This window comes from Brassica rapa, chromosome A06 (assembly GCF_000309985.2).
Source record: "Brassica rapa cultivar Chiifu-401-42 chromosome A06, CAAS_Brap_v3.01, whole genome shotgun sequence".
NCBI lineage: Eukaryota > Viridiplantae > Streptophyta > Magnoliopsida > Brassicales > Brassicaceae > Brassica > Brassica rapa.
In genome coordinates, this window is record NC_024800.2 from 10,260,497 (window position 1) to 10,380,060 (window position 119,564).

At 32.0% G+C, this 119,564-nt stretch overlaps 12 protein-coding genes and 2 long non-coding RNA genes across 33 annotated transcripts in view; 6 read left to right on the forward strand and 8 right to left on the reverse strand.

Moving 5' to 3' along the window:
* The window catches only part of LOC103873120 (fatty alcohol:caffeoyl-CoA acyltransferase), a 2,530-nt gene extending 1,629 nt beyond the window's left edge, over positions 1 to 901 (reverse strand). The window contains exon 1 of the mRNA XM_009151553.3: positions 201 to 901. Coding sequence (XP_009149801.1) covers positions 201 to 632 — 432 coding nt within the window. The 5' untranslated portion in view covers positions 633 to 901. The remainder of the gene's footprint in view (positions 1 to 200) is intronic.
* Positions 902 to 31,348: 30,447 nt separating this feature from the next.
* Positions 31,349 to 32,790, reverse strand: LOC103873123 (gamma carbonic anhydrase-like 2, mitochondrial). Its single transcript, XM_009151554.2, has 2 exons — positions 32,318 to 32,790; positions 31,349 to 31,936 (listed from the first exon to the last, which is right to left on the reverse strand). The coding sequence occupies exons 1-2, from the start codon at positions 32,709 to 32,711 to the stop codon at positions 31,560 to 31,562; spliced, it is 771 nt and encodes a 256-aa protein (XP_009149802.1). The 5' UTR covers positions 32,712 to 32,790; the 3' UTR covers positions 31,349 to 31,559.
* Positions 32,791 to 33,856: 1,066 nt separating this feature from the next.
* LOC103873124 (protein INVOLVED IN DE NOVO 2) lies at positions 33,857 to 37,235 on the reverse strand. Its single transcript, XM_009151555.2, has 7 exons — positions 36,995 to 37,235; positions 36,220 to 36,620; positions 35,192 to 36,006; positions 34,824 to 35,111; positions 34,520 to 34,729; positions 34,183 to 34,421; positions 33,857 to 34,109 (listed from the first exon to the last, which is right to left on the reverse strand). Exons 2-6 carry the CDS (start codon positions 36,611 to 36,613, stop codon positions 34,185 to 34,187), a joined length of 1,944 nt encoding a protein of 647 aa, XP_009149803.1. The 5' UTR covers positions 36,614 to 36,620; positions 36,995 to 37,235; the 3' UTR covers positions 33,857 to 34,109; positions 34,183 to 34,184.
* A 1,623-nt stretch (positions 37,236 to 38,858) lies between these two features.
* LOC103873125 lies at positions 38,859 to 39,461 on the reverse strand. The gene has a single exon (XM_009151556.3). It carries the CDS (start codon positions 39,312 to 39,314, stop codon positions 39,105 to 39,107), a length of 210 nt encoding a protein of 69 aa, XP_009149804.1. The 5' UTR covers positions 39,315 to 39,461; the 3' UTR covers positions 38,859 to 39,104.
* A 3,417-nt stretch (positions 39,462 to 42,878) lies between these two features.
* On the forward strand, positions 42,879 to 45,373 carry LOC103873127 (non-specific phospholipase C6). The gene is made up of 3 exons (XM_009151557.3): positions 42,879 to 43,750; positions 44,046 to 44,548; positions 44,755 to 45,373. The coding sequence occupies exons 1-3, from the start codon at positions 43,170 to 43,172 to the stop codon at positions 45,225 to 45,227; spliced, it is 1,557 nt and encodes a 518-aa protein (XP_009149805.1). The 5' UTR covers positions 42,879 to 43,169; the 3' UTR covers positions 45,228 to 45,373.
* A 6,975-nt stretch (positions 45,374 to 52,348) lies between these two features.
* On the forward strand, positions 52,349 to 53,642 carry LOC103873128 (nuclear transcription factor Y subunit C-1). Its single transcript, XM_009151558.3, has 2 exons — positions 52,349 to 53,181; positions 53,305 to 53,642. Exons 1-2 carry the CDS (start codon positions 52,520 to 52,522, stop codon positions 53,306 to 53,308), a joined length of 666 nt encoding a protein of 221 aa, XP_009149806.1. The 5' UTR covers positions 52,349 to 52,519; the 3' UTR covers positions 53,309 to 53,642.
* Positions 53,643 to 56,575: 2,933 nt separating this feature from the next.
* Positions 56,576 to 57,836, forward strand: LOC103873129 (protein transport protein Sec61 subunit gamma-3). The gene is made up of 3 exons (XM_009151559.3): positions 56,576 to 56,834; positions 56,955 to 57,091; positions 57,650 to 57,836. The coding sequence occupies exons 1-2, from the start codon at positions 56,741 to 56,743 to the stop codon at positions 57,068 to 57,070; spliced, it is 210 nt and encodes a 69-aa protein (XP_009149807.1). The 5' UTR covers positions 56,576 to 56,740; the 3' UTR covers positions 57,071 to 57,091; positions 57,650 to 57,836.
* On the reverse strand, positions 57,711 to 62,180 carry LOC117126161. The gene has a single exon (XM_033273592.1). It carries the CDS (start codon positions 62,120 to 62,122, stop codon positions 61,556 to 61,558), a length of 567 nt encoding a protein of 188 aa, XP_033129483.1. The 5' UTR covers positions 62,123 to 62,180; the 3' UTR covers positions 57,711 to 61,555.
* LOC117126162 lies at positions 62,130 to 64,321 on the reverse strand. The gene has a single exon (XM_033273593.1). The coding sequence runs from the start codon at positions 62,666 to 62,668 to the stop codon at positions 62,198 to 62,200; it is 471 nt and encodes a 156-aa protein (XP_033129484.1). The 5' UTR covers positions 62,669 to 64,321; the 3' UTR covers positions 62,130 to 62,197.
* An 863-nt stretch (positions 64,322 to 65,184) lies between these two features.
* On the forward strand, positions 65,185 to 74,116 carry LOC103873130. Of its 20 annotated transcripts, none has more exons than XM_033273251.1 (14): positions 65,197 to 67,834; positions 67,922 to 68,050; positions 68,140 to 68,307; positions 68,400 to 68,537; positions 68,621 to 68,739; positions 68,816 to 69,081; positions 69,174 to 69,400; positions 69,494 to 72,776; positions 72,870 to 72,926; positions 73,016 to 73,081; positions 73,156 to 73,308; positions 73,384 to 73,497; positions 73,599 to 73,691; positions 73,760 to 74,116. In XM_033273251.1, the coding sequence occupies exons 1-8, from the start codon at positions 67,709 to 67,711 to the stop codon at positions 69,698 to 69,700; spliced, it is 1,380 nt and encodes a 459-aa protein (XP_033129142.1). In that variant the 5' UTR covers positions 65,197 to 67,708; the 3' UTR covers positions 69,701 to 72,776; positions 72,870 to 72,926; positions 73,016 to 73,081; positions 73,156 to 73,308; positions 73,384 to 73,497; positions 73,599 to 73,691; positions 73,760 to 74,116. The 20 variants fall into 20 exon arrangements, with proteins under 20 accessions (XP_018515030.1, XP_033129142.1, XP_033129140.1 ...); XM_033273249.1 differs by having other exon boundaries at positions 73,162 to 73,308; XM_033273257.1 differs by having other exon boundaries at positions 73,016 to 73,074.
* Positions 74,117 to 96,812: 22,696 nt separating this feature from the next.
* On the reverse strand, positions 96,813 to 97,523 carry LOC103873132 (zinc finger protein SHOOT GRAVITROPISM 5). Its single transcript, XM_009151562.3, has 2 exons — positions 97,119 to 97,523; positions 96,813 to 97,040 (listed from the first exon to the last, which is right to left on the reverse strand). The coding sequence occupies exons 1-2, from the start codon at positions 97,472 to 97,474 to the stop codon at positions 96,911 to 96,913; spliced, it is 486 nt and encodes a 161-aa protein (XP_009149810.1). The 5' UTR covers positions 97,475 to 97,523; the 3' UTR covers positions 96,813 to 96,910.
* A 766-nt stretch (positions 97,524 to 98,289) lies between these two features.
* LOC103873134 lies at positions 98,290 to 102,399 on the forward strand. Its single transcript, XR_004448485.1, has 2 exons — positions 98,290 to 101,774; positions 101,868 to 102,399. It is a non-coding gene; the product is annotated as an uncharacterized LOC103873134 (long non-coding RNA).
* LOC103873133 (SNF1-related protein kinase regulatory subunit gamma-1) lies at positions 102,310 to 104,253 on the reverse strand. The gene is made up of 6 exons (XM_009151563.3): positions 104,049 to 104,253; positions 103,715 to 103,887; positions 103,472 to 103,621; positions 103,114 to 103,389; positions 102,876 to 103,039; positions 102,310 to 102,800 (listed from the first exon to the last, which is right to left on the reverse strand). The coding sequence occupies exons 1-6, from the start codon at positions 104,251 to 104,253 to the stop codon at positions 102,500 to 102,502; spliced, it is 1,269 nt and encodes a 422-aa protein (XP_009149811.1). The 3' UTR covers positions 102,310 to 102,499.
* Positions 104,254 to 113,443: 9,190 nt separating this feature from the next.
* Positions 113,444 to 115,179, forward strand: LOC103873135. Its single transcript, XR_633842.2, has 2 exons — positions 113,444 to 114,566; positions 114,833 to 115,179. It is a non-coding gene; the product is annotated as an uncharacterized LOC103873135 (long non-coding RNA).
* Positions 115,180 to 119,564: the final 4,385 nt, after the last annotated feature.

Here is a 119,564-nt window from a genome sequence, read left to right on the forward strand (position 1 = left end):
GGCTAAAAAAAAAAAAATGATCGTCAATATTAAATACGATGATAGCTAGCTACTCTGAGTCTGATGGGTGCTTATAGTTAAACATGTCCATGTCAGTTTAAATACGATGGTGGATGCCTCGAACCAACAACATCGTCTAACAAAACTCACAACGTATGGAGCAATAATTAATCAAGAGATCAGATCGATCGAAACCTTACCTGAACTACCACCGGTGGAATCTCAAGAATATTCCGGGCACCAGGAATGTCATAAACAAGTTCCTCGAGCATCTCCATTCTATTCTCAGAGATCGCCTCTTTGATCATCTCTATCCCACAATTAGTCTCAGCTTCTACCAGCACTGCTCCTTCTCCGGTGCAATTCACGGCGATCTTCCCTTCAGGGCTGATGGTCAGCCGTCCGGCCACAGGGTAATAATGAACAAGAACCTCAGAGAGAGATTTCTTTATCACATTGTAGGAATCTTGGTTAGTTTTTGACTTTGATTTGAAGTAATAAAACGTTTTGACCGTGACTGCTATGTTTTGATCGAGATTCGAGAGGTAGTAAAGACCTTTTGGAGTTTCAGACTTTGGAGTAACGAGTACAGGTTTTTTTCTGGTCACAACGAACTCGAATGAGCCGGCCATTTCAAGGGGTTTCGATTAATAAACGTTTAGTTAGAAGTTTTTGAATCCAATGCAGTGAGGAATGGAGAAAGATCAAGATATATGTATATATAGGCTACTTATTAAGGGGGTTTAAGTAGAGTTTAGGGTTTAGGTATCTCGTTTCGCAAGTGAAGATTGTAGATAACGAGTAAAACAGAAAGGCTTGACAACGACCATGAAAGCTCTGGCGACTTGAATACATTTTGTAGACTTTGGACGATTGATTGGATTTATTGAGTCTAATCGGTTAGTTGATCGATAGGAGTGATTTATAACAATAGGGTCATACTTGACGTAACGGGTCTATTATTATATAAAAAGTCAACGTTGGATCTTTCCTTAATAATAACTAGATTTTGATCCGCGCAGGCGCGCGGATGTATATTTTGAAAAATATGTTGATATTTCTTTTTCATGTAATTATTAGGATTTGGAAAAATGAATCCGAGGAACATAACCGATACCGATCCAAAAATATAGTATCAAACCCGAACATAAATTGATTAAATATTCTAATTATTCAAAATTTTGTTATTTAGAGAACCGAATCTGATCCGAACCGAAGTATTTGGGTATCCGAATTTATCTAAAAATAGATTTATATACGTATATATATTAATTATTTTATATTGAACGTATATAAAACTTCAAAAATGATACTTTTAAATTGGTTTAAATACTTGAAAATATATATAGATAGTCAAAGTAAATATCTGAAATAGTTAAAGTATACTCAAATCACCAAAAATACTTAAAATAATTATTGATTCCGTATCCAAAATTTTAAATCAAGCCAATTGATATGTTAAGCTTAAGTATTATGACATATATTATTCAAATTTATACGTAATATATTATTTTATTTGTACATTTTGAGAAATTTAAAATATATAATGATTTAAGACTTTAAAAATAATTTAAATTAGTTATCCAAACCCAAACCAAACCCGCAAAGATCCAAATCGAACTCAAACCAAAATTTAGAAACATTCTAATAAAGTTGAAATCTTTGACCCCGAAAACCCGAAATACAAACCGATCAGAACCAAACCCGTATGGGTACCCAAAAGCCCATCCCTAGTCATTATTATATATCGTATTTTATCATCATATAATTAATCGTATTTTATATGTACCATCATATAAGTAATCATATAATTAATAGTATTTTATACATACCATCATATAAATAATTACATATATTATATTTTTAAAACTTAATATGAAATATAAAAACCATAATTTGAGTTGGTATTTCAAATTGGGTTTTGTATTATATCTATCTTATTAAAACTCAAGTATAAAATTGGAGTGTTTGGAGACTTAAATAGGACTATTAAAAAATTTGGAGTGTTTGGAAACATGGATTGCAGTTTTTTAAAAAAAAAAAAATTTTGTTTGAAAACAAGGATAGTAGTATTAAGAAAAAAAGTAATGGGCTTATGTTTTTTAAAAAAATTGAAAGTTATCTAGGCCACTTTTAAAATATACCAAAATGGGTCAATCTAATTGCCTAAATTTTTTTTTTCTAAACTAACAATAAAACAAAATTTAAACTTTATATACATATTTCAAATCAAAATAATAATTCAAATTTGATTTATATCAAAAATTGATTCAAAAATATACATATATTCAAAAATGGATTTTTACTAAACTATTTTTCAATAACCATTATAAAAAAATATTGTCAACATATATAAGAAAAATATAATTAATCGTATTTCATATGTACCATCATATAAGTAATCATATAATTAATAGTATTTTATACATACCATCATATAAATAATTACATATATTATATTTTTAAAACTTAATATGAAATATAAAAACAATAATTTGAGTTGGTATTTCAAATTGGGTTTTGTATTATATTTTTCTTATATATGTTGACAATATTTTTTTATAATGGTTATTGAAAAATAGTTTAGTAAAAATCCATTTTTGAATATATGTATATTTTTGAATCAATTTTTGATATAAATCAAATTTGAATTATTATTTTGATTTGAAATATGTATATAAAGTTTAAATTTTGTTTTATTGTTAGTTTAGAAAAAAAAAATTTAGGTAATTAGATTGACCCATTTTGGTATATTTTAAAAGTGGCCTAGATAACTTTCAATTTTTTTTAAAAACATAAGCCCATTACTTTTTTTTTTAATACTACTATCCTTGTTTTCAAACAAAAATTTTTTTTTTTTAAAAAACTGCAATCCATGTTTCCAAACACTCCAAATTTTTTAATAGTCCTATTTAAGTCTCCAAACACTCCAATTTTGTATTTGAGTTTTAATAAGATAGATGAGGAGTTTTTATTAGGTTCAGAATAACTTGTTAGTAAATGATACAATCCTCTGATTACAAAGTCGGAGACTCGAAGTATCAAAGTATAATTGCATCAAGTAATTCACTGGTATAATAATAGCCAGATGTAGGCTATGGATGTTAAAAGCGGGACAAGTGTAACGCATGGCGGAAAGAGAGATGATGGGTCACCATTCAACCAATTTTACTGCCATTGTTTTTAATAAATAAAATAATCATAAATTGTAAAAGAAGAAGGTGCGGGATAAATTTTATTGTAAACCACAGTTGAATCTGAAAAGAAAAATAAAATAAAATGTGATTAGTCACTTTTGTAATAAAAATACTTTCAAAATTATATTAAAAATTATATTAAATCACAGATGTAATCACTACTATTTTGTCCATATAATATACCTACATTGAAGTTAAAATGTATACTATTTAATTAACAAAATTAAAAAACTAACAATATTTTTTTCAAAAAAATAATAATTATACCAGTACTTAATTATAATTTAGTATAAATTTAATAACTAAGTGCTGAAACCTAACGGTAGCGGTTCTCGTTTAAACTATCTTATTTAACGATTTTGTTGTTTTGTATCTCCGTATTGATTGAAAACTATTCTAGTAATTCATTATTTTAGGTATTTTGACTTATAAATAATATTTTAAATTATTTTATTATTTCAAAACTAAATTTAATTAAAATTTATAAATATATAAAATATATTATATAAATTTAGGTACCTATTCGGTTCTCAGCTTTGTTCTGTTTTGGTTTTCGATTTAATTCAGGTTCGGTTGTTGGCCTTTTTGGTTCTAGAAATATAGGATCCACTAGTATAATTGATATGATCCAAACCCAAACGAGCCTCGTTTTTAGTTCGGTTTAGTTCCAGATAAATGTGCCATGCCTAACTACAATTTTAAAATTTCAAATACAATATTTCAGATGAGGAAATATGTGAATATGACTTGTAAATGTTTATAGATATATAAAAGATTTTGATAAATAAAATAAAATAGTTGTTTAAGTTATATTTTTATCACTGATACCTTAATTTACATATATAAATTAATAAAATATTTTCAGATATTTTAATTTATTTTTTTAAAGACAGCTAGCGCAATTACAATTTTTAAGCCCAAAATAATTGGCTATATATATATATATATATATATATCTCAATAATAGCTTATTAAATTTTATATTTGAGATATATAAAATAAGTTTTAAAATAAAATTTATATTTTTAAAAGTTATATTAGTATCACTGATTTTTTAGTTTGTAAACTATAAATATATTATATGTATCCTGCAGTTATATTATTTATTGTACATGTCACAATTTAAATTTTGTTTTGAACTACTTTTTAGATGAATCGCAGTTGTTCTCTTATACAACTCGCAGTTAAATCGTACCAAAATATCCAATATGCTTGTCCTGCACCGCTCAATCCATTATTACCATTCGGAGAATTAGACTTTGAACAACGCAGGGTGGGATGAGAATATGTTACCGTTAACCTTCTTCTTTTCTATTGATTTTCATAAACAAAATAATGATTAATTAAAACTAGATCTCGATCCGCGCAACTGCACGGGTTTTTGTTTTCATTTATTTTATATAAACATTTTGTTTTTAATTCTAAATTGGTATATATTATAATACATATATGTCTATAAATTTGTAAAACATAATAAGTTTACGGTATATTTTTTCATTGAATAGATTGTTTTAAACTTTCACATGTATTTGTATCTTCTTCTATATATATTTTTGGATTATCATTTCATTATTAAAATCGTAACTATATATATAAAGATTAGTAAAATATTGTTTTATTGTCATATTCTAAAATATTGTAACATTTCACAAATTTCAAAAGTTTTTAAAAAATTAAACTTTTCGCTTCATAGATTTATATTATCGAGTAAATAATTAAATATTTAGTTTTTTAAAAACTTTTTAAATAAACTACATAGTTTAGATTTTGTTTTCATTAGTTCAAGGTAGTAAAGATTAATCATTGTTAGATAATATCATTTTTGTTATTTAAAACAAATCTTTATAATTTTAAAAGTTAACATCGATAATTTAAATAATTAATAAGAAGGTAAAATGGTGTGTGTGTGTGTTTTTACTGTTAGAGAACTATTTTTAAAAAGAATATTTTGGTTAATATTACACAAAATATGAAAAATATTAACTATATCTTAATAGCAAACTGAATTTCATATTATATTCAAACATAGGCATATTTCAAATTTTTTTGAGAAATTGACACAAATACCACATTCATAGTACCACTTTTCATGTTATACTAATCATTTTTACCATCATTTTTAATGAAGGATAAAAGACACTTATACCCCTAGAATTTTTGGAATATGAAATTTAATATTCTAATAAATATATAAATAAATACTTAAAAATATAAAAAAATTAAAAAATAGTTTCAAACATAATTTTTGATTTTAAAAAAAAAATTGAAAAAAATAAGAAAAACAATTTCAAAGAAAATCAATTCAAAAAACATTTATATAAAAGTTCGAATTTGAAAGAGTATAATTCGAAAACATGAAAAAAATATTTTTTTTGTTTTTTTATTTAAATAATGATTTATTATATATATAGATAACAAGTGTATAAGAGTCTTTTGCCATTAGAAAAAGATATTTTTGAAAATGTCTCTTTAGTGGTGGTAAAGATGAAAAGTAGTTTCATGAAAGTGGTAAACATAAAATTTCTCCAATTTGTTTTCATAGTTTTTTGATTTATAAATTTCGTATAAGCTTGAAAGACATATATTAAAACATTTAGAAACAAAATTTTAAATCTTTTGATCAATTTTTTAAATCTCTTATGATAAACTTTTAAAATTTACCCAAAATAATTGCAACTTTCATAAATAAATTTTTCAAATACATATATATCCTATTTTATTTTTGGCTTGTAAAATAATAAGATCGTTAAAACAATAGCAGATTTAGAATTTGATGATACAATATTTAGAATAAATAAATCAGTAAATATATATATATATATATATATATATATATATATATATATATATATAATATTTTTATTAAATAGAAACTTGCTTAAATTATATTAATTACTGATTTTTTAATTTTTTAAATATAAATATAATATATGTTTCCCGAAATTACACTATTCATTATACATTTTAAAGACAACTAGTGTAATTATAATTGTTTTGATAAAAAAAATTGGCTCTAAATCTTAGTAATAAAAAATTTAATTAAATATTTCAGATATATAAATCATTTTTTTAAAATACATTTTTATAAATATATTAATATTAATGATTTTTAGTTTGTAAAAATATAAATATATTATATATATCCCATAGCATGCGTTTTACTTATACAAATTGCAGCTAAACCGTACCGCTGTATATAATCCGCTTATCACGGACCGCTCAATCCGCTGTTATCATTCGAAGCCATAGGTGAAAAGATAGTCAAAAGGTGTGGTTAGATAAATTTTTATACATCGCTACTAGCTTTGTTAAAAAAAAATTTTTTTTTTATATTTTTAATTCTTAAAAATGCAAAAAACATAAATATGCAAAATCACATATCTCATAAGCAAATTATCTGTCTTGTAGGGTGTTGTTTGAGTGTCAATACTCATTTACGTTACCTTTTTTTACAGATTTTAAGCAATCATATTATCTAATAATAATATTAGGCGGGGTTATTGGGAGATGAATTTGTGTAGAGTTTGTAAATTTTAAGAGTTGATAGATTTTAAAAGTTACATATGTATTGTAAAAATTTTATATGCATTGACTTATAAAATTTGATCATAACTTTTTAGATTAGTATAGCTTTTCATGAATTTATATAACTTCTTTTCAATCATTTTTTTATAAAGTAAATATATAATTTATTTTATTTATAATCATATAACATGATTATTTTTTTTTTTCGAAATAAAATAATAATAATGATACATACACAATTGGGATATTCTCTTAAATAGCTCTTTTGATTTTTTGTTATGAAGAGAGTCCTCAAGGAGGATAATGACCCAAATATATTTCATGAAATTGCAAAAGACTATTTTACCCCTTACCTTATAGATATATAAATAATAAAAATGAAAAATAAAAAAAGTTGCTTTGTAAATTTTAAATTATATATATTCAAATTTAAACTTTTTCATAATTTTTTTTTTTTAAATAGTTTTTTTTTTCAGAAAATAATCAAATTTCAAATTTTCTTTTTTCAAATTTTCAAATTTTGTTTTTGCAAATTTTCTTTTTTTTTAAAAAAAACTTTCTTTTTCAAATTCGGAAATGCTTTTTGAAACTATTTTTCAAATTTTATTTGAAACTTTTTAATATTTATAAATATGATTATATATATTCAAAATGATAAAATGATATAAAAATAATTATATATTCAAAAATTTAAAAGTACATAAAATGTTATGGATTATAGTTTGGACATATTATTTGGATTTAATGTGCAATAGATATTTGGTAAGAGTAACTATTTTGTTTTCCAATTTTTTTATCACATGGATTTCAAAAATCACATGGATACATATGATATTTGAAGTTGAGTCTTTTGAATAAAAATAAATAGAATTTATCTTCCAATAACACTAGATTTAGTTAGAATTAGAGAATCAATAATAAGTAAACTTTTTGAATAATAAGGGATTTGAATAGATTTTGAAAATTCTTAAACCAATAATGGATTCTATTAAAATTTTTGAAATCCAAGAACAAATAACAATGGAATCTCAAAATTTTCTAAGTATATGAGAATTCATTTACCAATCCCCCCCCCCTCCCGCCCCCCCCCCCCCCCCCCCCCCCCCCTCTTAGTTTATATTTCTACATGTGTATTTAGTTCATAATTTCTTTTTATAATTCAGATTTTCTTAAGAGAAACTCTCTCAAAATTACCTAAAAGATCTTTATTCATTATAGTATATTGAATAAAAATTATCAACATTATAATAATTATTTTTTTATTTTTTTGACAGCAACATTATTGTCATCGCGTAATGTTTTGCCTATATTATTTTCCGATCTGGTATTCTATAATTTTATAATTATTATAAAAAAACATTATAATAATTATAAAATTATAGAATAAATATTCAATAGTAAATTTTGATATTGATTTCAACATTTTTTATTTTTTAATTTATTTAAAGACAACTAGCACTATTATAATTTTTTTAAGTAAAATAAGATATCAGCTATAAATTTCAGTAATAATATTTCAGATTTATAAAATATTTTTAAATAAAAATTATATTTTTAAAAATTATATTACTACTACTGACTCTCTTTTTTGACATCCTATTACTGACGTTTTAGTTTGTATAATATAAATATATTATATGTATCCTCTAGTTACACTATTCATTATATATATCACCATTCAGATTGCGTTTTGAACCGGTTATTTTATACAAACTGCAGCTGTTCTGGAATATGTATTTCTACTATATAAACCGTAGATAGACCATACCCTAATATATAATCCGCTTGTCCTGCACTACTCAATCATCGGTTACCATTCGGAGTAGAAACACTTCATTTTAAATCGGAACGAAAGATGCAAAACTTAGTATCAGATTTCTCTATTTTAAATCGCAACCGGAGGATCCAAAAATTATAGAAAGTTTACCTTTGAGTCCGAACTATATAACTGACATAGATGGTTGGCACTTCACCAAAAATAGGAAATATGTGGTTAAATTTGGCTATCATGTAAGAGAATGTACCCATATATAGAGAAGACGTTTCAAGTTTATGGTCCAGATGTGACTGCTCTTAAGGCTTTTTGTTGGAAAGTTAAGTATCCACCTAAGATTAAGCATTTTTTGTGGCAAATAGTATCAAGATGTATCTCGGTAAAGGACAGTCTACGGGCGAGAGGGATTCAAGGGGATACACAATGTTCACGATATGGCACAGAAGTGGAATCAGTAAATCATGTGTTCTTTAAATGTTTTCTGTCAGTCCAAGTTTAGGCTCTCTCACAGATCCCATCGAATATTAATGTTTTTTCTACGCAATCGTTTTTTGCAAATATGATCATTTATTTTGGAGAGTGTCTCCGCCAAAGTCTAATCATCAATTTTCCTAGATTTTATGGTACATTTGAAAATGTCAAAACAATATGGTTTTCAGTAATATCATTTATGATCCAGAGATACCTTGCAATTGGCAAAAACTGAATAAAGTATTTGGATTGAGGCACATACAACTCTTTCACAAAGGGTCGCCCAACATAGAGAATGAGGTTCAGATATTTTACCCAACATATCGGGTCAAAGGTGCTTTACGGATGAGTCTTGGAAAGACCAGGATCCTTTCTCATGATAAGGTTTGTATAGTACATTAGAAGATTTCAACGGCTTGATGGGAGAAAGAAATGCGAGAGCCAATATCTCTCTTCTTCATTCAGAGATAGAAGCCCTTATCTAGGAAATGAAAAGTATGATGAATTTAAGACAGTTTCATGTGATGTTTGCAATGGATTATTCTCCATTGGTGAAGATGGTTTCAAAATCAGCAGAATAGCCTTTATTTGCAACTTATCTAAAAGATATTCAACACTTGAAAGAGAGTTTTAATCACTCAGAGATCATCCATGTATGAAGGATGCATAATACAAAAGCGAACAGTCTGGCAGTAGTGCGAAAAAACAACTGTCTTTCGTTGTTTATATGGATTTTGAATTACCAGGGTGGTTTACATAGTCTTAATTGAGTCTGTTTATGTTGATAACAAAAAAACAAAAAAAAATGAAAACCATAATAACTTACTGTTTTCATCAAAATTTAAAAATTTGATCTGAAATGCAAATATCAAACGAAAAGAAAAGTTTATATATTGCATTTACGCTGCCTTGCAAGAATCTTTTTGTATACTAGTAGTTAATTTTAGAATTAAATGATTATTATCCTAATCTTTTCACTGTAATTTTAATCATAAGTATGTCTATACGACTCTTTAATATAAATTTAATAATTTAAAAAATCAAACATTTAGTTTTCCTTTTTGATTCAATTAAAAAAACATTTAGTTATTTTGCTGATCCAAAAATAAATCGGCAACAAAATAATTTTTTGAGTAATATTAGCAGAGCCGGCTCTTACCCATGGCAACATGGCATTTTCCATGGGTCTATAAAAAATTTTTGTGTTGTTTTAAAGGTCCATTCAATCTATAAAAATTATCAAAAAAATTTATAATAAGTAAATTGAATTTACTTATTAAAAACAAAACAATAAAAAATCTATATTTTCACCATTAGTTTTGAGATACTTTTTTTTCTTATTTGTCTCAGGTCTTAGAGCTTAAGTTAAAAAGAAATATAGAAAATATTTATAAAAAGGTTTATATTTCGTGTTTCGTCGAAGGCTATTATATTAGTTAAGACGGTACTGAATATTAGTACCGGTAACTAAAGTATTTTCTATATATCTCTGACGTATATTTCAAATTCAATTTTGATAGATATGCATGTTATTATCTTATACTCTATTAATGAGCTGTAATGATATGAACATCCAACAGCCAAGTCCAAAACTAAATGCGTAACACCAAAACATAAACATATACATTCATGCTTTGGTGTATAAGTTGTAAGTAAGACGTTAAGAATCCAAATGCAAACTTTGAAGCATACTGATCTAATTAAAAAAAAAATTGAGTCGACCTCAGAGTTTGACCAGACAGCAATCAAGTTACCATCCCACTGATATAAAGCTTCCGGGCTTGGGTAAGTTTAAACCAGTTGTATATTAAAAATATTTTGAAGTTGATATTTTTAATGGTTGAACAAAACGAGAGAAAATCAGGATCCCTTACATTTCAACAAAATTATGGAGGAAAACGAAACATGAGCCCGAATATCACTTTTACGTGTCCACTACGTGACCTCGGGATTCTCTTCAAAGAATGGCCTTGTTCGGTAGGGTGTCTGTCGCTGTGATCAATTTCGGCTATTAAAATTATAAAACATTAATATAGGCAAAAGAAATGGTGGAGAATATAAGGTGTCGGCATGTCGCTGCTGTGTTTACTTGTCACAGGAGCTGCTGGGTGTTGACTGTGTCCCTATGAAAAAAAAAGACAATTAAAATGATGACTTCTGATCGTGAACGTACCCCTGCGAGTGTTACTTTTTACGTACTCGAGCAAGAAGACAGTTATATTTTTTCTGCTAAATAAGACAATTATATTTTTGTTTACTAATTGCTGAAGATGTCGAGCACGTCGGCTTTATCTTGAGATCTTATAAAAGGCAAGATTAAAAGATATATAGGTTGAAGAGGATAGGATATGATTGGCTTGTTATATCCTACAAGTAGTCGATAGCCGATCTCATGAAACTGTCCATAGCTAACTCGACCACTCTCTTAACTAGGCCAACCGAAGGAGAAAAAGGATTTCCAACCGGGAGAGGTGAGATGAATCTCGACTGTTCACCAGCCATAAACAGAAGCTTAACTAGTTGGTCTGGCTTAAACAATAGCGCCTCACACTATGATTCATGGTGGTTCTAGGCACAGCTGAATAAAACATTTACATTGGTTCCTAAATTTCAAAGAGTTCTTTTTTCAACAAATTTTAAAAGTTACTATAGATAAGTCACATGGCTACGAAATTATAAGAATTTTTAATTAATTTTAAAAATATTTATAGTCCCTAAATCTCATATCTGACCTGCTGTGATTTAAAGACACGTTTGTGACATTTGCAAATCAAAACCAGATGCCTTTATTCCACTCCTTTCTAGGCTGAACTGAACGCATAATTCTCCTTTTTCGCATAACTAGAGCTGTAAAATGGTGGGCTATCCAATGAGCATCCATGTCCACATACATTTGGGCTTCTATTAATGTCCATATTTCTAGGTGGACTTTAAATGATCAAAATTTAGAAACCAATTAATCTATGGGTTTTTATGCGGCATAATTTCCTTTGTTTTGAACTACATCAAATATTTCTCCTCTGTACTTTCCATCACTTCCCTCTTTGGATTATGCTCATCTAAGGCAATTTAAGTGTCAGTGAGTGATTTGTCATTTATACATACTATTCTTACGCACATTTGTTCTTTCTTTCTTTGATAATATCTTGATTTGTTTTTCACAACTTACATTATCATTTGACACATTTTTGCATATTCTGGTAATCTTTAAAAATAGAAAAACTATTAACAAACTGAAAAGTGAAAACCACAAGAAGTGACTGTTAATTTTGTTGATGTATTAGTACGCAGAGTACTTATTAGTACGCAGAGTACTACATGAGGTAGTACATAACGTGTTGTATGAAGCTTGAGCTATATTGGAGTTGTGTATTGATTGTTTGAATTTGAAAATGAAAGAGAATATATGTGTGAAGATAAATGGAGGTTTTCTATTAAGCAAAACAGAGTTTGATTGAAAAGGAAGTTTGTAATTAAGGGAAAAAGAAGATTTTCTTAAAAGGAAAAAGAATATGAACAAAGAGATTTGGAGATCTTTACTTGGGGAAGAGAGCCACAAAATTTATTTAGTATAAGTAAGTTGGGGAACTTTGTATGAGATCAACAAAAAGAAAAGTATTTTTAGAAAAATAGATTTTATTACTTGTATGTGAGTGAAACATAAAGGACAAAGGAGATAGAGTTTTTTGGATCATCTGTTAAATCATAGAAACGTGTGAGACTCGTATTTTACTGATTAAGTAAGACTTGTAAGTTTAGTTGAAAAGATCTAGTAAAGACGTATTTCTTTGTTGTAAATTTTTTGTGTTCATATGCCGTAGTACTTCTTAACACAACTCTCGTATGACTCTATATTAGACCCATTTTGCACTTTCAATTGGCATCAGAGGAGGTTATCTAAGTCACTGGTGAAGATCTTGAAGGCAAGATGAATGATATAGTACATGAATTTATACTTGATCCTGAACACTATGGGCATTGGAAAGTGAAGATGAAAGCAAGCTTGCAAAATATTGATATTGATGTTTGGGTATCAGTGGAAGATGGCTATGAAGTTTCCAAGATAGTAGATAAGGATGGTGTTGTAATCAACAAACCATTGGCTAAATGTACAAAGAGTGAGAAGGAGATGTCAAGATATTTCACAAAGGCTTTATCTTGTATTACATCAGTCAAAAAAAACATCTCGTCTGATTCAAGAATGCAAAAGAAGCGTGGGATATTCTCCAATTACAAGGAACCGAGAAGGCTAAGAGTTCAAAGATGATTTTTTTTTCAAATCAAAATTTGAGAACTTGAAGATGGAAGAAAGAAATATCTTGTATTTTTACATCAGTCAAAAAAAACATCTCGTCTGATTCAAAGATGCCAAAATGCAAAAAAAGCGTGGGTATTCTCCAATTACAAGGAACCGAGAAGGCTAAGAGTTCAAAGATGATTTTTTTTTTCAAATCAAAATTTGAGAACTTGAAGATGGAAGAAAATGAATCTGTATCAGATTTTAATTCTCAACTTAATGCGTTAGCACAAGAAGCTGGTGCTCAAATTTTGCCATACTGGGTGGAGTACTTAGGCTATATAATTTGGCTATAGAAATTGATCCAAAAAAAAAAGTGTTGTCATCGTTAAAGAGACGCATGTGTTTTTATGGAGTTGTACAATAACACTCAAAAAGCTTATAATAAGCTCAAACGTGCAATGATGACAACACATTTGGTACCGTTCTTACCCAAAATTTTAAATCTTTTGTCACTTAATTAGAACTTCAAGCTTTAGTTGTTATTCCAAAGTACACATGCAAATCAAAAATACATTGAAATTTATAAATTTTTATAAATGTTATTAGATTTATAAACGTTTATAAATATTACTAGATTTATAAATTTTTATAAATAAGATGATTACTTTTTTTTTCTTTCACAACTTAATCGTAGTTTGATAAAAGCTTGTTTGAGCAATTTCCTAAACACAAAATTTCACCCCTATAATGGTATATGTAGTTTTTGGACGTCTATTTAGAAGATACAACTATCAATCTCAATAGAACACATCTGTACAAAGACCCTAACAAACTATACTCTGAATTTTCTTTCAGAACTTTGTTATGGAGAAGAAGAAGATCAAATCCAATTGATTCTTAGTTATCTTCTCTATATTTTCTCGTATGGCACTTGATCGCTTCATATATTGTCTCAAGTGGTGCCTTTAATCAACGCACACGTTAAGTTAACTTAAGCGGTGCCTTTTTTTTGTCAAATAATCATTCCAAGGGATACACCCATAATGTTTGACCAAAGGTCAGGTAACAAAAACAAACACCGAAACAGAGCGATCACCAATAGGTAAGTGAAATAGACCCAAAACAAAGGGCAAACACAAAAAATCTAACGACTCAGAGAGGAGTCTAACATCAAAACAAAAGGCCTGACCACAAGAAGAGTAAAGTTCACTGGTCCTGACCGGTTGTTACAGCCTCCAAAAGGATGAGAGAACTCAGCCAACTCGGACCACCCGACGCCACATAGGATTGAAGGCGAAGATCTCTTGTCACACTTGTTGCAACTTCAGAGGCAACCCTATTACAAGTATGATGGACATACATGAAATGATAATTACATGCATTATACAGGAGAGCGCGTATGTTGTTAAGCACCTGCCAGTACCTAGGCAGCCTTATAGAGTTGGTGATAAGCTCATAAACTTCTTTAGATGAGATCTCCAGGATCACCTTCTTCATCCGAAGGTTCTTCAACGATTCAATAGCCCAGAACAGTGCCAATAACTCTGCTTCCAATAACGAATTGACCCCTGAGTACGACCGTCTACTATGAGACACAGCTTGACCTTTAGAGTCTCGAGTAATCCAAGAAGCTCCACTGATCCTAGCATCTCCGTCCCATGAGGCATCAACATTGCACTTTTCCATGTTACAGGGGGGAGGTTTCCACCTTTCCACAGCAACTACCGCTCCTCGAGGGCAACTCAGATCACCAGACTGTGCAGACTGAGCGTGAAACCAGCTAGAGGTGTCTTCTTGTGCCTTATTGAAGATCACCTCAGCCTCAGCCCTCGTGTTCTCGAAACAGAAAGCATTTCTAGCTTTCCAAATCTGCCAGAGGATCCATGGGAATCTTCTTCTAGTCTCCACAGAAGAGTTCTGCTTCCGACTCTCTGTTATTAAGTGATAAAAGTTGAGAAAAACCGAACTGCGAGAGAAGCCCCCAGGAGGAAGAGGAAAACCTGATCTCTGCCACGTTTCACGAGCTGGTTTACACTGGAAAAGAACATGACATATACTCTCCTCGTGCATACCACACCTCGTACATGTAGTATTCAACGTAATACCCCGAGTACTGAGACGTTGGCGTACCGCCAGTGCTCCTGATAAGGCCCTCCACATAAAATGTTTCAGTTTCGGTGGAGCTTTAGTTTTCCAGAGGTTGTTCCAGAGTTGTCTTTCAAGCGGAGGAAGTTGCGAGGTCTGATTAGACTGTCTATCCTGAAGGGTTTCTAACAGTTTATAACTACTTCGAGTGTTGTAACTCCCATTTGCTGAGAGAGCCCACACCATTGAGTCGTCCACGGTTAAGGAGAACTTAGTTTGTAATACCAATTCCACATCATCTTCATGAATAAACTGACGTACACGGTCTCTATTCCAGGAATGGGTGGGAGCATCAATGAGGTCCCAAACCTCCATGGTGAGATCAACAAGAGTGTCCTGTTGGTATCTAGGAGGTCGAGGAATATCTTCCAAGAGCCAGTTATCTAACCAAACCTCAGTTGATAGTCCATTCCCAATGACCTGCTGGAGACCTTGTTTGAGCAGCTCTCGACCATGCAATATACTTTGCCAACCATAAGAAGGGCGTGTTCCAACTCCACAGTCTAAGAACTCAGAAGTAGCAAAATAACGATGCTTCAGTATCTGTGCCAAAAGGGAATTAGGTTTGTCCCAGATACGCCACACTTGTTTACCTAAGAGAGCCTGGTTAAACAACTCAATATCATAGAAGACCAAGCCCCCTGCTAGCGGTGCCTTTTAATTAACGCATTTGTTGACTCATAGTCGACCCGTTTTGTCTGAAGCGTTGCTTCCCTTAATTATTAAAATCCAACATTGGTTTGGGGAATATGATGCAAAGACAAAATTCTAAAGCGTTTTTAGCCATAGTTTTGAAAAAAAGGAAGCAATTGAAACCAATGTATGAGAGGGAAGCTAGCTAGTGACTATCGTAATGGCTAATTCAAAAATGGAAGCGTTATCGTGATGGTTAACTTGACTTTTGGATTATGACTATGGCATCGTCTAGAAAGCTTACATCGACAATAGAGCGTTGATAATCGGTCCAGAACTGTGAGGAGTGTTGACGTAAGTATGAGTATGTCAACGTTCCTAATTTGAACATTCCTTTTGATGTACAAATCTATGTGATTTACAAATTAATTAGACATATAATGATAAATATAAGCTCTGTTTCCGTAAACTGATAAAAGGGAACAAGTGAAATTGCTGTTTACAAAATGGTACAAAGGCATATGGGTTAGTTAAATTTCAGAGTTATCTTCATATTGCATTCATTTATATGATTGTCATGATGGCCGTATGGGAGTCCTCAGTCCAAGAGTGTTAAGACATTTAAGACATTAAAGATAATAGTATAATTCACCAGACTGGCGACTTGAAAAGCATGAGACGATATATCCACAGATAGGGGGACGGATTGGGTATCCGGGCAATTTTAAGTTATCTGGATCCTTATCCGGCAGATCCGTAATTTTACTATCTTTAACAAGATCCGGGGTTCTCGGATATCCGGGTGTTAGATATCCTTCTAAAACTTGTAATATCCGACGGATATCCGGATCCGGATTTGGATCCTTAAAATAAATAAAAATAATAATATATATATATATAAAATATTAAAAATAATTTAAATATAAAAACATATATAATGTTTTAAATTCTTTCTATGTATAATATTAAAAAATTTAAATAAAATTTATATATACAGTATATTCTCTTTAAATTAATACTCTATAAATTAATATACACTAAAAATCTCTATAAAATAATATAATTTTATAGTCCCAAATTGAGTTTTTTGGTTCAACTAGTATATCGATAAATTAATATCTCTATAAATTAATAAAAAAAAATTATTGTTTTGGTGTAGTCCCAATATTATTAATTTATAGAAGTTTCATTGTACTATTATAAAAATGAGAATATATTAAATTAAATTAATATATATATATATATATTACTATTTTTGAAATAGTTATTAATAAAACTTACGGATCCAGATATCCGGACTAAACAAAATTAAGATATCCGGATCCGACTTTAACGGATCTAATATTTTACTATTCGGATCCGGATTCGGCCCCTCCGGATATCTGGATTTTTGGATCGGATTCGGATCGGATTAATCTCGAATCGAATCCGGATAAAAGTCCCAGGCGTAGATATAGGTAGTTGAATTGAATGTACTGTGAAGCACACAAATATACTCGACTTCTCATACAGTTTATTACAAACTTAACGAATACTGCAACAAGCTTTAAAGGATATATCCATAGACTTTATTTCTAGAATTGCCAACTTCTAAAAAAGTGAATTTAATTTCGTTTTTTTTGGGACATCAGTGAATGTAATTTTAGTGAGCAGCTATTACCATTTGGTTTGACTTCATTTGTTTATGTCGTTCGATGTATCATGTAGCTTTCAACTTTGTTGTAAAGGGGGTTATGAATTTTTTTGTTCATGCGCTCCACTACGTCCGATAGGCATCATAATTTGAACACTATTAAGCTGAAGGGAAATATCTTACTAGGATAGGACTAAAAAATTTTATGTCACAAATATAGATTTTAAGGATCAAAATGACCAAAATGTTTCATTAGAGAGGTTAATATACACTTATACTCTGAGGGTTAACTAATCCAAACTTTAAGATTTAGAGTTAAGGGGTGGGGATTTGGGATTGAGATTTAAAATTTTATAAAATAAAAATTTTAAAAATAGTTTCAAAAGGTATTTTCGAATTACAAAAATAAATTTTGAAGAAAAAAAATAAAAAACAAATTCGAAATAAAATTTATAAAAAAGTACGAATTTGAAAATATATAATCTAAAACTATAAAAAAATATCTTTTTAAATTTGTTTTTATATATCTAGGATATTATGGTCCTTTTACCTATTAAATGAAATATTTTGGTCATTTTCCTCCTTGTGGTCTATTTTGGAGAATTGCACTGAGCTAAATGTTCTAAGCATGCAGGGACTAAAAAAATTAAAAATTATACTCTTTTTTTATCTTAGTATAGTCTTCTCAAAGAAAATACAGACATATAAATTTTCAACTTCTAAACTCATTTTAAAACTCCGATAATCTCATGAAAGCTAAAACTAAAACTAAAACAAAAGTATTTTAAACGAAAGAAAAGATATTTGACTAATTTAATTGTTGCAACCTCAAGAAGCTGAAAGAAGACATAATAGGCTTTGCATCTCTAAAATGTGTTTTGTGAAATTAATCTATTGGTAGGTTTTGTTTTGGTTTTTACACTAAAAAAGTTTAGTTGCACATTATAGGGTTTCATTTGTGCAAAATGCTCTTAAATGGTATCAAACTATTATAGTACTACTAAGAAAAAATGATTGATTGGTGAAAACTTTTCTGATCCCTTTCTCTCTCTACCTCACCTTCTTCATCGCCTGTGTCTTATCCTCCGTCGTACAGCCGGCGCGTCCACGCGAGTGCCGGGGTCGGAGGGGTCTCTTTCTTCCCCTTTCTCATTTCCTCTTTGCTCTTGACTTCCTATACCTTCCTTTGCTCGATATGCTTGTGTTTCTAGATTATGGCTCATGGAATCCAGCAGAAGCTTCAGTCGCGAGGAGATGAATCATGGTGGAGGTGGCTCCTTCTACGGACCTGCGGCGAGGGTTAAGTGAGGTGGAGAGGTCGAGAGTCGGTTTTGGGTTTATGAAGAGTTTCGTCTTTCCCCTTTCGGATATCTCCGGTCGTCGTCGTCGTGGAGTGGAGGTGCTGAGTCTCGTCACGGCCAGGTTTGTCGGTGTAAGCAGCTGCAGATCCTGTGTTCTGTGTTTGTTCGGTGATGGTAATGGTTGCTTAGGTTTTTTTCGGGTCGGAGAGATTCTGGTGCCCACTCGCCGTTGTAAGGAGTTCTCTGGTCTTTGTTTAGATATGGAGGCAAGGCTGAAGGCGGATGTAATTGTGGTGAAAGTGTCTTGCTTGATGCCTCGTGCGTGTGCCTCTGGTTACACTTCGATGGTCGTCTATGGCCTTGAGAAGATCTCTAGGTGCACCACATCTATTTTTGAGCTTCCGCTTTCGGCGTCCTGTTTAGTTCTCTTCGAGAGTTTAGCGACGACTTCACTTGAGGAGTTAAGTCTATTGTTCTTCATCGTGGTTCAATCCTCTGGCTCTGGGGTTGATTTGTTAGCGCTTAAGGAATTGGTCCTTTGGTTCTCAAAGGCCATGGATGCATAGACGTGTCTCGGGAGTCATTAGCCGTCTACGAGCCAACATCTCGTCAAAAATCACATCCCGGCGCTGTAGTGTTCTATTGTGGTGTAGCTGACTTTCTTGCAGGTTGAGGGACTGCTTTACAGGACGTGGCGTTGTAGACAACCCGTCTTTTGTACAGGTTTCATTGATGTCTAAAGCGAGTATTTACTCGTTTTGGGAGCTGGTTCAGGCGTTGTGTGGCGCTTCGTTCATTCCGGCTTTGGTGGCTTTTGCAAGGCATTGGTATGTACTTGAACTCTCCCATTTGGTCGTCTAGAGCTTCATTGACAAAGAAAGTTATGAGTTTGGAGATCATCGGGAACTGCTACTCTCGAATTGTCAAGGGAACTCCCGACATCCAAAGAAACAAGGAGAACCTCACTTTCCTGAGAGTCACATTGATGGTTGAGAACGGCTTCCGATATCAAAGGATTTCAAAAGACAATCTAGCGGAACATGCCAGGTTTAGTGGGTGGACGAAATTAGGCTTGTAATAATTAGATTTTGACATTTTGTTCAAAATTAAGCTTGTAACCGTATCTGATTCCCGATTCCCCGGGCAGATTTATATATAAATATTTTTTAAAAAATGATTGTTAGTACATAAACAATACACCACGGCACTACCATAAATATAGACAAAAAATAATGTATTAATAACTAGAGAAATTGCCTAAACTACCACATTCTTAATACAACTATTTACTTTCACTTTTAAAGAAGTAAACTAGATTTCCACCCGCACAACCGTGCAGGTATATATTTTCACATTTATATATATAAATATTTGTTTTACATAATTATTATATATTTTTAATGTTACTCACATATTTAAATGTTTGTATAATTATATCAAATATAATAATTTTATAGTTTTCATGCATGTAAATTAAAATCATCACATATATATGTTGCTTATTATATATTTGTCTTATTGAATTTGTGTTTGATTACTAAACTAAAATTTTTAATGCATGAAACAACATATATGAAAATAATTTTGTATTTAATTTATTATAATCATGATCCGTAATTCAAATCGCTAGATTTTTTTAGTAATTTTTTAATGTTTATTAATTTTATATAATAAATTACTGTATATTAAAAAGTTTAAGATAAGTTAAATTTTTATACATGTACTATATAGTTTACTAATATCAACCCGTTCTACCAATATATTATATTTTTAGCATAAATATTTTATATTTATGAAAATAAAATATGTTAACTTATCAATTTAAAATAATTTTTTCATATTTTGTTCAATATAACATTTTTATTTTAAAATGATAGATATTATTATAAAATTGATAAAATACGATATAATTTTATTCTTTTAGTAACATTTCATTACTAATTACAAAATTAGTTGAAAATATTTATATTCAATTTATGACAATTAAGATCTTGTTATAATCGTTTTCAAGAGATTTGTTAGAATTTTTTTTTAAAAAAAAAAAAATTAAAAGATATAAAAGATATTATGATTAAAGTAGTTAAAAGTATTATGTATATTAGTATTAGTGATATACATTTAATATAAAATTTAAATGATGGTCCAAATAAAAATATCACTATAAAAAAATCATGATTTTTATTTTATTAGAAAACAAATTTGAAAAAAATTAAAATTAAAATAAATATTTATTTCTAACAAAATCTTTTAAAATTATTAGTAAATGTATTTGTGAAATTAATTAATTTCATTTTATTTAAATTTTCGTTTATAAACCAAAACTATATTCAATTTTAATTTCTAATTATATTTTATGATAATTTAAATTAAAACTAACTAATTTTGAAAGTAAATTTAAAAAGATTCTAAGAAGATTTTAAAAAGATTTTGTTAGAACATTTTAAATATTCATTTGTATTTCAAAAAAAAAAGATAAAGATATTAAAAAATATAATAATGAACTTATGTTAAATATGATATTTTTTAGGAATGGTCTAAACTAAAAAAAATCACACATGAAAAAAAGTCATGACTTCTGTTTTAATATATAAGATAGATAGTAATCTACACTTAGGGTTTAGATTTGAAGGGCGAAATTTTAGAATGTGTGGTTTAGGATTTAAATAAATATATAAATAAATACATATTTAAAAAATAAAAATTCAAAAAAAAATTTAGAATTTCAAAAAAAAAAATTTGAAAAACAAATATGAGAAATTGCCTAAACCACATTTCATGTTTACCTTAACCACATTTATCCTCACATTTAATGAGATAAATAGACATTTATAACCCTAAAGTTAATTAATCTACATTTAGAGTTTATAGTTGAGGGGTGGAGTTTTGGAATGTGTGGTTTTGGATTTTAATAAATATATAAACAAATACCTAAAAACTATATGAACTATACGAATCACATGACAATATCTATGAACTAATATGTGTTATGTTGGTAACACTATTATAGTTTCAATAACCATAAAAATGTATTAAACTTGTGACCTGACAATTCCCATAATGCTTAACATATTTCAATGTGTTTTCTCATGCTCTTTAATATACAATATTGCATTTTGAATGTATATGTGACTGCAAAAACACTCGGGCACCACCAATCTTTCAAGTTTAGTAACAGTAGTGGTTTAGCCGTTAGGCTGAGGAGAATCATCTATTAGTACCGAACACATAAATTTATTTAAACTTAAATTATGTATTATAAATGTTGGAAATCATTTAGCATGTTTAGGATGAGCTTCCAAAAGAAAATATATATGTTGTCTGGTGCATATCACATAATCATCAAATAAACCACACCTAAAATTTACTCATATAAACATGTAAATCATCAATAAACCATTGAAATGAAAAAGAATAGAACATGTTTGTAGAATTTAAATAACATTTCAGAAAAATATTCATAAGAAAATTGAAATATTGAATAGAACTCTCTGTTTTTTCCCCTATCACATATACATAGACACACAAACTTCATCATATAGCAGTCTTGCATGTGCTTTTGTTGTGTCATCCTATGCCACATCTACAAGCGACAGATTCCATCAAGTCCTTTACTCCTGCCGATGAGATTTCTTAGTTGGCGACTGTTTCCTATGGAGATTGGGAATATTTTCAACCATACTTTTCACATACAAAGAAATTCCATAGCTCAAAGTTATACCTTCCTCTCGAATAAGAAATCTTCAGAAACCATCTTAAGCAAATCGTTATATTGAAGATCTTCTTCTAAATTAATAAACAATATAATCATGTTCTTATCCACGTAGAACTCCCTCTGGAAAGTTTCCTTTGAACTCCATCTTTCAAGTATCTTTCAAGTTTAGTAACAGTAGTGGTTTATCCGTTAGGCTGAGAAGAATCATCTCTTAGTACCGAACAGATAAATTTATTTAAACTTAAATTATGTATTATAAATGTTGGAAAGCATTTAACATGATTAGGATGAGCTTCCAAAGGAAAATATATATGTTTTCTAGCGCATATCACATAATCATCAAATAAACCACACCTAGAAATTACTCATATAAACATGTAAATCATCAATAAACCATTGAAATGAAAAAGAATAGAAAATGTTTGTAGAATTTAAATAACATTTTAGGAAAATATTCATAAGAAAATTGAAATATAGAATAGAACTCTCTGTTTTTTTTCCCCTATCACATATGCATAGACACACAAACTTCATCATATAGCAGTCTTGCATGTGCTTTTGTTGTGTCATCCTATGCTACATCTACAAGCGACAGATTCCATCAAGTTCCTTTAATCTTGCCGATGAGATTTCTTAGTTGGCGACTGTTTCCTATGGAGATTGGGGAATATTTTCGACCATACTTTTCACCTACAAAGAAATTCCATAGCTCAAAGTTATAGCTTCCTCTCGAATACGGAAATCTTCGGAAACCATCTTAAGCAAATCATTATATAGAAGATCTTCTTCTAAATTAATAAACAATACAATCATGTTCTTATCCACGTATAATTCTCCACTACACAAATAATCCCAACCATCTGACAAAAACTTGTTAAAAAGATCAAAACCAAATCTTCAAAAGATCAACCAACTGTGAATCATAGACATTTGAACTAAATCTTCCAAAACAATTCGAAAAAGCGTGTCAGAAAATCTTAAAGCAATCTTTTTTTTCCTGGATGGCTATCTTAAATTTGGACAAAGCCTTCCAAAACTATTCAAAAAACATGCAAGGCATCTTAAGACAATCCTTGTTCTGGATGACTATCCTAAATTTAAAAAAAATCTTCCAAAACATTTTAGAAAAGCGAATAAGGCAATCTTAAGGCAATCATTTTTCAGGATGACTATCCTAAATTTGAACAGTCTTCCAAAACCGACAAAGCAAAATGTAAAATACAACATAACACGTAAATCTTAATAATTACTAAGCCAAAGCAAATTGCAATGTTCACTAGCAGGCGTGTGGTAAAGCATCAAATAATTTTGATATCTAAATGAAAACATGATATCTTAAGACACTTAATCGAACCATATTCAATTATAAGAAGAAGAAACAAAATCATGAACTTAGTCAATCGATCATAGTATCAAAAAGCAAAACAAAAAAGGATGATCAATAAAAAAACTTAGGGGGTACAATTACTACTTGATCAAATTACATAGAGAAACTATTCCCATCGCAGCCATGAAGAGAGAAGACATATACATGCACTCAAAAATAAAAACCCATAAGCTAGATAAATCAAGAAGAACCTGTAAATTTTGAATTGTTTTGGATGGTTTAGTGCATCCACTTTTCATGTGTTTTAGATTGTTGTTCACAAAATAATCTGCTTCCTTTGCAGCCAAAGTGAATCTTACCAACATTTTCTTATGGTATCAATCAAGCCTGTAAGGTTCCTAGTGCTTTACTATATCTCTGTCTAATGAAAGCAATTCAAAACTATTCAAAACAACAAAAGCAATATAAACGACCAGTAAGAATGCAAAACAACAGCGCTACTAGATACCTTTAAACCAAAATCACAAGAATCCATCAAAATGGATCATCGCATAAATGTTTCATCAAATTGAACATTGAAAAAGTAACATCGATACCATATACCATTGAGACGGAGAAATCCGAAATCTATGTAGTATAATTGTCAATCGAGATAAAAATCCATGGATCGAAGATACCTTTAGAAACAGAGACGGCGGCGCAGCAGCGGAGCTGATGGAGACAGATGTGATGACTGACAGCGGATAGATGCCGGCGAAGATTAGCGACGCCGTAGATGATAACCAAAGAGATGATCGAAGCCAGAGATAAGAGAAACTGTCGTCATCTCATTATCTCTTTTACTTTTTCCAAAAAAGTTATAATGTAATTACACAAAGAAATGGGTAATATAGTAATTGCTCATATTAATGAAACCTAGATGATTTTGGACTTTGTAGTCCAGATTGAGAAGAAAAACTTGGTTTAAGGTTATTTGAGGTCATTTCTCTTTATTTTTAGAACTTTACATGCTTGATTTACTTATTTCTTCGTTTGAACAAAAGTTATGTATATTCTCTTTATTTGTTTTCATATTTATTTCTTGATTTCATTTTTGCAATATATAATCTCTTTATATTTGTTTTTTTTGTAACTTAATTTTTATATTTGTAAAAAAAAATTCCTTAAAAACTCCTCTCTGTCAGCTTTCTATCAACAAGTCGTTACTGCTTTTACCATATGCGGCTATCTCATACTCAGAGTTTTGAGACACTGTTGACTATCATATGCGCTTATGTCAGAGTTGTTTCCTACCCATTAATTTGTATTATGGATCATTTAATCTAATTCCATTTGATATATAGAAAACTCTGGCCAAAGTAGTGTAATAATCTATAAAAGTGCAAGACGGGTCTGATAGAGAAAGTGATACATACAAGTACAATGCTTTATTTATTTTACAAAATACTAAAGCAGAAACAACAAAAAATGTCTTACTAACTATCTTTCGAGTTGAATAACATATCACACTCAGACGGAGACACTAGTCTAACATGTTCCTAGATCTATCCACGACCAAAGACACCCGTATGACCCCTCATGACCCCTAGCACTTATGCTTTGTGTCTAATCTCATTCAATACCAAAACCATTATGATGCTTACAGCCTTCTTTTGAGGTGGTGCCTAACCTAAGCCATGTTTCTATCTAGTTACACTAGTAGATTCTGTGGCTAACCTTAGCCAACTTCCCAAAAAAGAAATATTCTCAAATGTCACTTATGGAATATTTCTAAATTTTGCTCAAAACTTTTTAGAAATCTCCCTTTGGTGATTTCCTTTTTATCTAAAGTAAATTATACCTTGCTTAGCTTCCAAGTAGGTCAGTTCTAAGTCGACTCCAAGTCCAGTCTTCAAATCAGTTAGACGGGTTCTCTTCACTTAACACTTCTTGTACTACTTCATATATTGCTTCACCTCTGGTACAAGAACAACTTGGGGAGTTGTTTTTCTTCGGCTTCTAAAACTCAGTTGTCATTGCACTAACAATCTAAATGCACTTAAAACTAATGTAATAATCTACTGCAGTTGAAACTATAAGATGACTCTGATTATCAATCTAAATGCACGATTCCGAATATTCCAAAGCTAGGCCCGAATTAAAGAACATTTTCAAGATTTGTAAACGCAAACTCCAGTTGCAAATTCCAAGTTTTGTAGCGCCATCAAAATTCCTAAGGCTTTTATATATTTTGGATACGTGACACTCAAGCACATGTTTCGTTTTCCTCCATCAGAAACTCCACACAACACAGCAAGTTCTCCAATAAGTTTGAAACTTTGATTTATAAACTTGCTCCATGTTCAAAGGAAAGAAACAAATCCATACCTGTCGATCCTCGGAAAGTAGACAATCTTCTCATGCTTTTTCTTCCAAAACAAGTTAATATTAGGTCAGGGTTGGCAAAAGCGCGGTGTTGATAATATTAAGGAAATATGATCCAAGCAACAATTCACAGAAAATTTGTGATTTTTGTCGTAATAGAGATATTGGCACGGCTCAATCAAATCAACTGACCCAAGAGAAAGATAGAGTGATTTGATTCGATTCAACCGTACCAATATCGCTACTTAGAAGTTTTACCTGTTTAGTAGATTCACAAGCCATATTAATATGCAGAAGAACTGGAGAAGGCGACTAAGAGTCTAAGATAATGGAAACGTATGTGTTGATATTGATGTGGTGAAGGTGTATTGTATATATACAACTTGAGGGGTTAGAAAATAAATTGGAATGGTTGATACGTCAAAATCCATGATGTATGAATTTTAGTTTTATAAAAAGCTTTTCTCACGTGGACTTTTATTCTTAGTGACAGAACACAAGCATGTTGGTTACGGTAATACTGGGGATGCTGATAATGATGATAATTACCTAACGATGAGATCATCAAAGCCATTTATTTGATGTCATGACTTTGCATGATGATGAGAAAGCAAGTAGAGGGGAGGTGATAGTAGTTGAAGAAGGGTCCCTAGGAAGAACTTTTTGAAACTAGAAAACAACACATTAACTAATATGTCACAAAAAGTCATATACGTATGTATGACATCTAAATCCGGTTAACAATGAGAACGTACTTATTTAAAATTATAAAATTTGGGATGTAAGATATGGCCAGAAAGATTTACAACCTGTTCAAGACTTCAGATAATCATAGCGTGTCACCAGTGGCGGATCCAGACAAATTATTTGACGGGGACACATAATTAATATTAATATTAGTAATATAATAAAAAATATATAATTTATTAATAAATATTATAGACTGTTAATAATAAAAAATAAACAGTTTTAAACTGTCAAAACAACAATTCACTATTTTTATTCGAATGCTATAATTTTAAGATTATATTTTTAAAAAAAAAAATATTATCAGTTACAGTACTGTTACAACCAATTTGGAAATATATAGAAAATGCCATCGTTTTATACATATAACAACAGTATGTCAATGTCATACATATTTTTGGTCATAATACCTCAAAGAACTAAATTCTAAAAATTAAATTGAAATGAATGAATTGTTTATCATCTAAATATTAATTAGAATTGTTCATTTACTAATATATATTATTAAAACAATGAAACGTGCTTAAAAAAATTGAAATTTAAACATGAAATATAATAGAAAGAACTATGAAAAAAAACAAATAAAGAAAAGATATGCTGAGAAAAGTATAATAATCAAACAAAAAGTAGAAAATGCTACTATAATAGCTAAAAAGATAGAATAAATGTAAACGTGTAACCACATTAATTATACAGCCAAAAGAAAAAAAAATACAGAGAGGGGGCTTTGAACTCGGTAGGTATTCGACTTATCAGGGACAGCTTTGCCAATTGTTCTACCAGAGTTGAATGTCAACATAATTACTTACGAAGTTTTATAATGTAGTCGGGGGCACGTGCCCCCATACACAACACTGTAGATCCGCCTCTGCGTGTCACAAGCCATAGACTTAGTATATGGAGCTAGATCGAGCAGATCCAGCTTGTTTATGACCAAATCCCTTTATATCCGATCTACATAGCTCATGTCCATTCTGGTGTGTTTACTTGTGATGATGACTCGTTACGAGTCACTAGAAATGTAAATAAAACTGAGTCTCAATGTTCAAAGCTAGAGTGCGTCGTCAAGAAAAAAGAGCTAGAGTGCTAAAATTGCAATAAAAACAGTGGAGACATATGCAAGGAAGATGTTTCAGCAATGTTCAAACCAAACCTTTTCTATCAAGAAAAACATAAATTTGCAAAAATAAAATAACACTTATTTTGAAACAAAAATTTTACTACTTCCTCTGTTTCATAATACTTGATTAAAATTAAAAAAAAACTATATTTTTTTAAAAAAAGTATTTTAAAGATATAATTTTAAAATCAGTTAACCAATTATAAAAAAAGACTGTAAAATCTAATTGGTTGAACAGTTTTCAATAAAATTAAAGTTAATCTTAAAATCTCAAAATTTCATGTAAATTGAAATAAAATAATCTTTCTAAAACAAAAGAGTGTATATTAGTATTATTCTTTAACTCTTCTGGTGGTGTCAGTGCTCCTAGGGATCAACTCAAATGTTATTGAGTTGCCTCGAGCTTCTCAACTAAAACTGTCAAATAGGTCGGCTAATCATCGGTCATCCGTGTCTAAACTAAAATGAGTATAATTTGATCATATCTATTTAGACTGTGAATTATAATTAGACAAAATACACAAAACCAATTAGACCATGGACATTACTGGGTTTGGATTATATGAACATGAACCGTCTACTAATCTATAATAAATATGTTTTCGATTTAAATTTAGAAAAATAAAATTTTTAAAGAAATTAATTGAGTTTTCTCACCAAACAAGTTTTTGGCCAGTACCATAAAACAAATTTCCCCCCAAAATCGTATAAACAAATTTACACATACAATCTTATTTTCATGCCACAAAATAAATTTATCCGTAAAAAATGTAAAAATATATTTTCTTGCAAAAATTACAAAATTATGTTTTTTTGCTAAAATCGCAAAATCAAATTTTTTCGCTAAATTTTCAAAATCGTATTTTCTCACCAAAATCGTAAAATTAGGTTTTTCCACCAAAACCTTAAATTCGTGTTTTCCTGCCAAACATTTTTTGTCACAACGACAAAACAATTTTTTTTGTCAAAATCGTATAAACATTTTTTCCGCAAACAAACTTGTTTTCTGTCAAAACGAGTTTGCCGACCAAACCCACATAATCTTGTTTTCTGTCAAAATGATTTTTTTCCGCTAAAACCACAAAAACAAATTATGATGTTTTGGATATATTCTTTTGCTGAAAAAAATAAATAAATAAAGATGTTTTGGATATATAAACAATCCCCTATAGCAGATTTGTATTGTACCAGGTTTTTTTTTTGATGACTCACTATAACAGATTTATTTTATAGTCTAATATTTTTATATGGTATTTACTGAACTCCATGGATAGTCCATGTAAACATAACTGTTAATCTGTTTTTAAACAGGCTTGTTCCTTAATAGATACTAGATTTTGACCCGCGCTTTGAAAGCGCGGGTTTTTTTTATTATAAAGAAAGTTTGATATGAATTAGTATTTTGTGATTGTACGTTATTACTTTATTTGAGATTTTGTATGTATATATTCTTTTGTAACTCTCTCTTAGGTCTGAAAATTTTATCCGGATCCAAAAAAACTCGACTGAAACCGAGTAAAAGATATAGGTCTGGTTCGGTTCCGGGTAAAGGGCAAATTGCCTATTGGGTATGTTATTGGACATGCGATCTCGGTTTGGATGTAGATCTTACCGGAGACCCGATCGGGTACCCAAAATTTGCGAAATATTTTGTTTAGATTAGGTATTTTTGGGTATTTCAGATATATTGCTTGTGTTACAGCTATTCTTTTAACCTTCAAGTTTGAGTTTTCGGTTATAGTTTTGGATAAATTTTTTAAATTTTAAAATATATATTTCAGGTATTTGGATAACTTTTTGGTTTCATTGGATCTGAATTTAGGTAAAATTAGTTTTTCGACTATATGAATATTTTCGGGTATTTGTTTGGATTTTTGGGTGTTTGTTCGGGTTTGGGTGTTTTTGGGTTTTTGGGTACTTCGGTTTTTTCGGACCGATCCGGACCCGATACATCCCTGAAAACTATAGGTATTTTAGAGATATTTAAATTATGGGTCCGAACCAACCTGGACCCGAGAAAACTAACCCAAACCCAAGCCAAAAAAATTCAAATATATAGTTGGCTCCAAATCTTTAGGACTCAAAGGACCCAAAATCAAAAAGAACCGCCCGTACCTAACTCAATGACCCAAATACTCAAGGCTACTCTCTTTCAATATATTTGTGTGTATATTTTATAAGAGTTGCATTTGTTCACTTGATAAGATTTAAGATTTGTTTGGCATATTTTTAGCTAACTAAATAGTATAAATTTGTAGGGTTTTAATATTTTTTAAAAATTTATCTTAAATAATAAATTTTTATTATAAATATTTTCATAAAATTAAGTTTTTTCGTAATAGATATAATTTTTTAACAGATGATTTGCTTTATTTTTTTTATCAAATTTGATTTTGTAAATAGTTGGATATATGTTTGACAATTTTGAATTACATTAAAAATGTTAATTTTTTCAGTGTTCAAAAGTTTAGATTTTGTTGATAAGTACTTGCTGTATATTAATAGTCAAGTTAAAGGTCATCGTGAATATTGAAAGATAAGTATATCATGGATTAAAATGTTTATATCGAAATCAATATATGGTTCGCAATCTTTTTAAAAATGAATTTATCAAGGTATTATATTTAGTAAGATATATTAATATGATTATGTGGAGGATAATATTGCTTTAATTACCGTTATTGTGTCATGTATAAGTAGATTTTTTCAGAATGTTTTCCTTTTAATAGTATAGATGGTCACTATTTGTCTGTAAACAAAAATGTCCATATGGACAGATAGACGCGAACAGTCTAATTGACAGCTATATTTTCAACAAGTATCAAAAGTCAAAACTTTGGCAACAATTTTCACCAAGGCCAACCAACTTCAAGTGACAAGAGCTAAAGTGGTTTCAAGTGTGTGTGGATTCTAAGTGAATAATTTTTAACAAAATTGGCACACAATAACTGGATAAATTAGTAAATTACTGCCGATCCACAAAACAAAAGCAACAAGTGAGGCACCATTATATTGTCTTGAACATTGTTTACGTTTCTCGTGAGTTATATGACTATATGTGATATGTTGCAAACTTGCTTGCAGTCATTTTTTTTTGTTTAATCAATAAACTGCTTCTTTTATGTATCTCAGCAAATCTGAAGTTACCCCTGACATAACTAGACGAGAAAAGGAAAACGTTTTCACCATTATCATCTTATTATCGAAAGTTCAAACACAAGGATATGAATTCAACAAAATAAACAGAGAAGACAACATTTCGAAAACAGAGCTGTGCTTTTCTTCTTGTTCGGCAGCTACTTATTAAGATCAGAATAAGATTCAAAAACGAAAAGGGAAGCAGCCAGAAAACCTGGAAAAGGAAAGATTTCTAGACAGCAATCCCAAGGGATTTCTTGAACTTCTCAACCTCAAGATAGACAGTTGAGTAAGGCAAGAACTCAGAGAAGTAATCTCCACTAAGGTGGTTAATGGCAACAGCGAGTTTCGGGATCTCTAAGGTTTCCTCATTGGTGAGTGTTCGAATAAACCTTGCTGGGTTGCCTCCCCAGAGTTCACCAGATGGGATTCTTCTGCCAGGTGGCACAACGGAACCAGCTTCCAGGATTGACCGGGTCTCCACCAGGGAACCTTCCATCAAAATCGAGTGTTGCCCAATGATGCATTCGGGTTCGATAGTGCATGACCTTAAAAGACTGTATGCACCAACTGTCACATACCTATCGATCAATGTCTCTGCTGGTAATCCTGTAATTTTCCAAAAGTAGAAAGTAAAGATGAGATATTTTGTTTTTTCTCTCATATCAAAATTCAAAGCCAGCACCACCAAGAGATGCTCTATTACCCTTCGAGATACTAATATCGAAATGAAGACTGTTTTGAATATAAAGAATTATTGAACAGAGAAGGAGGTGATTCAAATAAGTACCTACACTTTAAAAGATCACATTGCTCAAGTACATGAGCATCTAAGCAACTTCCTATTACTACACAAGATGGTCTTTTGTGGTGTTATCCTCCATACTAATCTATCAACCAATAATAGCCTTGACCGAGTTCTTTTGTATTCGTCACTAATCACATAGCAAGTTACAACTGGAATCAATAAAACATGAAGAGAACAAGAACCTGTTGGGGACGACCACGCGGCATGAACAACACACCGTTCCTGGACATTAGAGCAGAACCCAAGGGTGATCTTATTGAGATCTCCCCTCAAAACGGCACCGTTCCAGACGGACGACCCGTCCCAGACTGTGACCTGACCGGCCAAGACGACGTTAGGTGCCACGTAGGCATCGACTGCGACCTTGGGTAGCCACTGTCCCAGAGGAATGATCTGTCTCTGGCCTCTGTAGTCCCACTTCACCCGATCCGGCGACGGCGTCACCTCCGATTTCGGCTTAGGAGCTTCCCTCGTCGCCACCGCTACAGCTTCCGCTGCCAAGTAACGCCGAATCAGATTCGAGGATACAGATGAGGTGACGCATCTTCTGGAGATTCGAGCTAGAGAGGTCGCCATTGGTATGGAATCAGGATTCTTCAACGATTTCTAGAGAGAGAGAGAGAGATTCCGAGAAATGAATCGAAGGGAAAGCAGTATTGGGCTTTTACGGTTGAAGCCCGTATATTATGGGCCTAATCAGGGTAATTAAGGTTGTAGTAAAACGCAGTGTAGCAGCTTACACATACTCGAACGCAGTGTGTATCTACGGAATGGCTGGCTTCTCAATTGTGTTTCAAGAGTTTGGATGTCGAACCAAAGGCTAAACTTAACGATATTTTTTTATCATAAAGAAAATATGGCATCTAGTTCTACTGTGTCTCTAACATGTGTACCTTTGGTATTTCGCAAATTGCAAAAGCAAATGAGAGCTAATCTCTATATTTTCTTAAGTACGTTTAGTTTTACAAAATTTAATGTCATTCTGTAAAAAAAATGCTAACAGTTTAAGTTCTATAACGTAAACACAATTTTCAAATATATATGAAGAAAAAATCATTAGAATTCAATGAATTTTGTATTTAAATTTCAACTAAAATATAGGTATATCCGTAGTTCTTTCAGATTTATGTCTTTGTATTTTTCATAGAAGATTTTTAGATCTACTAAAATACTTCAAGTGGCAAAAAAATCATCTTGCTATCGAAGACAAATTATAACAATCATATTTGACATTCAGATATAGATTCTGAAAAAAACTTGTTTAAAATTACGTAAATTTCAACGAATACTTAAATCATTAAACACATAATGGGTGAATTTGACTATATAAAATAAAATCATCACTGTCGACCAAAAAAATCATCACTAATAACATATGATTTTGTTTGAATTAAATCCATTTGAATCCAACAACAAACAACCCCCGTTTCACTTGAGGCACTTAGATTCATCAAGCGGGGAAGATAATCCGTGGTGGACAAAAGGAAATAAGTTGATGATGGAGGTTTTTTTATTTTTTTAAATTATACAGGAGTATCATAGTTTCGTAGAAATGGTTCAGACTAGTCATGTGTTACTACATGTCGGTCCTTTGTTCTTGGCGATATCAAAATGTTAATTCTCCATGTATCAATAAAATCTTTCATGAAGCAAATTGCGTGGGTGTATACAACTGAACTTCACGGAGGATTCTTGTGTGTTGCATCGTTTTCAAAAGAAGATGATGTAAAACGGAAACATAGTAGTATATTACTACAATGATATGAGACAATATAATTATTACTCGTCGTCCAAATATGTTAAAAGATACAATGCAAGACATCAAAGATGTTTGTGCCCCTTATTAATCTACTAATGAGTTCTGATAAAGAGAGAGAAAAAAAAGCAGACACCAAAGGTTCATCAATTCCTCTGCAACTACATACCGCATGAGTGACACATATTATTCAGGCTAGTTTCCGCTTCTCCTTTCACCTGCGAAACATCATCACCAACTCCTAATATGAACGAAACATATAGGCAGAAAAATAAACAAAGCTGAAATAACCTTTAAGCCATTCCACGCTTGCGTTTAGCCTTTTCCCATTCATCAAGTAAACAAGTGACACCTTCTTCAAGTGTAGCCTTCCTGTCTTCTTTTAAGTTCCATAGCTCTGTTGTAATGTACCTTCCACTTGGGTTATACTCATTTATCTCCAACAAAGCTCTCGTTACCGCATTATAAGGACCATCTCCTAGATCTTCCTTAAGCTCCCTCAGCTTCTCGTCTCTATCATCTATCACTTCCTAATAAACCCACAAAAAAAGAAGCTTCAATCTTTCAGAGAGAATGATTCAATATTAAGTTACTAACCAAAAAGAGTAAAAACATTTGGTCTTCTTACCACTTCTCTTTCTTGATTTTCAAGCTTGATCCGCTTGAATGGATGCCAATCTGGATCTTTGAGATAGTCTTCCCAGAGCTGGAGAACGTCTATTGCTCTGTCCTCCACATCTTGCTGACAATACTTCTGCTGCAGTGCATCCATGAATGGTTTCGTCACCAGCTCTCCCATTCTCTTTACACCGATATTTTGTTTCCACTCTTTCATAATCTACAAGAAAAAAAGGCAGTGATTTAGATAAAACTTAAAACCAAAGATTTAGATAATGCTAGATATATACGTTTATGTGCATTTTGATACGTACGTTTACCAATTCTTTACGTGCTTCTTGAAGCTCATCGTTGGTTCTGCGCTCTCTGAGTATAAGAGTTTGGTTAAACTTGTCGAGGTCAGCGAGTTCTTCTTCCTTCTCAGTTAAACCTTTATAGATATTCTCCACTTCTTTCACAATCTCAGCGTCTCCGTCTGATCCCATGTGCTTCTTCACGTTCAACTCTCCTTTCAACCGCTCAATCTCTAGCTCTATCATTTGTTTCTGATCTCTTTGTCTTTCCAGTCTTATGATCTTCTCATGAAGCTCCTCCTTTTGCCTCTGCGAGAGGTCACACATCACATTTTTTAATAATGATTATGAAAATAAAAGCCTTAACAAGAAAGAAGAAAGACACTAACCCTCTGATTCTCAGCCAGTTTTTTAACTTCTTCGTCCGCCTTTTGTTGTTCCATGGAGGCTAGCTCAAGAGAACTATTCTTGGAAGCATTCTCTTGCAGATCTTCAGCCAAGTTCTTCCTCTCGGTTTCATTGTGAGCTTCCCTCTTCGCCAGCTCAACACCTTTGATCTCCAGTTTCTTCTTCTCCAACTCCAACTGCATCTTTAACCTCTCGTGATCAGCAAAGATCTTGTTAACATGACCCATTGTCCTCTCCTGTATAGCATTCAGCTCGCTGTTGTGCTTCTGCAGACTCTTCTCCTTCTCTTCCAACTTCTCCTTAAGCTCCTTTGACTTCGCTGAATGAAGCTCCTCAATTTCCTTGACTCCTTTCTTCTTCTCCTCCACAAGCTGCGTCAGATTCTGCACGAGCTTCTGCTGCTTCCTCGCCTCTTCTTCCGTAACCTCAGCTATAGTTTTGAGATCACCTTTCTTCCTCAAGTCTTCTCCAATGATGTTATTCCCGTTGTAATCATCAGCACGTGCGATCCACGCGTAAAGACCTGACTTGGGAGGACCATCTTTTCTCAACCAGTCTTTCTTACCATGACCATCTACAAGATAAGCCTTGTCGAAGAGAAGAGCATTGTGAAGTCCATTCCAGTCTTTGTTGAACTCCACAATCGCTGTTCCAGAAAACCCCCAGTGGTTCCATAAAGTACGAACCCTGGTGGGATTAAACCCTCTTTGAATGTACTCATCTCTTAGCTTAGACCCGCTCTCACCCGCGGTTCGACCATTTTCTGTCTTTGTAGTTGGAATGTTAACCACAACACCTGTTTCAGTAGAACATACACACACAACAATCAATAAAAACTTCCTCAAGATTACCTAACAAAGTGAGTTTCTTTAGAGTCTGAATGTTTAGAAACAGCACCGCAGTTAATAGTAACAAAAATCTATATATATATATATATATATATATGTTTTTGTTACTATTAGAACCGCATGTTGCCATTGGGACCCTTAAGAGTTTAATAAGTGTGTACCTTTCCAAGGGCATACGAGCTTCTCATCCTGGTCACAATCTTGAATAGGATCACCAGTTTTTCTTCGCTTGGAAGAAGGCTCAGCTTGTGAATCATCAGCAAGATCTTGTTGGAGGTATTTGGCAAGAGCAAGGTGGCTTGCTTTCTCCTTTGCGGTTCTTTTGTCGGAATTGCTATTACCAACTCCAGAAGCATGTTGGAGCAGATCTTTGTACTGGAAACTCGGTTTCTTCTTGTTCGGACAGTAAGGACACGTGAAAGAATGAGGAGACAGTTTGACCTTGAGCTTTCCGCTTTTGAGAGATAGGTAGATCTTGTCTCCATACTCTTCCATTTCGGAATCACTAATGTCTGAATCTTCTTCGTCTGAGCTCAAGATCACCGTGCTCCCCATCTTGTTCCTTGGTTTAAGATTACAGTTTTGCAAAACAGAATATGAACTCAATTATCAATATTTTTAAAAAGAATCTGATCTGGTCTGGTTTTGAATTTTAGCAATGTGGTTGGTTCCCTTCCATTACTTTTTCCTCTAAAGATGATTCCTTTTTTATTTAAAGTTTATTCCTTTACATTGTTGAGCGAAGTGATAAGTGAATTGCATGTTTGATATTTTGAAAGAGATTTATGAAGATGTGTTCGTAATTAAAGAGGGAGGGAATTGAGAAGAGAGTTGGGAATTCAAACTACATCATCGATCTGAAAGTGAAACTCTGTTTTGTCCTCTTCTGAGGAATGCAAATTGAAAAAAATAAAATAGTTCACCGGAGAAACTTACAGGAGGGGAGGAGTAAGATGATGATGATGATGGAGATGGTGAAGCCGGCGATAGTGTCGGGAAGAAGACGAACCTCTCTCTCTCTTCTCACTAGCTTTAGGGTTGAAGCCAAATTAAAAATACTCTACAGTTTATGTATGTCCTTTATTTTAATTTATTACTTTTCCTATCAGAGATTTTTTTTAAAGTAAAAAGGAAAAAGTCAATAAGAGATGAGAGAGAGTAGTCAAGACTAAAAAACTGACGTATCGAATATTTACTGTCTTTCAATCCTCACCATATATCCATCCACTTTTTAATTTTTACTCTTTTAGATTTTTTACCGTTTATTATTTTTTATTCTTAAAGTGGCATACAAACTTTCTTTTTCACTGACATCAGAGAGTCGTAACTCGTAACTATTTTTATTACTTGTTGGAATCTGTAAAACATTGTTTTTGCCACAGTACACTTAACAAAGACAATTTTTGTGTGTTCCAAGGCTTGATTTGATTGATGATCGCTGTAGCACTGATGCGCGTTTGTCACACGCGTAATGACTTTTACAGTTAGTAGTTGAGTTGCGTCGTCGTACTGTTCAGTATTATGTGATACATGTTACATGTTACATGTTACGTATCTACTTCTGTACTTTCGAATCTAAACAGAGAATCGGGTCGATCTAAAGTTAGAAGCCCATTTCTACTTGTGAGCTTTTAGACGTTTTACAATTTGTAGAGCCCAAAGGAGAAGGATCAGTTTTAGCTTTGAGTTAGTTTTGGGTCTCGTTTAAATACTACATTCAGTTTTATTTTCCATCATCCTCCTACGTAGATTTCACAAGCATTTTGAAACATAACATTTCAAATGTATCGAGATATTTTATATTTATTTGACATCTTATTCGTTTTCAGTGTTAGCCGGATCTCGTGTTAAATTAGAAAACAGCGACAAATTGTGTTAAAAACAACAGTGTATCCTAATTTGTGATGGAGTTAACTCGTTGAATGAGAAACCTTGCGAACAGATTTTTCGGTATTTGTAAACTGGTCTAGGATATATAACAAAATATGGTTTTCGCCTTAAATTCTAAACAATCAATATGACAAAATATACATAAATTATTAAAAGAATCAGTATGTGTCATATTGGTTTAGACGCAGAATCATATGATACCCTAGTTGATAACAATCTAGTTATTGAATAAAACCCGATGTATAAAATTATACTCCCTCTGTTTTGATATGTAAGTAATTTTAGCAAAAAATGTTTATTTCACAATGTAAGATGTTTACATAATCCAAATCATTTTTTACATTTATTATATATTATGTGACCAATTAAATAATTCATATATTTTTGCTATTGGTTGAATTTATGTATTAAATGCTATTTTTTTAAAAGTAAAAGTTTTTTTAATATTCACACTTTTAACTAAAACTACTTACAAATAAAAAGAGAGAGAGGGAGTACATATTAGTATAACAATTAACAATGAAAATTAGAGAAAAGGGAAAAAAGAAAGTGACAGTTAACTATTGACAGAAACTGCTAATCAAATCATCAGAATGTCATGTAGCACGCAAATAGAACTTTCAAAATAAATAAATAAAACGCAAGTGCAAGCGACGCGCAAGATAGCGACACACAAACCAAGTATGTCTTCTTCGGACTCTAGCCCTTCCAAGCAAACCTCACCAATATTTTACAGGTGAACCGAACCAAACGGAAGAACCCCAATCCGAAGTCATGCTAAACCAGGAATCTATCAAAATCGTTAAGCTTAACCCGGTTCTTACCGACCTCATGCAAGTTTACTTTTTGTCCACTTTCACCAACACATTCGTAATTCATGCATCAAACAAACCACAAACCCAGAACCAAATTAACCTCAAAACCAGTCGGGGCCACAAAACCATGATTCAAACCCAGAATTAAACACCGCAGATTACGAAAATTAGCTTAAACACATATTCAGATTAAGAATCACATATCCGAATATGTTTACACCAGACATAGAGCGAGTTAAAAACAAAGCCAAAGACCAATTGTAATTTTTTTTTAACGGTAAGAAGAAGACAACGACAAACCAGATATAACAGAGATAAATTATAAATCCGGTACGGTAAAATTAACCGGTGTAGATGTGGAGACGAATGGCGATGGTGAAGATGGTGATGAGACCAAAGAAAATGATGGAGTGAACGAGAATCGAGGCGCCGCTAGTTTGCATATTCCCGAATTCGACGATTCGACCTCTCGCCGGAATCTGAAAGAGCAGTCCCGGTGTCAAAAGTACGAACAGTATCACTGCGATCACCACAGGTCCCCAATCCGCCATTACTCTGATGCTAGAGAGAGAGTGAGAGGGAAATAGCAGAGAAGAGGTCAGCGAGAGAGAGAGAGAGAGGTTGAGAGAAGTTTTTTTAAAGTTTTGAAGAGTCCGAAACGTCTCGTGCGATGTGAAAGGTAACGGCCGGTGGCAATGTCACGTGGGGTATATACGCTGTTTTCTAAAGACATCTTAATGGGTCATCTTGGATTACTTCTACCTGGGCCGTCTCAATCTGGCCCAATATAAAAGAAAATAATATTGCACAAAATAATCAGGGCGATTTTTTTTTCGACCAGGACAACACCAAATCAAAATTTTTGTTCTCAAAAGTAGCATTCAAGACTCAAAGTCACAAATATAGGTTTCATTAAAGAGGTAAATATACATTTATACCATTTGAGTTAATTAATCCAAACCTTAGAGTTTAGAGTTAAGATGTGGGTTTTGGAATTAGGGTTTAAAATTTTATAAAAAATAAATACTAAAATAAAAAATAAAAATTTTAAAAATAGTTTCAAAAAGAATTTTTAAATTAAAAAAGAAAATTTGAAAAAAATTAAAAAAAAAATTTCAAAAAGAAAAATTCAAAAAAAAAATTATAAAAATTTTGAATCTGAAAACATATAATCTGAAACTATAAATTTTTTTTTTTTTTTAATTTTTAATTTTTATTTTATTTTTATTTGTTTATTTAATTTTAAACCAAGGGTATTAGGGATATTTTACCCTTTAATGAATGTCATTTTTGTGATTTTTTCCTTCTAGTGCTATTTTTAAGACATAAACTTCAAAATATGCTATTATTGACAATTGTCCTTTTTTTTCTTCTCTTTTTTATTGTTTTTTTCCTTTTTCTTTTTGGCTTTACTCTTTTCTCTTTTACCTAAGTTTAGACATTTACAACTTAATTCAAGATTGAGCCGAATGCAAACAGAAATTTTGAATTTTAATTTAATCCAATTTATACAAATACTTGAATAGATCATATAGAACAGTATTTAGATCATGGATATTATTAAAACCCAATCCAAATTTAAATTTAGACCCAAAAAACAAATCCAAATATCTGAATTAGTATGCAAAATAATGTTTTTTACAACAATCCTCTAGACTATATTTGAGAAGTGATTTTGTCACATGTCCTATCTACAACCATTTTTACAAAAAAATGATGAAATGGCTAACAAGATTGATGACATGACTTATAATTAATATGACATGGACAATCACATTTATTATTGACAAATATTTTTGGTAAACTTTATAGAATATGACAATAACTAATACATTACATTTAATGTTGATTTATATTTTTGGTAAACTTCTTAAATATGGTAATAACTCATAAATCATCACTAAAATAAATATATTGAAATATGCATTATAAATTTCGAAATATTATTTAATTGTATTTTTATAATTATACAATTTTTATTACTAATATTTTTAAAATTTTCTACATCTGTTTTAAAAAATTAATAAATTGTTAATCGTAATTTCATTAGTTTCTTTTAGATATCTATAAATTTTATAAATATTGTTTAGTTATAATTTTTAAATATACAATTTTTATATGATTTTTAGTAATTTTATACAATTTGATTTAATACATTTAACCAAAATAAATAGATAAAAATTATCTAAGATTCAAATTTTAAATATATTACATATATATTATTTAATGTACTTTAAAATAAACAAAATTATTTTTTTTCTTAATTTTATTATTAAATAATAAACTTTATATTAATATTAGTCAAAAATAATAAAATATATAATATTAATTAATTTCATTTTAAATATAATTTAACTTTTAAAAAATTTATCACTGCACATGGTGCAGGAAAACACTTAGTAATAACTAAACTAAGATAAAGGTCCTACCGACTCGAAAAACCGAGCCGGTGGGGTGAAATCAACATAGAACACAGCTGAAGGGGAACTCCGAGCACTTCGTGCAAGTTTGTCTTCCATGCGTCGTGCAAAATAGTGTTCGAAACCTAAAAAAAAAATTAATACTTAATTTTATGTTTATTTTAATATAATATTTAAAAATATTTAAATCGGTAGTTATATAAAGTACATCTCGTTCTAGCAAAGACATTTTGAAATTTAATAACTTGTTTTATTATCGAGTTCGTTAGTACCTTTTTTAACCAGTTTACCACTCATGGTAATGCTTCATTACACTTTTGAATGGTTAAGTTAGAAAGAAGAGAAGATGTATTGGCCATCATGTTTGCACCTAGTTATATAACCTGTATAAATGGTACAATCCTGAAATAATGTATTTCTCATTCGTTCTATTACTTTTTTTTTATGTTTGGTTATAATGTCATTACAAATTATGAGAAACATTACATAAAAGATGTTACAGCTGACAATTTTATCTTTCTTATGAGGATTCTTGTTTGACTGCATCACTCTGAACCGTCCTGTGAAATTCATTTTTAACAGTATTTTTTGCACCTTGCTGAAGATCTCATGTAATCACTTTTTCTGAGAATTAAAACTCAGACTTCTTTGTGTAAAAATTATGTCGCCTAAGATTCAAACCCCAGATTTAGATGTAGAAACATTTAAATCATGACCACTAGGGCACGGTGCTTCCATATTACTTTTTTTCTAACGCTGATTTATTAAGATATTACAATTATGAGAAATATTACATAGACGACTCGACAACCGACAATACTACTTGTCTTATAAAGATCTATGCCTAACTGCATCACCACAGTCGCCGTACAAAAATTCACGCCTGACTGGATTTACTTGCACCATGTTGAAGATCTCTTGTAAGCGTTTTACCGTAGTCTGCATAATTGTTTAAAAAAATCGTTTTCTCTAAAAATTGAAACTTAGACCTAATAGTGTAAAAGCATTAATAAATTTTTAGTCAAACCAATGTACTAACGGAGCTTCCACCAGAAACAACCACTAAACTAAACGCACTTACTTATATGCTAAGCACTAAATATTTTATTCTTTGGTACGAAAGGCACTAGGCATTGGGTGTTTCTTTAATCCCGAACGTTTCAAAATGAAAGATCAGTGTGGCGCATTAGCCAAAAGTAATTATCATGATGGTGATACTATTAGGTTTTCGTTAAAAGTAGCTAGTACTCCTTCCGTTCTCAGAACTAAGACTTTTTAGAGTTATTTTTTGTTTTAAAATAATAAATTTTCTAGAATTTAAAAGTATTTTTAGTAGTTAAATATTAATAAACTGTATACTTTTAAAAATATTAATTAAAAATATTTAAATTAATTAAATACTATTGGTTGATATTTATTAAAAAATGTATAATAAAATAAACAGCAAATTTAATTATAAATATTTATTATATTTTTAATATGCGTAAATATTTTATAAAAATTTTCTTTTGGAACTGACGGAGTATTTATTACTAATACTCTCGGTACAGATAATTCCTAAACTAGATTTTAAAATCAGATTTAAAGTTTAAACTACAGATTGTTCTAACACAAAAAAAAAGGGTTTAAACTCCAGTATACACATTTTAAATATTGTGTATCCATCCATATTTGAGAGGAGTAAAAAGAATAAACCATTCGGCAAGATCTCACAAACTACGAACCCCATGAACCCACATGGACACATATAACATCTAGAAGAAAACAAATGGCCATCTACGTGGTTTTCACAAGGCCGTGTCTTCTACATGTATTTCTCTCAATTTCAGAATTACATTGACCAGGAAAAGAGAGTAAATGTGTTTCAAAGAGATTATTCTCTCTTTACTGTCTTCTTTATGTTCTGTCTGAAACCAAACCAAGGCAAAACAAAATCACAGAATCAAATCCTCTTTCTCAGATATTCCGGAGAAAACTAATACATTCATGAAGCAACCAGCTTCAAGATTTGCCTCCACTTTTTCACACTTTCTCGCACTCTACTGTCTTCTCACGCTATCCCATGTAGCTCTAGGATCCCATCAATGGCAATCACCAATCAAAACAGTCGTCGTTTTGGTAATGGAGAATAGATCCTTCGATCACCTCCTAGGCTGGATGAAGAAATCGGTTAACCCTTCCATAAACGGTGTAACGGGTCAAGAATGTAACCCGGTTCCGAATTCTACACAAACCATATGTTTCACTAGCGACGCTGAGTTTGTGGATCCGGATCCGGGTCATTCGTTCGAAGCTGTGGAGCAACAGGTATTCGGGTCGGGTCAGATCCCGTCCATGATGGGTTTCGTCGAGCAAGCGCTTTCGATGCCGGGAAATCTGTCGGAAACCGTCATGAAAGGTTTTCGGCCTGAAGCTGTACCGGTTTATGCCGAGCTGGTTAAAGAATTCGCCGTGTTCGACAGGTGGTTTTCTTCTATTCCTGGTCCGACTCAACCGAACCGTTTGTTTGTCTATTCGGCTACCTCACATGGTTCAACAAGCCATGTCAAGCAACAGCTTGCTCAAGGGTACATTTTCAAACTCTTTTTTTTATTACAAACATTTTCAAAAATTTTCTTTACCTGAATGAGTAATAAGTACTGTCCTAATTTATATAAAAAAATCCATATGCAATTAATAACATTTCATTTTGAAAAAGATTATAAATGGTGTTACAAAAAAAAAGGATTATAAATGTGTTTGTCGGTATTTCAAGTACTTGTTTAATTTTATTTGTAAGAATTAGTCAATTTTATAGTACTTTTAAAAATTTCATTACCACTAGCTATATCCGTTAAACATATCATCATCATGTGATTTCAGTTTTCCACAAGAAACTATATTCGATTCACTCCACAGCGACGACGTCGATTTCGGAATATACTTCCAGAATATTCCGACCACATTATTCTACCGTAATCTCCGACAGCTAAAATACATATTTAAATTGCATCAGTATGATCTGAAATTCAAGAAAGACGCAGCAAAAGGAAACTTACCGAGCTTAACCGTCATTGAACCGAGGTATTTCGACCTCAAGGGCTTACCGGCCAATGACGATCACCCATCTCACGACGTAGCTAACGGCCAAAAGCTGGTTAAAGAAGTGTACGAGACACTTAGGTCGAGTCCACAGTGGAACGAGACGCTCCTAGTCATAACCTATGATGAGCATGGTGGGTTTTATGATCATGTGAAGACTCCTTATGTCGGTATACCGAACCCAGATGGGAATACCGGACCGGCCCCTGGTTTCTTTAAATTTGACCGGTTAGGTGTTCGGGTTCCTACAATTATGGTGTCACCTTGGATTCAGAAAGGAACTGGTATGTTCTCTAATATAATTATTTTGACAATCTATTTTACCAAATTGATATAAAAATTATTTAAATATTGTATCATTAATTGTGGTGGAGAAATAATTGAAATCTGGAATTTGTCGGCGTGTTAGCGTGACTCAGTTTTTCAACCACAATCTGACACCATTTTGATTAATTTTTATCATCTTGTTTTATTATTTGTTTGAGTGAAGTGGTGAGTGAGGCAAAAGGGCCAACAGAGAGCTCAGAGTTCGAGCATTCATCAATACCAGCGACCATCAAGAAACTCTTCAATCTCTCTTCCAATTACTTAACACATAGGGATGCTTGGGCTGCTACTTTCGAAGACGTGGTTTCTCACTTAATCTCTCCTCGAACCGATTGTCCCATGACTCTACCTGCCGTTGCACCCATGAGATCCACTGATCCTAAAGAAGACGCAGCCCTATCTGAGTTTCAGAGTGAAGTTGTTCAGCTTGCAGCGGTTCTCAATGGCGATCACTTCCTCAGTAGCTTCCCGGATGAAGTTGGGAAGAAGATGACTGTGAAACAAGCTCATGAGTATGTCAAAGGAGCTACTTCTCGGTTCATTAGAGCTAGCAAAGAAGCAGTGAAGCTTGGTGCCGATAAATCTGCCATTGTCGATATGCGATCTTCGCTCACTACTAGGCCACGCAACCTGTGACTGACGAACAAAATGATAACAAACCTTGTGAAAATTTGTAGGTTTCTTTTTGTTTTCCTTGCATTCTTCTTCCTCTCGTTTGATCTGAAAATGTGTGATTTGATGTTTGAAAACTGAAATTAAGAAAAAACGAAGCAGTTAAAGTTCGTTGTTAGTATCAATACGTATTGAATCAAACTCTTAAACTCAAACTCTTTATTAATCTCACACAATGCTTTAAAAAATAACTCAAAACTAAAGCTCTCTCTCACCACAAGGTTATGCACCACATAAGCACCCTTTATATATCTCTCGAATATCCTAAACTCATTAGGAAATATAAACTAATAGATAACTCTTATCTAAATCTAACTTCCTTATCTTTATCTCATTAGGAAGTGATTGTTTGACTCTCAAGCTACTTCAAGTTTGAACCAACATTCTTCCCCTCAAACTTGAAAACTTCTTTTGACACATTTTGGACCCCAATCAAATCTCTCATCTCAATAAACTTGATTCTTCCCAATGCTTTGGTGAGTATATCCGCTTTCTGTTTTACTCCGGCAACGTGTTCAACCTTTACTAAGCCCTTTTCGACACATTCTCTTATGAATTGGAACCGTGTGTGAATGTGCTTACTGCGTCCATGAAACACCGGGTTCTTGGACAATGCTATTGCTGATTTATTGTCGATACGCATCACCACCTTTTCACTTGTCTCCCCAAATACTTCACCGAGAAGATCCTTTAGCCATATCGCTTGTTTAGATGCTTCTGTTGCAGCCATAAACTCGGCTTCACATGAAGACAAAGCAACTATTTCTTGTTGTTGTGAGCACCATGTGATTGGATTCCCTCCTAGATAGAATATATGTCCTGTGGTGCTCTTGCCGTCGTCTGGATCAACGTTGTAACTGCTATCGCTGTAACCGATCAAGCCTTCTTGTGTTGCTGCACCGAAGTTTAGTCCATATGATACCGTTCCTTTCAGATAGCGTAACACTTGCTTCAACGCGGCTTTATGGGACTCCTTCGGACTGTGCATGTACCTGCTCAGGACTCCGACACTACACGCGAGATCAGGCCTTGTGTGTATTAGATACCGTAAGCATCCAATGTTTCTTCGGTAGTCAATCTCATCAACGCTTACTTCCTTTTCAGCCTTGCATAGCTTTAAGCCTGCATCCATATATGTACTGCATTGCATTCCTTTAATCCGGCTTCTTCGATGATCCTTGCTGCATATTTCTCTTGGCTCAACACGATGCACCCTTCTCTTTGCATAACTTCTATCCCTAGGTAGTAGCTTAGCTTACCAAGGTCGGACATATCAAATTTTGCCGCCATATCCCTTTTAAAGTTAACTATCATCTCTATGTTTGAGCTTGTCATAAGCAAATCATCTACATAAACAGCCACGATCAAGAGACATCTTTGTTCTTCCTTTCGATATAATGATGGTTCCTTGAGACATCGTTTGAAGCCTAGCTCGTGTAGTGTGGCGTTGAGCTTCTCGTTCCAAGCCCTCGAGGCTTGTTTCAAACCGTAGAGTGCCTTCTTCAATTTATAAACCTTGGCCTCCTTTCCTTTCACTATGAATCCCTCAGTTGTGATACATAGACTTCTTCTTTAAGATCTCCATAAAGAAAAGCTGTCTTTACGTCTAGATGATGTAGCTCCCATCCTCGTGTAGCTGCTATGCCAATGATTAAGCGTACGGTTTCGATTCGAGCAACTGGAGCGAAGACTTCATCAAAGTCTATCCCATGCTTCTGTATGTAACCTTTGGCAGCAAGTCTCGCTTTGTATTTGTTTATGCTTCCATCAGAGTTTCGCTTTACTTTGAAGATCCACTTTAGTCCAATCGCTTTGCAGTTGTGAGGAAGATCGACTAGCGTCCACGTTTCGTTCTTTACTATTGATTTGATCTCATCTTCGCAAGCGTCTCTCCAGACCTTAAGCTATTTTGCTTCCTCATAGTTCCACGGTTCTTCATTCACCAGCATCAAAAGATGCTCATGTTCAATCTCACATAACGTCTCATACATCTCATCCTCCTCTACCAACAGCTCATAATCATCAAGATAACTTGGTGTCCTGGTTACTCGTGAGGAGCGTCTCAGCTCGAGTGGAGCTTCTTCCTCCTGATCATTAATAGCCGTATCCGACACTTCAGTTTTCTCATCAGCATCTTCCTTATTTCTCGAAGTCTCTGTATCACAGGGACCTTTTGAACCAGAGTCTATCATAATAGTCTCATTGTTGCTGCCTTCCTCTGTTTCAAGCCACTTTCCCTTTTGCGTTTCATCAAACACTACGTCTCTACTAACCACGATCCTTTTATTTGTTGGATTAACCAGCCGATAAGCTTTTGTTCCTGGTTCTACACCAAGATGTACTAGAGCACGAGAGCGGTCATCCAGCTTTCTCAAGTGTGGTGAATCAACCTTCACATAACCAACGCATCCAAACACCCTTGTGTGCTCGATGTTTGGTTTCTTTCCTTTGAAACATTCGTATGGTGTTTGTTTGACCAGAGTCCTTGTTACTATCCTGTTGATGAGATAGGTTGAGTGCCTTACTGCTTCTCCCCACATGTAGTTTGGAACGTCCATGTGTTTTAGTATGCTTCGTGTCATCTCCATCAGTGTTCTATTTCTTCTTTCGACGACTCCTTGAGGTGAGTACGGTGCCGTTAGGTGCCGTTTGATTCCCGAGCTCTCGCAATAGTGGTTGAACTCTGAAGAGGTAAACTCTCCTCCTCTGTCTGTTCGCAGTGTTGTGATTTTACTTCCCGTCTCTTGCTCAGCTAGAGCTTTAAATTTTTTAAATTTTGCGAACGCCTCACTCTTCTGTTTCATTAGAATAGTCCACATATATCTTGAATAATCGCCGATCAAGACAAACACATACCTATTGCCACCCGCTGTAGGTGGTGATATGGGACCACACAAGTCTCCATGTACTAACTCTAAGACTGTAGTTGCACGGTATGAACTTTCATTCGGAAAAGATTTCCGTATTTGCTTCCCACGCAAGCAAGCTTCACATGTCTCCTTCTCGACACTAAACTGTGGCATACCTGTCACTAGTCTCTTATCAACCATGATTTTCAAGTTGTTGAGACCCACATGTCCCAAGCGAGAGTGCCACTTTGATGTCTCTTTATGAAGTAGTTGTAGACACTTCACGGTTTCTACTTCCATGACCACTTTGTATAAACGATTTGGTGAGCGTTTTGCTTTTACCAGAAGATTCTTGTCACGGTCGTAGAAAAACAGGTGATCTTCTTTCATTCTTACTTCACATCCCGATTCCGTAGCTTGACCAAGACTTATGATGTTGCTTCTGAGGTCAGGAATGTAGTAGACGTTGGAGAGTACTTTATTTTCACCGTTTGATGTATGGAAAAGAATTGAGCCTTTTCCTTTTATATCTATTCGAGAATCATCACCAAATCTCACCTTTCCGGTTATGCTATCATCGATTTTAGAGAAATATTTGAGGTTCCCTGTCATGTGGTTGCTGGCGCCATTGTCTAAGTACCACAGATTGTCTCCGGTTGTAGTAAAAAGTTGTTTTGGTAAAACATTTCTTTCGTTTAGAAATACGACCTCATTGACCATTAACTCGTCTGCTTCATGTGTAGTTTCTCTTTCACTTTCTTGTATTTCTTGAAGTTTAAGCAACCGATCAGGACAATTTTGCGCAAAGTGCCCTATCTTATCACACCTGAAACATGTCACCCTCGATGCATCTCTCTCTTGTTGTCGATAATAGCCTCCATTCCCTTGATATCCTCCATTCCCTTGATATCCAAATCTCCCGCGACCTCTACCTCGATATTGGAAACGACCTCCTCTGCCTCTTCCTCTCGTTGAATCATACTTTTCTTGCGTTTGTGAGTCTGCGTTAGCATACATAAGTTTGCTCTGACTATGATCCTCTTGTTTCTCTTATTCTTCATCAGCAATCCTTTCTTCATATGCTTTTAACCTTCCCACGATATCCTCGAAGCTTGTTTTATTAAGATCGAGGACCTGTTCTAAAGCCGCTATAATGTGTATATACTTCTTTCTTGGTAGACTATGAAGAAATTTCTTTACCATCTTTGGCTCATCAATGTCTTCTCCCAATGCAGCTGATTTTGATGATAGTTCAGATATTCTTCCGACAAAACCATCAATTGTTTCGCTTTCTTTCATCTTCAATCGGTTAAAATCAGCTGTTAGGGTTTGTAAACGTGCTTCTCTCACACGGTTTGCTCCCATATGTCGCATCTTTACGACCTCCCAAATCGCTTTTGCAGTGTCAAGATTCCCAACTTGTAGTATCAAGGTCTCCGGTATAGATTGGAATAGTAATGCCTTTGCTAGATCATTCTTTTCTCCATCCTCTTCTCCTGGATCTATTGCCTCCCAGGCCTTAAGAACCTTCAATGCTGCCGTCATTCGCATTGTCCATACTGTGTAGTTCGTATCATTAAGTAATGGACATTGTATGGTTGTAGAGCCCCTGCTCTTGTGGTTCGTAACGCTTGTTGATTGCACGATATCTCCCATGGCTTTCAACAAGTATCTTTTGATCCAATAGAAGCTCTGATACCAATTATTGAATCAAACTCTTAAACTCAAACTCAAACTCTTTATTAATCTCACACAATGCTTTAGAAAATAACTCAAAACTAAAGCTCTCTCTCACCACAAGGTTATGCCACACATTAGCACCCTTTATATATCTCTCGAATATCCTAAACTCATTAGGAAATATAAACTAATAGATAACTCTTATCTAAATCTAACTTCCTTATCTTTATCTCATTAGGAAGTGATTGCTTGACTCTCAAGCTACTTCAAGTTTGAACCAACAATACATACGTGCTTATCAATTGATAGTTTGATGTGTTGGAACTCAATTTTAAGAAATGTTGCGCATATACTTTTTTGGGTAACTTTTTGATAAATTCCTTTTCACGGAATAACCCGATTATGAGAGTCAGCAATGCATAGCTGCAAACATTGTATTCATATGTTAAAGTTCGGTTTATTTGAATGAGAACTGCTTGTAGTAATTTAGTTATGTGAAGTGCACATAATGGATATTGTAGATTTGTAGAGTAGTCCGAATAAGCTTAGAAACCTTGAGACAATTGCCGAAATGACTGAACTCAAACTATTATGAGCGCACCAAGCCGAGCTAATATAGATTCGAGTTTAGGTTCGGTTTTGAGTATTGAATTCAAAGTCAAAGTGTTATAGTTTCTTGTTCAGATTGAAAATTGATGAGAAATTTTCTAACTCTTTTCTTTTTGTTTTTTTAATGCTCAAATTAAATTAAGAAATAAACTCCATAACATTTTTGATTATAAATTAGTTTAATTTTCTCATTTTAAAAATACAAGAGAGAAATAACAATCTCTACATATTATTCTTTCTTTTTTTCTCTCTTTGTTTGTTTTGTAATCTTGAGATTACAACACAAGAAAAAGTTCATTAGCTTCTATTATAAATGATGCACAATAGTTGATATGTGGTTGTATCATGTGATTCTTGATTGCATTAAATTTTTATTTTTGTCATTTTGTAAAAAGCATGGTCCTACAATAAGTTGGTATGTTATCATCATCGTTGGTCTACAAGTTGATGTATAAGTGTTGTAGGGTTTGAACAAAAAAAAGTGTTGTAGGGGTTATAATTTGATCTTAACATGCAATTACACCACAAAGAAATGTATTGGTTTCCGGATATTTTGATCGATACATTGCAAATGGGTATGCAACATTCTTCAATAGCCGAGAGTTGTGTCCAACTTAGCAAATGATTAAACTATCACAATGGTCTTCATTAATTTTTTAATTCCCCAATCAAGAATTCCGATCGACCGGAAAGAACATGCATGTGAATGTACGAAGTGGAAATTTTCACTGGTGTTTTTCTATCCTTCTATTTTTCCTATTTGAAACATAACTAAACAAGGTTAAGTGTTTTTTAATTTATTTCTTTTCCTGACACATAACTAGATAAGGCTAAAAATGAAAACAAAAACAGATAACGTTAGTTATATTTTACTAAACTAGTAATTAGGAAATTATCATAATATTTTTAGTTTCCTATTTTGAAGGATAACTACTCAAGGTTAATTAATATTTTCTTTATTTTTCTAGCATAACTAGGTAGATAAGGGTAAAAATGAAATTAAAAATAACTAGATAAGGTTAGTTATATTATAATAAACTTTCAGATTTGAGTAAATCGTAGAATAATTTGTTACAAGTTTTAGGGTTTTTTGAAAAATAAATCAGAGTTTTAAAAAAAACCTTTTAAATTTTAAATATTTTTTATTTTAAATTACTATAATTTGATATTTTATCGTTTTATGAATTATATAAAAATATAAAATTTTTAAAAATCAAATTTTCAATCTTTTTCATTTTAAATAGTTTGATTTTCTTTCTAAAAAGGTGAAGTAATTTTTTAAAATATTTTTTTTTTAAAGTTTCCAATACCACCATGTGGTATTTCGATTTATTGTTTTTCCACTATAAAATTCATCAATTTGATAGATTTTATTGACAAAGTCCATATTTTCCAATAAGCTGAAATTTGATAGAATTTATACAAATGACTAATCCAATAAGTTTAAATTTCATATAGAATTTATAAATGCTATATACAATAAGAGAGAATTTGAATAAAAAAATGAAATTCTCTCAAATCCTTGATCCAATAAAACCTCCTTAATGTCTTTCTCATACAAACACTATAATTTAGACTACTTTAAACCATTTTGATTATCAATTTGATTTTTGTTTTGTTCAAATATGTTCAAAGTAGCTTTACCAAAACTAATTGTTGCATATAAAATTATCAGAAAAGATATATATCTTAATTGTAAAAATCATTGTACTATTATTATCAAAATATTAGAGAAATTTGTTAGCTACTAAGATGTCTTTTGTTGACCTTCTTATGATTTGAAATCAAAGTATCTTAGTACAGTTTTTTTTTTTTTTGAACAACAGTATATCTTAGTACAGCCAGTGTATCATAAAATAGCCTATACTCACTAAATTATCAGGTACATGGGAGATTCTTGGCTTCTCTTTGGTTATCTTTTGTTTGTTTCTGTGTATTAAATCAATCAAAGAAAAAAATGTTCTTCAATTAAAAGAAAAAAAAAAGAGTAAAAAGCAGCCACATCGCTCTCCACCTTATCCACTTCTGCCTCAATCCATTTGGCAAAAAAGCTTCGTCATACACTCTTTGATCCAATCACACACACACCAAATCCAAACCGACCATTCTCAAGACCCAATGGACAACAGCAACCAGCAATCATCTCCCTCGGCCGCCGGAATCCCTCCTCCTGTATCCGCCGTCGGAGGAGCTTCTTACCACCACCTTCTACAGCAACAGCAACAACAGCTCCAAATGTTCTGGTCCTACCAACGCCAAGAGATCGAGCAAGTAAACGATTTCAAGAACCATCAGCTCCCTCTCGCTCGTATCAAAAAGATCATGAAAGCCGACGAGGATGTGCGTATGATCTCCGCCGAAGCTCCGATCCTCTTCGCCAAAGCCTGCGAGCTTTTCATCCTCGAGCTCACCATCCGTTCTTGGCTCCACGCCGAGGAAAACAAACGCCGCACGCTTCAGAAAAACGACATCGCTGCCGCCATTACAAGGACAGATATCTTCGACTTCCTTGTCGACATCGTTCCAAGAGAAGAGATCAAGGAAGAGCCGGGGATCGGCGGGATGATGCCTCCCGCGGTGAGCGGCGTGCCGTACTATTATCCGCCGATGGGTGGTCCTGGAGGGATGATGATTGGTAGACCGGCTATGGATCCGAGTGGCGTCTATGTCCAGCCTCCGTCTCAGGCGTGGCAGAGCGTTTGGCAAACGTCGGCGACGGGCGATGATGTTTCTTACGGCAGTGGGGGAAGCGGCGGTCAAGGGAATCTTGACGGGCAAGTGTAAGTTTCATTCATGTCATCACATCTTTGTGCAATGTAGATGATTCCTTGTTCATCACTTCTTTGGATAATAAATCATTTTATTAACCCTACATTTCATTGTCTTTTATATCATGTTTTCAGCTGAGCTCAGAGTTACTCCAAATGAATGCATGTTTTACTTGCTGTTGAAGACAGCAAATATTAGTCGACTCTGCCTTGGATGTTGGATATGTCGCCTGAGCTTAGTTTAAAAAGGAGCTATTGTCTCTCTGTTAACTTGTAAGGTTATTGTAGCAAAAACCATCATTACTGCGACTACGCCTTTACTCTCTATATACATCTAATGTGCAGTTTCTAATTTTTCGATTATTTTACCTAGCTCTCCTCGTTTCACATTTTCAGAGATTTGAGTGCTTGTAAACCGATAGCAAAACCAAACTGTGTAAATGTGGATTTGTATATAATAAGCTCGTGACATAGATGTAGTAGCTAGTTGAGATGACAATGGAGTTAATTGTTTTAGTTGACAATTAGTATTTTTGAAATGGACAGCAGCTTATTACAAAGCACTAGATTTCTTAACCGCGCTACGCGCGGATAAGATATTATATGTATTTCTCAATTCTAAAAATATAATGTATAATATTGTATTACATTATTTAAAGAATATAAAATAAGACTACATAACATAAATATATTTTTAAAATTTTCTTTGTGGAAATCATTATGTTGTTTGATTTTTGTACTTGATTCACATATTTGCATAGTTATTTGTGATAGATGAATAACTATATTTTAATTATCAGTAAATAATATATATTTATTATATAATATAAGAAAAATAAAATTATTTACTTTTAAAACAAACTTGTTTCATGTTGGGGGCTCGGTTATAGACATATCATATTCGAATGAAACATTTTTACAGTTATTAATCTTCTTAACAGTCAAGAAACAAATCTGAATATCAAAACAATATGTCATACGATCTCTTTGTGGAATAACTGCTCTGAAGAAATTCAATTTAGACATCAAAAAGGACTGGAAAGGGATGTGCAGATGTTTTATCTAAGCTAGCTTTACAAAATACTATTCATAGTTCATATATCATTTATGTCCATCCTATTTTTTGTGTCCATCATTTCTTAAATATCTTGAAATAACTCATGCTAATTAATAATAAACTTTTGGCTAGCAAAAAAAATCAATTTTGTCTAATTATCGCTTAATTTGTCTAACTGATATATATGTATTTTCTCAATTCTAAAAAAATAATGTATAATATTTTATTACATTATTTAAAAAATATAAAATAAGACTACCTAACATAAATATATTTTTTAAATTTTCTTTGTAGAAATCATTATGTTGTTTGATTGTTGTACTTGATTCACATATTTGCATAGATATTTGTGATAGATGAATAACTATATTTTTATTATCAGTAAATAATATATATTTATTATATAATATAAGAAAAATGAAATTATTTACTTTTTAAACAAATTTGTCTCATGTTGGGGATTCAGTTATAGACATATAATATTCGAATGAGATTTTTTTACAGTTATCAATCTTCTTAACAGTCAAGAAACAAATCTGAATATCAAAACAATATCTCATACGATCTCTTTGTGGAATAACTACTCTAAAAAAATTGAATTTAAGCATCAAAAAGGACTGGAAATGATGTGCATATGTGTTATATAAGTCAGCTTTACAAAGTACTATTATTCATAGTTCATATATCATTTAAGTCCATCATTTCTTAAACATCTTGAAATAACTGATGCTAATTAATAATAAACTTTTGGCTGGAAAAAAAAATCAAATTTATCTAATTATTGCTTAAATATTTTATTAATATTGTCTAAGAAGCTTTCCATTGATATCATAGTTTAATTCTTATTAGTTTTTTTGTTAATTTTAGAGTTTTTTGTACTTAAGATTTTTTCCATATTAAGGTTATATTTCTTTCACATAATATATATATGTCATAAAAATTACCATCAAATCAGTTTTACTTATTTATTATTTTGTTTTTAATGAAAATACACTTTTTTAATAATTTAATTTAAAATAAAATTATATATTAATTTGTTGTATTCTAACAATTTGATTGATTTAATTAATTTGATTTGGTGGATAACTTAAAAAGTTTTCATATGAATCGGGGAAAGCAAGCTTATGTTGTTATATTATATTTATTTGTGTATATGAAATCTATATATAATGCTAGTGTAATAAAGAAATAACATTTTTTTTTGTAACTTCAAAAAGATACATTATTACAATTTGAAATTATTCAAAATTGAATAAAATGGTAATTAAATAAATATAATTGTTTTTTATCTTGTTTAGTTTGATTCTCATGAAAGGAAATCGATAGGTTAAACAAATGTTTCAAAATTTGTTGTGTTATTGTTTTGTCTATAAATTACAAAATTTATTGAATTGATATATTTAATTATTGCACCCTTAAATAATATTTTATTAAAACATTAGAGAACTGTGTTTTGAGTTGTTTTGTCAAAATTGTACAAAAATCTATGCTTTTTCTTATTTGTCACGAAAATTTATATGTTAAACTTTCTTTTACAAAATTCTTAACTTTGTCACGAAAACAAAAATCTATGTTTTTCATATTTGTCAATGTTCTCACACTTTCAAATAATATATTAGCTTAGTCACTTACTTATTTTTTTGTACAAAACAAAGTATCGGAGTCTTGAAAGTTGAATCTATATTATTGTAAATGTACATAAGAGTTTGTGATTACATATTTAGTGATTCTTGTATATGTATCCAAGAAAGTTTCAATGGCTTAGTGGTGTCTGTCCTATATTTATGTCATATTAACCCGGGTTCGATCCTTTCCTCTGCATTGTTTTTTTTATTTTTTACGAAAAAATGAATGAGATGACGTAGCAACTTCGGACTATCTGATTGGACAATTTTTTATGCCTACGTGGACACTCTAAGAGGAGGTTATATCCTCCTTTTAGTATAGTATATAGATGTTATAACGTTTGTTTCTTTTTCTCAAAGCTTTTGATTTTTGTAGGCTAAGAACCCTTTGACAAATATTGATCTTTTCTCTAACCATAACATTTACACACTTAATGCACCTTAGGATAAAGCTTTCTGTCATAGCAATAGAGTCGTAAACCAGGTACACACACCTTTCCTGGATTCATATACAGTTAGTTACCTCTCTCTAGAGCTTAGCTGCCAATCCTCATTTGTGATTTCACCAATTCTAGTGTATCTATTATCAATCAGTCATATGTCCATTGCAAAGTATTCGTTTTTAACGGCTGGTCGTATGAATCATTTGATAATATGTATGTCTAAAATCGAAATAGTCGGCTTCTTGTATCTTTTTGTCCGGTTCTACTAGCCAAGACAAAATACAAAGACTAATGAAATGATAAGAAACCAAACCGGAGTATTTGTGTTCAGACCGAAACCAAGTCAACGACACCAAGAAATTACTTATAAAGTCAGAATGTCAAAATAAAACCTCATTTACCTCTCGTGAAACCCTAATTTTCCAATTCGATCAGAGAAGGAAGCTATGGACGCCATTGATTCCGCCATCGATCCACTCAGAGATTTCGCTAAGAGCAGCGTCCGTCTCGTCCAGCGCTGTCACAAACCCGATCGCAAGGGTACGCCCATTTCATTTTTTTTTAAATCTTTCAGAAATTAGAGGAATGTGCTACGATTCTTGAGTTTCATTTTGGATCTGGAGATCTGTAATATTGATTTGTGTTTTTATTTTTCCCCAGAATTCACGAAGGTGGCTGTGCGTACGGCGATAGGATTTGTGGTAATGGGATTCGTAGGGTTCTTCGTGAAGCTCGTATTCATCCCAATCAACAACATCATCGTTGGATCTTCTTAGGCTTAATACTCTTTTTACCAGGTTTTACACTTATCTGATGATTTTGGCGACATAGTTATAATAACAAGTCAATATGGCAAATGGATCTGCATAGATAGGGGTTATGTTTCTTGCTTTGAATCAATGGGTCTGCTCATTGCTCCTTGACTAGACTACAGGGATTTGTAGTTATATTGGCGGACATAAGTTGCTGTTATAATATGAGAGAATTTAGGATGAATTTTCAGCTGGTTTCTTGCCTCAGAAAGGTTTAAAAAGCTTTGCTTCATCTACATTGCTTTACCAGATTCGCTACGCTTGTGTCTCATTGTATATTTGCCCTTTATTTATCCCATCCTGAGTTTTTATTTGTTCTGAATCTGTTCTCTGCGGTTTGTCATCGAGTCTTTGTATCATCTTGATTTGAGTTTATTGTTCATGAGGGTAGGTTGCCTTGTAGTCTTTCTTTACCCTGCGTATCTTTAATCGTATTTTTTTTTGTACTACCCTTTGGTTGTTTATTTGAAGCAAGATATCATGATAATGAAAACCTCATATGTGAAAGTATCTCTAATTTAAACTAAGCTGTTATTTTTGCAGGCTATGCGTTAAGGAGTAGGAAGGAAAGAGACCAAAACCTGTTGTGAAACCTTGTATTCTGTTTTTTTTTTCTAGGTTACATTTTCTCCCTTGTGGCTTAATTTTCTATCCTTGTTTGAATTTTCTTGTTTCTTTTGATCTTCTCTTGCTATTGCCTAAACTAACAGAGATTTTACTTTTTTTTTTTTTTTTGTATACCAATAAAGTATAGTCCTCAAAAACTAGGCTTTAAACACGAAATACCAACCCAAGCCATCATATTATTGTGATATTCGTATGCAGCATAGATTCAGATCTCATAATGAAAGGGATAAGAGAACTAATTATAAATCCCTCTCATCCAGAAATTCTACAACTAGTGGCACAAATCGCAAAGTGTTGTGAACAATAGGGGAAATCGTATGTATTATTACTTAATCAAAGTGTTCCTTTATATAGGAATTACAATATAAGGATAAAGGGAAAGAGTACAAATACTTATCCTAAAGTAAAAAAAGGAAAACCTTTTGAAGATAAACATGAAGAGAAATAGGGGAATCTATAGATGATCATTGGCTTCTCTTTCTCTTGTCCCACGGCCAGACCACTTTCTCTTAAGACATGGCCGGTCATGTTCCTCAACCAGACAAGCTCTCGGCTTGCCTCGTACATGGCTATGATCTCGGCGTGATTAGATGATGTGGCCACTAATGATTGCTTTGTAAAACGCCAGCATATTGCGGCTCCACTATGTATGAACACATATCCTGTTTGAGATCTAGCCTGGTGTGGGTCAGATAAGTACCCAGCATCTGCATATCCGACCATGCTCTCTCCTGGCCGGTTGGCGTAGAACAAACCGAGATCCTTTGTTCCTTGCAGATATCTGAACAGATGTTTCACTCCGTTCCAGTGCCTTAAGGTCGGACATGAACCAAATCTAGATAGTAAGCTCACGGCAAAGCTTATGTCCGGTCTAGTATGACTAGCCAAGTACATTAAGGCCCCAATGGCACTTAGGTAAGGCACCTCCGATCCGAGTGCTTCCTCGTCCGGTTTCTTAGGTCCGTATGGGTCCTTCTCAAGGTCTAAGGACCTCACGACCATAGGACATGGAAAGGGATGAGCCTGGTCCATATTGAATTGCTTGAGTATCTTTTCTGTATAAGTTTCTTGGTGCACAAGGATTCCATTCTCTTTATACTCAAACTGTAATCCCAAACAAAACTTAATTTTTCCTAAGTCTTTCATCTCGAATTCTTTCTTTAGACATTCAACGGTTTGGGAAATCTCTCCAGAGGTTCCTATTATATTCAGGTCGTCCACATAAACTGACATAATCACATAGCCCTTGCTGTCGAATTTCTTTATGAATATACATGGACTTATTGGATCATTCTTATAACCCTCTTTCACTAGGTACTCAGATAATCTATTGTACCACATTCGACCTGATTGCTTTAAACCATATAAGGCTTTATTCAACTTGATGCAATGTTGTTCTCGAGAACCTTTCTTATCTTTGAGCTCAATGCCCTCTGGAACTTTCATATGTATCTCATTATCCAGTGGTCTGTATAGGTATGCAGTTACTACATCCATTAGGCGTAAGTCAATGTTTTCTTTCACGGCCAGACTGATTAGATATCTCAGTGTAGTTGCATCCACCACAGGGGAGTAAGTCTCCTCATAGTCTATTCCTGGTCTTTGGAGAATCCTTGTGCTACAAGCCGTGCTTTATATCTCACTACTTCTCCTTTCTCGTTTATCTTCCTTACAAAGACCCATTTGTATCCCACTGGTTTGACATCTCTTGGTGTCAAGATTATAGGGCCAAAAACGCCTCTCTTTCTCAGTGATTCTAACTCCACGTTTATAGCTTCTTTCCATTTGATCCAATCTGATCTTAGCATGCATTCTTGTATGGACGTGGGTTCTAAATCCTCATCTTTATCCATGATCTCAAGTGCTACCTTGTATGCAAATAAATCATCAACGTTGATATCTTTTCTGTTCCATTGTTTTCCAGACATTACATGGTCTATAGAGATCTCTTTGTAGTCCGGCTTTTGTGTCCCGTGAAGCCCAGCGTCCCGGACCTCACTTTGAGGAACGGCCGGATCATCGGGTGTGGCCGGTACACTTGGCTCGACCGTCCTGGTCGGCTCGACCGGTCCATCTATGTCCTGGACGGTTTCCTTGATGCTCTCGGATCCAGCACCTTTCTTGGACTTCCGAGGCTGTTTGTCTTTGGAACCAATTGGTCTACCACGTTTTAAACATTGCTTAGACTCTGTAGCCACTTGACATTGTCCATCTTGGACGTCTAATCTTATAGGTGCATTACAAGCCGGGATGTGCGATATTGTTACTCTATTTGGGTCAGCAAATGTATCTGGCAATTTATTAGCTAGCTCTTGAAGATGTATAATCTTTTGGACTTCTAAATCACAATCTCTAGTTCGAGGATCTTGCCAAGATGTTGATGGTCTAAACCATTCTAAATCTTTTGTAATCAACCGGCTGTTATCTCCCCCTAAGGACGGATATGTGGACTCATCAAACTGTGAGTCTTCGTATCTGGCCTTAAACAAATCACCGGTTGTTGGCTCAAGATACTTTATAATGCTTGGGGAATCATATCCTACGTATATTCCCATCCTCCTTTGTGGTCCCATCTTAGTTCTCTGTGGTGGAGCAATTGGAACGTAGACGGCACATCCAATGTCTTGATGTGGAACACGTCTGGCTCATGACCCGTAAGTAGTTGGGATGGTGAATATCTATGCTCACTAGATGGCCTGATGCGAATCAGTTCCGTTGCATGTAAAACCGCATGTCCCCATGCTGATACCAGAAGTTGAGACTTCATAAGAAGTGGCCGGGCTATCAGCTGGATACGTTTAATGAAGGATTCGACCAAGCCGTTCTGTGTATGGACATGTGCCACGGAGTGTTCTACTCTTACGCCCATGGACATACAGTATTCATTAAACGCTTGGGACGTGAACTCACCAGCATTGTCTAGACGTATAGTCTTAAGAGGGAAATCTGGAAAATGTGCTCTCAGCCTTATCATCTGAGCAAGCAGCCGTGCAAAGGCTAGGTTCCGAGTGGATAGTAGACACACATGCGACCATCTGGTCGATGCATCAATGAGAACCATGAAGTATCTAAACGTCCCACAAGGTGGGTGTATTGGTCCACATATGTCTCCTTGAATCCTTTCCAGAAAGTTTAAGGTTTCCTTATTAACCTTGGCTGGTGATGGCCTAATTATGAGTTTCCCTTGTGCACATGCTGCACATGTGAGATTGCGTGGGATCACTCCTTTAAACGTGTGCCCTTGTGAATTCATCATCAATTTTCGCATCATTCCTGTTCTGGGATGGCCAAGCCGGTTATGCCATAAAGTGAATAGCTCAGAGGCATTTTCCTCGATCATACTGATCCTTGCATAGTATAGACCAGTAGACATTGCGGGCATAGTCTCTAGGATCTTCTTATTGCCTTTGGTGATCGAAGTTATGTTAAGGAATTCTTTGTTTCCTTCTTCCCATGTTTCAAGATGGAAACCATTCAGTCTTATATCCTTGAAACTCAATAAGCTTCTTCTAGAGCTTGGGGAATACAAGGCAGTTTTGATCTCTAGGTGAGTGCCCTTGGGCATCAACACATAGGCTTGGCCGTGACCTTCAATCAGGCTAGCCTCACCCGCAATGGTATGTACCTTTGCACTTTGCATTGTGAGATTTATAAAGTACCTTTTGTCTCTAAGTATTGTGTGAATTGTGCCACTATCCACCACAAGTACACTCATCTCATCATTCATTCTATAAATAAAATTTTCTAAACTTTAGAGACTTCATAAGATGTTTTAAAACTCTTATTATTATAAATGTCATTACATAAAATAAAAACACCAAATCAAAGACATAAAGCAATAAGACAATGTGATTCGAAAACTAGTCCTTGAGACAAATCGGATGTCTCAAAATCCATTAGGTCATCTTTGTTGTCCTTGTCGGATTCATTGTCAGCATCATACCCATATCCTTTGTCATCATGAACGTTTTCTTGGATCATGTTTGCCTCCGGATTCTTGTTCTTGAGGCTCTCTTGGTAGAGGTCGCACAAGTGTTTCGGAGTTCTACAATTCTTGGCCCAATGGTTGTCCATCCCGCATCTATGGCATGCAGTCTTGGACGTGTAAGATGGTTTGGATATGCCACCTCGTCCGCGGCCGTAACTGCCTCGACCCCGGCCATAATTGGAACCACGACCACGGTTATTGTGGTTTCCTTTCCGGCCAGTCGAGTAGCCGTCTCGGCCGTTCGAGTTGTCACGTCCACGCCTCTTGAATCCACCACGGCCATTGCCGTATGGTTTCTTGTTGTCTTGGGCGTAGTAGGTCTCTTTGGGATCTTTCTTTTCAACCTCATGGGCTTCGGGTAATGGTGCTGTCCCGACCGGTCTGGCTCCATTATTCTTCATTAGGAGCTCATTGTTTGCCTCGGCCAAGAGTAGACATGAGATCAGATCAGTATATGTGGCGAAACCTTTTGTTCTTTATTGCTCTTGCAACACAGAATTCGACTGATTGAAAGTCGTATAGGTCTTTTCAAGCATCATCATATCAGATACTTCTTCACCACAAAGCTTTAGTATTGAGACAATCTTGAATAAAGCTGAATTGTACTCATCCACAGACTTATAGTCTAAAAATCTTAGGTGCATCCAATCGTGCCTTGCCTTCGGAAGCAACACCATCCTTTGGTGATCATATCTATTCTTTAAAGCATTCCAAAGATCTAGTGGATTCTCAATTGTCATGTACTGATCTTTAAGACCTTCAATGAGATGATGACGCATAAGGCCTAAGGCTCTGTATCTGTTCTTTTCATTCTCATTGTTGTCCTCGGTGATAGTATCACCGAGTCCCTTGGACTTTAGACTAATCCTTGTATCTAGCGCCCACTGCAAGTAATTGTCTCCGGAGAGATTAAGGGCTGCATAGTCTCTGTTTGCTATTTTCGACATCTGAATCACATTATCATATAAGGTATTAGGTTCACAATGTGATTCACGTGGCCGCAGGATATAAGCAAGCTCGGCCACAACATGTCTTACGCATTTATGATGTTCAAAAACAATACTAATCGACCATGATGCTATCAATCATGAACCACACGGCTCTATAGGTTTACTAATGCAATCAACCTAAACTCGTGTGATCTATATGTTGGTCGATTTTGTTACAATCAGTTATGAATGCAATACCATGTTCGGATTCATGTAAAGCAATCTACCTTATACTTACTTCTTTCATAATACCTAGGGTTTCCAATCTTTTAAATTCTTATCAATCTTGTTAAGGTTTCAAGGCCTTAAGTATTTGTATACTTAGTTAGATTATTTCAAACAATCTAACATTCCTAAACCTCAAATCAAGCAAGAAATCAAACAAGCAAGATCAATCTTAAAATCGGATTCTAACTTCTTTTAGGGTTTAGGGTTTTCGATTCCTTCATTAGGGTTTGTCAGGTTTCAGATTTAATCAATCAACATACAATCAAGTTCTAATTGGAATCATATATCTTTCTAGTTTTAAGACTTGTCGATTTTAATCTTCTAGTTTCTTTTAGGGTTTCATCGAGAATATAGTTTCCATAATGATGGATTAGGGTTTTGTTCTTATTCTATGTTCTCAGATTATGTTCATACCTTTGTTTCGCAGAGGTATAGAACCGGACCACCTGAGAATGGATGAAACTTCGAGCTGAGGAGAGTGAACGCTTGCTGCCTCTTATCGGCTCGCGGATGTAGTCGGACGCGAGCTGAGGACGGACGCGAGCTGCGAGCTGTTTCTTGGACGGATGCGTTCTTCTCGTGTTCGAGCTGAGGACGCGATCAGGAAGCTGAGGACGTTCGGTCTTGAGGACGTCTAGGTTTTAGGACGATGGAGAACGTCTAGGGTTTTAGCTTTGAGTCGCCGGTTATAGACTTTTAGGTTTCGATTTAGGTCTCAGGGATTTAGAGGCTATCGTGCTGATAACGTGTTGTGAACAATAGGGGAAATCGTGTGTATTATTACTTAATCAAAGTGTTCCCTTATATAAGGATTACAAGATAAGGATAAAAGGAAAGAGTACAAATCCTTATCCTAAAGTAAAAAAGGAAAACCTCTTAAAGATAAACATGAAGAGAAAAGGAAACTTCTAATCCTAAGGTCGGTCCATGCTTTGGCCGCCTCTCTCTCCTTGTGCGGACGCAGTCTTGGACATGGGCCGGACGCGGTCCGTTCTTCTTTGGTATGGTTACTAGCAATCCACATTGTTCTTAACACAAAGTATATTCTCTCTCAGAAAAGATGTAACCTTACCTTAAGTTTGTAATAATTGAGGTAAGTTTGTAATAATTAAAAAAGGATCTTACTGAGTTATCACGTAATTGGAATACTAATTTTGCTTACATGGCGGCTTGAGATTCAATTGAAAATTTTGTTAGTTTAAAATAAATTGCTAGGGAATATTATATTATATAGTATGTCAATTATAGATCTTTCATTTATTAAATTGAAATTATTATATATTTTTTCCTTAAATAAAAATAACGCAATTACCTAATGTGATCAAGATATATATTACAATTAATGATTTTAAATAATAAATATTTACTAACAATATGTATATTTTCTATCATTTTTGTTTAATTATTTATTATTAAAATAAATTACACAATTACATTAACAATATAATAAAAATATAAATTTTTTTTTGTATATGTTGTATTTTGAATTTTTCAAAACGAGTATAAATTACTAAAACTACTAAAAGTCTCACATAAAGTTTTGTGATCAAGGTTTAATTTTATTTCTATAATAAGATACAATGATTATAAGATCATATGAATAAATAATTTTATTTTAATAGGTATTTATGTTAATATATATATATATATATATATATATATATATTTCATATTGTTTAAATTAAACTATACATCATATGAAAATTCATACTTATATTTTGATATATGCGTTGAACATATATTAGAGAAGTTAATATTTTAATTTTGAAATCATTTTTGTTTTTTTAAAGAATTATAAATTATTGAAAGCACTAAACATTCCACATTAAAAAATAATCATTTGTGTAAAATTTTGTTACACAAATATGCAAATAATCATAAAATCATATGAGTAGAAACCTCATTTAATAAATATCCATTAAAAGTATACTATCTATCTATGTTAATATCATTTAAATTTAATTATATATCATATATGATGGATAATATTGATTGTTTTGATTTATTTACCCTAAAATAATTGCGAATAAACAAGAGCGGTTGTTTGATTTATATGCGCACGCTAATTTATTACATAATAGTAAATGATTTCTTAGTTATTTAATATATAATTATTATTTTATTATTTCATAATATTTAAAAAACATAAAATAAGTAATAAATATAAAATATTTATTCTGCTCAAAGTGCAGATCTTAACCTAAGTATGTATCTCTTTTATAATTTTAAATCTTAAATATTTTCTAAATCTCAGGCCAAAAAACTATAAGAAAATGAAAATAAACTCAAAATCAATATTTATATCGAACAATAACCAAAATTAAAAAAAAAGACACAAAAATGAGAAACATATTGAAGAGGATTGGCACATGAATGTAAACCTCTCATAACTATAATTAACTTTTAAATTGCTAAATCATGATATAAACCGAGCTGCCATAGTTTCATTGTAACCAAATAGCAGACCTGAGATTCTTGGCCAAAACATTAGGTTCTTATGCGATAAGTGATTTTTTGACCTAAAATAATTTTTAAAATGAGATTAGCTCACCAGTAAACAAATTACGTAATTAACACAAAAGTTTTTAAAAAATTGTTTAAGGGCCACAAATATTTATTCGATCAAGAATATAAATTTTATTTTCCATACGATATTTTTTAAATAATTTTCTATAAATTCACTATGCCAGGGCGCATGTCTTATCCTATTCTATAAATAAAGATCAAACCAAAATTACAAGGGCATTTTTGTCATCACAAAATAAATTTTACACAAAGTCTCATTTTTAAAAACGATTCAGGTTTTTTCTATATGGATTCCTTATTTGTTCTCCTCAAAGCTTACCTACTATGTCGGGGGCGACAACAACATCTTCTTTGATCTCCTTCTCGGCAAAACCATCTCATCACTCATTCTCAAAATCTCCACTAGCCATTTCCAAATCTCCATTCCCTTCTCCTTAAAGCCCCAAAAACCCTCCTACCATCGCTGTCATCCTTTCTCCTGCACCGCTGTTCTCAACTAACACATCAACATCGCAAATTCCTCTCATGAAAAACCCACCAAGAATACAACTTTCATCTCCCGATTCGCTCCCGACGAGCCCCGCAAGAGAGCCGACATCCTCATCGAAGCCCTCAAGCATCAAGGCGTCGAAACAGTCTTCGCTTACCCAGGAGGCACATTCATGGAGATCCACCAACTCCACGATCAGCAACGTCCTTCCTCGTCACAAAAAAGGAGGTGTCTTCGCTTCCTAGGGCATTTCTCGTTCCTCTGGTAAATCCGAAATCTGCATCGCCACTTCCGGTACAGGCGCCACCAATCTCGTCAGCGTATTAGCCAACGCGATGCTTGACAGTGTCCCTCTCATCACAATCACTGGACAGGAGGTGCAAACGCTTTTCAAGAGACGCCCATCGTTGAGGTAACGAGGTCTATTACGAAATCATCTTTACTTTTTCTTGTAATTGTTATTAATAGAATAAGATTATACTCGAACTGATATAGATCCGACAAAACTGAACCGTATCCAATCGACAAATTCTAATTTTCCAAAAAATCCAAACTTAACAGATGAAGATCCAAAATAGGCTTGAATATAGTATCCGGAATCTACTAGAAATTAAATAAAAATCCGGGTTCGGTCTGGATCTATGCTAAAGTATATGTTGGGTCATCTTTCTTCGGACCAGCGGATCTCAGTTTGGGTATGGATCCTATCTGAGATTTGATCGGATATCCGAAGTATCTGAAACTTATTGCATATATTAGGTATATTTGAGTGGTAATTTTAGTAATTCAGATAATTATTTTTTTAAGTTTTGGGTTTGATTATAATTTTTGGTTCGGGTAAAATTTTAGACTAAATTTTGGGTATTTTTTAGGGTTTTTGGGTCTGATTTTGGGTATTTTTCGAGTTTTTGAATGAAGTTAGGATACTTCGGATCTTTTTTGGGTTTTCGAATCAAGTTTGGTTACTTCGGATCCTTTTCTAGTTTAAAATAGTCGAACTAATCCGAACTCAAAAGATATCTGAAAATTACAGGTGTTTTATGGATATTAGAATTTTAGATCCGAATCAATCCAGATTCAATCGGAACTGTTCGGGACAAAAAACTTCAAAAACCCTAATTGGGTCCAAATGTCAAGGACTCGGTTTTTGATAATAAGAAGACGCGAATGTCCAAACCTAATTCGACTGACCGGTTAGATTTAGTAAATAGACACGTTCGAGGAAAAAGAAAATTAACATTTATTAGTGATTTGCAACCGCCTCAGATCTCTGTCGATAAATAGAGCATGCGATAAACTGGAACTAAAAGAAAAGAAAAGAGAAAAAACATGGGCTTATTTGTGATATAACCATAAAAGAAAAGTTAAATTAGTTTTGTAGAAAGAGGTTAGAGAGAAGAGGAGAGAAGAGGATGATTTTGGTTATATAATGAATTAGTGTTATAAACCAAAAAGTGGACGACTCATAACCGGCCTGAACCGGTCGTACCGCACCATCTGTATCAGATCATAGTTGGCCATGTTTTTCCTATGCCTTATGTACTTAGGTTTTCATTTTCCTAGTTGTGGTTGTTTTCCTTTTTACCTAAGGATTAGGATTAGGACTATTTCCTTTTTACTATGACGGTCTAAACTTGTATATAAGGCAGCTTCAGGTTGCGCAGGGTGTGATAGATGGATCAAACAGGGAGAGACTTGAAAAGTTCTCTCCGTCCGAAGATAAATCAAATGGTGTTGGTGCAGTAGAGGCGGCGATGTTGTCTTTGTCCGTTGAAGATGAATCGAAAGGGAAGGAAACTGAAAAGGCTATATTGTCTTTGTCCGAAGCTGCCGAAAGGATCGATCCCTCACATTTTGCGGCTTGCCTCGACGAAGTATTGGTAAGTGAAATTCGGATTGATCCGTTTTGTCTAAATTTAGAAATCGAATTTTAATTCTGGTTTGTTTGTTTGTTTGTTTGTTAATAGAATGAGGGTTGGTTTCACCCGGAGGCGCAGATGTTGGAATTAATCAATTACTATGGGAATGTACTTTCCCATGTATCGTTTCAATGGGTCACCATGTTCGAGGAGTATCCTTTATCCAAGCTCATTGATGTATGTGAGCCTTTTGTGAATAATCTAAAAGTCTTGTTAGTTAGGTTAGCTGCTGATGATATCTTTTTCTTTTTGCTTAATTGTAACAGGTTCCGATATCTCTTATTCCTAACCCTGTCTACCAAAAATCTATCGATTTCATCAACACACTTCCGTTTGACACACTACCTGCCTTTGTACTATGGTCCTCTGATCTCATTCTCACTGAATGGCCTCGAGTTGTCAAAGTTGAACAACGTAATTCTAACAAATCTAAGGTTCAATTTTTTTTTTTTGAACTGGTGTGTGTTTTATTCAGTTTTAACTTTTTGTTTTAGACTCCAATGTTCTGTTTTTGTCTGACTTGTAGGTGGCAACATTTGTTGTATTGGCCATGGCATTGCGTACTCAACCTGATGCCTTGACTCTGGTTTTAACAAATATGAAGGAGAGACCTACATATCAAGGCCAGGACAAGCTTCCGCTTATAATTTGGATGATGGCTCAGGTTCATTCTGATAAAACTACCGAGAGGGTCCAAATTTGTGTGTTTTCGTTTAAGTTTCTCAATTTTTAATTGAATGGTGACAGGCCTCCCAAGGTGATTTATCTGCTGGCTTGTTTTCATGGGTACAAACCTTGCTGCCACTAGTCGCTAACGAGTGCTGCAGCTCTCACTCAATTGATCTCATCCTGCAATTTGTTGAGATGTGAGTCACAGTTTTTAATATTTTCTCCCTTCCTCCTCTGCTTGCTTGTCTAAAATCTTGTTTTTCTTTTCATCAGGATTTTGTCCTCGAATCCAGAGGCTCGGGCTGTACTCCTAAACAAACCTCTTAGGCATGGAGTGCGACTGCTTCCACATTGTTTTTTTGAGATGTTGGTGCGGCTTACATTCCCTGCTCCATCCGCTAGAGTAGAGTCAACACAGAGGTTTGAGGCTATTTATCCCTTGTTGAAGGAAGTAGCCCTTGCACCAGATATTACTGCAAACGCACTGAAACAGATATTCACTTTTTCCTTGAAATTAGCTGGTGGACAAGGTATTGGTGGTAACAAATACGAAAACCTCTCTCTCTCTCTCTCTCTCTCTTGGCTTGGTGGTTCTGTTTGAATTCACCACCCTTTGCTTGTTTGTTTACAGGAAATCCTGCTCTAGCCAATGAAGCTACAGCGATCGCCATCAGTGTTTTGACACAAAACGTTGATTGCTTTAAGCAATGGGATGTTCTCTACAAAGAGAATCTTGAAGCTAGCGTTGCTCTTCTTAATAAGCTTGTAGACGAATGGAAGGATCATTCCCTCAAACTTTCATCATCGTCGAGTGATACTCTCACTGTCAAGCATGCTATCAACAGCTTCAGGATGAAGGTAATAATAATGCCTCTCTTAGAATATTCTAAGCTTCTATTAACTAATATCATCTATGACCTCACCTACTATAATATTATTATTTGTCTGTAGAACGAAAAAGCCATCACTGAAAGTGTAGCCAATCCTTCTCTTTACAAAGAAGCTGACCAGTCGTGCAAACTGATCTCAAGGAGACTCTCCCGTGGCATCGGAATAGCACCCTTAACCGCTATGGTTATAGCAGCTGCAGGAGGCGCTGTTGTAGCCGGAGCCGCACATGCTCTAATCTATCTTGCCAGGAGCAAAAAGTCCTCTTAATAGATGCTTATCAGAATATTACTTGTTGGCTTCTTTTAATCCCTTTCTTTGAAGCTATTATGATATATATATATTTTTTTATTTTGTTGTGACAATTACTGAATCCTGTAAAATATCTATACTATTAAAAGAGAAGAAGTCTAAAAAAATCTACTTAAACAATTGTTGGATCTATTCACTAGAAACTTAATATTTAATATTTACCTTAATCAATTAAAAATATATCAATATTATTAATATGATTTTTCCTAATTTTTACTCCTAGAATATTTCTATATCTAACAAACTGATTCCGTTATCAAACGAATTAATTATAATGTGTCTCTATTATTCAAATAATCATCAATATTACATATGTACATCCACACCATCTCACATACTACATCGTCGTAAATTCATAAGTGGTCTAATCAAATTATAAACTGGTCTACATATAGAATCCATTATAACCATCCGAAATGATTTATATAGTGATTTAATATTTTTAACTAATTGTTAATATATATTAACAGCATTTAATTATTCATTAATATTTCCTAGATTTAAATTTGAAACAAGATATGACATACTCAAAAAATATTGATAGGTAGTATCGATTGTGATTCTTATAAAAAAGGGAATAATTCAAGAGTTACTTTCAAAATTACATTAAATTCATTTTACATTATATAATTCCAAATATTGACAAAATAAAATTTGATAAAAACACTTTAGCAAACCATTTGTTTAACAAAAATTATATATACTCCGTTAAATTAATTTCTATAAAGAGTATCAATAATAAAAATTTGTTATTTAAGATAAACTTAAAAACTATTAAATATCATATAAATCTATACTATTAAATTAGTCAAAATCAAGTAAATAAGTCTCATCAACTTAATAAATACAACTCTTATAAAATACACATAAAATATAATAAGAGAGAGTAAGCATGTTCATTCGGGTCTTGGAGTCGGATACATATTGTTTTTTCTCGATTCCGAGTCTTTCGGGTCCTAGACATTTGGATCTAACTAGGCATTTGAATTTTTTTGGTTCATGTTCAAATAAGTTTACTTACTATGACAATTCGGCCCCATAATTCAGATATATGAAATTTTCAGATAGGTAATGGGTTTGAGTATTTAAGACCCAAAAAAATTTAAAGTACCTGAAAATCCAAACAAAATATTTGAATACCAGAAAACCACAAAGTTTATCCGAAATCTGATCGAAGAACCAAAAAACACCCAAAATTTTATTCGAATGCCCAGCATATATTTTTAAACTTTGAAACTTTACTCGAAATCTGAACCAAAAACTGAAAAAAAAATAGTAATACTAAAAACATATTTAATATACCCATATATACTAATATACACAAAATATTTTAGGTACCCGATTGGGACTCTGGTAGGAACTAGACTCGAAACAAGACCTGTAGGTCTAAAAGTACCCAATATGTACTTTTTTTGGACCCGAATCCGAACCAAACATGTATGTTCATGTCGATTTCGGTTTGGTTTCTTAGGTCCCAATATCCCATGTCTAAATAGTTATGTAAGAGTGTATATAAAAAAATCTTAACTTAAGTAATTCATAAGTTATAGTTTTAGACATATTAATTCATATTAAATTTTGTTAATATTCTAGAAAAAATCCGCGCTTCAAAAACACGGGTCAAAATCTAGTTGTTATTTAATTTCGCACCTACTCACGATTATTACTCAAGTAGATTTAACTCACAATTTTTACTCAAGTAGATTTAAGAGAAATTGTGTTGTATAACCACCAAAAAATTTATCATCATGTAATTAGCTTAAAAAAATTGGACCAAGATATTTAATGTATTTTCTACAATATACCAAAGTATCTTTCAATAGAATCGTTTCATTTCGTCTTTTTTTTCTTTGTTCTCTTCCCTGTAATTAACATTTACTTTTTATCTAGTTGTGTAAATATTTGTCCAAAAAAACTAGTGTAAAAATATTATAAATATATATTATTGTTTATATTTGGATTTAGTGATTGAGATTTGTATTATTTATGAGTTGAAGCAATGTTTAGTATTAGGGATTGTAAGTGGGTTTTAATCATATAATAATTCGACCAAAAGGAAGAAAACACTCAATGTATCTATTTAGATAGTATAGTGTAATATTATAAAATATTGTATTTTCTTAATTTTTTTTCAGTTGTGTAAATATTATAAACATATATTACTGTTTATATTTGGATTTAGTGATTGAGATTTAAAGTTTAGTATTTATGGTTTGGGGTAATATTTAGTATTAGGGGTTATAGATAGGTTATAATCCTATACTATTACAGTTTCTACGATAAAAACGAACTTTCCGTAGTTTTTGTCGTAAAGTTTGATTGATGACTTCGAATAACGAGAAACATGAAATGGTTCAGCTATGGTTTTCGGGAGATAGCATTAAAGAGTAGACGAGAATGCATAGATTCGTGTCGTATCGACGTTTTGGGAAAGTTCGATCGCTTCGTAATGACCAATGTGCATGTGCTCGGTCACTATGTAGTGACCAAGCTTAATTCCGAACTAGCGACCGTGGCTTGAGATCGCTAGAGTTTTCGATTGTTTCTTGGGTCATTTTATTTTAGTTGAAGGGCTCAAAACTACGAAGCCCATCATAAAAAAAGAATAATTAGCGTTTAAGATAGGATTCGATTAGGTCAGAAATACTCACCCCTGACCCCTCCTACCCTTGATTGTCACCCATCTGAAACGCTAAAATCACTTTCTTTTCCATTGAACGTTTCTCTCTCAACCATTGCGACGAGTGCTCCCTTCACACTACTAAACTCAACAACTCCTCCGATCTCTGCGTCTCCTTCGCTTTACTATGAAAGCTTGAAGCATTTGATAACTGAAAGACACCTGAAAACCTATAAATAGAAGAGGGTTGAGACTGGAATCTAGCATCTCATACACGGTCTTTAAGATTCTCTTTCGTCAAACCTTAGATCATTTTCCTCCGCTGCAATTGCTACTCAATCTGCTGCTCCACACACCGGCCACCAAATTTTATTTTTAGCTGAGCATTGCTGCCATCAAAGCTTTCAAAACCAGGTACGCTTTAAGTAATAGTTTATATCAAATGCTTCCTTGCTAAATTCTGTATTTAACTCTATGTCTGTCCATCTTGTGAGTTGTATTAAACAGATGGAAACGACAATCACCGGAGGGATACGTACGGTATACGGGCTTTCGTAACCATTTGTAAGGAATACTACATTAAATCCATGTTTTTCGCGTTTCTACTGTTTACAGCTTGAGAGGTGCGGCAACTGAGCTTTTCACATGTGTAGAGACAATGGTAGAGATTCAAAAGAAAGAATTTGTGACAAATGGAGACATACCTCTCCAAGTAAAACGTACGTAACTTTGACTATATTATGATTTTTAACAATATTGTATCATTTAATCGCCTTATTTGATTTTTGTTAAGATCCAGGGAGCTGACTTCCTGAGCAGGATCGTCAGTGTGCTGCAGAAAAATGGATAGCCTTATCTTTCTTGCACCGGCTGCAGCAGAAAGTTGGACAAATCACAGACTTCGCTCCGGTTCAACAAATGTGTCTCACCAAACCTGTGTTATCAGGTTCTGATAAGTCATATTTACTCTCAGCTATAACAATATCCACCTTTTGACTAACAAATCCAACTTAGCGCACAGGTTACGTGTTGAGCTAGCTGGTGACGATGGTGAAGACAGTGATATGTTTGTCGTGTTTTACACAAAAATGACGTAACTCACCTAGATAGAAGCAGCCTCACTGGCTCTTCAGAGGTTCGCTTCCACATTTATCTGACGTTTATGTTAGCACTATCGTTGCTGTCATTAATGGACAAAGCTTAGATGAACTTACTGGCAAGCAATACCTCTTTCAGATTCGATTGACACCCTACAATTTCACTCCCAACCACCTCACCTTCACGGTGTCTGCAATTACTGAAGACGTGGCTGTGAAGACTCATTCAAGGGTAAGCTAAGCTTTCTTCAGTTAACATCCTCAATGATGGTGATCTGAAATTACCGATATACTAATTAGTTTCAGGTGAAAGCATCAACAAGTCCTACAAGCGGCCGGCCAGAGTGACAACCATCCACCTGATTCTGGCATCCCACTGTGAGTGAATCTTAGGAGTGTGTGAAGCCATCGTTCTTACCAAGTTTTCTTCTCATTCGTTGCAAATTCTATCCAATAAGTTTTTCCCTTTGTTTCAGTTTCTCATGTTTATCTTTTTTTTTTAATTCTTCAACAAGTTCCTGCTGAAGAAAATAAAAGTTTCTACTGGGAGCAGTGTTATTTTCATTTTAGTGAAGGGAAGCTTGAAAGCTATTTACATATTTACAAACATTGTCTGTTATCTATATACTTTATACACCTTACATAGATTTTATACTACATATAAAACCAAATTCTCAAAACCCTCACTGAGTCGTATTCTTGAAAAAAGTCAACTCTATTTTACACAAATCAGAGACTTGTGCAAGAAACATATACACAAAGTATTTAGCACCACTATTTAATGGGACTCCATATAAGCCCATTTAAAAGCTACGTCTATGTTTATTTAATCTTACAAAGTGTCGATAACGAATTGGTCTTTAATAATTACTAGGTGACCGGACATAAGAACATGACCGGCCCGCACCCTGTGTTTCCTCTCGGTCCGCACCTCACGAGAGGGAACACAGTAATGTCAGTATGAAGAGACAGATATTGTGTGTATGTATAATTGCAACGTCACAAAATATTTTGTGTGTTTACGAAGATACTTTCATTCAAAAAATGGAATAAATAGTGTATAGTTTTAGAAGTAACAGATTTTATATTATTATTAATTAGATGATTTCAACTTGCGCAAGTAATCCATATTGTGAATAAGTGATTTGCATATTTAATGATTTCAACTTGCGCAAGTAATCTATATTAGAAAGTTAAGTTATTAAAAACAATTTTTGTCAATAAGTTATTTGCATATTTAATGATTTCAACTTGCGCAAGTAATTCATATTAGAAAGGTAAGTTATTAAAAACAAACAACTTAATTAGTAGGGGTGGGCACTTTATCCGATATCCGAAGTGGCACCCAAACCCGATCCGAAAATGCATGTCAAGTTTTTTTATTTAAAAAATTAACAAAAAATTACATCCAAATTTTTTTTAAAAAAAAAACTAAATTAATGCCTTTTTAGTTTTAAATTTTTATGTCTAAATCTATTAACCATTCAATCTATTAAAAATAAAAAATTAGTTAACTGAAAGTTATATTTTTAAATATAAGAAACTTGAGAAATGAAAATTTTAATTTTTTTTTTCAAAATCTAAATATCCGAACCCGATCTGAAATAACCGAATCTGAACTAAAAATACTCGAACCCGACCCAAAGTACAGAAATACCCGAACGGGTTCTACACCTCTATACCGAAATACTCTAAAATCCAAAATACCCGACCCGAACCCGAACGGGTACCCGAACGTCCACCCCTACTAATTAGAAACATTATAATATTTTATAAGCAAATGTAATTAATATGATATCAACATGCAAGTTTACTGTTTGAATAATAAGGAAAGTTTTTAATATTTGTCTTAGTTCTAAATCTTGTCCACTGCTAAACTAAATCGATAATTATTATCCCCTAGCTATATATGGGCTTAACGAAATCGACAATAGTTTTGGGCTTGTCTACATAAGCGATTGATTAAAATAAATGAAAAATAAAATTCAAAAAAATCGACCAATAGAATTATAATAATTTTTCTGAGAAGCTCTATATTAATGTCATGTCAGCAGAAATCACTAAAGTGACTTCTCTTTTAATGTATAAGAGGATTGTATATGTGTCGTAATTCTTTATTTAGGTGAATAATATTATTTTTCCATAAATAATAAACAAACATTTATGTAGACATATTAAAAGAAAATATAAAAAAATCAAAATATTATCCATAAATAATATAAATTATGAAGTACATTTCTCGATAAAGAAAACAAATTCAATTAGAAACGTGCAAAAAATTAAATAAATTTTGTAAGCAATTTGACGGGTTAACATCATTTGACAGATTTATAAATTTCTAAATTTTCTTGAACATGAAATAATATTAAATTGACATACCGTCATCGGTCTCCTAACTCATCACAACCCATCTGGCAAATACAAAAAATAAATAATTGTAACAGTTTATATATTTTAAAATTTGTATTTGAAAAAAAGTAGATTAAAATTGCGTACCGTGACTACGGAATATTCTGAAAAATTAGTTTGTATACAACATTCAATGTTTTTGTCTTCGGCTTCCCTTCTTTACCAATTATTAGGATTTTTAATCTAGATCTCGACTTAACTCTTGAAAGTGCAACTTTGCCTTGCATTTTGTAAGCATTTTATAAATTATTTTAAAATTATGATAAATTTATTCTTTAAACAACGATAAATAATTTAAAAATAATATTAATAAACATTTTTGGATTTTGTAATATTTAAAATAGTTAGTATATAATTATATTCGAACACAGTTCATCAAGTAGATGATAAAACTATTATAATTATCTTATATAAAATTTCGTTCATTTTATTTTATAGGTTATAAATATTAAAAGTAATAAATAAAACATTATTAGTCTTTCAATAATTTCGAGAATAGTTTCCATAAATTGTTATTTGTAATATTCGTTAGATTATATGGCAAGTGATGTTAAACGTCAATAAGTTAAACAATTCTTCCATATTTGAAAAACATATATATATATATATATAACAATGACAAATTAAATGGTAGAGTATGTAAACACTTGTTTTCTACCAGCGTGAGTTAGAACACCGCCGTATTTAAGAATCATAAGGGCCTCTACAGGTCTTTATTCTTCGCCTTCACCATCCCACTTCAGCGGCTTCAGTTGAACCTTCCTGTATATCCCTGAGAAATTTCCTCCGTGCGCCATTCCAAAAGGTTCTCTTTTGTGAGAAAATGACCTCATAAATTAAATAAAAAATGCATAATGCTAGCTTACTTATAAGATAGTATATTCAACAAAAAATAATGATATAAGATAGTATTACTAAATGATACTATGTAATACTTTCTCGGACAATATTCAACAAAGAGAGAGAAAGTACTAAAGAACCTCTTCAAGAATTGCTTTAACTTGGCGAAGCTTCTCAGTATGTTCAATCAAGGTTTTCTGGATCACTATCACTCTCACGACCTTGTCTACATATAAAAAAAGGAAGACCATATTGTCGTTACCAGTATTCAACACATGGAAAAGATAGACCAGACATGCTTGAAGACAAAACACAAAGAGTTGAGTTCAGGGTTATAAAGATGAGGAGCTTTTGCGTCTAAATACATTTTTCTTAGCACACAAGCAGCATTGTCGTAATACCTTAATAGTATGAAAGGAGAGATTTGTGAATAATACTTTAAAGAATGAAAAGAGACTGTTTGTATTTTAAGACATTGGATGTCTCCTATATATACACAGTCGATTTATTCTCATATTAATGATTTTAATATTTTGCACAATAAATAATAAAATCGTTTAAAGAAAGATATTAAATGTGTATTGTCAAAAAATGATTTGCATATGATATGATTTTAACTTGCGCAAGTAATCCATATTAGAAAGTTAAGTTATTAAAAACAAACAACCTAATTAGAAACATTAAAATATTTTGTAAGCAATATAATAAATATGATATCAACATGCGCAAGTTTACCGTTTGAATAATAAGGAAATTTTTTAATATTTGTCTTAATTCTAAATCTTGCCCAAGGGTAAACTAAATCGATAAAATTTAATGATTTCAACTTGCGCAAGTAATCCATACTGTGAATAAGTGATTTGCATATTTAATGATTTCAACTTGCGCAAGTAGTCTATATTAGAAAGGTAAGTTATTAAAAACAATTTTTTTCAATAAGTTATTTGCATATTTAATGATTTCAACTTGCGCAAGTAATCCATATTAGAAAGGTAAGTTATTAAAAACAAACAACCTAATTAGTAGGGGTGGACACTTTACCCGATATCCGAAGTGGCACCCGAACCCGATCCGAATAACCCGAACTGAAATCCGAACCGAAGTAGCAAAATACCCGAACGGGTATTGAATAAGGAGAGATTGGATACCCGAACGGGTATTGAATAAGGAGAGATTGGATACCCGAATCCGAACGGATAATACCCGAACCCGAATGGATATCCGAAGATAACCGAACATATGTATAATTAACCTTATATTTTTAGTTTACATCTCTCATTTTATATAAAATATTTATATTGATACTAAATATATTTTAAGTTCATATGATATACATACAATTACGAAAAAAATGATTTGCTACTCACTTAAAATGCATGTCAAGTTTTTTATTTAAAAAATTAACAAAAAGTTACATCCGAAATTTTAAAAAAATAACTAAATTAATGCATTTTTAGTTTTAAAATGTTATGTCCAAATCTATTAACTATTCAATCTATTAAAAATAAAAAATTAGTTAACTGAAAGTTATATTTTTAAATATAAGAAACTTGAGAAATGAAAATTTTAATTTTTTTTTTCAAAATCTAAATATCCGAACCAGATCCGAAATAACCGAATCCGAACTAAAAATATCCAAACCCGACCCGAATGAAAGAAATACCCGAACGGGTTCTACACCTCTATACCGAAATACCCGAAAATCCGAAATATCCGACCCGAACGGGTACCCAAGGCTAAACTAAATCGATAATTATTATCCCCTAGCTATATATGGGCTTAACGAAATCGACAATAGTTTTGGGCTTGTCTACATAAGCGATTGATTAAAATAAATGAAAAAGAAAAATTCAAAAAAACCAGCCAATAGAATTATAACGTTTTTCCTGAGAAGCTCTATATGAGTGCCACCTCAGCAGAAATCACTAAAGTGAGTTCTCTTTTAATGTATAGGAGGATATTAATTATTTTTACACTTTATAATTAATTGACATTATATATTTGAATATATTATTTAACTTTAATAAAAACCTCAATGCATAAAGATAATTTATAGTATTACTTTTAATATTTGTATATTTTTCTTCTCTCTATTCAATACTATTAAAATTTAGATTTTATATAAATTAAATACTATAATTTTATACTTTTTATTGATATACATTGTGTTTCTTTTTTAAAGAATGGAAATGTGATTCCAAAACGGAATCGTAAGCTTCCAACGTGGTTTTAAATAGAATATTTTAGATGCGTTTTGAAAACGAAATTCCATAAGTTTTCACAAAGTTCCGATTCCGATTCTAGTTCCGAAACAGAAAACGAACGTCTGATGAAGCTTCCGTGCAACGTAGCTTATGCCCTCGTCCATAACCAGGCATATGCAAATATCTGTAACAACACAAGATTAAGAACAACTTCACTTACAAATGTTTCCTCCATAAATTAAGCAACACCAACGACATCCAGAACCCCGCGCTTGCGCGGAGACTCCGCCCCGAGTAATAAAAATCCAATACTTGTGGCACTGAATGTTACATGTAAGATCAGGATCAACTTTTGTTTTCTAGGGCACGTAAAAGGAATCTATAGCAACCACTCATATTAATTATATATGGTCAATCTTCAATTTTGATTGGCAGTGAGTTGTTTAAAGAGAGACTCTTTAGCCTTTCTCAGACACTAAAGGTAAGACTCTCCTTTTCTCTATCGTTTACTTTTGGCCCGATTACATGCAATAAAATATCAAGACTTAGCGATTTTCTTTATCTTCTTTCACTTTCTCTTTATAAATATTTACTTTATATTTCTGTATACTTCTGTATATTTCTGTCTACTTGGGTCATCTATATCATTGTTTTCATCAGAGCCGTGCTTAAATTTTTTTTTTTTTTTTGGTATAACGTGCTTAAATTATTTGTTACCAAGTATAATAAAACTACCGTCAGTTAATGTTTTACAGTAAACTAAAAAAATAATTTATATAAAACTATGATACAAAATGCGGTAATTTATATAAAAATTATGGACATTATTTGTTTATGTAGGTAAAAAAGGAATAAAATTTGACTACCAAATAAGAAGATAAAGAATAATATAACTAAATGTAGTGAAAATAAAATATAAACACATACAAAGAAACAAAGAATATTTTTTTTAAGAAGAAACATATTTTAATTTAGATTATTTTGTGAAAAATTCTAACAAAATAACTTTACACCATATAAAAATTATATTTGTTTGAAATCAAACTGATGCTCTAAGCCATTGTTTTAAATAAAAAAAACAATGGCTTAAGACGTCAGTTTGACTATTTTATTAATTGAGCAGACACAATTATGGTCTTCAATAGACTTGCACATCAATGAAATTGTTTGTATCGTCCCGATCGCTACAGCTAAAGAGCCTCTCACGTCCACTCTCTCAGCTCGTAGGCTCTATTTCGTGTGATTGACAATATGTTAATTTTTCGAAGGTTCATAAGTCTTATTTACTGACTCTTCAATCACCACATGAGTTTTTCATGTGCTTTGGCATCACTCAGACGATATCATGAATTACTTTCCGATAGGTCACCCCTTCTACTATATCAGTTCAAGCATGCTTAACTCTCGAGTTCTGAACAGATGTGTGTTCGAAGAGGTAAGCGCACTTTGGTGACATAGATAGTCAAATAATTTTTCTTAATTAAGCCTTTCGATACAATACAAACCGGAATGTTACAATTCACCTATTCTCAAAAAACGCAACATCCTCGTTGTGCCCCAAGGTCGTTGCCCATGTTTGTGTGAGCCTTCACTGACTCCACACTCGTCTGGGTTCAGCTATGATACCACTTGTAACCTCCCCCCCAACTGCCACGGCTTATGGGCCTTCCACGCATGCTCTCTCGACCTGTGGGTCCCATTACGTGCGACAGGAGGTATGTTAATTTTTCAGAAGTTCATTAGTCTTGTTTACTGACCCTGCAATCACCACATAACTTTTCCTTATTTGCACCATATCGTGAATCACTTCACAATAGATCATCTAGTCTTCTATTATTCAGTTCACACACACTTAACTATGGAGTTCTAAATGAATGTGTATCCGAAAAAATAAGTACACTTTGATGATATAGATAACCAAACTAATTCTCTTAAGCTTTTTCATATACTACAAACCGAGATGTTACAATATCTTCAATACTATTATTGATATTGCATAAGATTTTCTTCTGTGCAAATATGGAAACCTCTGCTTTGTAATTCTGTAGAACCGAGACTTTTTTTTCCTTGTTATCGAGTTCTCAGGCTGATATTTAGAACTATCCATGTGAATTTTGGAACGGTCAAACATTTTACAATCAGTAAAAGGATTGATCATGCATTTATAGTCTTAAAAGAAAACTATTATACCTCAAAACGGTTTCCAAGACCGTCAGTTAGTATAGTCTTTAGTTTTTGTTACCTTTAATTAGTGTAACAATGGAATACATCATATACAATTAAATAAATGATTTTAACCCTATTTTGGGCGTTTAATATCTCTCCACAGTAAGCAATTAGCCATTTTGTTGGAATCTCTCTAATTTTTCCTTTCCGTTTTTTTTTACCTACTATTGAAGGACAGTTTCTTAACTACTACTTGTTTAATTTTTATTTTTAAAGAAATAATACTACTAATATATATTCAAAAAAATATTTTAATTTTTTTTCTCTAATAATAGCTTCTTCTTCAGTTAATAGTGGTAGAATGTAACATGGCCATGGGATGAAAATGATACATCACGGCTAAAAATCAGAAGAGATAGTATGACTTCCTGGCCATTTGTCATATCTAAAAAGGTTTTTATTACTTTTCACGAAACATACTAATCAGTTGTATGAAATACCCTTATTACATCTTTAAAACTGTTTGATGATGTTCTTGAAATATTTTGAAAATCGTTATAGTTTGAAAACCAAAACATCAAAAGGCTATTTAAAATGTATCATATCTCATGCTTTTTATTGTGAAATATAACTTTAAATTTTTTTTTTCCTTTTTTGTTTACTTTATTGTATTAGTAGTTTGAATTCCTGTACGGATCCGATTTGAATGTCATTCATTTTAATTTATACTAGAAATTGATCCATGCATCCGCGCGGATATTGATTTTTACATTTTTATACATTGATATTTATTTTTCACAATTATTGTTATATATTTTAGATGAGTCGTAATATAAATAATTGCATTCAAAAGACCTGAACCGAATAAGGTAATATGGTTATTTTTGGTACAAATATCCGAACTTGTCTCAGATATATTTGTTATTTAGATATTTTTAGGTTCCTATACATCAGAACTGAACTCATCCAGACCGAGAAGAACTCAACTCAAAACCCATAGATAAATTTATAATATTTAAGTGGGGCCTAATTTTAAAAAAATACCCGAAAAGAACAACATGTACCTAAATGGATAGCCAATGTTCATGCCTAACTAATTTTATAAAGTAATAAAAATGATTTTTTCTATGTGTTTGACCAAATTAAATGAAATAGAAAGAATTTTTTATTTAGTGAAATAATTATATGGAGTGAAAAATTAAGTGGCAATAAATGTAATACATTTTTATTATTTTGACTTAAGTTATTATTTTATTCACAAAAACATGTCTTTCAATTATGTTTTTGGCTACGTAATTTTTCACCAATTGAAACTAAAATAAATAAAAAGGTTTTAGTAAAACAAACTAAACTAAAAGTTTAACCATATGAAAAATCCAGTTATTTTACATTTTTATTTTATAATTGGCACAAAGTTAATGTTTATCAACTAATAAATAAAAATATGCACTATTATTATTATGATAATATAATTAATGATGTGATATATTGTTAAGATAATATAATTAATGAAATTGTTAAACTGAGTGAAATATGGAAAGACAATTAATGTAATTATACTAATGAAACTATTAAAAGAACACTCTACTTCTTTTTTTGTACTGATATAAATCTTTTCAAACAATTCTCATTTATACTCATATCCATGTTTCCGAACAATACGAAAAATACTTCAGTTTTAATAATATATATTACTTTTCGGTGATTATTTATCTATAGTATTGATATTAATTATTAGAAATAAAATACTAAAAATAATTGGTCAACTTACAAATTAATTCAAATATTTACACAAATGAATTCAATTTTTTTACTGTTACTCACTTTTACATAAACCAAAATGTCGATAACAAATAAACAAAAATAAGATTCATTCTCATTTAATATAATGTAACTTAAAATATTATCCACACGGGCTAAACACATGTTTTATTTGTTTTTTATTTGAATATTTTTCAAAAATTTAGTAGTATATATTATAAAATATACCGTATAAATGTGAAGCAAGATTGTAGGAAATTACTATTTTGTGTTTATTATAATTTTTTTAATTTTTTCAGTCTTTCTTTGAAAATCTCAGTTTAACTGATCTATTTTCTGTCAAATTTTTAATATTATAATATTATTTTAATGAAATATATCGATAATGTTTTAATTCCAGCGACATTCTTACTAATAACAGAGGTATGTAATGTTAGTTCTATATTACATTCTAAATTAATAGATTCTATATGAAAATTTCCTAAAATATTGTACAGATAAATTTAAAATTACATATGATTTAAATTTATAGCTTCTTCTTATAAGTTTCCTTAGATTTCCTTTTAGTTTATCTACCGTCTTATTGCACTTATAGTTTTCAATAATTGGTTCCTTATCAATTTATTATGATACATTCAAAACATATACACAATTTTAGATTCAATAGTTGTCGAAATTATATTTTCACTGAAAACTTGAGCTGTTTAGAAATAAATTTGTACAATGAAGATATATCTAATTTTAACATTTCATGATTTTTAAATGTTACTTTCCCGTTTCTCAAAGATAATGGTCAGAATTTTTACACATAAACAATATTGATGATCAATATAAATGTTCACTTTTAAACTGAATAATTTTAATGACATTCAACCAATAACAATTCAAAACTAAAATTATTTTCCATCAATACTTCTTGATATCCAAATGTGTTATCATCTACTAATAAAATCTATGTCGAAAAACTAAAAAAAATATCTTTAGGAAGAAAGCAAAAACAAAAAAAAGAAGCTAAGAACTCATCTTTTAAAGACAGATAAAGTATTTTTTTTAACAACAATAAAGTCTTTTTCTCATTGATCATTTTTCAAATTGTGTCGTTTAATTGTATTGTGGAAAACATTATTTCAAGTTTATCTCCTTTTTGGTTGTGTTTCCATTATAGATATCAACCCAAAATCTTGGTTACAAGTAAATAAAGCATAATGATGAATGCATGACGAAGGAATCCAAATCAAATTCGATTTAACTGTTGATGTACTAGTTCGAGGAGTACTACAAAAAGTAGTACGTAATGTGTTGTATGAAGCTGGAGCAATATTGGAGTTCGTGTATTGGTTGCTTGAATTTGAAAATGAAAAAAAAGAATATATGTGTACAAATGGATGTTTTCCATTAAGCAAAAGAAAATTTGTCTAAAGACGAAGTTTGTCATTAAGGAAAAATGAAGTTTTTTTAAAAGGAAACAGAAAATTAACAAGGAGATTTGGAGATTTTTATTTGGGAAGAGAGCCACGAAATCCACCTAGTATAACTAGGTTGGGGGATTTGTATGGGATTAACACAGAGAGAAGTATTTTTAGCAAAAGGAGTTTTCATTACTTGTATGGTGAATGGAATATAAATGGCTAAAGAAGAGAGAGTTTCTTAGGACCATGTATTAGATCATAGAAACATGTGAGTTTAGTGTTTTCCTGATTAAGTAGAACTTATAAGTTTACTTGGAAGAGATCTAGTAAAGACATATTTCTTTGTTGAAAAATTATTTGAGTTCTTTGTGTTCATCTGTCGTAATAATTTTTGGTACATTACTCGTACTACTATATATCAGACCCGTCTTGCACTTTCGTTAACTACTACTGTGACAACAAGGTGCCCGTATATGCACAAATAAATATGTAATTGGTAAATCTTTGGCCATTTGCCGAAACATATATAGCTTTTCCTTAATGATATAGATATATATATATGTAAATTAGATATAAGGTAGTGATGGATCACATGATCGAGAGTAACTTCCATCATCCATTGTCCCCTTTTTCTTCCCTAACACTGTCTTTTCATTCCCTTCTATTCTAAGGGCATTGTCACTTTCTCTTTTAAATCTAACCAAACTTGGCCTCTTCTTCTTGTTTATTTTCTCCCAATCATTAGAAATAATTAAACTTCCATTTATATGATATAGTTAATAGCTAATTTTATATTTACAAAACTTCATGATTTATAACTTTTGATTCGATATTATAAAATTATGAGCATATATACGGGTTGCAAAATTAATCTTTGACTCTAATACACATATATTCATATCAGTTGTTGTTGATAAAAATAAATGAGTAATACGAGTACTTATAAATAATTTCTGAATGTAAATAGATTTCTAGAAGGTGGAAGACAAGGAGATATACATGACAATAATGAAGCTAACTTGTGTAAGGACCACATATTTATATGGACATCGAAACTAAAACAAATCTCTGTCATAAGGATATAAACTATAAGAGACGATGTTACTTATTATCAAATAGTTTATATTGTAGAAAGAATTAGATCGAGATTTAATCTATATTTTTTGGAAAAAATCTAACAAGAGGGGACAATCAAAGATCCATCCCACATGGGATTCAGAAAATATGTAAATTGGTGAAAAAGCTGAACAAAGAAAACAACATTTGGAAAATGATGGCTCTCTTTGATCTCTTTCTCTCACACAAATACCAATATGATTGATTCTATATACACATATTATGTGTGTAAGCATATACATATGTATGTATAAATACACTGATGATACACATAGATATAATATATATGAGTATACAAAGACAAATGTGAAAAGACAAATGTTAAGGTTGTGTCACTATGGGCAAGATTGCTATGCATTGATGCATCTAATCAGTTGCCATTATCTTCCAGTTTTCAGAGACATCTCTTTCCTTCTGGTGAATTCAACGTTGTGATTATACATTTCCTTTCTTTCTTTTGTATGTACGCAGAGACACACTCATTATGTTCATACACGTACGTCAGTGACTGTACGACAAATATATATCTTTGTATATACACTACATTTTACTAAATCAATTGATTGTCTTAAACATGGAGTATTCATTCTTTTTGGTTTCATAAGAGATGATTTTTTTTTAAGATGTTAAATTTATAGGTCAACAAAAGGAAAAAAATATTTACAAAATGTTCTAAAAACTATACGAGTAGAAACTTAAAGGCTAAAACGGATACCAAATAGAGTTTAGCATAGATTGTAGCTTTCGCTTCGCAGAGCCGAGTAACAAAAACAACCAAAACTACATTCATCAGGTCGTCGTGCATCTGGTCTGAGTTGAGGCGCAGACGTACGATGCGAGTGTGTATATATTTCTTGATGGTTCAGAAGATAATTGGTTATGTTTTGCGTCAAGTTCTTCTTTGAAATTTTATCAATTTTGAGCATGTAATTATTATTCACTACCAAGAGGGTTGGTCTAGTGGTTTCGTGGAAGTTCAGCTCCCTAAGTTTGACTCTCGTTGGGAGGGGATTAGGGAACCAGCTTTTGTTCTTGGCCTCAGAAATTAGTCGGATCTTTACGGTCCCGTTGACCCGGATTATATAAAGAGAAGTATTATTAACTACAAGGATGTTATTTGGAATCCCAAAATGATTTGAGAAAATACTTTTCTTTAAATTACGTTAATAAATTAAAATATATTACTATTTATATTCTTCTGTCTTTTTTTTGTTTCGAAATGTCTTAATTAGCAATCTAGAAACAGGTCTTTTGAGTATTTAGAAGCATATCAAAGGATTAGAAAACCGCATTGGATGATACTGGATAATGATAAGGAAGTGATATTTGTAACTTGTAAGCACTAAGCAACAATATTTCAATTTCACTTTGATTAACAAATATATATTTTGGAGTTTGTGTGTAGAGAAAGGTCTAAGAAGAAGAAGTTGAAAACAAGTGGATACTCCGACTCCCTCCCACCCGTTGTTGTCTTTGTAATTCTGTCATCAATTATTCATTTTGTTATATATAACCCGATCGATAGTGGTTTTTGTTTGATCCATTTGCTTCTATCTTTCATTATCAAAGGTTCTTATCATCAAAAACATGAGTCATGGCCCCTACAGTTTCACTACATCTTGTTACTATATATAAGTTCTATAGTACATTGATTAATTACAGTCCAATATGATTTCTGAGCTTTTTTGTTGACTTAATAATTGATCCGCAAGGGCACAGACTTTATCGCAGTAGAAATCATCTTCTTTTTCGCGTAAAAAAAAAATGTAAACGTGCAAGTAAATATTCTACCAAATTTTCTTCGTAATATAAATATTATTTAGTTTTTCTTTTCGTACAAGTATGTGTATTTTTTCTTTGGACTTCGATATATAGTAGTAACTTCGGATCTTTTTCCTCTCAAGTAACGATGAGATTAGTCTCTCAGTTAAAAACAAACTTTTTTTTTCAGAAGTAAACAGACTTGGCTATATGTAGAGATGTCAAACAGGTTTACCCATCCAGTTCCGTCCGTCGTCGAGCAGATCACAGCGGACATGTTCCGTGTGGACTGCGGTTCTTAAAATACCGGACCAAACCCGTACCATAGAATATATAGGCCTTCGCGGACCGTTCTGTGGGACGCTTCTTTTTCAAACCGTCTGCTACAGCTTCTTTCATGAATGTTCAAGTAGAAGAGTTGTGTAGGAGAGTTAAAGAGAGCTTATTAAGATTTACTAAAGCATTATCAAAATCAATACCACAAATCTCTGTTTGTGCTTGCTTTCTTGAGTTAAAAGTATTCTTTTGTTATCAACATAAGATTTTGTTAAGTTCGAATCTGATTGACTTGTTGTCTTTGTAATAATTTGGTTCAAGTGTTGTATGTCTTCATCAAACCATCTCTCTTTTTAATTATTTGGATTGCAAAAAAATCCGTGAATTACTTTACCAAATTATACAAGTGACGTGATATACAACTAACTTTTTTCCTAAACAACACAATTGTAACCAAATTTAATTTAAGAAAAACACCACTTCACAATACTGAAAACAAAACCAATCAACTTAAACAAGAAATATCACATTGTAATAAAGCAATTCATAGTTGTGTATAATAAAAAAAAAGAAAAAAACAAATCAAAACACCACCAGAGCTCGAATCGTCATTGCTGAAGTTGGAGTCGTCATCGCCGGAGCTCGAATAATCATCACCGGAGCTCGAATCATCATCGCCGAAACTCCTTATGTTTTCTGGAGGAAAAGTCACAAGAATCGTTTTCTTTTCATTCTCTTTCTCGTTTTTTTAGGTAAAATAAGACATGGAGAAAAAAATGTGGGTCCATTTAATCCCGCTTAACCCGTTTCGGCCCATCCTGCAAAAGGCCCAGTCCCGCGAAGATCCATCCCGCGAGACCCGCAAATTTACGGGCCTAGAAAACCTCGTCCCAATACCGTTTTGCGACAGTCGTTTACGGGCCAGGTACGCGGTACAGATCCATGATTGCTATCTCTAGCTATATGTTTTATTCATAAAGTTCTACTTAGCTTGTATCAATCCAGGGTCTTACTTTTCAATTTTTCTAAAACAATGTGTTTTACTTTATTTTATGCATCAATGATTATAAAATATACTATTTTCTTAAACATGAAATTGAACGATAAAACCTAAAGAGTACTGCAAAAGGGATTCCGCAAGTATTTTGCCAATCAACAAAAGTTGCAGACGGTCACTGACAAAAATACAAAGAAAAATTTCATTAAGTGAAAAAATGAGTTTTGATAGATTATTTACAAATCAACACTTCATATTATAAAATAATAAATAATATGATAGTACCATTTTATTTTTTAATTAAATGGCAATAAAATTATAATGATAAATAATTATGATGTAAATAAAATTACACTGTAATTTGTTTTATAATATTATAAGATGCCAATTTATTACTAAAGTGTATTGAAAATAAGCTAAATACTTATAATAAGAAGTAAAATATTTTAAATAAATTTAGATTTTTAGATTTTGTAATATTAGTTTAATTATTGATATTTTTTATTATAATAAAGTACTATATACAATATTTAATCAAACTAATATGTATTTCGCAATTCCACAAATCTGCAAATTTTAAATATGTTTCTGCAGTTTAAATAATTTTTAATGTAATTTTGCAATTAAACGATTTTTATCGGTCAAAACCTTATCTTTCCGAAAAAAAAAACAAATCACTGAGATGTAGCAACTCCACACGTAGGAGTGTTAAAATGAGTTATATCTTATGAGCTGGCTCAGCTCAACTTGACTTTTCATGAGCATGATCTCTGTTTTCAGGCTCATTTAATAAATAAGCTTATTGATCGAGCTTAAATTAGATCACAAGTTTTTTTTTTTTTTTTTGTCGACAATATTATAGACTCATATTGACCCTGTAAACCAAATTGGGAGATGTTGATCCATGTGAACGACGAAAGACGGCTGAATCCTGACATTGCGTGCTAGGCTATCCGCCTTCATATTTTGCGTTCTTGGTACATGAATGATCTCTGATCGTATGAAACTCTCCTTCAGGTTCTGAATATCTTCCAAATAACTTGCAAAAGCTGGCCATTCTTCTGGTTCCGAAACCATCTTCACCAATTGAGAACAATCCGTTGCAAATGTAACCTGAAATTGTCTTAAATTTCGCATACATTCCATAGCCCATAATAGCGCCTCCATCTCTGCATGCAAGGGGGTTAAAGTAGCCCGGACGTTCCTTGCTCCCATCAGTCCCTCAAAGCCTTCTAAAGAACTAAACCAACCTTGACCAGAGAAAGTATTACCCTCTTTCCACGAGCCATCTGTAAAACACCATCGTCCGGGAATTGACGGAAGAGACGTAACATGTACCTGTGTTCCCGTTTTCTGTTCATTCAAAAGTTGTGCCTCTGCCCAGAGTGTCGATTCCGTTTCTGCCAACTTAAGAATATACTTAGGATCCATATCCAAATTACTAAAGACCTTATTATTTCTTCCTTTCCAAATATACCATAGTATCCAAGCAAACTGATGATCCTTCATCTGCGGGACAACCCGCCAAAAAAGATGATCCATGTTCGTAAAAAGAGAACTCGTTGGGAAGACGGCTGGATTTGTTGGAATCATTGAAAGAGCCCAAACCTGACGTGCTGGGGGACATTCAAAAAATACATGATTAATCGACTCCTCCTCCGCTCCACATCTTGCACAACATATCTCCCCTTGCATTCCTCGCGCCTTCAGATTCTTCTTAACTGCCACACACCCTGAAACCAATTGCCAAAGAAAATGTTTTATTTTTGGTGGGCACCTGATTTTCCAACAAAAAGCCTTGAGGACGTCAACTGTTGGTCCCATCAATAATGGTGGTCGTTCTCTGTCCGGATAAATTCGCTCCACCTGGTATCCTGATTTAACCGTGAATTTTCCATTGTGTGTGAAATGCCATCCGTATCTATCGACCATCTGATGTCTGCTCAGTGGTACACTTTCTATGATTTTCACATCCTGAGGGTCTACCAAATCCCGTAGGACCTGCGAATTCCATTGTCGTGAAGTGGGATAATAAGTGAAGCCACTGTGAGATCGGGATACAAATGATGTTGATTTTTATTGGCTGGTCTCGGGCGAGTGGTTGGGAGCCAAAGATCGTTCCATACTAATATAGAAGATCCTGTTCCCACCCGTTTGATTAGTCCTTTGCTTACCAGAGATCTAGCAGATACAATACTCCTCCAACCATATGACGGAGAGTATGAACGGATCGGTTCAAGAGGTGAGACATGCCGAAAATACCTCCCCTTGAAAACTCTAGAGAATAAAGTGTTTGGCTTTTCTATCAGCCTCCATAACTGCTTACCAAGCATTGCGGTATTGAAGTCTGTTATATCCTTAAAACCTAAACCCCCTTCTTCCTTACTGACGCAAACTTTATCCCATGATTTCCAATGCATATCTCTTGAACTACCCCCAGGACTCCACCAGAATTGTGCCACCGCACTCGTCAGTTTTTTTGTGGTTGCCTTAGGTAAACGGTAACACGACATCGTACGATTCGGCAATCCCGTAATCACTGATTTAATAATCACTTCTTTTCCTCCTTTCGTGAAAAACTTAAAAGTCCAACCGTTGACCCTGCTATTTAGACGATCCTGCACAAAGCCAAAAACTTGAATCTTGGAGCCCCCAATATTTTCCGGTAATCCTAGATAAGATCCCATTCCCCCCAAATTCTGAATTCCCAAAATATCTCTTAGCTCCTGCCTGACCGATTCCTCAATTTTGTGTCCAAATTGAATCGAAGACTTTTCAAAATTTATCAACTGTCCAGAAACCACCTCATACTCTTTTAAGATCCTGAGAATGGTGTGGCATTCTTCCTTTTGAGCCTTGCAGAAAAATAAGCTATCATCCGCAAAAAATAATATATGACTTCATGAGCTATATGAGCTATCTTTAATGATCATGAGCTAACTCATGAGCTTGGTCGCTTATATATGTATATGACTTTTTTATTATGTAAGAAAAAATAATTTATATATTAATCATATTTATCTTATAAAATTAAAATTTAAAACCAAAAAGTTATAAATATATACAAAAAATGTAAAAGAATATTGATATCAATCCTCATATTATATATATTTTGAATTAAATCTTAAAAAATATTTTTAAGGTGGTGTTATTCAATCATGTATTTTAATAGAGTTTAAATCTAAACACAATCCACTCTATTTCGAATGATGATTCTAAATTCTATTTTAAAATCTAGTGTTATTCAGTGAATGATTTAAACCCAGCTTTTAAAATCTAGTGTTATTCAACTTTCAAAGATTTTAAAGTTCTTTTTATTTTAAATTGATTACAAATCATCTCTTATGGATTCTTATGAACAAATAAATGAATTCAAAATCTGAGGTCTACTGCAGAGATTTTAGAATCCATCAACTTTAAACTTTAAAATTTGATAGATTATAAAACATTAATAACTGATTTAAAATCAATGATTGAATAACACCCCCTAAGACTCTCATACAGAATATATATCTTTATAATTTGAATATATGAAGATTTTGAACATGAATAATCTCAAGACTCGTACGTAGAATAGATTTTCGGATCACTCATTTAGCTTTGATTTAGTTTATTATTAGGTGTTATATTTATTCAGTATTTACTATTAATGTTTTGGATTAATTTTAAACTATATTACGAAAAATATTTTTTTTTCAATTTTTTTTATAATTTTAGTTTTTTATTTAATCGCGAGTTTGCTCGATTTAACTCATGATATATGAAATTAAATTTACATATTAAAACTAATATAATAAATGAGCTGAGCTGAGGTAACTCATCAAATATCTGAGCTTAACTGAGTTGAGCGAACTAACTCATTTTCATTTTGACACCCCAATTCACACATATGTAAGAATAGTACTGCATGAAGCTATATATATATATATATATATATATATATATATATTACTTAGCTATATATATCTGGCATTAGACAATGCCCAAATTGGAATCTTGATTAGTACAGAGTATATCATTTGTATATAAAAATATTGACAAGTACAGGCAAATGTATATTTTATACACGCGTGTAAAAGGAATGTTCTTTGTGTGTTAAAAAAAGAACATGTAAATGACGTAACGTAATGGTTTTAATATGAAACTCATTACCTGGAAGAAAAAATATCATTTTAGTTAAAAAGAAGAAAAAAAGTGTTTACCAAATAAATAAATGAGATAATTATGTTGACAAAAAAGATGTTAACATTTAGACCCCCAACCCAAAAAAAAAATGTTGACAAAAAAAGAGGTCTTTATTTACATCCAAAGAGCAATAAAAAGCTCTCTAGGGTTTCATGGAATTCTTTTTCAGCAATTTATGGTTAGTTTAATCACCTTTTGGCCTTTGCCATAGTTATTTTCTAGTATTTTGTACTTTCTCTTGTATAAAAGTTTGCACAATGGGCTTAGTTAGAACCGTGTTAGTAACACATTTTAAAGCATTGGGGCTTAGGGCATCATTTTTATGTTTATAGGGAATATTTATAAACATATTATTTTGTATAGGCAATTGATATAAAGCTGTTTGTTAAGTATTTTTAAAAAATATTAAACCTAGATTACTACTAATATTTCTATAATTTCTTTTCTATCATCACAACTTAACTTTAAAACCCAGCTTTCAAAAAAAACTTAACTTTAAACTAATTAGCTACAGTTATATCTACAGTTTTGAATTTTATTATTTATTTCTTCTAAGTATGTTATTGTTCATATTTTATGAAGTGTTATAATAGAAAACATATTATGTTGATCAATATAATATACTTGTATCACTTTTTATATAAATATTTATTCTAAAGTTGTAAAATAATATTTTTGTTTGAAAATAGCAAATATTATTTCTGTTTAAAGATAATAGTTTGGGTGTTACAGATTTTTGCAAGTTAAACATAAAAATAAGACTAGTTTATTCTTCGATGAACTTTTCTATCAAAATTTTATTTCATAAATATTTTTTCATTGCAAAACAATTTAGTACAAGATTTTAAATATTTTTTTTCATTTAGGCTGTGGTATAAAAACATCTAGGCACAGCTCTGGGCTTAATTTTTTTGTAAAAAACATTATAGCGTCTGCAGCGTAAAAACAAAGATTCTTATCAAATAGTAACGAGAAGATGAAACAAAGGAAAAATCTACTGAATTCCACGGTAAAAAGATTGTCATATAGATGACAAAACGGCAGACATGGAAAATTAATGGGCTTTTGAAAGTTTATATAAACTAGTAAATTTAAATATCGTTTATCTTTATTTATTAGTAACTCATAATAATTGCATTACATATATAATATAATATGACCGATGAATGCAGTTTACAAAAAAAAAAAATATATATCCCTTATATATTATTTGAGAAGCATTGCAACATTTTTTTGTAGCCACATGTCATCACTAGAATGATTTTTAGAATCCTTAGAAAAATAGGTTGGTCCATCTAAATATATAATAAGCTTTTTATTAAACCACAATAAATACATTATTAATGTGCTTTATTATTTCCTTAAATAAGATTACGGAATTGCCTAATATGGCTAAAGTATATATGACAATTACTGATTTTGAATAATAAAGATTTGATAAGAATAAGTGTGTATTATAATAATATTTGTTTAATTTTAAGCTATTAAAATAAATTAAACAATCATAATAACCATATAATAAAAATTAAAAAAATTATTTATATATTATATTTTGAATTTTTAAAAACGAGTATAAATTCACATTCAAATTTTGTGATCTATCATTTAAAAATTTTGTAGTTATGACATGATACAAATAATTAAAAAATAATATAAGTTGAAAGTCTCATTTAATAAGTATCAAAAATAAAAGATATATAAATATATGTATCATTTTAAATTAAACTATATGCCATATAAAAATACATAAATATCTTAATTTTGAAATTTACTTTGAACATTTTGATAAAAAATTTGAAAAAATATTGAGAACTTAATTTTTTAAAATATTATAAATTATTTAAACCATAAATCTCACAGTGAAAATTTTGTTATCACTAATTTAGATTTTTTGCTATAACAGATACAAATGATAAAAAAAAAATATGAGCAAAAAGCATCATCTAATAAATATTAATATTAAAATATGCCATATATATGTTACTATCATTTAAATTTAGTTAAATTTATATATTATATGTTCGCACCAATTTAATTATATAAGTAATAGATAATGAATTTTTAATTATTCAATATCTATTTATTATTTCATAATATGTTATAAACATATAATATATAAAAATTATTTTATATATAATGTTCATCCCGCGCAAGGCGCGGGTCTTAACCTAGTATATATATATAATATGACCGATCGACTAGATTTTACTAGCGTATAGTTGCTAATTAGTTATATTTATTTGAGAATCTTATGGTTTTTTGAATTAATATAATCCATTATATAATCTATGTAGCTAGTACAAGTGTTTCAATATTTTTGTACATAAATACTGGAATCCTGGATCGGACAGTACAGATCAAGGTATCTCATTACATTATATATGTATGAAATTTATATCTTTTTTTTTTTTGCAAAAACAGAAAATGAATGCATGAATTTAGGGTATTATTTTAACTAATCCAAATCATTTTAATTTCCATGAAATTTTATGTTATCACATAGGGGTGTTCAATCCGGATATCGGTTCGGTTTCGGTTCGGTTTTTTTCGGTTTTCGGTATTTCGGTTAGTAAAATATAACTACCATTCAAAATTCATATTTACTTCTGTTCGGTTCGGTTTATATACCGTCGGCTTTCGGTTTATTCGGTTTTATACCAAAAAACATAATTACTTTGTTTGAGATCATATTATATGAATTTTAGAGTCCTATTGTCAACACTGTCATTTTTTAAAAATATATTACATGTCCAAATAAATGAACAAAAAAGTAAAAATGCTTCTACCATCAAATAAGATAATCAAATCTATAACTAAAATCAAAGCTTCAAATTTTGAAAATAAAAATATGAAACAAAACAGAAACATGAAAGAAAACTTTTTCCACTCTTCCATATTTAGTGTTCATTAAAGCCATGATTTTTCAATTGAAAATTTACCATTAGTTATTGTCCATCAAATTTATAATCTTCATATTAATTTAGTGAAGACTAAAATAAAGCAAAAAGATCAAAAAAGACTTAGAAAATAAGATGACTGAATTACGATGTATTGTTATTTAGTTATAGTTCAAGTGTTTTACAAATTAAAGTTTTTTATTACTATAAAATTATGGTAATAGTTATTAACACAAATTTAACTTATTAACAAATAGATTTTCATGTATTGTTATAAAATAGATACATATTTACATGTTTCTACTTTTAATCGGTTTTGTTCGGTTTATTCAGTTTAATCGGTTATATACCAAACCATATCTAAATTCTACAGTTTTTATAAAATTATATCCATTCAGTTTATATGGTATATACCAAAACCAAACCATATTATCTATTTCGGTTCGGTTCGGTTCGGTACGATTCAGTTTTACCATATTTAACAGCCCTATAATATCACATAACAGGATACTATAACAATAATATTTAAATCGAACGTCGGAAATTAAAAGTAGATGAAATGAGCATGGTGATGCAATAATTATACCCATCATCTCCATGCATATATATCTTTACACACACACACAGATAGATATATATATATATGTGTGTACTTATGTTTATGATTATTTGCCTAAAAGAAAAATAACCATCAGTTTTCATTTAAAGGAACAGTAGTTTCAAAAGTGATTGGAATAAATAAAATGAACCAGATGGAGGTCATCCAATAATTATATTCAGATCACATGCAAATTGTTCATTCTTCTATTTTCCACGTTCCTTTATTTGTATGGTGCAATAATTGTTTATTGTTCACTCTATCTCTTGTTACTCTAATATCAAGCACTTAACTAGCTGATCACACTAATTAGCTTTTGTTCTATTTAATGGTTAATTAGCGACATAATTCGAGTTTAATACTCCAAATAGCTAATGTTACGGAATTGACATGATTAATGTACACACGGTAACTAATTGAACTGCAGTCCATCAAATCCCCATGTAATTGAATTGTGTCTGATACTATCTAAGATGGCACAACGGAGTTTGGAACACACATGACCAGTTCTCGAGGCTAATTGAGAAGGCGATGAAGATCAAGATTCTATCATTTGGGTACAAATTTCTTCGTCGATGGGAAATCATGCTGAGAATGTGGTTTCATAGACTTCAGATTTTTCTCATCTTCGAGAAGTGTTAGATTCATATTTTACCGACTTATAGTTTTTTGATACATCTGTAAAACGAGGTCTTTTGTTGATCAATGAATTTTAAATTTCAACAATTTTCAATGTAAAATTGCCGGGGAAATAATTAATTTCTTATTTGAACATATCATTTGTTTTCCTTAGATTTCAAGAAAACAAAAAGAAATTAAATACGTAAAAAGATTAAGGCCTAAAACGCTGACTGCAAGAGTGGCAAGTGATCTCCAAGCAAGTCGTATCGATCTTGGTCATTGATCTCTCCTTCAACCTCTCCGCTCTCTCAACCTCCTCCCTCGCCTTCTGCCACATCACCCTGATCCCAATCCAAAATCCGTTAACCAAACCGAACAAAACCAAACCAAACCGGAATTACTCAGTATAAGTGTGTTACCTTGCACGAGCAAACTCAGATTGAGCCATCTCCATCTCACGGCGAGTCAGCTCTCTGACTCTCTCGGCGTAAGCCTTCTCTATCGCCGCCAGTCTTATCTGCTCCGCCGCCTGCCACTTCAGAGCCTCCACACCTCCTCCGCCATCGCTTACATGCTCCACGGTCGCCGTTGGAATTGTGCTGAGGCTGATGGAGAGTTTGAGGTCGAGATCGTGGTGGATCATGGATGAGGAATGGTGGTGATCGGTTGTTGTCATTGTTGGGACGAGTGTCCTTACCGGAGATTCCGTCGACAGTGGAGAAGGTAAAAGCTGAAGCTCTTTGTGATGATCATGTTGCTGCTGTTGTTCAGCCATTTTTTTGGTTTTGTTTTTTGTTGGGAGCTAAAAAAAGGCTGCAGTTTTCAATAAGTAGGGGGTGGCATTACCAATCACTTTATATGTAAGCTGCTTCGTGTCTGTGCACATATATATCTACTTGAAATGACTGTTATATCCTTGGTGCTTTATTTTCGTGTCATATACTTTTTTCTGTTTGAGAAGGATCCATGTTTTAAAAGAAAATTGTTTTTAAAATTTTCCATTTTACCTTTTTAATGTATGCAATAATGATAAATTATAAATTTCAAAAACATTAATTGTATTTACTGAACTTTGATTGGTTAAAAATCATAAAAAATAGCTAAACACGAAAATAATGTATTTATTGTCAAAAATTTACGTGTTTTCTTAATAAGTGTGAAAACTCTAGAATCTATACTATTATTTGAGAAGTAAATTTGCTTACTTGTTATCTTGTCCATAATTTTAGTACAAGTCATTAGTTAATTAATTAATATTCGTATATAAAATTTTATTTCATACATATACTTATCATGATATTTAAGATAATTAATAATTTGCTTACTTGTCATCTTGTCCATAATTTTAGAATAAATCATTAGTTTAATTAATTAATATTATTATTTAAAATTTTATTTCATATATATATATATATATATATTTATCATGATATTTAAGATAATTAATAACCATTAAACTATTTCTATCGATATATATACACTATTATTATTTTAAAATATTCATTTATATATATATATATACTTATCGTAATATATAAGATAATTAATAAACATTAATCTATTTTACTGATATTTATTGGAGTAAAACTTACTCAATAATATAATTACACTATTTTAGTAGAAATTACAGAGAAAAAATACGATCTTTAATTTCACTCTATTTTCCACTTTAAAATAGAGTTTAGAGTAAAAATGTTTAAATGGTGCTCTATTTTTCACATTATAATAGAGTAAAAAATAAGTTTACTTTATATATAGAGTAAGTTATTTTTTTGTTTATTATTGTATCTTATATATTAAAAGAGAAGTCACAACTTTGACTCATGTGTGATTTTTTAAAAAATGGACCTAATGGACCTATTACTAGAAAGTCATGTTACATTTAATTTATAATCTTACATTATTATAGATCTAAATAACTTACTTTCTAGATTATAGGAACTAAATAATATGTTTACTACAATTAAATAATTATCAATCTTTTCCAAGCCAAAAACGTGATCTGAAAACAACCAATTCAATAAAAAATTATATACAATAAAATTATTATGTTTTAAAAATGATAGACTCATATATATTATACTAATATATACCAATGTAAAATTAAAAATAAAATATTTATATAAAAATAAATGAAAATAAACACCCGCGCGGTTGCGCGGGTCGAGATCTAGTTTTTTACTTTAAAATAGAATACCATTAAAATATATCATAACTCTATTATAGAATTATTAAAAAATAGGGTGAACCATAGAAGACGGCCTCAGTTTGGCAAAACAAAGGTAGAAGCTATTAAAAGACTAGTTATTAGCTGTAGAGAAAATCTCCGTTGAAGAAAAGACAGAGAAGATGGAATATAACGGATCACGTTATTGAGGCATGAGAGGCTTTTATGAGAAACCCTTTTCACTTTTTCATCATCTTTCTCATTTCAAATGTTATTATAACTAGTAACTTTGCGATTATATATAAGCATCTATCCGTTTTATATAAAGATATGAAAATGAGGATGTGGTTGTGTAATAATTGGAGATGCACGTGGGTTATTGGGTTCTAAAAGCTAACAAACTTACTACAATACTAAGTAGGAATATTTTAGTCATTTAAATTCTTGTCATAAAATGGTACTATAGCAATTGTTAACTGGTCATGTAGCATTAACAAGGAACTTATCAAAACGCAATATGAGGTGTGATAACAACTGTCTAAGATGCAGAAAACCTAAAGAATCAGTAGTCCATGCCATCTTTGAATGTCCACCAGTTCTGCTGGCTTGGTCTTTATCATCAACTCCAACAAATCCAAATTTGTTCCTAGTATCAAGCGTCTGCACAAACATGGATTACCTATTCTGGAGGAAAAACGACATCATTGAGCCATAACAAGACAGAGATCCTGATAATATGGTATATCTAGAAGAGTAGGAATGACAAACTTTTCAGGAGGATAGACAAAGAGAACCATTAGAGCTGGTTAGATATGCAGAAAGTGAATGCTAAGCCTGGTTTGATGCGAATGAAGTGTCAAAACCAGTGGTACAGAAAAACAATACTGAAGAACCCCAAGTCTTAAGCTTAGGTAATATTTGCTTGTTAGATGGATATTGGACATCTACTGCTCACTTTAGTAGATATGGATAAATTTGGATGAACAGTGGGGGGAACATACAGCTTATGGGGACCAGAAATATCACTCGACCCGAATCGGCCCTGCATTCGGAACTAGAAGCACTGTGATGGGCAATGGAGAATATACTTCAACACTCGACATGTTAGAGCTTTGGGACAGACTGTAAGGACTTGATCGCAATGATAAAAGAACCTCATGCTTGACCAAGCTTTGCGACAGAATTGGAGAGGATAGAAATGCTTCAAATATGCTTCACGGACTTCAGCATCACTCATGTACCAAGAGCGTGCAATCAGATTTCAGACTTTTTAGCTAAAACTGCGAGATCCTTCCATAAGAAATTACTTTTTATTGGTTGTTCTATTCCGGTCTGGTTACACAGTCCACTTTAACTTGAGTAATAGAATGGCCTTTCGATGTCAAAAAAAAAAATGGTACTCTAATTTTATTTAGAAGATAAAAAGTGTATCCTTTATGTTTTTGGTTACTAGTCTGTTTTATTTATTTCTCATGTATGATATAACTTTTGCTTCTAATATTACAAGCAATAATTATAGACATTACTTTTTTATTTAGATATTTTCCTGAACTCATTTATTGTGATTAACGTAACTTAGGTGCAATTTCTTTTCGAAAGAAAACATATAAAAGTGATGGAATGTGAAAATTAAAAATCACGAAATCCAAAATGTATTTAACTTAAAATGGTGTATTATATTAGCCAATAGTTTGCTAACCTGTTTTTCAAAGAACTTAAACACTTTGCCTAAGTTTATTTTCTTTCATTTATCCATGTTTCTAGGTTCACTAGTCTAGATCTCTTTTACTTAAAAAGAAGCAGTGTTCTAAAATACGGTCTAGGTGTCTGTTTAGGCGGTTTTTAAGCGCTATACGGTAGCCAACCGTATTGTTTTTATGTTATATAGTGTTTTATGCAGATTTATATAATCCGGGCGAATAATAGCATTTAGGCGGACATTATTCGGTCTACGCGGACGTCTAGGCAGATTTTAAGCATCTTTTATATATTTAAAATGGATTTAACTTTTATAATTTAAAACTATTTATATATGTTAAACTATATATTTATACATAAAATTGGATTTAAAAAATATTTATGTTCAGTTTTTTCAAAAATAATGTATATATTAATCTTATATTTACGTTTCGGGTAAAAATATATATCCGTATATATCTCGTTTAGACGTCCGCTATACGACTACGCGCTATACAGTCATGTAACGCGTAATGAACGCCCAACGCATTTTAGAACACTGAAAAGAAGACTCTTGACTGTTGCTTTTAAATGCAACAGTAACTACTCTTAGGCTCAAAACTTGTAAAAATTCAATGTGGGTTTTTTTTATAAATACCTAAAGTAACATATGAAGTATATGTATAGATTCATTTATTTATTATTAGTTTGAATCTGCTTTAGAAATACATAAACTATAAAACCTATAAACTATAAAACCTATAACCTATAACCTTTACAGCAATGATTTTGCCAAACCCCTAAAAAGAGCTTAGACAAAACAAACCATAGAAAATGAAAGTTCACTTAAGAAATTGGGGACATATAGGCCCATAGTGTTTTTGGATTGTAAATCAGAACAGATTATAACAAAAAGTGAACCGAAAATTTATGTGGACCAATAGAACTAATTGCCAATCTGAACCGGACGCGCGTAAATTTTACTCTTTGCTACATTTGTTCCGGTGATTAGAAGAAGTGAAGAACATTCCCCCCCCGCAAACCCGTAATTAAAAGACAAAACAAAAATCTCAAATTATACAAAATATAGATGTTATAAATCCTTATTTGTTTTGCTTCATTGCTTAGTTATGATGTTTCTGTTTCTTTTTTTTAATTCTTTTTAGATATGTTTGTCACGTTTGAAGTCAGTGCTATACTACACACAAACCATCCATCTGCGGCTCGACAGGTTAGTAGTCTCTTTGAACATTGTTTCCATGCTTGAGCTAAAAAGGATCAAAACTTTTTGAACACTCTGTGCAACAACTATATAGTTTAATAGGGAACCAAATACTCTCTCACCTGCAAAGAGATTGGAAAAGATTTGTGTGTATTCGGATGGTTTATTCAAGTTTGTTTGTGTTCTTCAAATCTTTGGCAGAAGCTTTTATGTGACAATTTTCACTTGCATTCAGTGTACCAAGATTATACAGGTTTATGTACTTCAAACAACTCAGCTTGATTTGTCAAATTTGGATCTTATCATCTTAATAAGGCACTCTACTAATGTAATTATACTGTTAATGGCTTCAGCTAACCGGTTGTTTTGATATCAAACATCGAAACCGTGAGTGATCTGTTAAGACAAGCCAACTCGATGCAGGTAGATCATCACAGTCACATGGACTTGCTTCATACTGGTTTTCGTGTTGCAGTCTGGTAAATCTATTTTGTGGAAAAGAGATTACATGTCTCAGACGTTACCTACATAAAGCTCGTAGCCATGGCCACCAACATCAAAGTGTATTTATTCTTACTCTGACCAGGTACCAAAGTGTATTTCATAGTCACTCAAAGATTAGCTCTTTCCTCTTTTATTGTTTCTATTTGAACGTTAATAAGACAAATTCAAGACTTTTGGCACAAACAGACAGAGAAGCAAAGACAAACTTACACAAAGAAAGAGACCATTTGTTAGACTCTGTAGTTTTGAGGTAGAGGCATAACACCGTCAAAGAAATCCCCAAAATAGCCAGGTGGCTCATACACAAGTCTTGCGATGATGTCTCTGAGAGTGATGAGTCCTTCGAGGTTACCTGAATCATCCACCACATATAGTCTATGGATCTTCTCAGCGTCTAGCATCAAAATCAGTTCCTTTAGCGTATGGTTCTTAGTGCAAGCAATGACACCACTCAGTATAGGTGCTGATGTATCCCCACGCTTCTCCAGATGCTCTCTAACCGCTACTAAGAAGTTCTTCGTTGTGATTGACCTAAGAAAAGATCCAAGAGAAAGCATTGAAGATTGACCAATGCTACCGGAAGGAGTATATATTAAGTATCAAAACCTGTAGTCATGGTAGATCTCTGGTGCAGTGAGGAGAAAGTGAACATCTCTAAGGCTAATGTTGCCTACTGGCTTCTCACTTTTTCTTTCTATAACAGGTATGCCTCCGATTCTCTTTCTCCTCATAAGCTTGAACGCCTGAAGAACTGGTTCATCCTCATAAATCTGAAAACAGAAATGGTGTTAGCAAAAAAAAAAGATCTCAGTGAAAAGTTATAAGTAAAAGATTACAAGATGACCTTAATGATATGATCTTTTGACATAATGGGAAGACCGACTTCAGAGAGAGTTTTGACTCCCCAATCCTCAAACCAGTGAAGCCCCACACATTCTGCCAGCATATGGATAACTCCTGACTGTGTGATTATGTTTTCGATCTTTGCTTCTCCTAAATCAACCACAGGGATGCTCTTCATTTTGTACTTGGAAAGAAGCAGTAACATGGTTAAAAAGGAGTTGTCTTTCTGCAGAGCAAGGAAGGGTGCCCATCTGAATGTTCCAGAGATATCTCGAACCTGTCAGAGAGAATAATATCCACAGCGTTTCAGGACAAAGTGTTAAGCTTGTGGGTTTAATTAATAAAGATAGAAGCTTCACCTTGGTGTTCTTGTAGAGCTCTGAAGAAGTAAGGACCTCAAAGAAGTTTCCGGAAGTTACAGCTGAATCATCTCCGATATCGGCGGTGAAATCATGAGAAGTTCCATTAGAACCTGCAACAGCAGGGCTCCTTGGAGATGTTGGGTCCAACTGTTTTTTTTTTCCAAAGTAGAAAAGTAAAGCAACTTTAGTTGACTCACTAGATAGATAGGTTCTAAAGAGAAGGTTGGAAGGAAGAATGACCTGGTGCAAAAGCCAGACTACAATGCCTGGAAACTCCACAATACCGATGTAGCGATCAATCCAGCTGGCGTCTTCAGGAGCGTCAACATCTACCACAGGAGCGCTCAAGACCTTGAGTTTTGATAGTGTCTCCACAGCTTCAGCCAAACTTGTGTCTGATCTTATCTCGATGTCTACACAGATAAAAAAACACAACAAGAGACACCAGAACCGAATCAACATCTGTTAAACTGTGATAACAACTGCATCTAATTATCTAAAACCAGAGAGGCATCTAAACCGAACTGACACAAGTATCTGAAGTAAACCGGAATTGATTCCAAACTCATATTACCTTGTGAGTCAGAGGAGAGAGGGAAAGCAGAGACAGGGATGCTCTCGAAGCAAGCGTTGAGCTTCTCGTCAGGGCTGAGCTGAGGCTTCTGCTCATCCCAGAGATCTTCCACGCGCATCCCTAGCTTAGCTTCCGGGCTCGACACCTCACTTCGATGCCCTAAGCTCTCGCTCCTCACTATCTTTATCTCCGGCACACTCGCCATCTTCTCCAAGGCAAGCTCACAGTGAAAAAGGTTCTCACTTTATCCTCCAAACGAAACCAAATATGCTCTCTTTTTATCGGTCAGAAGCTTTATACAACCACTAGTATTACCACCTGTGCTACGCACAGGTCAATTCACTGTCTTAAAAATTATTGATCTTCATCAGAATTTTTATTCCGAGTGAATATTATTTAATATATTGTATAAACAGTAGCACTTACATGCGTCCAAACAAAGCGGTTGAAAGGATACAATAATAATTTTGAAATCATATAAAATGGATACATGTTTGTAGAAGTTTTCAAAAATAAATAAAATATATACCAAAATACGAAACACACTTGAAATAAAATATTAGATGATTTTGTACAGAAAAACAAATACCTAATTTAGATACCACGAATCTAATAAATTTACTATTTAAACTTTTATAGTTTTAAATTGACATTTTATGTTAATTTACCTAACATAATTTTTTTAAAGTATGCATTTAAACAAAATTACCCACATTACTTATTTGATAGTTGAATTTATTTATTTTTATTTTTTTTTGTCGCCAACATTACAGACTCATATAGACTCTGTAAACCAAGCCGGAAGATGTTGATCCATGTGAACGACGAAAGACGTTTGTTTCCTGACACTGCGTGCTAGGTTCTCCGCCTTTGTATTTTGCGTTCTTGGTACATGTATAATCTCTGATCTTGTGAAACTCTCTTTCAAAGTCTTGATATCTTCCAGATAACTTGCAAAAGCTGGCCACTCTTCTGGTTCCGAAACCATCTTCACCAATTGAGAACAATCCGTTGCAAACGTAACCTGGTATTGACGTAGATTCCTCATACATTCCATAGCCCATAGAAGCGCCTCCATCTCTGCGTGCAAGGGAGTTAAAGAAGCCCTTACATTCCTTGCTCCCATTAAACCTTCAAAACCTTATAAAGTACTGAACCAACCCTGACCAGAGAGCCTATCCCCCTCTTCCACGAACCATCTGTAAAACACCATCGTCCAGAAATTGGCGGCAAAGATGCTTGAACCTGTGTACCCACCGTTTGGTCCTTCAGAATCTGTGCCTCTGCCCATAGTGTGGATTCCGTTTCCGCCAGCTTAAGAGTGTCCCTAGGGTCTATATCCAGATTACTAAAAACCTTATTATTTCTTCCTTTCCAAATGTACCACAATATCCAAGCAAAGTGATAATCCTCCATCGGTGGAGCAACTCTCCAGAAAAGGTGATCCATATTTGTAAATATGGAATTTGTCGGGAAAATAGATGGATTTGTTGGTATCTTTGATATCGCCCAAACCTGAATTGCTGGAGGACACTCAAAAAACACATGGTTAATTGACTCCTCATCCGCTCCACATCGTGCGCAACATATATCTCCTTGGATCCCTCGCGCCTGCAAATTCTTCTTAACCGCGACACACCCTGAAACTAATTGCCAAAGGAAATGTTTTATTTTTGGTGGGCATCTTATTTTCCAACAAAAAGCCTTTAACATATTAACCGTAGGTCCAATTAATTCTGGTAATTTTTCCCTATCCGGGTAAATCCTCTCTACTTGATAACCTGATTTAACCGTAAATTTTCCATTATTTGTAAAATGCCATCCTTCCCTATCTACCATCTGGGTTCTGCTCAGCGGTATACTCTCTATGATTTTTGCATCCTGTGGGTCTACCAAAGTCCGAATAACCTGCGAATTCCATTGTCGCGTAGTGGAATCAATAAGAGAATCCAATGTGAGGTCGGGGTACAAATTATGTTGGTTTTTATTGGCTGGTCTCGGGCGAGTGGTTGGGATCCAAGGATCATTCCATACAGATATAGAAGATCCTGTCCCCACCCTTTTGATTAGTCCTTTGCTTACCAGAGATATAGCAGATACAATACTCCTCCAGCCATAGGACGGAGAGTATGATCGAATCGGTTCCAAAGGTGAGGCGTTCCTATAATACCTACCCTTGAAAACTCGAGAAAATAAAGTGTTCGGCTTTTCTATTAGCCTCCACAGCTGCTTACCAAGCATAGCTGTATTGAAATCAGTGATATCCTTGAAACCTACTCCCCCATCTTCCTTACTGACACATACTTTGTCCCATGATTTCCAATGTAATCCTCGTGTACTGCCCCCAGGACTCCACCAAAATTGTGCTACTGCACTTGTCAATTTTTTTGCTGTTGCTTTAGGCAAACGATAACTAAATTAATTTACAACTTTAGTTTGCCTTTTATAAATTAAAATGAATTGTCTAGTAAATTCACCTTTGGATTCAGAAATGCAAGCTCCTTGATAAGTTCAACAATATTTTTAACCTTGAACTCAACTACAGTAATGAATAATGAAAAATAATTGATTCAAAAAATGAAATATTAGTCAACAAATTAAAGAAAATAGTAAAGAATAGAAAACAGAGACACCTTCTTTGTCAGGCTAAGACCGTATGATTTGATTCAACTGGAATATTATTGTGGGAAAGTGTAGTTATGGGTTTTCCACAAGAATAATATTGCTAATGCTCCATCTATCTCTCAGAACCTGACTCCAGGGGCTGTAAATCAATACATAGAGAAAAATTCTAAGTTAGCTATATTGTATTGATCTAAAATCGAATATCTTTAAAACTAACGTACATCAATTACTTCCCATAATTACATCGTACCAATCTAAAATCTTGTCGAAAATAGACTGTATGTATTAATCCAGAACAGAGTAGTAAAAGAAAAATTTGGTGCAGAAACGTAGCAGAAGCATACATGATGTTTGGTCTGCAATCTATCAGGTTTAGTGCAGAAACGTAATAGACGTTACCACTGTCGTAATCTATCAGGTTTGGTCTGCAGTTATCTAACGTAATAGATGAATCCATGATGGCATCACCCTTCCGGAATCTATCCTGGTCAGGAACACCTTGCGACAGGTAAAAGAAAAGGCCATCGCGCTTTCGAACACATGCCTGGCCATTGGTTCCGAACTTCATATCTTTTGGACGTCTTGTCTGTAGTTTTTGTTTTGCATTTTCTTTGTGATCTCTAAGTCTGAAAAACCATTGTTTTGCTAGAGAAGATAGAAAAAGGAAAAAAAACAGAAAATAAATTATTAAATAAAAAATTATGTAAAAGAGAAAAACAGTCTAAAATCGTGGTCGGAAACTTTGAACGTAGAGGATCAGTTTTGTTCAAAGAAATATTAGGATATAACTGCTAGGAATTATGGATCAAATATAAAAATTTTCAATCAATTATTTCTAAAAAAAAATATTTTCCACTTGTCAAAATTTGATTCACCAAGTGACTTGTGCTTTAGTATATAAGGGATTAGGATCGAGACACGTAGTCTAGTCGCAGCGGAGAAAGTTTCAGAAGAAAAAAATGGACCCCTGTATTTTTCATATTTTTGAAAAGGATCCTAATGTTTCTAATTTTATCAAAATAATCCAAATTTTTCAGTTAGATAATAAAGAGACCGTCTTGTTTTGGAAGGAAACAGATTTCGTGGGTGTGCAATGTAATTTGTTTTCAAGTCTTGTTTTGGTTAGTTTGTTTCGCGTTACTGTGTCAGTGTGAAGGGTATGCTAGTCTGTAATAGGTGTATAGTATCCGTAAAGCGGACTCAAGATCTGAGTCGTTGAAAACTGAATGCTTGTAACACGTGGAGAAATCTCTGGGATTGTTTTGGTATTGGTGGTGATAGCGAAAGGCATAATAGCATGACTCCGTTTGTTGGAGTCAATGCTTATCTCTATCATTTTTTGTGTCTGCGACAATTATTTTGTATTTTTGATTGGGTTTGACTGTTAGGCCACCTCCAACACCAGTCTCTTAGTAAGTATATTAAGACTAAAAAATAGAAAATATATTGAAAAAGGTGAAAAAAAGAGAAACAGTATATGTGCAGAAATATATTTCTCTTCACATTAGAACTTCTTTCCACTGTCTGTCTTTCTTTTATTGGTCAAATTATTTTTTAGTTAAAATTATTTAATTTTCTTACTTTAGTATACTGTATACCCAATACAGTTTATATGCGTTGTGGTTGCCCTTATGCCAACCTATATAAGAACAAGGGCAATTCTCGTCATTTTCAAATTTTGGTCACAAAAATAGACCACAAAGAGAAAAATGATCAAAATGTTTTATTTAATAGGTAAAATCACACTAATACCCTAGATATATAAAAAATAATAAATAATAAAAAAATTATTTTTATAGTTTTAGATTATATGTTTTCAAATTCGAACTTTTTATGAATTTTGTTTTTTAAAATTTTTTTCAAAATTTTGTTTAATTTTTTTTTTCAAATTTTCTTTTTGTAATTCGAAAATACTTTTTCAAACTATTTTTCAAATTTTTATTTTTAAATTTTTAATATTTATTTTTTATTTTATAAAATTTTAAACCTCAAACCCAAATCTCCACCCTTTAAATCTAAACCCTAAGGTTTGAATTAGTTAACCCTATGGGTATAAGTGTATATTTACCTCTTTAATGAAACATTTTGGTCATTTTGATTCTTAGAATCTATATTTGTGATAAAAAAAACTTTTTTAGTGATATCCTAAGGTATTTTCCTAAAAACTATCGCTTTTATTTAGTTGAATTAGACTATAATACGGGTAACTATCGTTTTAATGAAAAAACTAGGTTTTGAAATGCACGCCTGCACGGATGTTTTTGTTATTGTTATATGTGACTAATCTTTGTGAATTCACTTGATTGTTCTTGTTTGTGTTGTGGATACATACATTTTTTGTTTTCATATTTGATTATCTTTTTCAATGTGTTTAGTTTATAAAGGTTTTTGAACTTTCTAAAACATTAAAATGGAAAATATTATTATTTAAAGTATATTTTATAGTTTTATTAAATTTTCAATTGTTATTTCCATTACAAAAATGTATAAATATTATAATTATAAAAAATTAAATCTTTGGCAACAATTAGAATTTAGAATTCTTTCTTTGAGGCCACGCTAAAAAAAGCCATGTATAAACCTCCATTCACCAGTAAGAAGGCTGAACTGAAGGTGAAAATTTTGATTCCTTCTGCATATAGCATGAATTTTAACCCCTTACAAAAGCAACACAAGTTAGTATTATAATCAAGCAACGTCGTGCAGTAGTAGCGTGCATTAATACTATACTTATTGTTTGCCAAAGAATCTTGGGATCTTATTTAGGTTTGCCAGATAATTTTGGAGGCCTCCAAAATACAAGTTTTTAGCTTTGTGTACGATCGTCTAAATAAAAGGATCAACGACTGAACTTTTAAGTTCTTCACAAAAGGAGGAAAGGAAGTGATCATTAAATCAATGGTTACGGCATTACCAAATCATGTGATGTCTTGCTATCGTTTACCTAAGAAAACCGTAAAGAAATTGACAAGTGCGATAGCACAATTTTGGTGGAGCCCTGGAAAAGTACAAGATGAATGCACTGGAAATGATGGGACAAAGTATGTATAAATAAGGAAGAAAGTGGCTTAGGGTTTAAAGACATCACTGATTTCAATACAGCGATGTTTGGTAAATAGATATGGCGTTTGATAGAGAAGCCTAACACTTTATTTTCTCGAGTTTTCAAAGGTCGGTATTACAGGAACGATTCACCCCTGGAACCGATTCGTTCATATTCTCCGTCATATGGCTGACGGAGTATAGTATCTGCTAGATCTCTAGTAAGCAAATGACTAATCAAAAGGGTGGGAACAAGATCATTTATATCTGTATAGAACGATCTATGGCTCCCAACTACTCACCCGAGACCAGCTAATAAAAACTAACACAATCTTTACCCAGACCTCACAGTGGATTCTTTCATTGATTCTACTTCGTGAATGTGGAATTCGCAGGCGCTACAGGCTTTGGTGGATCCACAGGATGTGAAAATCATAGAAAGTATACCACTGAGCAGAACCTAGATGGTAGATAGAAATGGATGACATTTCATACACAATGTAAAATATACGGTTAAATCAGGATATCAGGTCGAAAGAGTTTACCCAGATAGAGAAAGACAACCATTAATTTTTGGACCTACAGTGGATGTTTTGAAGGCATTCTGTTGGAACATGAAAGTAGATGACGATTAACTAAGGAATATATTTAATATCGTACTTAATTAGGCTAAATTTATGGAATATTATAATATATATACCTCTTAAATATCCTACTATATATTAATTGATAAGTAACTTTATTGAATTTTGTTTACGTGTTGCTCATAGGTGAACTCTTACAAAATTATCGTAATTTGATTGGTCGATGATTTTTAATTTTAATTTATTTTAATTAGATCTAAAAAGAAAAGGTAAGTCTATAACCAATTAATATCACTTACCAAATAATTTAAATAATAATATTACAAATACTGATTTATGATAACTAATTCTTGAAATTTTAGAAAGAGAAATAAATTGATCATTTTTATATTTTAAAAATACATAAAATAATAAAAGACAAACCGTTTATATAAATCAATATAATGATTTTATATTCTCATTTAAAAGCATTATATTTTATATAAATTATCATAATACTATATATTAATTGAAAAGTTACTTTAGCAATTTTTGCTTACGTGTCGATCATAGGTGAATTCTTACAAAATTGTTATAATATGATTGGTCACTGATTTTTAATTTTTATTTATTTTAATTAGATCAAGAAATAAAAAAAATCTATAACCAATTAATATCACTTGCCAAAATAATTTACATAATAATAATTTACGGTAACTAATTGTTGAAAATATAAAAACAGAAACAAATTGATCATTTTTATACTTTAAAATACATAAAATAATAAACGACAAAACATTTATATAAATCAATATAATTATTTTATATTCTTTTTTAAAGGCATTATATTTTATATAAATTATCATAATAAATATTAACATCTCCTAAATTTTATATTATATGCTTTATAAATCATCTATAAAAACATTTATCAAATTATTTTTCTTGGTCGATGATTTATAATTTTTATTTATTTTAATTAGATCTAAAAAAGAAGGTTAAGTCTATAACCAATTAATACCACTTGCCAAATAATTTACATAATAATATTACAAGTAATAATTTATGGCAACTAATTGTTGATGATTTTTAATAATATATGCTTTATAATCATCTATAAAAACATTTATCAAATTATTCATCTTGGCTTATTGTATATTTTAAATTATTATAAGAGTTTTTAAGGCATCTATAAGAGCTTAAAATCAAAGCTATATAGCATACTATATATTAATTTATATGTCATTTAAGAGATTTTTGATTATGTGTTGATCATTTATGAAATCTTAAAAACTGTTATAAATTGACTGTCGATAATTTATGGTTTCTATTTATTTTTATTTATTTTAATTAGATTTAAAAAAATCTATAAACAGTTAATATCACTTGCCAAAAATCTACATAATATTACAAATAATTATTTATAGTAACTAATTATTGAAACAAAAGAAAAAGTAATAATGTTCGATCATTTTATATATTTATATACTAGATAAAATAGTAAAAAAAAAAAGTTTATTAAAATCGATATAATGATTTTACATTCTTATATAAAGCGTTATATTTGTATATGGCCTTATATTTTTATATAAAGTATTATAATAACTATTAATATCTAATAAAATTCGTACATGCTTTATAAATCATTTATAAAAATTAGAAATACATTTATAAAATTATTTATCTTGGCTTATCATATGATTCAAATTATGATAAGAGGTTTTAATTTATTTATACAAGCTCATAAATTAATTTATAAAATCTATTTTTAAATTTTATTTTATATGAAATGATAAATCACTTAATTTATTTTTTCTTAGGTGTCGATCATATATAGAGTTTGAGAAAAAAATATTATAACTTGATTTATTAATGTATTTTCAATTTTTATTTATTTATGATTACGAAAATTAGTTCTAGAAATAGTTTTATCAGTATCCAAATGACCTAAATATAAGGCACAAAATAAATTATGGTAATTAAATATTTGATTTATATAATATATATAATGCTTCATAAAATTATTTTTAGCAATCAAGTATTTCTAAATTATATAAAATATTCCAAAAGTTTTAGTATTATATAGCTTCAAAAATTAAATAATTTTATTAAAAACTGAATCATGAATATTATACATAATTAATTTTAGTACAATTATCAATACAAAATATCAAAAAAAATATTTAAAATAGTCATATTTATATTTTTTTAAACAATTATTCTTAGAAAAATATTAAAAAAAAAAACATATTAATAAAAAATATTTCAACTAAAAAAATTATAATAAATATATTGTTACAAAACATTCAAATCCGTGAAACCACGGGCATCCACCTAGTTTTCTTTAAAAAAGAAGATATTCCCACTTTTAAAAGTATGTGAATTCCGTACATAGCAGTTAGATGAATATATCTAGCTTGTGATGCAATCGAAAATTTAATATGATTGTTGATCACGCAATGGATATTTAGAAAGAATTTGTGGCTTCCTAAATTTTAGTAAGTCAAACTTAATTAGTTCATATACGGATATTAATGCTTAATTGTTTTCAAGAAAAAAATTGTTTTTTTAGAGCAAAAATGATAATTATGTCCATTTAAACTAATTTCATATACTTTATGTCCCATTAGGTTAATTATTTTCAAAATGACAAAAAAACTCTTAAAATTTTAATTTTAAAATATAATAAATAATGGGTTCGATCAAGCAGGATAGATCGATCCAAAATTACAAGGTCGAACAGATCAATCGATCCTGAACATTATGAGGAACAAAATAAACGAGGAGCATATACTGATCGAGCTGGTCCATTTCACTCGATCGGCAAAGGTCGATTTCATACACTACATGCAGCATAGATATGAATCATAGTAGAAATAATGTGAAAATTTTGTGAACAATCAATGAAATATAGAAGACTGCGTGAGAAAATGGTTACAACGTTTTAAAAAAAAATCGATTTTTTTCAAAATATGAAAATGAATATTCCCAAATATTTTGTTTCCATATTTTTAGAAACTGATTTCTTATCCGTAAAATATTGTTAATCTGTAGAAATCGGTTTCTACATGTCTTTAGAATTATAGTAATGTGTAGATTTTGATTTCTACATGTTTTAGATTTACAGTAAATCTGTAGAAGTCGGTTTCTACGTGTCTTAGATTTATATTAATGTGTGGATTTTTATTTCTAAAGATTTTAGATCGGTAGATTAAGCGCGGAATGTGTATTCTAAATATTTTTAGAATATTATTATTTACGTATATCACATATTCTAAACATTGTAGATTCAATGAAAAAAATAGATTTCGTTTTTTACTTCTGAGAATGTCATTTCTACTTTATTTAGAATAGAATCTGAAAATTATGATTTAAACATTTTTAGAACTGAGAAAAATACCATTAAGTTCATACATGTATTTTATCAATAGTTACTATATTCCTAATTTTTTTGTTTGTAAGACATTTATTAAATTTATATTCAAAAATAGGTATTATAAGCAAAAATGACACAAAATAGATATTAGTCTAAAAAGACATAGTTATCATTTTTTTCTTCTCTAAAATTTTTTTTCCCAATTTTCAATTGGTTGACTATGATCTCACTGTATGTTGTTTACAATTATGATTGAGCACGCAAATATTGTATACGTTTTTGCAAGATTTTTGGCTTCATATTTAATATTTTGTTTACCAAATGTTATTTTCCTTGCAGGTAATATCTTTATGAATCAAAATACATAACCGGTTGGTTACTTAAACCGAATGCTTGAAATGGATAATGAGAAAAACAGGACCAGCTTGTCAGAGTACGTTATATCTATAAAAAATATATTAGTAATATAATATCTAACCTATACTAAAAGTTGGATATGTTCAACAACTAACGTCTCCACCTAAACATAAAAAATCATCTAATTATAGAGTTTCAATCTGCCACGTCATAAATAATAACTAAATTCTAAAATCAATTAAATAATACGGACAGAGCAGCCCAAAGCCCAAATTACCTTAGGTCTTCCTAACTCTGTCTTCAATAGTATCGGTGACTTTCCTCCTTCCTCTCCCATTCACTGTTCTGTGAAAATCAAACGTCACCGGTCAAAGATCTTCGAGAAACATATTTCCTCAAACTTTACTATCCTTCTCAAATTAATAACGATCCTCTCTCTCTCTTCAGCTTCAAATATCTTTATATATAAGCTGATGCGTACTTACACAACGAACTTCCAATCCAACTACAACATGGATGCTCATCCAGCTTAGGCATCTTCTCATCGATGAATAGGTACCGTTTCATTTTCTCCTCTAATTTTAATATTTGTAATCTCCAACGACGATTCTTTTAAGGACAATGAACTTTGTTTTTTGTGTGTTTTTAATCTTTGATGTGATTTCTTTCTATCCATGCTATGCTAATTGTTTTGGATTGCACAGAACAAGTTGCAGAATTTGGTTTGATCACTATTGAGAACTTGAGTTCGACAATCAGTTAATATACGAGTCAAGCTTATTAGAATTTTCTGACTGTCTTTGTGCTTTGTGATCTTCCAGGTTCACCTGGATCAAGCTATGGAAGAGACATGACCGAAAACATGTGCTCTGTTATATATTCTTATTGTGCTTTTCCTTACTCTTGCTTTGAAATCTCGGAAGCATTTTCGTTACAACCATATGATCAGAGTTCTGATCTTTTGTTATCTTTTTTTTTTGGCTGCTCTATCCGGTAGACATTTGTCCTTTTGTTGGTATTTTTCTGCTCTACTCATAAATGGCTCGAGTAGATAATATATGATGTTTAGTGGCTTTTGTTGTTTTATTGATGTTTTATAAGTTGTAACAGTGTATAAGGCTTTCAGTGCCACTAAAATTATTTTCAATCCACACATACAATTTGATAATTACTATATTACATACCATAAATAAAAATATGAAAACATAATTTAATACATTGATGGCCAATATAAATATTGAAGGGAAGTTAGAGAATTTATAATATCAATTTAAAATTTATATATAATTTAGTAATTTATATCTAAATTAAAATAACATTATGAAAAGTTATTGGATATATACTCTCTCCATTTCATGAAAATAGTAGTTTTGAGATTTTTATTTGTTTCACAAAATTAGTATAACTTTATACTTTATTTACTCATTTTAAAAATAATATTTTTTTTTAGAAATTCTGTATTAAAGTAGAATTATTTTGGTATGATTTATTATTAAAATGGGTAAAAATTATAAAACTACAATTTTCGTGAAATAGAAAGAGTATATAATAATCTGCACAAGGTGCGGGTCATCTAGTGTTTTGTAATAACGAAAGATTTATGTTATATTTGTTAAAGTCAGTGGTATACGATAGTAAATACTGTAGAAAACTCATGGTTAAGTACAAAATGTATTTCAGTTTTAATAGTTTAGATATAAGAACTACCTCTTCCCTGTTATTTCAAAAATTCCCAGACATATCTACAAATGACTAAATAAAGAGCACTTCCAGGCTATGTTTTTACTCTTTATCCCTGTTAATGATGTTTATAATAGTAATATTAGCATGATTGATGTTATTAATATCTGATGTGGGATAGTAATAGGCTCCCTCGATATATAGGTGGGAAACGGTCAAACGGAAACAGCCCAAACCGTGGAAATATCACAACAATATGGACCACTTGTACTAGCTACATAAGTAAGAAACTGTTTACGTGGGAAATTGAAAATCATATGCTCGACCAAACACCATAGACTCTGGTACCATATTAATGATGAGCCTAACTCACACCCAAAAGCAACTCAAGAGTGCATGATTGTCCTTACATTTATATATTGCCCAATGATCACATTACTATCCGATGTGGGATACTAATAAATGTAACTTAAAAAGAGATCAACAACTTTTCTGTTCAACAGTTTGAAGATGACTAAATCCAGATCTATTAAAAAATCAGACCTAACACCTGGGTTTGAGGTGCGGCCCACAGATGAATCCTCTCTCAGGTATTCAAATGGACTGTAAACAAGAGGTCCATATTTGTATGGCCACATGTGAAACTAATAATTTTGCATCATAGAAGAATTGATCTCTATCCTAGACCAACAGGATAACTCTTCATCTATTGAAAACCACTAAACTACTACGATGTGCTTTACAGTTTGAAGATGCCATCAGACATTCAGTGGCCTGAGTCAAATGTAATTCTTACAAATGCTAAAAACAGGAAAAGAATAATAAAGAAGTTAGTGACCAGTTTGTAAGAACACGAAAGAGTATGTGTGGCATATGGATGATAAATGCCATGTTTAAAAATGTAACTGGAAAATGATATATATTAGGTAGAACCATTCAATTGTGACAGCCAAGTAAACTGATTCTAACTGCCCACCCTTCAAGCAATCTAACTTTGAACCTGATATGCTTAGTTTAGCAAAACAATAGGATAGGAAACAAAAGACACTCTTCTTAACGTGGACATGACAAAATATCAAAATTCACTAAAACTGATTTCTATATGAAAAATCAAAACCATTTTTTGACCAATAACACAATTCTTACATATGAGCCTCCATTTCAAAAATTCCATAACTTAATCTAGGGATGGCCCAATTTTTATTTAGGTATGCTTCAAGTTTCTTTGTCTTTAGCAAAAGTTTAGTCTTTAATGTAATCTCAAATATGAACCATATGTGATTTTAGCTCAAGAATTTAATATTCCAAGTAAAACTGGTCCGCAGGAGGAGCATTAATGCATAATCTTAATATGAACAAATCAACTTATAGAAACACCGTGGTCTAATGGTTAAAATTTTAAATTTTTTACAACTAAACTATTCAATTTCTTACAGATTATATGATGCAAAACTGTTTATTGTGGTTTCACTGCGGTAATCAGAGTGTATAAAAGCAGGACCGGTTAATATGGGGAACAAACAGTGGGATCGCCCCGGATCCAAACCCGTGTCCTCTGTATCTTAATAATTAAAGCGTCCAATATTTTTATATATGCATATTTTATATAATATTTAAAAATAATAATTTTGGTCGAAAAAGTCCTTAAAATTTTTACATGTATTTTGTTTTCATCACAAAATTTTACAAAGATGTTAGCGATAAATTTTTTAAATAACATTGAAATTTTTATATAAACGTAAATATTAAGAACTTTAATTTTTTTTTGCCTAGAAGTCCATATAAATGTTGAGCCGATCCTCTATATATAAGAATAAGAGTAACGATGTCGAGCAGCCAAAATATCCTTGGCCGAAACCTACTGTAGTTTCTTTCTAGAGGAGCTCGCCATAAGAAATACGAAAAAAAGTAAGAATTACAGCCTATGATTTCACAACTAAACTGGCAACGGCAATGAACAATGAACCGCTAAAGGAATATATACCTCTCTTTTTTGGTAAAATAGTAAATATAAAGGGATATATACTTTAGTTTAAACATTACAAAAGGGATCGGGTACCTGACCATCTAAGCTCAAAAAATATATTTTGAACATAATCAGTTCTTTGAAAACCAGTGCAATCGTAAAATCTACCTCTATGAACCAAAAATCACGTGGTTTGGAACGACCACCTATAAGTAATGGTAAGTTACAATCAATGAAGACCGTTATGGGTGGATCGTGCAAGATTCAAGGGGAACGTATGTAAACATTACACACTATACACAGTGACATGATGAAGAGTCAAACGTTTTCATGGGCATCACGTTTTGTATTCGTAGGTTTTTTATCTTTGAATATAGCTTAATGAAAATGTAAAGACGGTTTACCAGTATGAGATATCATAGTGCATGGTGAAAAAAAGATTTTTAAAATAAATAAAGATATAAGTTTCAGTTTTGTTTTATGGACGGTGAACTTGATAAGAGTTATTGAAAGGAATAAAAAACGGCTAATCCTTTTCTTATTATGTCTCCTCTTTTTGTCTCTTTGTATCAAATCAACTTATCTTGCAATCACCTAATTCATAGAACGGCGCCCCTAATTTTTGGTCGCTCACAATTTCTGCACGAGTGTTTTTTTCTGCCCTTTAATTTATCAGATTGTGCACGAGAAGATATCCTAATTAAGGTGAATGGCTGGAATCCATTTCACCGAAATAATTTCGCTAATCCTAAAAATATCAACATTACTTAAACATATATTACCAACTCTAATAAATAGAAAATCATAACTTACAATCTAAATTTTACTTATTATGCAAAATATAATATAATATAATCTATTAATTTTTAATTTATATATTTTTTCAATAAATGGCTATTCTAATCTTAAAAAGACCCCATATCCAAAAGCCAATTCAATGAAATTGAATCAATACAAAGTACAAACTATAACAATTTACATAATTTAAAATTGTTTATACTTACATATTTTAATGTATTCTCCAACAAATATTTTTAAAAATATTATAAATTAATTTTTAAGATTAAATACATGAATACGTAAACACTTCATTATTGTTTCAAGAAGTTTTTTCTTGGTATAAAATTCAAAGTGTCTATAATTTATTTTTTTGTTTGGTCGTAGAGAGATAGTTCTAATTTTACTATTTTTATAGGTTACGGTTACAGTTTATTGTATTTGAAATGTAAATTTGCATTCAAGTTTAAGTTTTACATTATTTTTGGTAAATTACCCAAAACAATTAATTTGTATCCACCGGAATTTTAGTTAAATTTCTTAGCTGTTTTTGTTCATTTTAAACAGTATCAATACTATTAAAAGGGAAGGAGTCTAAAAAAATCTACCTATAAAAGTTGTTTGGACCCTTTCATTTAACTCATTATTTTTTGGTCTTACCTTAAATTTATACTAACAATATGTTACCATATATTTCTCTAACAATAAACTTAGTCAATTCTTTTATTTATTTAAATCTCAATCCTAAATTCTAATCATTACTATTACTATATTTATCATTTTGATTTTTAATTGTAAAAGCATTGAAACTAATGTTTTATATTATCACTTTTATCATATAATATATGATTTAAAACAAGATAAATTACAAGACATATATGTGTACATTCTAACTTCCTCATTCGTTTATAATAAAGTAATCATATTATATCTAAACTTTTCCACTAAAATCTCATATTATATACTAAACTTTCAACTGTCTATAGTTTGATAATATTTTCATATTTAAAAATAATTTTTCTGAATATTCATGTTACCTTCACAAAAATGAAGAAATTCATTGGTTCTATTAAAACTAACCCGACTTCACGATATCAGTATTGATTATTCAAGATTTTGAAAATTATTTG

Bases quoted from the DNA above. Each gene is read 5' to 3' on its own strand.
- LOC103873128 (XM_009151558.3), top strand. From the start codon at position 52,520: ATGGACAACAGCAACCAGCAATCATCTCCCTCGGCCGCCGGAATCCCT.
- LOC103873129 (XM_009151559.3), top strand. From the start codon at position 56,741: ATGGACGCCATTGATTCCGCCATCGATCCACTCAGAGATTTCGCTAAG. The intron at 56,835-56,954 runs GTACGCCCATTT...ATTTTTCCCCAG, and splicing joins TCACAAACCCGATCGCAAGG to AATTCACGAAGGTGGCTGTG.
- LOC103873125 (XM_009151556.3), bottom strand. From the start codon at position 39,314: ATGGCGGATTGGGGACCTGTGGTGATCGCAGTGATACTGTTCGTACTT.
- LOC103873132 (XM_009151562.3), bottom strand. From the start codon at position 97,474: ATGGCTGAACAACAGCAGCAACATGATCATCACAAAGAGCTTCAGCTT. The intron at 97,041-97,118 runs GTAACACACTTA...GATTGGGATCAG, and splicing joins TCTGAGTTTGCTCGTGCAAG to GGTGATGTGGCAGAAGGCGA.
- LOC103873124 (XM_009151555.2), bottom strand. From the start codon at position 36,613: ATGGGGAGCACGGTGATCTTGAGCTCAGACGAAGAAGATTCAGACATT. The intron at 36,007-36,219 runs GTACACACTTAT...CTACTGAAACAG, and splicing joins GCTCGTATGCCCTTGGAAAG to GTGTTGTGGTTAACATTCCA. The intron at 35,112-35,191 runs GTTAGTGTCTTT...GACCTCTCGCAG, and splicing joins AACTGGCTGAGAATCAGAGG to AGGCAAAAGGAGGAGCTTCA.
- LOC103873123 (XM_009151554.2), bottom strand. From the start codon at position 32,711: ATGGCGACCTCTCTAGCTCGAATCTCCAGAAGATGCGTCACCTCATCT. The intron at 31,937-32,317 runs GTTCTTGTTCTC...GGAAAATTACAG, and splicing joins CGCGTGGTCGTCCCCAACAG to GATTACCAGCAGAGACATTG.
- LOC103873130 (XM_018659513.2), top strand. From the start codon at position 67,709: ATGTTGTCTTTGTCCGTTGAAGATGAATCGAAAGGGAAGGAAACTGAA. The intron at 68,740-68,815 runs GTGAGTCACAGT...TCTTTTCATCAG, and splicing joins ATCCTGCAATTTGTTGAGAT to GATTTTGTCCTCGAATCCAG. The intron at 69,401-69,493 runs GTAATAATAATG...ATTTGTCTGTAG, and splicing joins TCAACAGCTTCAGGATGAAG to AACGAAAAAGCCATCACTGA.
- LOC103873127 (XM_009151557.3), top strand. From the start codon at position 43,170: ATGAAGCAACCAGCTTCAAGATTTGCCTCCACTTTTTCACACTTTCTC. The intron at 43,751-44,045 runs GTACATTTTCAA...ATGTGATTTCAG, and splicing joins AAGCAACAGCTTGCTCAAGG to TTTTCCACAAGAAACTATAT. The intron at 44,549-44,754 runs GTATGTTCTCTA...GTTTGAGTGAAG, and splicing joins TTGGATTCAGAAAGGAACTG to TGGTGAGTGAGGCAAAAGGG.
- LOC103873133 (XM_009151563.3), bottom strand. From the start codon at position 104,253: ATGGCGAGTGTGCCGGAGATAAAGATAGTGAGGAGCGAGAGCTTAGGG. The intron at 103,888-104,048 runs GTAATATGAGTT...TTATCTGTGTAG, and splicing joins TCTCTCCTCTGACTCACAAG to ACATCGAGATAAGATCAGAC. The intron at 103,390-103,471 runs GTGAAGCTTCTA...TCTCTCTGACAG, and splicing joins AGCTCTACAAGAACACCAAG to GTTCGAGATATCTCTGGAAC.
- LOC117126161 (XM_033273592.1), bottom strand. From the start codon at position 62,122: ATGAAGAATAATGGAGCCAGACCGGTCGGGACAGCACCATTACCCGAA.
- LOC117126162 (XM_033273593.1), bottom strand. From the start codon at position 62,668: ATGTCGAAAATAGCAAACAGAGACTATGCAGCCCTTAATCTCTCCGGA.